The following is a 144,179-nucleotide window of genomic DNA, read 5'->3' on the forward strand; positions in this document are numbered from 1 at the left end:
CAATTTTTTTTGTGTATGCAGATAATATGTGTTTATTTAGAGCTTCTAATTTCTTGTATTGGCTTCCTTCACTCCCTTGTATTCGATCGTTGTTGGCGCTTTTTTATTTCATAACATGCACCAACAAGCCCAGTAAAATATTCTACAGGAGCTCCTACTCTCTCAGAATTAACGCTTAATGATAACAGTAACAATGGTAAAACAATTACATAATTTCTTTCAATAAGTGCAACAATATCCAAATCAGTTCCATTCGGAGCCTAGAATAGAAAATGAACGCAGAATAAAGCCTTCTGCTTGGGAATGAACCAGTAAAGATAGTTCATCAATCCAAAGCCTTGGAGGCAAATCGCAAAATATGCCTTGGTATCTTCTTGTCGATAACATTGGTTGTAAACTTTCCATGACCTCTGAAATGTTATGTAAAGTTCCATTTTTTTTTTTGCTCGTCGCGGTTAAGGACCCAATTTATGATTTGCTATTAGTTTCACACAGAAATTACTGCCACTATATTGCTGCACCATTATACTTGCAAGCATAGCCAAACTGTAATAATTTAAAAATGAATCACTTCGTATTTTTTTCGATGTACCGTATAACACGCACTGGCCGCCGCCATGAGGAAATGGTTTTATGTTTTCCGCAGGTTGCGTTTTCAGCTGGTAAAAAGTTTACTTTATGTAAATGCTAGCTTGATCGAAACGGTATAGCTATAGCCTTTTCTCGAGAACAAATTTTGCATTCACACGTTTTTCCTCAAGGGAGTAATTAAAAACAGCCAATTAGTACTTATAATTCAATTGAATAGTTAAATTCTATACTGGAAATGAGGTTCTGTTACTCCGAACAACTCTTTGCTAACTTCACTGAGCCAGTGCTCACTGGGGTTGTTAAAACCTTGGTTACATTGATTTGGTACACACGATACATAGAAAGTGTAATCTAACATGCAGTTGCACACATGGAGACACTCGCATCTTTTTAGAACGTTACCATGCAAGGTTTCTAAAATCTGAAATAGTTCACTGTTGACAAATGCTGCTCCAACCTTGTCGGGACTAATATTTCTCTCCTATACTGATCCTGTCTTCTTTTATAGATAGGGAGAGGAAAGTCTAAGGCCATTACTTACCATGAATTAATATCTTCTACCCTGGATGCATATAGGCGTTGAATTTCGCTAGAATGTTTACTTAAGCTCTCTCTGAATACCATGCTCGATACGGCAACAAGCGTTAGAGAATTAGGCACGCAGTTTTTAGAGTTGCTCGCAAATCTGTAATTCGCGTATAAAATTTAGAACTGAAAATTCATCACGAGGTTTCTCTTTCTAAATTGGTTTGATCAGAAACAAATTCGTTGAGTACAGCAGATTTTGTGACTCTAGGAGAAAGAGAAGCAACGTTTCTAACCTTATGCTTTTCGTATGTCGTGAGCTCTTAACCTACAAGACCTGCTTGTTATAAGCTATTTTGCTGCCAAACAGAGATGGCTCGTTAAAGCTAAGCCACTTTCTTACTGCCAAGATGCTTGAATTTAAGAATTAGATTAGAATTTGGCTACCCTTTATATTCGGATTATAAGAAAGCTAAATTGAATTGAGCGGCCTCTGCGTGAACCTTCCACGACCTGCGATTGCAAATTCAATATTAAAAGCCAAAATAATGGATGGGCAATGTAAAGTTAAAGTTAAAATATTGCCACGCTACTGACGACGATGAAGGAGTGGGATGGTGTAGCAGAAGAGGAGGAAGATGCGTTGGTTTTCTGGGCGTTACCTTCATCTGGTTCCGCTACATCAGCACTGTAAATAAACACCCCTTCTTATTGCACCGTAACAACTTGGTAGAAGGTGCTCCGTACGATCCCTGCCTACAGCGCTGCAAGACCAACTGGAGCTTCGACGTAGTCGCTGCATCGCTGGACTGCCACCGCTCACGACCATCATGGACCACACCAACTCAAACCGTGCAAGCCGCGACGCTGCAAGCCAGGCTGGCGGCATGCCTGCCCACTCTAGCCCTATTCATTCCCAGCCTTACCGGGAACAACGACCTTTTGCCGGAGAAGAAGGTGAGACCGTTGAGAAGTGGCTACTTGATTATCAACGAGTTAGTCGGTACTACCGGTGGGACCCTCTTGCCATGCTAAAAAACATAGTTTTCTTTCTCACTCACACGGCTATGACCTGGTTTGAGAAAAAAGAGGACAACTTGACGACTTGGGCACGGTTCGCCACAGAGTTAAAACTGCGTTTTGGCGACTCTGTTCCCAGCAAAAAGCGGGCTGAGCAGACCCTTGCTCAAAGAGCACAAATGCCCGATGAAACTTGTACAACTTACACAGAAGAGATTCTCAAGTTATGCAAATGTGTAAATTCCAACATGTCATGCCCGAAGAAGACACAGTCGGTCACATTTTGAAGGGTATCGCGGCGGACGTGTACGACTTCTTAATCGCCAAAGACAACCTTGACACTGTCTCCGATGTCATTAGACACATCCGCGCGTTTCAAGCTTTTAAAACACGTCGTATTGCGCCAACATTTGGGCGGCTGGCCAACGTGCCTACCGTGGTCAGTCTTAATAACCATGCCCAACTAGATCTTCCGCTAACTATCCGGCAAATCGTGCGCGAAGAACTTCTACGGATCAACACGCTTCCCCTGCATGAATCTGGTGCGGTTTCTGTCCAGAGGGTCTCTAGACGGCCGGCTTCACTACCACAAGCGATTTAAGTGCAGCCTTTCTCCCAAGCTCCGGAAATTGCAGCTTCTATTGACTACACGCAATGCATTTTGCCAACCCGACTGCGTCGATGCTTAAAGCCCCAAGGTACGACGTCCCCTCAAGTGCACCTAGATCTTCTATTCGATCTACCAGGATTCCTGTGCAGTATGAGCATTCCGCCAGACATACGACGCTCCCTGCTGTGCCTGGCTCTTATCCACAACAGCATTTTCTACCTTCCCCACTGATATGCTACCGCTGCGGCGTCGAAGGTCACATCGCCAGGTACTGCCGCAGTAGGTTCCCGCCACGCTATAACCGCTTGGCGCCTCCAGCAGTACCAAACAATCGACAATACAGCCCCATTTTCCAGCAATCGAATACTCCCCGTGGGTACTACCGCAACATCCAGAACGAGAATCTCCGCGACCATTCCCCAGCATCTGATCGAAGTGTTACTCCTCCACCTGCCTTCCGTGCGCGTCGTTCTCCATCGCCGCGGCGGCGCTCTATGTCGCCCCATCAGGAAAACTAACCAGCGCGACCAATGGGGGTGAGGCCGCTGGAAATGTGCTGTGTGCCAACATCCCTCCAACTGCAATGCTCAAAAACAAAATTCGTGTGTTCATTGATGGTGTGTGTACATTAGCTTTGGTAGATACGGGTGCGACTGTGTCTTTGATGAGTAATCAGTTTAGGCGCTTGTTGGGAAGCAAAGTGATGTATGAATATGACCGTGCTTCAACGTTTTGTGGTGTGAGTGGAGAGGCGTTGCGGCCACTTGGTGTGTGTAGTGCGCAAGTGTCAGTGGGTGGTGCAGTTTTTCAAGCCGAATTCGCAGTCTTACCCCACTCTACGCGTGACATCATTTTAGGAATGGACGTCTTGAAGTTTTGTGGCGCTACCGTGGACTGCCGAAGTCAAGAGGTTCATTTTGATGGCTCATTTTGATGGCTCGCATCTGTCAACTCTTTTTGAAAGTGGTCGTAATGAAGAAACAGTTTTTAGTATTACCGAAGACACAGTAGTTCCACCCTTGTCTGCCATGTTCGTCCCCGTGTCCGTTCCACGTCTTGAGCAGGTTTATTCCAGGCCGTGGTGCACCCAGTTCACTCAGCATGCCTGAAGAAAAATGTTATCCCTCACTGTATGATCTCCGTGCATCACGGTAGTGCCTCGTTATGGACAATCAATCCATCGTCCGAGCCCGCAGTTTTACTAACGGGATTGAAGCTTGCCTCCTGTGGCCCCGATGCGTCCCACGTCTTTGCTTTGGTCACAGATGCTACGAGTGCCACCGTACCTCGGCCTGCTGATGAAACTTAGATCTTCCGCATGATCAGCGCCGATCTCATCTCACCTCAACGACGCGCACTCTTGTGGATATTCTTCTACCTTTTTCGCCTATGTTTTACTTTTCTCAAACAGATGGACCAACCTCTCGCCCTGCACATCGGACCCATCATACAATCGACACTGGTTCTGCTCGTCCCATTTGTCAAATGCCATATCGCGTGTCCCCATCTGAGCGCAAAGTCATTCATGAGCAAGCGGAGGACATGCTACGGAAGAAGGTGGTACAGGAATAATCTAGCCCCTGGGCTGCCCCTGTTATTCTTGTACGCAAGAAAGACGGTTCGTGGCGATTCTGCATTGATTATCGGCGTCTAAATTCTGTTACGAAAAAGGACGTCTATCATCTTCCTCGCATAGACGATGCCCTCGACTGCCTCTGTGGTGCGTCCTATTTTTCTTGTCTTGATCTCAGATCTGGCTACTGGCAAATTCCAATGGACCCCGCGGGTAAGAAAAAAACAGCCTTCGTAACGCCAGATGGCCTTTATGAGTTTAATGTTATGCCATTCTGGCTGTGTAATGCGCCAGCCACATTTGAACGCTTTATGAACACAGTTTTGCGCAGCTTAAAATGGGACATTTGTCTTTGCTATCTGGACGATGTCGTCATATTTGCGAAGTCCTTCCAAGAACGCAAAGACCGTCTAGTACGTGTCTTGAATTGTTTGCACAACGCCACCTTAATTCTAAACTCGAAAAAGTGCCGTTTTGGAGTGCGCCAAGCGCTGGTACTAGGACACCTTGTCAATGGTGAAGGTGTACTGCCGGATCCCCAGAAAACCGCCGCTGTTGAGTCTTTTAAATCCCCGCACACAGTGAAGGAGTTGCGCCGTTTTCTAGGGCTGCGTTCGTATTTTAGACGCTTTATACATCGCTTTGCGTACGTTGCTTACCCATTGACGTGCCTTCTCCACAAAAACTCTACTTTTGACTGGAAACCAGACTGCGACGCGTCATTCCGTGAAGTGAAGTTTCTTTTAATATCAAAACCCATCCTACGTCACTTCGATCCTACTGCAATGACAGAAGTACACACGGACGCTAGTGGAATCGGTCTCGGTGCATTCCTTGTCCAACGGCACGATGAACGAGATCATGTTATCGCGTACGCAAGTCGTACCCTGAGTAAGCCGGAGCGAAACTACACAGTCACCGAACAGGAATGCCTGAATGTAGTTTTCGCTGTACAGCGTTTCCGTTCATATTTGTACGGACGTTCGTTTACTATCGTAACTGACCCTCATTCACTCTGTTGGGTGCGGAACCTTCGAGACCCTTGTGGTCGCCCCGCACGCTGGGCCCTCCGGTTACAGGAATATGACTTTGCCGTGGTGTACAAAAGCGGGAGGCGTCATGCAGACGCAGATTGTCTTTCTAGGATGCCGATGGCCACGACTGGACCTGAAAGCGACGATTTCGACAATTATATATCGACCCTCTAGCCAGCGTTCCCCGACACGAATGTTTTCAAAACGGAACAGCAAAATGATAGCAGTCTGCTGCCTCCCTTTGCCGCCGCCCAAGCCAGCGTACCTACAAGCCGTTTTTGTGTGCGTGATGGCCTCCTATGGAAAAAGAGTTATTCGCTTGTCGGCCAGCGATACCTACTCGTAGTTCCCAAGACGCTGTGCACGGACGTATTGCATGTTATGCATGATGATCCAACTTCTGGGCATTTGGGATCGGTTCGAACACTCTACCGTGCTGAAGAAAGATTTTACTGGCCCAGAATGCACTCGACGATTGAACAATACGTAGCCAGTTGCAAGCAATGTCAACGCCACAAACGTCCAACTGCAACTCCATCTGGCTTGCTGCACCATGTGAAGACCCCGACAGCTCCGTTTGATCAAGTAGGCATTGACCTCGTAGGTCCGTTTCCGAAGTCCGTGGATGGAAATCGCTGGATTGTAGTCTGCGTAGACTATTTCACACGTTACTGTGAAACCGCCGCTCTTCCATTTGCTACGGCGCATCAGGTGTCACTTTTCTTGCTGCACTCAGTTATCTTACGACACGGCCCGCCACGAATTGTCATCACTGATCGGGGCCGACAATTCACTGTTGATGTTGTTGAAGAGCTCATGCGTTTATGCGCCGTAACTTTCTGACACTCGACGCCATACCATCCCCAGACAAATGGCTTGACTGAGCGCGTCAACAGAACGCTTATCAACATGCTAGCCATGTATGTGGACGCAGGGTATAAGAACTGGGACACAATACTACCCTTCATCACGTATGCGTTTAATACCGCCACGCATGAGACGACTACTAGGTACATTCCATTCTTCCTGGTCTATGCCAGACCGCCACGCTACTCCCTGGATACTATCCTGCCCTTCACAAGCCGTGAAGACCCCTGCCTGGCTGAGACCCTCTTTCTCGCCGAAGAAGCTCGGAGAATCGCCCGATTACGGTCTGGTGCTTCACAAGAACGTTCTAAAGTGCAATACGATGCCAGTCACCGGCGAATCACGTACTCTGTAGGTGATTTAGTCTGGCTATGGCGTCCGATTCGGCGCCGTGGCCTACATCAAAAACTCTCAGCCCACTATGACGGCCCATATGTGGTTGTCAAACGCATCAGTGATTTGACTTATGCAATAGCCCGCCTGACAGCATCGCGTCGCCGATCTGCCAAAACCGAACTATGTCATTTTGCCCGCTTGAAGCCGTGTCAGCCTCGCACGACTCACGAACACGTCCAGAGGGCTTCGTCTGAGTAGGGGGGAAATGTCACGCTACTGACGAGGATGAACGAGTGTGATGGTGTGGCAGAAGAGGAGGAAGAAGCGTTGGTTTTCTGGGCGCTAGTAAGCTTCATCTTGTCCCGCTACATCAGCACTGTAAATAAACAACCCTTCTTATTACACCGTGACAATATCATACAGGCTGCACCAAACACTATGAATGCCGTAGTAGGAGTTGCAAGAAGAAAAGAGGTAGAGGAGGTTCAAAAATATAGTAAATAGCGGATTAATTACTTCTGACTTCAAAGGTTTGATTCATCCATGCTTTTCTAAAGTAAATATCTGATTTTGTTATCGCAACCTTTCACTACGCAAAAAAGCAAATAGCTTAAACAGAAGCAGCAATGCGGTCTTACCTAGGCGTTTAAAAAAAAAAAAGTTAGCTCCGAAGCTTTCTGCGCGTGAACTACGTCTGTGTTCTGCGCTAGCCTTTTCACAAAAACGATTTTTCGAGTCGCTTAAGTTTAAAAAAACAATTGACAGCATTTATCCTAATATTCCCGGAATGTGAAACCCTAAATTTAAAGAAAACAAGTTATTCTTATTATCAAATAGAAAATCGTGGGGCAATTATTTATTCTACGCTGTGAACAGGTTTGTGGCAACTTCTATGAAACCTCTTTGGAGTGTAGAGGCCGTATACCGGCAAGATTTCGTCAACTTCTACTCTTTTTCTTGAGGAAATTTCTGGCTGCCTTCATTTACACCGCTCAAGCCCGCTGTATTCATAATGTAGCAGGCGGCTCTTGAAATTGCTATTTGTGATTCCAAAAACGTCTGAGCTCGTGTGGAAGTAAAAAGGCAATAAGTAAAGAGTAATCGTGAGTAGCTGGATGGCGCCGGGGAAATACTCGCCAGGGAACACAACTGCATGCACCAGTCTTATTATTCTCTTTTACTTGCCAGCACACCCATTCAATTGCCCAAGACAGAGCAAGAACACAGATGAAAACTATCGTTCGCAATGCCCACTATTCAAAGATATAGTTTACGACAAAGCAGCATTGATGTCACCTACGTATGATTATGGTTTTTATCATTGCAACATAAAATAACCTCAGCCGCATCCGGACTGGGCGGCAACAAGTATATTTCTTGGCTTCAGTGGCCAACGCATATTGCACGGTTTCTTGCACTTTTATTTTTTGGGTCCGTGTTGAAAACAAAATAATTGTGAGTTATTTTCATATTTTGCCCCCTTTTTTTTGTTCCTATCTGTGACCCGTAATTGAATTGGTAATGTAATATCTTTCTCTTGCCGATTGGTACTACGATAGCGGCATTTGCAGCTTGGAGGATAAACCGACGATCTCTGCATAAGTAATGAGATCAAGGAACATAGAGCGGTCGAACAAACAGGCTCATTTCGTCTAATGTGGCTATAGTAATTAACTGCAGTAATTAACTGCCTGTCCTTAGTTCGCAGTATATCGGGATATATTGAGAATGGACCATGCTATATTCCATACTATGGTCTATTTGTGCATTTTTCTTTTATGTATAGGTTTGGACGACTTCCTACTCTGGACGACTGAAATTGTGCCAGGGTCATCGTAGCTGTTCTCAATTCAGCTCATTATTCGAACAATTTCATTATACCGTAAAGAGTGATTAACCTAGTGAAGATCGGTAGTTAACTTTATAACATTATCTAACAAGATATGCTGGTAAAAGGTGACAGTTGATAAAAACATACTCGTGGAAGTAAAGCATGATGCCTAATGAAATATAGCTAAATCTACTTCACCCTGCCGTCAGTAAGAATACCTGTGTAAATTAGTTTATCGGATCAGATATTTTATCTGATACGCAATTACGGCTGGTCAAGGCAACCATTTACACTTTTCGCCACACTTACTGCGTGAAAGCAGTGTCAGAAGGCACAAAATGAAAACACATGTCCAAGTTTAGATGTTTTAACTGTCTTAAAATATAGGTAAATGATCCTCGATACAGAAGGCAATATGTGAGGAATGGCATATCTTTGTGAATGATATTTCTATCGCGCAGTGATGGGAAAGAATACAAATGTGCGAAACGAAGGTCTATTGTTATCGAGGCGTCATCGTATACAAAGATAAAAAGAAATGAGTCTATTCTACTGCGACCTCGGCCAAAACAAGAAGGCTCGCCAACTGTAAGGAAAGCGCATGTTAATGATGCTTTAATGTTTCTCTATCGTCTCCTAGCTTGTTTCAAGTTTTTATGCATTGTTCTAAGATTTCAATTGGCGAAAATACAATTTCTTCATTAAAAAGCGAGTTGTTTTATCTAGCTGATTTATTTATCCTGCATGTTTGAAACTCTTGTCCAGTAAATCTTCTGTAGGTTGTTTTATCTAAAAAATTAGATCAGAGTGAAACCCGCAAAGAAACCGACCATTTCGATTTCACCTACGACCATTTCTTCACGTTTACGTTGCGCTTCAAATGATTCGTACCAGTTACGTTGTGAGGATGTAGTCTTATAGGCTCTTAGCAAATAACGGTCCCCTTGCGTATCGCTCAATTGCGAGGAAAACTAATTTATTCAAATGGTAGTGAAATGTGCATTGAGTAGTAAGATCCCTCTTTGGTCGCATAGAGACAACGATGACGAAGATTCCAAGAATGTTTCTGTACCTATGACAAAGTATTTGAAATCACAGCTGGCTCAAAAGCATTATTCAGACGTGACAATTGTATGGCTCATACTCAAGCGGATTAACCATTCAACTGGTTGTTTCGAGGGCAGCCACGTATTGCTTTTGAAAACATAGGCAGCAAACTACGACATATTATTTGAAGTTTGCAGAGAAGGGACCAAAATGGTCACATGTCCCACATGTCCGCACTCATATGCGAAGTTCACGAGAGGTCCAATATACTTCTCCTGAATACCTAGTAGCACGTGTCCATCAGGAGTTTATCGTGCGGTTATAAAAAATATCTGAAGAACGTGACAGAATACCACAATTTCCACTAAACCATCAAAAGAGAACAGCTATTATCGTGTCACAATAACAGAAGCAGCACGCACAGGAAAGCATCACAGTTTAATGGCAAAAGTTACTATGGCTTAAACTTCAGGATTCAGCACAGCTCTGTTAATTAAGCCATTTCCGTGTCTCTCATAGCCTGCGTCGCCTTTTGACGTTAAACAGCATGCACCAAACCATCTTAAGGCAGCTTCACGATTAAACAGAAAGCACTTGTTACCATGTTTTTTTTTGTGTGTGTGATTGCCCTACAACTGGAGTGATTTGCTAAATATGAGCATGTCGTCTAGCGTCCTTAATCAGTCATTTAGATCTAAAGACTTTACCAACGATGTAATAGATGCTAGATGTTCTTTAGGCTTCCTGGGCGACTGCTCTTTGACAGTGCGAGTGTCGATAAGGGGAAAGAAAGCGCCGACGAACATCTTTTTCAAATACCCCCCAAGCAACGTTTCTAAAATAGTAACGTAGTTACATTATTGATATAAACAGCGCGAACACGAAAACAAGGGACAAGAAACAAGAAAGCCACAGTACATGCGCTGACTCACAACTAAGCCTAAGCCGTTTACTCCAAGGCCCAGAAAAACAAACATGAAGAAAACGAAACATTCACGTGAAAAACCCCTGGGTTCACCTGCTGCATAAAAATTATTTAAAAAATCACTTAAAAAAGACACCTCTTTGCTTGAAAGAGCAAGAGACGGCTTGCTGACACACTTATTGTCCGTTGAAATAAAATACGCTTCCACTATCTCTCTCGTTATCTTCTGTTTGTGGCGATATAAAATCTTAACACTGTCAAACTTAGGAGTGCACTTCTTCTTCTCCTTCTTCATTATTTCACATGACTGGCAATGGGATACTAGAAACGTTTTTATATCGCCACAAACAGAAGATAACGAGAGAGATAGTGGAAGCGTATTTTATTTCAACGGACAATAAGTGTGTCAGCAAGCCGTCTCTTGCTCTTTCAAGCAAAGAGGTGTCTTTTTTAAGTGATTTTTTAAAGTAATTTTTATGCAGCAGGTGAACCCAGGGGTTTTTCACGTGAATGTTTCGTTTTCTTCATGTTTGTTTTTCTGGGCCTTGGAGTAAACGGCTTAGGCTTAGTTGTGAGTCAGCGCATGTACTGTGGCTTTCTTGTTTCTTGTCCCTTGTTTTCGTGTTCGCGCTGTTTATATCAATAATGAATAAGTACCAACTCGCCCAAAAAAGTATCTTGGTAACGTAGTTACCTTGGAGGGATAGAAACTTAGAAATAATTTGACACGACCATATTCTGCATGCAGGGGGGGAAGTCGAAGAGAATTAGCGGCTGTCCTGAATGTCGCGACTGTCCGCTTCAGTTGAACAAGATGGCTCTAATTGCGCGCCTCCGAGATAATGAAGCCCTAATGGCACTTACGCTACCTCATTCGCCCGGCTCGCATCCCGTCGCTAGAACTGACGAGAGAATTATTAACCCGAAGGCTTAAGCATGGAGAAAGCAGAAGTAACTTCGTTCCGAAAAAAGACATCATACACACCTTACAAACCGGCAAATGTGAAGGTTCCCGCTTTTCACTACGCATGCCAAAGAATATGCAATGAGAGAAAAAACGGTTTAGTTCAAGCTTCAAATTCTCCGCAAAAGGCTTGCTGTACAATACGACTTCTGCATTCCACAAGTGCATTCAATTCGGGATGAAGGTAACAAACTGGTACTCTTTTTACTTGGTTCCAACAGCTTCTCTAAACAGACAAAAGAGGTAATATACTATTATGCGATGAGGAAGACGAAGTGTTTCCTTCTCTTGCCTCACGGAAGGGACAAAGTGATGACGAAGAAGGAGGACTGGTTCTGTGTTGCTGCTTGCTGCTATGCCACTTGAGGCTGTTGTAAATACACTGTAAATACATCGAGTTTCCACGTGAAGGTGAGGGGTCACGATATAGTGTCCATCGGGAGTAGAGGGTACAGAGCAGAATGTAACATAAGTTGCGGCTTCAGGGGGCAGGCGGACAAAGTCGACACTACAAAGGCGGTGCAGAACACGAGAGGGTGGATCGAAAGGACAGGGGAGGTCTAGTTCAACGACGCTTGTAGAACAGTCTATGATGGCTGTGTCTTCAGAAAGAAAGTCGAGGCCAAGAATTATGTCGTGAGGACAATGCTGCAGAACTGGGAAGAAGACAGTAGTATGGCGGCCAGAAATCGTTACGCGGACAGAGCACAAGCCAATGACCTTTGACGCTGCTCCATCTGCAACACGCACAACCTGTATAGGGGCAGGGGTCAACACTTTTCGCAAGCGAGAACGGAGGTCTAGGCTCATGACAGAAAGTTGCCCACCGGTGTCAATGAGGGCTTGAACGGCTCTGCCATCCACGCGCATGGTGAGCAAATTACGGCGCGTATGTTGAGCTAGACGAGGATTTGAGATCGTGGTCCCTACAGCAGCATCATCTCTCGACGCTGCAGCGCCTAGTTTTCCATCGGGGAGCGGCTATATGGACTGGGAGAAGAAAAGCGACGGCGTTGGGGCGAACGGGACTGACGGCGGTGGGGGGAGGGTGATCACTTGAGGCGTGAAGGCAATGTATCTGTGGTTGTGCTTGAAGGGTCGTGACGAGGTGAGAAAGGGCGAGTGCGGTCATCATAGATAGATGCGGGAACCAACGATTTTGGCATTGATGGGCGATATGGCCGACACAGGAGCAAGCAAAACAAATAGGCCGGTTTTCAGATGTCGCTGTCTTTCTTCTCACAGCGTCATTCTCCATCACGGCGCTTCTCGTCAATTAATCACCGACCGCGGCCGCTACTTTTTTCCCGAGTTGTTGAAGACATCCTGCGCTCATGTTCTACGAAGCATAAGCTCGCGAATGCCTACCCTCCTCAAACCAACGGCCTTACTGAGCGCATCAACCACACACTTACGGACATGTTATCCATGTATGTATCACCTGATCACCAAGACTGCGACCTCGCTCTTCCATACGTGACCTTTGCTTACAATTCTTCCAAGCACGACACGACTGGTTATTCACCCTTGTTTCTGCTCTTTGGCAGACACCCCGCTTTACCTTTGGACAGGTTGGTTCCTCCTGCTGGCCGCCCCATAACTACCTACGCCCGTGACGCCATTGCACAAGCCACTGAAGCGCGCCAAGTAGCCCGTAGTCGGCTCCTCGCTTCTCAGACTTCTCACAAGCCTGCCTACGATAGGCGACATCGCCACGTAGCCTGTGTCGCTGGGTCTTTGGTTCTTGTATGGTCTCCTGCACGCCGCATTGGTCTCTCCGAGAAACGTTTGTCCCCCTATAGTGGCCCTTATCGGGTGGTGCGCCAAGTCACTGATGTGACGTATGAACTTGCCCCTCTTGTGTGCGCGTCCTGCTCCTCTCGCCCCACTACTGACATTGTCCATGGTTCGTGCCTGAAGCCAAACGAACTCATGCCTTCTTTGCCAGATTAGCGCCGGGACGACAATTACACAGCCTGGGGGTTATGTTACGCGATGAGGAAGACGAAGTGTTTCCTTCTCTTGCCTCGCGGAAGGGACAAGGTGATGACGAAGAAGTGGGACTGGTTCCGTGTTGCTGCTTGCTGCTATGTCACTTGAAGCTGTTGTATATGGACTGTAAATATATCGAGTTTCCACGTAACAATATATTTAATTTCTATATTACATTCATTTCCTCGAAGATCCCTCAGATTAGTAGAATACTGCATCACGTGGCTGTTTTCAATATCGTGGGCTTTCTTTTAAGAACAATAAATAAAGCTATGGTAACTGTAGCTTGAAAGAAGATTACCCACTAGCCGTTTTTTGGGCCTATCTAAAACCTTTGAATTGACGGTTTCTCTCTCAAACAAAAGGCTGAAAAGTTTAACAAATTATTTTAGAAACATTAACAAAAATGAACGACAAAAACATTGTACACTAGCATTGCCGACTCTCAACGGCTCGCAGCAGGCTTCACGGGACTAGTGCGCACCATATTTGGGAAAACCTCGGTTATATTTTGCCTGGACACTTTGTATATATATACATATACAAAGCTCAGTTAATGATAACTCTGTCCTTCTGTCGCGTTTTTATCTCTACGAAACTCACTTCGATATAGAACAAACCTCCATTTTATTATATAGCATGCCTGAAATGGTAGTCATCAATGCATCACAGCAGTTAAATATCATGCACAGTGTGTTCTAAGAACTTCAAACCAGATGCCAGTTTCCATAAAAGCAGTCGCTAAAATTGAACAGCAGTGTCAAACGTTTGTTGCATCGCGTTGATACATAATGATATGCGCAAGTGATTACAACTTAGAACAAATGTCCTTCATGCGATGCAAGAACTCAGTGCATCTAATAACTGAGAATGAGAGCACACCTTTGCAATTTCGGCATTGCGGTTTGAACTGCACGCGCATCGCGAATAGTCATACCGCAGGAGCACCAGGGTAAACATAATAATTTCCCCAAAGCACACAATAACCATGGACATGGAGGGAATGCCTACATTTAAGTAAAAAGGCTACGGTGTTAAAGGTCGTACTTTCAGTATTTCCTTCAACATCTAGGCTTTATTCTGCACATTCCGCGTTCCCTCTATAATGATCGACTGTGTTAGGAACGTATCTTTCGACGTTACCTCGTTTCTCGGCTCGAAATCCGCCCAAATGAGGATGAGCTCGCACAGTCGCACAGAAAGGGCGTTGCAGTGCCGTTATCTCCGCTTTCGAAGTGAATTTCTCCGCCGCTTCTCTTACTAGCAGGATCGGAGCTTTGTTGTTGTCTGGTGTCGCGGCTACCTCAATGACGTAAACTTCCTGCAGGAAGCCTTGGTGGTGCATTGCATGATCGATTATTTGCAATAAATGGATGCAGCTTCTTAAGAAGGCTTTTGCTTCCTTTCTAGTTACTGACGTAAATGAGGAGACATAACGCAATCTTCTTTTATTTGTGTAGAGTAAATGTTGTGTAATATATGAGGTTTCTTCGAGAGCTTTTGTTATTCTTCTGCAGATACCGCTTTTTTAATATCTCTCTTCCATGGCAAATTTTTTTCCGATGTATCACATTAACGTTTTGTGTCGTATATGTGGAAGAGTTTAGAAAGGAACGGAACGCATGCCGAAATCCAGTGCGCTGCGTTGTGTTCCTCTTGCGTGTTTATGTGGGCGCTTTCGAAAAACCTATAATAACTGGAGCAACAAAAAAACACCAATTTTTCCTCTAAATGCGAATGACGCTGCTTCAATAGTAAGTTTCAGACTAAATCATCAAGCTGATATTTCCGAGCATATGAATTAGCTCCTATACTGCCTAAATCTCGGCAGGCTGACAGAAAACTATAAATTACTTTTCCGTCCTTACTTTTCAACCAGATTTCCGCGTAGCATACAATTTTAATTATTGCATTTTACCGTTCATACCAGCACATCCTTTCTCATACCTGGCCGGGTCGCGACACAGCATAACTTATCGTAAGTCTTGCTACCACTGCCATGGCCTGCCAGTGCTGAGGCATGCATGAAAGTACGGGAGGAATAGTTTCCGCAACCTTCTCGGGGCCACGACACAGTAGGCCGTTATCGGTCAGTCGATATGCGTCGTACTTGCCCTCAGCGTTCGAGGTGCAAGCTACACTACTCCCAAGCTCTGTCAGCTGGCGTTGACCGTCTGCCTTCTGGGCCTCATTAGCTTTTCCCCACTGACCGCTACTCCCCAGGGCAGATTTCTCTCTTCCTCGATTTTTGGCAGGCGAGCAGTTGCCGTCTGCCGTCACCAGGTGCTGCGCATTATCTCTCTCGCGGCACAGCGCTTGACTTCCGTCCGCCATCTTGCTCTTTTTAACAGGGAGCGATAAAGTCCCTGGATAATTTGAAAGTAGCGACATTCTCCTCCACTCCGGTGTTTTCCTCCTCTAATATCCTCGCCCGTCGGCTGCGCGCGCTGCACACGGCACGCTTTTTTGGACACCGCTCGCTCGCCGTCCGGGCAGTTGGCTGGCACATGCGCGCGCTCTTAAGTTCGCGCTTTTTCCACACTCTGTTATTGAATAAAATCACGAGTAAGACAGGCGACACGCTTGACTACCACGAGCCACATAAATTAAAGTCTCGTACGAGCAATGAAAGTGCCAATTGAGAGTGCTTGCGGCACGAAGCTGCGACGCCGCTTTCAGCAGTGCTGGACTGGGCCTCTAATGTGCTTCCGCCAGCTTTGCATGGCGCGCGTGATAAAGCGTTGGCACCCTTATTCGTGCTGCCCCGGCGGTACTCAATGCCGCACGCGTAAAGTTGCAACTTCAGCGCCCATCTCGTGAGTCTGCCTGCGGGGTTTTCAGTCTCTTCAACGACTCTGGTGATCTTTCTGCATGGTGAATACCGCTCCGTCTAGGTACATGTCGAACTTTGACAATGGGAACATTATCGCCAGGCTTTCTTTTTTGGTCAAGGTGTAATTTAGCGCCGCCGATGTGAGCGTGCAGATAGCGAACGCGAAAGGGCGCAGCTTCCCTTCGCATTCCGGCAACAAAACAGCTCCAACACCGGCAACATCGGGAGCTAGCAGCAGGAGCACCCGCACTCAACACGATCCGGCGAGAAAGAGATAGAGACGACGTCGGGCGCCTCCCTTTATAGCCCCCCACGCCGGGACCTGTTCTCCTGGCACAAGCGGAGAGAAGGAAGTGATAAAGGGGCGGCGCATTGGTAGCTGCGGGAAAGGCACTCCTTTCCATTGTAGCTGGCGCGGTCTCCACAACCCTAAGAATCTGAGCATTTACACAGCTATTAGAAATAGCAAACAAAACAATTAAAGTAATAACTACAAAAATGATATTTGTAGTCAGGACCACAGGCCAATGCGTCATCGTCAGTTTCTTCCTAGTATACTAGTCATTACTGAAACCTGAAGGAATAAGAACACAGTAAGTATGCTGTGGAAGAACGATAGGTTACGTTTGAGGCTAATGGATGCTACAGCTTTCATTAGGCGTGCAGGTTGTTCTGGAAGTTGCTGTCCCTCAGCGACACTTAAATGCTAAAAAATAGCAAAAACAAGACTTTCGGCTGAGGCTTGGGTAAATTACACCACTATACTCACTTCACCCTACAAGAGTTTATAGCCAGCTCTCGGCTACTTTTTAGCCCAGATGTGAGTCCTGCAGCAAAAATAAATGAATCATGAGCCTTCCTTTGTACATATATCGTTAAGACGGGAGTAGTAAGAAACAGTGGTTTTCCATCAATCTCGTTATTTCTTCGCAATATCTACCTTTATTGCATGATTCCAAAACTTTCAGGCTCGTTTGATGCATTTTCTGGGGTTGCCAATGTTTGTCAATGGTTGTCAATTTTAGGTCAGATTTATAATTTGGTCTTTATCCTCTTTGTTCATCAGCAAAGTTGCGTTGAATATAGAGGGAACTAGATCAGGGACAAAACAATCCTCTCCGACTGCTCTATCAACCACAGTAGCGTCGAAAAGGAAAACAAAAATACTGCCAGATCATTATTTGGCGCTTAATACTAATATGGCTTGAACGCGGCGGACTCATACCTTCATGTTTTTCCGTGAACACGTTCTGGAAACGTTTGTAGCACTACTCTCATTATTGCTCTATGCTAGCCTACACAAGCGAAATGATGTAGTTTATCGGTCGCGGCCAGATTCCACTTATTTTATTTAGCTAACTTATCTAAGCTGCTGCACATTTTTGTTGTTTGGGACTTTCTCTTCCTCATTTTTACTTTATTTATTTATTGAAAGATGGACCAGAAGGGTTCATGATATCACATATTCAGAGGTAGCAGGGATGGTCGGCATGACCCCGAGTATTAAACTCATATCGCGTGAATTATAGGTGTGCGAATTTAAAGGTTGACGAAGGCATTTCTGGATCGTTAAACCATGGCTTTTATGTTAACTGCTTGTTAACAGTGGATTGTGAAAAAGGCGCTGATTTGTCCGACCCTCTGTGAAAATCGCAGAGGCCCAGCTCTGTAAACGTCCGGCTTAAGGCAGTCTTCTCCGCTGACACCTCTGCGCAGCGGTCGAAAGCCAGCACATTTTCACCTAATAAAATATATAGGCAGAAAACGCAAGAAATGCTGGCACAAATCTTTTCCTCAGACACGTAAAAGCAAGCAACCATTTCTCTGCCAACATATCGATCGCACTTCCCACTTCGTCATCACAAACTACGGAGCATCAGTAACGATTTTGACCGCGCATTAGAGGTATGAGCCCTGAATGACGTGAAGCTGCACTCGCCTTAACTTGTGGATGAAAGTTTCGCTGCTCGCAAGGAGTCAAAATAAAACTGCGACAGAAATTGCAGCAACGTGGCTTTACTCGGCGCTGAAAAGTTGTCTCTTCCTTATTTTTGAGCCGATAAGTATCTGGGCGGGAACGAAGATTCGTGCGCAGTCATAAATCAGACCATATGCTGCTACTCTGTTTTATTTGCAGCGATTCTCCATGGTACTTTGAGATATGCCTGAAACTAAATTCCTCCCAAACTACTTGAAAATACGAATGCCAAAGTGAAGTCACGAGTATCCTCGTAATGATAACGCACGGCGCTACTATTCAAAACGAGGCTCATAATGAGAGTACTGGGCCATACCCATTCTTCACTATTAGAAGGGTTTTGCGAAATGTCAGGGACCAACAAAATCTACTTTTCTTGTCTTAAAATTAGCAAAAAGAAGCCGGCGTTGTTCACTCATAATAACTAATATAAAAAATTCCACATTAACAGTCGCCTGTGCCGACACTTTGACGCTCGGGCGGTGCCATGCTCAATAACAGTTACTTCCCCTCTCTCCCCCCCCTCCCCCGGGCTGCAAAAATGGGACCGGCCCGCTAGGCACGTGAACGAACCACAGTCATACGTGGTGTTATGCCACAGTTCTGGTTGATAGGCACTCGTGTTAATATTTTTACTCGGTGCTGTACTTATGCTGACGCATCAAAATAAATTTAAGGATAGCTTCTAAGTGCCAGAAACTGCAAGAATCCTAAACAGTTACAGTCATACCAGTATCAAAGCAATCAACACGACAATTAAAAGCGCTAGTAATGTTCGACGAGTTCTGTTTTCCTTTCTCACAAACTAAGTAAACAGGCGACATTTGACTGACATTTCACTGTCACGTCGACAGATGTGTTTATCCCGGAAGCTATAGATAATTAAACGTAACTCGAAGTTTGTCCAAGACAGCATAGTAAGAACTTATTGTTTCAAATTGCGTGTAAACATTAGGAAACCATTTCGCTTATGTAACATTTGAATGACTTAGTGCACTTCACTGGAATTTTTTTTATGGATTCCCTCAAGAGCCAAGTAAAAGCACTGATTTTGTTACAGAGTGACGGTTACTGTATTACGAAGCCTGTCAGAGGAACGAGAATATTAAGGCTAAGTCTTGTAGGCGTCTTTAATGCAAAGACATACTTCAGGTGAAATATTACGCTTTCATTTGTGAATCTCAAAATGGGTTTTCCTTCATATGGTTATAATATGATTGCGTTAAATAATTGATTCCGTTCGAAGACGAACACGTAGCAGGTACCTCTTTCCCCAAATTATGAACGGTGTGGACGACATACCTGCAGAATACACGACAACCGCCAGAAAAGTGGAACATCTTGATCCCTCACTTAGGAACTTGAGTCTCGTCAAACACGTATATAAGCGCAGTCCAGAAAGCAAAGGAATTGTAGTTTGACTATTTTGTCTTAGCTTGGATTACACAAACTGAGCAATAAACAACTCGCAGAGGTAAACAAAAATAACTAATGTGATGTTTGAAATAATCAGGTAATCACGATCTGTCCACCTTATTAAGGCTCTAAGGGGCGTGTATAGTAGCTGAAGTCACGCTGATGGCAGATACTTGAAACTCACCGATTTCTGATGCGGAAACACTCATCATAAAAAGTGTACGAACTTGTTCTGTGTCGGTTTTCGCCATCCAGTAGTACCAAAAATTTCGACATGAATAGAAAAGGTAAAGCACAGTGAATGATTTAGACCTGTATTTGGAAGCAATAAAAACCATTTAAAGATAGATGTCTGCTCTTCCATTCGCTTTGAACGGAAACCGAAATTTCCAAGCATATTACATATAATTTAATTTTCTTCTAAAGCAGGTGTGTTAACGCACTGTCATAATCTCTCTAACAGAAGCAATACTTGCGCTGGTTTGAGCGGTGCCTCCATTGTGTTGCTAGAAATAATGGCTTCGGTCGCCTTACAATAACATTTGCGGTCCAGTCAAATATATAGTTTTCTGATGGTGGAGGACAGCCGCTGTTTTTTTATAACTAGAAAAAAACAATTAACACGGGAACTAACGAGAAAGAAGCAGGAAAGCTTTGAGTGGACTAGTTTGATCTGGCCGAAAAGGTTTATGTTACGAGTTTTAGATTTCTCTCTCTTTACTCATGACCGCAGCGAATATGTGTGAGAGGATCAATTCAGGCTAACATGGGCGTGATGAAAGTTCACTGATTTGTCTTCAACCAGCGAAATTGTGTAATATGAACTAATTGGCAGGCTAATAGAGATGTTCATTTGCCCAGAGTGATAAAGCGCAATAAACACCCACAAAATTTCTATAGAACTTTGCTGCATTTTCACTTGCCGCAAGTATTTCTCTGCAAGGCAGCAAATGCCTCAAATTGATGTCGAATACCTTTAAAGACAAAACAAATACATGAGGGGAACAAACGGAATCAACAAAATTAGGTGCACAGGTACCGTGTTTGCCAAAAGTAACTGGGTTACGGGGACCGCTTCTCAGTCGGGTAGTAGAGAATTCGTACCACTTATGAAGCTGCAAATCTATGCAAAGTAACAGCGAGCTCTTGCCCCACTTATGGACAAGTTGCGATTCTTTGGAAATCCATGTTGACTTTAGAATATATGCGAAAAGCAAACCATGCAGCCTTGTTACTTTTGGCAAAGACTGAATTTGCTAGGGCTAGGTCAGGCGCAATATGTATTACGAATTTGTTTCAAACGCTTTACATTACTTATGGTGTGCTTTAATTCTAGCAAGCAGAAACTTTTCAGTTTCTCCATCATAATCGTGCAGGTGACATTCTACACCTTCTCCTCAGAAACCAAACACGATAGACATCAAGAAAATAGAGACGAAGTGTTTCGGGAAATACGAAAGTTAGCCAACATAACAAAGAAGGTTTGAGATACGCAGTTTGTGGGTCAGCTATTAAGTCATGTTTGCGCACATCCGCTCTACGCAGCTTAAATACTAGAACTTTCTGCATGAGTTTTTTTATTGTCATCACACAGAAAAAAAATTTCAAAATTCAAGTGGAAGAAAAAAAAAGGTGGTATGAGCGCATCTATGCAATGTATTATTTCTACTACTTCGTAACAAAAGCACGAGACGAATTCTAGAACTCCGTTACTAGCTTCCAAGCAATAACAATGAAAATGAAATTTACAAACAAAAGACCAAACATCTACAAGACTAAAGTATAGCATTGAAACGCCTAATTTCTCGTAACAAGGCAATCAATTTGAGATGAAATTTGTTCACGTGACTCCTATTCACAGTTTTGTAGCATCTGGTTTGTGGACGTAACCTGTGCTTGTTGGGTAAACCAGGGACGGGAGAACTAATATTGCAACACAAGGCAAATAAAAGCAGCACTCGAGTTTGCAAAGGCGTTGTTAGTGAACCTTGGATGTCGCAATCACAAAGTGCGCAGGAAATATTTGAAGAATTCGGACATTTGGCATCTTTTCAAATCCAGCTAGCCGTTATCCTAGCCGTGCCATTTTGCTGTCAAAGAGTGCCGATACCTCTAGGAGCTTTAAAAAAAAAAAACGGCAGCCTTAATTTCTCCGTTGATAAAAGACAAAATCCTCTTTGTTCGTAATCTCCCGTAGTTTCAATATCTCTTAGCTGTTAACAGCACTGAACGTCATGAAATAGCTTTATCATCATCTCATAACATTGATCTAGCTGGTGCGCAAATCTTATATAATTTAAAACGCCTCTATCTAGCGCTGGCCGGAACGAAAAGAAACAATGTACTGGCACCTACAGCCTATTTAGGAACAACGAACAGAACAATTTCGCCGAGTAGTGGTGAGGTTTCGGCAACTTTCAGCAATGTTTCTGCCAGATTTCGCTCCCAAAACCCTACGAGCTTACCTAACCTTTACAGAAAACATTGCTCTTCAGGCTTTCATGCTGCTCTGCAGAATATATTTGGACCTGAACTGAAACGTGATGAAGCGCAGGCACATTCCTCTAAGCGGATAAACGCATTATTGATTAGCCACATATTTATAAATGAATGCGTCTTGCATAAAGAGTACATAATTAGGGCGTGTTCTGAGACGGATGTGAACAATATCGAATATTTTCACAAGGTTTGAAAGAATGCACAACAATGAAAACCGAGTAAACAGCACATAAGAATTCAAAAATAGCAGGCACTTGAATATGGAGTAAAAGAGCATAGAGAGAGAGAACGACTAGGGTTATGCAAAAAAATTCAATGTTTGATTTCACACGGGCCTACCAAGCTGCACAAAATCTTTCAGAATAAGAACATTAGCAGTTCTCAAACCCGAATATTGGTATAAGTGGAATAAGTGGAATAAGTAGCATTATTTTCTGCAAATATACGAATGCAACGAAAACTACTGCATAAGCAGTACCTGATGACATCGGCGGTAAGAAAGCAAACGTTATAATGATTCATAATAAAAAGGCGAATAGGGACGCTAAGCATTTGAAAACCTTAAGGCTATTCAGGTCACTATTAATTATGTTGAAGGTAGGTACTAAGGTTGTCGCTTATAAAACCAGAGCAACCTTAAACTTCAATCTACCAAAGAATCAAGCAGGTTTTCGGAAAGTCTGCTCTGACATTGATCATATTCATACTATCTAACAGACGCTAGAAAAGTTCTTGAAATATAACCAGTCACTATAAATAGCATTCAGTGCCATGAGAAAGCATTTGACTGAGTCGAGGCCTTAAATATGTTAGAGGCACTTCGAAATAAGGGTGTACGTGAGCGAATGTGAAAGTGCTATAAGATATTTATAGTGGGTTACTGCAAAAATAGATCAGCATAAAGAAATCAACACACTTCTAATAAAGAATGGTGGCAGGGAACGAGGCATGATCTCCACAGTACTTTTACACTATACAGAGACTTAGAATGGGAGCATTTTAGGTTATGGTAAGGAGTGATAGAGAATATCTCAGTATTTGGCAATTCCCCGATGACATGGCCTTGCTAAGTAACTAAGGGGACACCTTGCATAGCATAATGGATGACGCAGAAATGAAAAGCATGAAAGCATGCCTTAAGATCGAGTAATACTAAAAAAAAATTAGAGTCATGTTCAACAGCTTGGCAAAGCAGCAGCAGTTTATAATTGACAGCGAGGCATTGGAAGAGGTAGGCCATTATGTGTGCTTAGGATTGGTAGCAATCGCAAACCCAGAACACGAATAATAAATAAATCTCAGAATTAGACTTGGATGGAGGGCATCTGGTAAGTACTCGCAGAATATGACTACCAACTTAGAGGTGTAGCTCGAGAAGAATGTACATAACAGCTGCAGCTTACTAGTACTCATCTATGAGACTGTAACGTGGAGGACAACGAAAAGGTTCTACTCATGTTGCGTACAACGCAGAGAGACATGGGACGGAAAATGGGGAATGTAACATAAGAGCTCTGAAGCACATGGAGTGCGTCAGAAAAAATACCTCGACTTAGCGCCAATATAATATAAATCAAGAATAAATGGCTATGGGGATAACCAATAGTCGCTACGGGTAACGAATTGAATTCCAAGGAAAGGAAAGTACCGCAGGGGACGCCAGAAAAATAGATGAGTGGTTGAGGTTAAGTAGTTCCAGGGGGCAAGCGGATGTAGCTAGCGAGGACAGGGACTATTGTAGCAATATTGGAGACGTCTTCGCCCTTCTGCGATTATAGTCCAGCGGGAGACACCTTCTGGAAGCTTAGCCTTATGTAATCTGGTTAAAACGAGAGTTTGCTACCACCGAGATAGCTCAGCCGTTAGCGCTCTGAACCGGTTAGCCTAACCGGTTCGAGTAAGCTGTAATTGTTTGTCACTTTGAGAGCAGTTCAAGAGATCATAATCATTCATAGTTCAGTCAGAGGATCTGTCACTCTCTTTTGGCTGGTGAACTCGAAATTCCGGTCAAGGAGACTGTTGAGTTGAAGCCGCTACACAAGAAGTAGTTTCAATTGCACGTTCGCGACACGCGGCTGTGGCTTTATGAAAGAACGTAGCCACTCAGAATAACGACGCAAACAAGGTCGGACTAGATCCTTGATCAGTAGCAGTGAGCGTATGATTGCTTACGGGCTAAGATATGTCACAACATGGAATGCGAAAACAGCTGAACCTTATCAAGCGAACAGTTCTTTTGGGCACATCTTTTTCTTTCACTTCAAAATAACTGTTTTTTGATCCAAAACTGCAACTAGATTAAAAATAATTAGGAAGGTCAGAGGTGTTTGACCAACGCTCTGTCTAAATTGAACTACCGAGAGCACCGATACTACTTAAGAGATAAGACTGGAAAGCCCACAAACTGAGCTTCAAACTCGTTCGCGACCACCGTTCTCTGGTGAAGACGAAACGCAGGGCGTCGTTTCCTGCTCTATATGTGTCTGCATGAGGAACCCAAGATAGTCAAAATTGCCACATTCCTCCACTACGACGTTGCCAATTCGGAGCGCTCTCTTCACGCTATGAAGAGTAGGAATTGACAACTTTTAAGAATATGCCATATTGGAGACCTAGCACAGCCGCCAAAGAAGGGGGTGAGGAGGAAAACATAAATATGAATGAAAGTCGGCAATTTTTTCATATACATACAAGGCGGTATAAATAGAGGGGAATAGCTAGAAGTAGAACGGTGCCTAAAAGAAGGTAGCGTAGGTGTACACGGTCCGTGCGATACATACCTAGGTATGCACCCTTCATCGATGGTACTCTTCAAAATGATGCAACAGAACAAGAACGGAGAAGATAGTGGTGATGTCGCCCATTGTAAAACAATTTAAGCCCTTAAACGTGCAACGTTGCTGTTCATTCCTTTTTCACACCCTTTCGTTTTGCTTTTTGTGTAAAAAGAGTGCAAAACATCCCTTCACACCTCTACGCTTCATTGCACTTTTTATTGGTGCAAAAGTGTTAGGGTGTCTGGCTCCACAGGGTGTAAGGGTGTTATACATGGCAAAATAGTGAAAAAATATTACATTACTGAATATACAGATGAAGAAATGGTATTAAACCAAAATTATAATGACAACTCACAAAACGTAAAGCTTGTACATTATCAAATGTCCAAATAAAACAATTTATTTTTCATTATATACATCTCTAATTTTTGTCAACACCAAGAAGCATGAACATAAAATAGTCACAAACCTATACTCATGCTGTATTTGTTTTATATTTGTCAAGAGAAGCAAGTCAACTTCACTGTGTGAGATATTTTGCCGCTCTTAAATTTCTTTACCAAACCGAGCAGCCTCTATTCTATAGACCGATTGGACTCTATTTTCGACTCACGTATATGCGCTGAAAAATGCCTTAACGACTATCAGAAAAGGCTAGAAACTGCTTTCACGGTACTCTGTGGAAGTCTTGTTAGCAATGCTTTGCACTTCAAAGATGCGAACTAGCAGAACCGCTTCTAGCTACCAGAACTCTATCCTTTAAGTACAAACATAGGCTAACTACCACAAACAAGCCGAGTTGCAACAAGAAGCCTATAGGTTACTAACTTTTACTAGATGTTTTCCTGCGTCATGCTTTATGATAATTTGATTACGTGGTAAAGCTGTATTTCGATAGGATGCATACGGGAAGCAATAATTGCTTCTGCCAGAAACTGCCACTGCAAAAAGAATGTACTGTTTTAAGTATACGCATCAGTTCAGGGCTACTAGCTACGTAATGCACATACTGCCTCGCAATGCTAAGAAACGAACGCTGCTACTGAAAAGTCAGTTTTCAGGAATTTATTGCATAAAAATGACGGTCTTACAAACGTCACCAGAATTTTTCTTTAGCTGCGAGGTTTCCGAGAAAGCTGTGTAGCTTTCCTTTGTTGCCATATATGGCAGCGCGTGGGTGTGTGTCAATGTGTAATTACTCTTTTTTTCCCATCTACTTCACCTTTGAGGATTTCCCTAAATATTCGACCGTCAATATCATCTTGTGTTCTCTATATACTCGAATACATTTCATTTCTTGAGAAAACTCGTGCGTAGAAGCTTTGCAGCTTTGCCTGAACTGCAGTTATGCCTAAATGAAACGAACAGGTTAAGCTTCAGCCTTACAGCTGCCCTGGCGGAGACGCGCGAATATGATTCTCCCGCCAAAATGCATCCGATGTGCCTTGCTGTGGTCGCGCTGTTGAAGGCACTACGACGCCTTTCTGAAGGCCTGCATTTGTTTACTTTAGTATTAGGTTTTCTACTCGGCGCTGTTTGTTTGGACGAGCGACGGCAGACCAATTCCTCCCATTCGTGTCAGCGCGTTCCGCGGTGGAGTCGACGCCCCGGGGCTTGGACTTATCAGGTATCCAGAGGCCGGCATAAGGCGCTCAGATTTTGCCGTAGCGTTCGTGGTGTGTGCCCTTTCCTCGCCTCCTCACGTTTCGTGCTCGGCTCTCGTCAAAAAACGGGTATAGGATTTGCAATGCTTTTTTTTTTTTTTTGTTCGCTGGTGGCGGGAGCACGGGCGCCGTGGAGCCCGTAAGAGGATACTGGCCTCCAAGGGCATGCCGACGTTCCCGCACACTAGCGGCGTGTATTAGCTCGTAGTGATTACTAACGCGACTGCTTTGCCCAGCAATTATCGCACTTCCACCTATGGGGTTTCGAACAGTTTCTGGCCTGTTAGTAATGGTCGAAAAAAGATAGTTGCTGCATTTGTTAATAACTCGGCAGCGCACGCTGCATTCATTCTGCCTGACAAAGGTTTTCCAAATGTTGTGAACGTAGTATTGAAATTGAAAATGATTGATTCTTCCTATATGCAAGGAGGCAACAAATAGAGTCGATCAAAGAAAAAGAATGGCAGAGGCGCCCACACAAGTTGTAAGTTCAATTGTACGTTCAATTCAAGCATGCCATTAACAGATCTTGATGACACACAGTATCTAAGAACAAAAAAACACGCTATACAGAGGCGGGCGCCTCTTCAGCGCGCGCACACAGGATGCCTGTCTCGCTGGGTTCGTACGAGGCGTACCCTCAGTCAGCCTTTGAGCATATGCGTTCCGGGCAAGCCTCGTTTCCTCTCTCTCTCTCTTTCCAGCGCCGTCTGGGAGCCGTTTTGGTTTTTGGTGTTTTAAGAGGCTTCGATTGCAGCTGCGGCTGCTTGAGAAAAGAGCGTGCGATCTTGTTCGACGGAATGCGTCGTGTGAGCGCGAACGGGGAAAATGGGTCCGGAGCCGGCGAGAATGTATCGCTGTCATTCGGATTGGCTGCAGTCGTTGGCACCGTTTATTTAATTCGTGCTTCCACGTCCTTTTTTCCACCGCGTGATGTGATGAACTTGCAAGCATTGGCTAAAAGGTGTCGATCACGTGTTGTGCAACCATCAGAAGAAATAGTTCATGCAGACAATTGAAGTCGGAAGAGCCAAGCCTGCGAGGCCTAAAACCCTCTTGCACTTTCTTCAGTCCTTTCTCGTCCCAAGTCAACTTTGAAGTAAAGCAATTTCAGGTAATACCAACTTGAAATCTCTGAGGCTGACTCGCTCATTTATTCTCATTTTCTTTATTTGAGTTTGGCTATTTCTTCAAGGTGTAAGCCACGTACAAATTTACTATGTCAGTTAATCGAAGAGCTCAGTTACAGCACGTTTGTGCCATTTACTATTTCAGAGCAACGAAGAATTTCTTCGGTTGACTCGTGTATAAATTGCAAAACTTTCATGCCAACACTGCAGAAAAGTTGCTACTCCTCTGCACTTGTCGCAAAAGTCATTACAGGCACCTGTACCACTAGAAGCAATTCGCACGTGCTCGCAGCATTGCTGTATAGCAGAGGTTTTATTCGCAACTTCCAACAAAATTCCCACATTTATCTGGAGGGCTTGACCTCTTAGGTTACCAGATTCCAAAAGGCGCAGTTTTTTATCCTTTGAGTTAACACTGATAAAAAAAAAGGGGAGAATGTCAGGAGAAGTACGAACAGATTGCACATCCACTGTTCAAAGAACGAAAAGAGAGAATCGAAGCGCATGGTGTCGAGTATTTTGGCGCCTTGTGACTGTGCGTGTGACTTACAGTGACGGTTTGGAATGAAAGAAACATATGCTTCCCGCACATTTGTGAGACGCTTATAACAAGTACGCAAATTCTTTTCAGTCACGCGCGTACTCGCATTACCACCGTTAATGATATAGTTTTATATTTGGGCAATTCCAAGCAATACCGCAATCAAGTCTTGCGATGCATTTCGAGAGTATCTCATTACATAGTGCTGTGAGAAAATCTTATGATGTCTGTAGGGACTGGACAAAGATTTCAATGAGTATGCTGACATACTTGATGAAGGCAGTGGAAGTCTTGCCGAACAAGAGGCTTGACTGTATTTTATTGCTCAGAAAATAACCATGTCATTGTTAGTGAAAATGGTTGAGGTAATTATAGACGCTGTAGTAGCATTGATAAGTGCACTAGCTTCTCTTTGAGGCGAAGCGGTCGCAACAAAGCATCTGAAGTGTTTGCTTGTATGATTGCTGGCATGTAGCTAGAATATTAAATGGATCATTTCTTGCCATTATTATAGCATTCAGGTGTAAGTACATCTATTGCCTATAAAAACCCAAACTTCAGTCTTTGCAGCGAAGGTGTCGCACAAAATTGTGTGAGATTCTGTTTGCATTATTGTTCTAATTGAACATTTTTTCCAAGGTGCTCTGTTACTAAGAAAGCATAACCAAATCCATGACTTTGAAAATCAACGCAGACAAGAGTGCCTGTGTGTATCTCATGTGTATCTCATTTGTGCTTCATAAGTTCTTTTGTAAAAAGCCGCTCCTTTCTGCTGAATAAATTTTCTCGCTCACTGCGTGCTGCATATCATTTTATGTAATCCTATCCACATATTTCAAGAATATGTGGCCAATTGCAGAGATACAATGCCACAATACCATGTCAAATGTGTATTAAGCAAGTGTAATAATATAACCCAACCCATAATAGGTAAGCGTGCATGCTAAGCGCTAATTTATACCCCTCTGCTCGAAAGGACGCAAATGTGCATAGCATCCTTTTTAACAAAGGATGTAGACACAAACACCCTTCTTAACAAAGGGTGCAGAATGCTTGCAGCACCTTTCTCTGCAAAGGGTGCAGGTGTAGCCCCTTTTTTTAGGAAGGATGCAGATGGGCATGATGCATCCTTTCTACAAAAGGGTGAAGTGCTTACCTGTGCACCCATTAAAAGGGTTTGTTGGTACCCCTTGCACCTTTACTGAAGGGTACAAGGGGCTTAGTTATAGACACAGCAAAACCTCCTAAGGGTGTAAAATGTTTACAGTGTTTGTTGATACATAAAACGTAGGGGACAATTGGAAGACGACAAAATGAGATGTCAAAAAATACGCACCTCCTTACGGGCAGTAGGAATTTTTAGACCCTTTGCTGAATGGACCCTAAAAATTTTCGTAGGTGGAAAACGTAAACGGAAGAGTTAGTGCTATATGGCTCTTGTATATCTTCCTCAGCGGGTTTGCTTCTTGTATACGTAAAAAGTTTTGACTGGCAGTGCTAGTTTATGTGCTGTGCATTGTCACGATAAAAATGTACATAGACGTGAAAATGCTGTCTTCACTTCCATTTACGAGTTCTCTGCTTAGCGGCGGTCATAGCAACGGTACTTAAGGGATTTTTGCCTGAAACCCTCACCTTTGCCAGCATGAAATGTTTATTAAAGGTGAACTATAATACATCTCGCAAGGCCTTCGCAGCACCGCGAATGTGTAAGTGACCTGTGCAAAAACAACATGGCAGAAATTGTATGGCTGTGCAACTATCAAGTCATCGAAAGCGATAATGAAAACTAGGAACACAATGACACAGCGCGCAGTCCTAAAGCGCTCATGTTGCCCATGAGCACGGTCTGATTTCCGATAGACTGCAGATCACTGAACAGGTGATTTTCTATAGAGAAGGTATGCCTGGAAATAAGATCCTTGTCTTAATTTTGAAAATTTTATGTAACCATGTTTATAGCTCCAAAGCACTCTATTTTTATGAACTTCGTGAACATTTTGATCCGTTTATTCAGCAATGGAAATCCTCTCGTGTGTTGTGATTATTAAGTTCATTTTAAAGGTTAGCAAAAACGAAAAAACGCAGGACCCAATTCTATTTCTTGTCGATAATTGTGTCGCTTTAGTTCACTACGACGAGTTGGTACATGAAGAAAAACAATTAACAAGGAATTCTCGGACACTAAATTTTAGACTTAAATGAAAGAGGCTCCGATGTGAGCATTGTGGAGAGAATCAATGGCTTTCATTGGAAACTTTTACGTGCAGTTTAAAAACTATCGTAGCCGACATCTGGTAGCCAATTTAAAAGGGGACTTTATGGAACTAATACTTTACGGACTGCACAAACTAAAACAAAAAACAACAAAAAAGACAGAACATTATAACACAGTGCAACAAATGTAAACGACAAATGACAAGGCAAACACAAACCAATCAATGTGGCTCTTTGATAAACACTTTTTTTGGGTTTTCCCTCTACACTCAAAAATAAACAAACGTAGCCCCATTGCTATGCTTCAGCTGCAATGAGAAATAAATGTGGGAAATATAAGGTATGATTTTTCTCTAAACCCTCGATAACGAATAAAAGCATGCGCCCATAAAAGAGAGTTCACATGCTGCTGCCAGGTTCAAAAGAAATGGTTCATTTACTTCACTCAGAAACAATTTATTCTGCGTGACTTTTTAGGGGCAGGTAATAACAAACTTTCGTTTTCATGATTGAAGTTTCTCTCCCACAAGAATATAAAAAAAGCGAAAAATTTTACCTTCAGTTTCTAGCCATAATACGAGCAGGTCGTTCTTTAATTTATTCTGGGTCCCAGTGTTTTGCCTATACATTTTTCTCAGCGACCGGTGAAGATTGCCGTCATGCGTAAGAACCGCGCTCGGATTTTACGACTTCATGAACTTTCTTGTCATGATTACGCATCGCCGCACACAAACGTGTGCAAAGTTCCGGAGCGAGAAGGCTACTTTTGGTTTCCGGTTTAAAAAAAAAGAATGATTATTTTTTTCTTTCAACAGTAGATGTCGCCACTGCCCCTTTCGTTCGTGTTTTCGTATGGACAACTAAAAGCGCCGATGCGACACACGGAGTAACCTGCCATAAATTGCTGGTGTTTATCGCACGAAAAAGTCCATACGCTATAATAAATGTCTCTATTAGCTCTAAATGTGATACTCGGCAAACAGAGCAAAATAACAACCAGTAAGCGCAAAAACTATCAGCTTCCCTACAGCAATATATGTTAACAGAAATATAATACGTGAAATATATACGCGCATAACGGGTCTCTAAGTTTAAAAAAATGATTAAGTAGGATTTGAGTACATATGTGGAAACGTAACGACTGTTTGAATAAAGTGAGTGTCGGTGAGAATTCATTGGTGAACACTGGACTACTCTAATGGGTAATTGCTGCAAATTCACCTGTGTCTACGCCGTAGTTACTTTCTACATTATTTGGATGAAAATGCTTCTATGAGAATAACATAAAGTAAATTTTATGTAGTGTCGCATCAACGCTCGGTTACTGTCGACGGTGACAAAGACGCTTTAACAGGAGCTGTTTGCGGGCTAGTTGGTGAATGTCTACTGTATTCATGGTGAAATGCGCAACAAACACGACACAAAAGTAAGAGGAACACGTATCACGGGACGAGCGAGTTGGTGGTAAAAAGCGCTCGTCCCGTGATACGTGTTCCTCTTACTTTTGTGTCGTGTTTGTTGCGCATTTCACCATGAATACAGGTGACAAAGACGATCAGCGTACGTCGAAAGGCACGTGATAAAAAGAAGACGGCAGACAAAGAAGAAGACACAAGAGACTGAATTGCTTGTTGAACGTTCGACCGGAACACCGACCGGAGATTCAACATACCTTTACATTTGGTGGAGGTGCTAGGATCAGAGAAGGTGTAGATAGAAGCGTGAGAAGAGAAGCGATCCAAGGGTCTTGCCTTTGTTCATTTGGACATGTCGGCACTTTCTAGTGAAGATGTGTCACCTATGGTGATAGCTGTCAAGTCAGAGCCGCATTGAAGAGGTGACCTAGACAGGGCGTCGCCATCAGAATGCTTACGGCCAGACCGGTATTTGACCTGAATGCCGTATTCTTGCAAACGGATGGCCCAACGAGCAATATGGCCGGATCGGCATTTAAGGGTGGACAACCAGCAGAGTGAGTGATTATCCGTAACAACAGAAAAGGGACGACCGTAGATATATGGGCGGAACATCGCAATGGCCCAAATGATGGCCAAGCACTCCTTTTCGGTTACAGAATATTTTTTGTTCGGTCTTTGTTAAGACGAGGCTGGCAAAGCAACAACGCACTCTCGGCAGCCGGGCTTTCGTTGTGCAACAACAGTTGAGATTGCACGTACCCTTACAATTAATAATAAAAAATATTACAATTGCGAATAAAAAGCTACTTTTACTTGCGCTATGAAGGAAATTACTGTCGAAAACAAACTAAAGCTCAGTGACGATTAGGTTTAATTTAGCTAAACAAATTATTGCCAGCATAAGCAGGTCTTTGAAAATGAACTACTATTGAGCATGATAATAATTATTCCTGACGAATCCAACAACTTGATTCTGTATGTGCTCAGTGAAAAATCGATCACTCTAGTACGTAGCTGCTAATAAGCCAATTCAGTAATTGAGATGATTGTGTAAGCAGGCGTAATAAAGAGTGACTAGCGTTAAAGTGCTAACATAATTACGAACTTTTCGCAGAATCCGCAGCTACAAGATGTCTTTTGTTTATTTTTTATATCTGCGCACTGAGCTTTAAAAATGCGTCAAGCTCAACATCAAGATATGCCCGACGATAACTTGGATGCATGGTTTGCGAAATGAAGGAAACTGAGGTAATACTGATTCGAATCTTAATTCGTGAATTAAAAACCATGCACTCAATTTTGAAAGGAATCGTTATCCGATTATTTTAGCACCAAGCGTTTAAACTAGCCAATACCTTGGTTATGTTGGTCGATTTGTGCACCGATGCTGTCATGAGGGGTAAATACAGCCGTGGCGCCTGCTTAAAAAAAGGTATTGTGGTACTGGTGTACCAACGAAAGGCCCGATGGTAAAGCATTCATGTCAATTACAAATAAATGAGGACAGATTATGACGCCTTCGCAAATACCTGTATAGATAATCTTTAAATCAGAGTGAAATAATGCCACAGCTACAACTTGCTATCGGATCAGTAATATACTTTTTAGTAATTGTAAGGTGCGAATGCTTACGCTATACGAGGAAATTTTGCTAAAATAACGTTATTATTAAGACATATTATGAGGGCCCTTCTGAGAGAATAAAGATTGATTCAAGTAGTGTTTCATTGTCGATTTGCCGTCTAGAATTTAAAAATACTACTAAGGCCAATTAGTAAAAAATCTTGGTAAAAATTGGACAGCCTAAATGATAACAGATCAAATTTCTTTAATTGGTTCGGAAGATACGCTACAATTAATTCTTCTACCAGTTAACTCAATATAGAAAGGACGAGTATAGGCCTATAGTTCGTTATAGCAGCTCTTCCTGTATTTTTTTTTTTTTTAATTTTGAGGAAGATTTTGATTCGACTTTATACCAAGCATAGCAGTGGTCCTTGCGGAGGGTAAATTATGCTGAGTCGAAAAGCGAAAGTCGTCAGATTTGATATAGTTTCGCGTGACCGCTTTATATTTTCTTTCACTTTATGTATAATTTTTGTATCACACAGGTATTGCAACCAAATTAACGGCACCTTCTGCGTTCACCATTTCCATGTATGCTTTGCAGAGTATGATCGTTTGGTAGATTTTCTGCAAGAGCTTTGCGTAAATGATGGGCAAGAGTGAAATGCGTCTTATGAAACTTTTCATTGAAGGTCATGGTATGAAGCAAAGTAACTGCTGCTTATTAAATGATTATTGAGTATGAGGAGAAAAATGATTCACACGAGCAAGAAAAGGCAAATTGTAGAAAAAAAAATGTGCTATATGAGGCCTCACAAGACCGAGTAATTTCCTTCACTTTTCAGTGCAATTAGCTCAATATCTCTGCTCATGCCAGCCACAGTTGCTACGATACCATGCAGGGCAGCGAACACCACTTCCTGTCACAGTAAAACTACCTACTTGAACTCCTTCCTTTAATTAGTTTCCTTTAATTCCTTTAATTAATAATGGTTTGATTCAGTCTTCGGTTTGAGAGCTTCAGCACATAAAGAGTGATATCGAGAGCTGAAGAGATCGCAGAACTATTTCAAGAGACGCTAAATGGCTGCTATATCGAAAGTAAAAAAAGAGAAGACAATGAATGGGCTTTTAAAGTGAAACGGGAGAAATAAATGGTAGGGTGTTTCGAAATGAACGACCAGGGACTTAAAATAATATTTTGATAGAGCTGAAATTTTTGTCACAATCGTTAAGCAACAAGAGGCGTACTTGACACCTGGTTAATGACAGTCGCTTACTTGCAGCAACAGATAATGTGCATAATCCACGGTAAAATTTGGGGACATCTTTAGCTTCGACAATAGAAGCATGGCGCGATAACCTAATGGCTCCAAGTCAGTGCCGCCCCGTTCTGCATCCCATTCTCACACACGTTAATTCGTTAATTATTTATTGTGAGCCTCTAAAGTCAGTCGTACGTATACAAATTAGCATACAGTCTTAAACTGCAAGATTATGAAAAAAACCAGTAGACTTAGATATAAAGCAATATTCATGTCAAACGCTATGAATATATTTCCTCAGTATAAGGTCTCACGCTTCAGCCGAGCTCTAATTATTCAATATTTTATCCCTATCTAACATTTCTTAAGACTCCTACCAAAGGCGCTCTTCCCGTCTAACTGTTAGGACATCGCCGTGCAACCTCACGGTTTTCAAAAGTGAGAGAAATGCTTGTGAATATATGTAGCAGCTCTGACAGCTACAGTGCCGACGCCACCTTTTTCACCAGATGGAAACCGTAGTGTTGTATGGCATGGTGATGTTTGTTAATGCTGCAAAAAATTATTATTATGGTACCGGTATTTTTGTGCGCTATGCTGCTAAACGTAATTATGTCTAGACGACACAGGCTACCTCCGCAAGGGAACGTCAAAGTGGTAGTTCAATTTATGGCGAGAGTATATTTCTTCCTCTTCTCTCCGAGAGCTTACGCCCGCATGGAGGTTGTGTGAGATCTCTCATATTACTTAGATGATAGGCCCTTTGTCGGGAATTTTTCGGCTAAGAAAAGTATTATGTGTAATCCAAATATACATTAAGCAATCTTGTGCCTTTTTTTTATTTCTCGTTCGAACGAGATCTCTGGGTTAAAAATTTAGAATTGTTCTTTTTCGCTTTTAAGCTCAACTTGCTCAATCGCAATAAGAGAAAAAGCAAATGGGCAATGCAAAAGAAACTTTTGCGTCAGCTCCCTCTGCTGACTCGTAAAATTGAAGAACTGAATTGCCAAATTCTGCTTAAAGACTGCATCGTTGCTATAGCTGTTTATTAGGAATATTGAAGAAAAAAAATATTACAGGCATGCAAGTTTCTTTGCATTTGTGGCGGCTGCCCATTTTTGTTTTGCGGGTACTCTAGCGCCACATTACTCTAGAGCTCTGTTCCGCTTTATCAGCAACAAATAATTTTAGACCATAAAATGGCTAAGGTTATCTGAGTAAGGTTTATATACCAATGGTACCACTAATTCAGATCCAATTAAAGCCACAATTCAACAAGAAGGATTATCCAGTTCATGATGATGTTTTGAGGCAAGAATACTACACTGAGGCTATCAGGCAAACAGTAAAAAGGGGCTCTGGAACATTCGATGGCATTACTGTCTTTTCTCCAGTTTCAGAAAACCAAAGATCTTTGTAGTTGCAATAAATCAGGACTATAAAATGTAACAGCAAAACAGTTAAATGTCTTGTTGTTCATCACATCCAGCCTGGTCATTCTGAGCGGCCAGTAGCCACAAACCTCTGGCAGGTGGTAGTTTTCAGGTGGCATGGACTTGGCGAATATTCGTTATCGGGTTGCCTGACGCAATGTGAAAACACGCTATGCCAAGGATAAGAGGAGCTCGCAACTCGGGTGGATCATTTGAGGTGAGATATTTGGATGGGAATCAACCTTCCGAGACCTTTGGGTACCGAATTCACCACGCTTCTCGTGGGCAACGTATGCCAATTCGGACTGTTTCGTTTTAGCACACCTTTAACCCATTGATGAATAGTGGGATGTATAGGTCCCACTTTACCCGCCAGCATTTTTCCTACGTTGAACGCCTAATGAGATTGTCGTACGACATCGGGTCCCTGAATCCCTCTATGAGGCTTTAGAGGAGACACTCTATGAAGCTTAGAGCATTTATCAACAGTTGAAGACAAAAATTTCTTCTGCCTTGCTTTCTTAAGTTATTGGTCCCCACCTCGTATTTTTGTGCTCGTTTCGGAAGCTGCATGGGTTGTAGTAAAGTGCTTTGTAGCTGCGTTAACCTACTTCTTGCACTTCAGCAACGTTAAGAGAAAAGTAAGAGCCTGTAAGGTATAATTTCTTGGCGAATATAACCTTGCATGTATGAATCTTGCGGCGGTGGTGAATTTTGACGCCTTTGGTCTTATGGTTAGTGCCGTGTAATGCGCGCTCCAACACGGCGCTGAAGCTGAAAGCCAAGACTTATTTATTTATTTTTGCACATTGAAAATTAACTGAGGCGAGAAGAAGCCATGAAGCTTCATTTTAGTTTATCGGGCAAGTTGAACGAGGGCGCTGATACGTACTGCTCTAGTCCTAAACGGTGTTCTGCTTGGAAGCGATAAGAAGCGAAGAGGGTGAGGTATCTCACCACGGCATCTTTCCCCCACAAGCAAGCGCGAAAGATTGAGGCGCAAAGGAGAAAAGAAAAAGAGAAAGTGCCGATAGGTGCCTAAAGACTTTCATGATATAAAAGCCAGCCAGCGAGGGATGTCCAAGGGAATTGCGACGATTCCGACGCTTAAAATGCGTATTGATCGTAAATAATGGCGGAAACAAGCATCGCGCTCGAAGTATTCACGAGGTTCTGATGCCTGAAGCGAATTTGATGACTTATTCTGGCCCACATGATGTACACGCCCAATGTAGTTACTGGGACATAAGCTGTCCTACCTTTTCTTAATTTTTTTTTTGTGAACAGATGGTTTCCCTTCGTGTTATATTTTTGTTCTTAACAAAGGGTCCAAGAAAAGTATCTGTTGATAAAACGCGCCTAACTTAGTTTTTGTTGCCTAACTGAATACCTATTGCATCCTTCTATTTTGCAATTTTCTCTTCCAGAAATGCAGGAATCACGATTAGCAGCGCCCGTAAGTGCTTCGCTCTACCACTATTGGCCACAACTGACAAGTAGCAGCAGCCAACTGTGTTAATGGTTGTTGGGTACAAATCACTTATGTGACCAAAGCTGAGTATGCGTACGCTATTTGGAGTTCGTATGAAGCATATTTCCTCTGCATACTTTAATTAATTCAGTATCGTGCAACGATATTCATCATTCTGCTTATTCTAATGACATTAGTGTGTCAAAACTTAAGTCACAATCAGGGCAGGCCTGTCAACTCTTGCCAGCCGTGTTCACGTAGTCTCTGTGCTACTCAATATTTTTTTTTACAGCGGCCTTTGCGACTCACCCTATATGATCCTGACCCCCAACCCGCATACCTCAGAGCAACCGCAATTCGCTTGAGGTATATCTAGCCATTACGTTCACCTTTTTCGCATCCGTTTTCTTCGCATTGAAAATACCTGCAACGCCTTATCCACAACGCAACTGCATCACATGGTCATCAAGCTTTCTAAACAATTTATGTAATCCATTTAGTGAAGTTACCTGATGGCTTCAACTAGAAAATTGTTGTACTCGCACCACTTTGATAATACGTCCAACATGGGGCCCTTAAGATCATAATGCAAAGTGAACAAGTCTATTGAGGCGGGCCACGATGTGTAGAAAAATAATGTTCTGTATTTTGGGGTTTGAATTTTCGTTGATGTGGTCGATACGTGGGTTAGGAAAGACACGTATTTTTCTGTTGATACTAAAACGTATATTTTTTTCATACAAATAAACTCAGGCAACTGAAGTCGAATAGCGTAATATATCGTTCAGTAATGCATGAAAAAGACGAATATGGGGATAAGTACGAGTCTGCTACGTTCAGTTCTGCGAACATACAGAGGATGGAGAGCTTTGATGTAGGAATCCAGAAGCAACTTTATTCATTGACTATGATTGGAATAACTCATTTGTATGCATATTTGCAACTCTTCGGATAGCTGGTATTCGCTCAGAGTTATTTGTTTTTTGCTACTACGATAAGTAGTTCATTAGATTTTAACAAAGATGGTTTCACTCCAAGAAGAACAATAAAGGTCAAGTGCAAAATTGTCCCATGAGATTCAGATTGCCCCATATATCTAAACAAGACCTTGGTTAACAATGTTAGAAAAAAAATACAATTTAGGCCAAAGAAATGGAAACTAGGGTATAGTTTACGCGCTGCAGAAAAAGTAAAGATGGTTATGACTCCTATGCACTCTGAATTGTTTCTCCGAAGGCAATAGAAAATGCTTCCCATTTTCTTGTTACTCAACACCCTTTTCTATCAAGCCGGTGGCACCTACAAGAACGAATTAAAAGACAGCTCGAAGCTACGTCCGCAATTGTTGAAAATGCGTCAGAAACTGATATTTTTGTAGGCTCTACTCGTAGTTGTTTAGAGCCAGCCTTCAACATTGCATAAGTGAACAGTACAGATATTGCTCTTTCCGACTCTGGAACCTATGCAGACCATTATATTAGCTAACATAGGAAACATTGTTGTTTTGGCAACTATATTCCCTTCATTTACAGAAATAAATTTCGGTATGCTTTGATGCACATTCATAATCACCGGAACGAGTAAAAGACCAAGCCATTTACTTCTGCCCAACCCTCCCCCCCCCCCCTTCCTTGCCGGCGTGGCGCAGTGGTTAGCGCGCTCGACTGTTCCCATGACAACGGGATGGAATCCCGGCCTCGGCGGCCGCATTTTCATGAAGGAAAAAAGTCAGGCGACCGAGCCCTGTGCAATATCCTGCATGTTAAAGAGCCTCAGGTGGTCGAAATTTCCGGAGTACTCCACTATGGCGTCTCTCATAGCCTGAGTTGCTTTAGGGAGTTAAAACTTTAAAGCCAAACCAAACCATTTACTTCTAGTAGTAATCATGCCCTCCACTCTGAGTTCTAAATAACTATTAGTTTTTAGTGAGCACCATTTCTAGCTGCGATTACAGATTTCCTAAACGTCTGCCCGAGACCTGTTTCCATCTTTATCTCCATGAATTTGAAGTGAGAAAGAGACAATGGTAACACACGCTTCATGCGGCTTATACAATGCGAAAGCAGAGTGGCGTTAGAGCTGCAGCCAATGAGATCACAGTGGCGGCCATTACGGTAGTCGCCGAGCAGTGGCCGGAGTAACATGCAGGGTTACTCTGGCCAGAGCCGTAGCTTGTCGCTCGCGCACCCTACTGAACGTCGAAACGTTTGGGTGGCTTCACAAACTCGGTCTCTCCTGTTTCGTAGTTGACCCCTCAGCTTCACCGAGAGCAGAATTGTACGCTCGGTGCTCCCAGAACCACGGCTCCACACTACTAGATGCATAGTGCAGTTGCCTGTGCTCACTCCGCACCTCAACGGCGCATCCTTCACGCGCCCTTCCTTGTTCTTTGGTAGTGCATGCTAGACCACCTATTTGATTAGCTCTGCTTTATCATACACATCATTATCAGCCTGATTATACCCACTGCAGAGTGAAAGCCTCTCCCATATTTCTCCACTTAACCCGGTTCTGTGCTAGCTGCATCCACTTGACCAATGCGAACTTCTTAATCTCATCCGCCCACCTAACTTTCTGCCGCCCCCTGCTACGCTTGCCTTCCCTTGGAATCCAGTTTGTTACCCTCAGCTACCATCGGTTATCCTCTCTTCGCACTACATGTCCTGCCGATGTCCATTTCTTCTTCTTAATTTCCACTAGAATGTCGGTAACTTGAGTTATTTCTCTGACCCACTCTGCGCGCTTTCTATTTCTTAATGTTACCCCTACCATTTTTCGTTCCATAGCCCTCTGGGTTGTCCTGAACTTAAGTAGAACTCTCTTGGTTAGCCTCCACATTTCAGCTACATAGGTGAGTACAGGTAAGATGCAACTGTTATATACTTTCCTCTTTAGCGATACTGGTAAGCTGCTAGTCATAATCTGCGAATGCTTGCCAAATGCGCTCCATCCAAATTTTATTCTTCTTGTTATTTCCTTTTCATGATCCGGATCTTCGGTTACTACCTGTCATAAGTAGACATATTCGCCTACTACTTCCAGTATTTCGCTACCTAATGTAAACTGCTGTTCCTTCCCGAGGCTGTTGAACATTATATTGGTTTTCTGCATATTGATTTTCAAGCCTACCTTTCTACTTTTCCTTTCTAGGTCATCAATCATTATTTGCAGTTCATCCCCCGAGTTGCTTAGCAAGGCAATGTCATCAGCAAATCGCAGTTTACTGAGGTATTCTCCCTCTGCCCTTATCCCTAACTGCTCCCATTCCAGGTCTCTGAATACTTCCTCTAAACAAACTGTGAATAGTACTGGGGAGATTGTGTCTCCTTGCCTAACACCTTTCTATATGGGAATTTTGTTACTTTCTATATGCAGAACTATGGTTGCTGTGCAGCCATTATATATATCTTCCAGCACTTTCACGTACGGCTCGTCTACCGCCTGATTTCGCAATGCCTGCATCACCGCCGAGGTTTCAACTGAGTCAAATGCTTTTTCGTAATAAATGATTGCTGTGTATAAGGGCTGGTTATATTCCGAGCATTTTTCTATCACCTGATTGATGGTATGAATATGATCGATAGTAGAGTACCGTTTCCAAAACCCTGCTTGATCCTTTGCTTGATTGCAGTCTAAGGTTGTCCTGATTCTATCAGCGATTACCTTAGTAAATACTTTATACGTAACAGACAGTAAGCTGATTGGTCTGTAATTTTTAAGGTCCTTAGAGTCCCCTTTCTTGTGAATGAGGATAGTGTTTGCATTCTTCAATTTTTTCTCGTAGCGTCGATGACACCAGGCAATGCGTATACAGGTTGGCCAGTTTTTCAAGCACGATTTATCCCCCGTCCTTCAGCAAATCTGTAGTTATCTGATCCTCTCCAGCTGATTTCCCCTTTTCATAGTTTCTAATGCTTTCTTGACTTTGTCCTTGGTCACTGGTGGAACGTCTGACTGTTTTTCCCTACCGCCAATCTCATTACGGTCCTGACTACTTTGGCTACTGTAGAGATCTGTATAGAACTCCTCGGCTACTTTGACTATCTTGTCCATATTAGTGATGACGTTGCCCACCTTATCCCTTATCGCATACATCTGATTTTTGCCTATGCCCAATTTCTTCTTTACCGCTTTAAGCCTTCCCCCGTTCTATACAGCATGCTCAATTTTATCCATGTTATACTTCCTTATATCGGCCACCTTGCGCTTATTGATTAGCTTTGATATCTCGGGCAATTCGATCGGGTCTATTAGATTGGAAGCTTTCATACTCTGCCGTTTCTTAAACAAATCTTTCGTCTCCTTAAACAGCTTGCCGGTATCCCCTCTAACTATCCTACCACCTACTTCTACCGCGCACTCAGTAATGATATCTCTGAAATTATTGTTCTTTGCCTCTAGGGTAATGTCGCCAACCTCAGAGCTGAATACCTATTCTGTAGCGAGATCCATCCTGAACTCTTCTGTCCTCCCCCTCACCGCTTATTCGTTAATGGATTTAGTGAGAAATCCATTAACGAATTAGCTCTGCTAATGGAGCTTTTAATTTTGAGGCGGCGGTCAGCTTTTTCTGAGTTGTTATTTGTTTCTGCATTTTCGAATGGAAAATATAAGTATTCCATTTTATTTTAGAACAAATCTGATCGCCGTTCACACTTAATATACTACAAACGAGCATCCAGTTATTTCTTTATTTCGGTATTTGTTCTGAAGCATTATCAGCTGCCCCTCTGTAACGTCTTTGCACGAATTCGGAGCCTGGTTTAACATTCTATCGCGATGACATAATTGGAAATGTTTGGTCTTTAGTTCACATCAATAGTGTTCAAGGCGCGAATATTCTAGCGCTTGCAAATTATACATGGTGCTAAATGTTTATAATTCTACCAATTAAGCATCGCCCATAGGCAAGTTACTGGCAGCGTAAGGCTTTGTTGAAGAAGGGAAAGATGAACGAAATAAAGCATCTGCGACTTTGAGGGGCATGAGCGACACAAAATGCGCAGGCAGGGCGACGTGTGCTATTGGACGTGGTGGAATGGCGTTGCCACTGCCCTTCCCGTAGATTCAACTCTAGTGGGAGGTCGGGACAAAGCATACAGCAGGCTTACAAATCACCCCCGTTTTGAATGATTGTGGGAGCCGAAGGCGATGCTGTTGCTCCAAACAACACTTAGCCAAAACTCGCCGCCAGTTATCCAGCCAGTCAAGCCATACAGAAGATAGTGGTCATATAGAGTGCGCCGGAACCTGATGGATGGTCTGCATCGGATGCTCAGAGAGAAGACGCTGAAGTCAGCCAAAGTGATTTACCATAGCAAGTGGACAGACTGCGTGAACGCACGTGGGGCCCAAAATAGAGAACAAAGAGTAGAGCAACTTGAGAGAGGTATACACGTAATTTGGGTTTGGAATCTGTTGCCCTTGTAGTAGAGGAGATAGAGGCAGCCTTAAGCGGCACGTTTCAGGTGGTGTTCTGTACTCATAGTTAGATGCCGCTGCATGTTGGACGTGTCAGTTCACCTTTATTGCAAAGTGCACTCAGCCAAAGTGGCATCTAAAGACGTGACTAGGCTTGCTCTAGAATGTGGCAACAACCAGCGATACTCAGCTTTGATTGGGCGGCTCACGTTTTCAAAGAAAGTGGAAACTTCTGTGCGGTACATCTCTCCATCGCCACTCGGTAGAGTTAACTAGAGCATTCATACTTATAAACCAGACAGAACGCGGGCGTGGCATAGCAAGATAGTAAATTCTAGTTATGAGTCACGTCTGTTTTTCCATGGTTCGTGCTAAGGATTTTTACTATTATTTCTCCGGCTCTTTGTAAACTTGCGCTGGGTTTAAGAGTAAGACGGCATGGTAAACATGTATATATATATATATATATATATATATATATATATATATATATATATATATATATATATATATATATATATATATATATATATATATTAATTTGGGATGTACTGGTATTTACGTTTTTTGTGTTGTTATTTTTTATGTTTATTTTATATCGCCACCTGCTTCAAACTGAAACGTGTTTTCATACAAACATCGAAATCTTAACTTTTGAGCTTTTGTTTTGCATGGCGTGTGCTCTCAAGGTCTTACTATCGCTTTCTCCTCGGTCTCGTCTTCATGAGGTATAGTGGTCACTTCTAATGCCGTTGGAACTTTAGGGTTCTTTAGTTTCTTTCGACCTTGCCTTCTGTAGACCTGCACCTATATATTCTGCTCAATCCACTTTTTTATGTATCAGTGACACCAGGCTTGTTAGTACATAAAAGGCCAAAATATTTAAATACACTAGTGCACCCGGAAACTATTAGGTTCTCGGAGTAAGCGTGGCGACCTTATAAGAAGAGTATACTGCCAATCAGGAATAACTTGGTAACTTTGGAAACTGCATTACGGACAGCCTCCAGGTTTAATGAAATGCATTGGAGAAATGTCGAGCACTGCTAGTACATTCTAATGCCCTGCCCGCTAGTGTCTCATTCACGCACAAGTTTGTCGAGGCTCAATAATAAGGAAAATGTTATTTTTCGCCAAACAAAGTTAACAGTTCAAAAAGGCGGTTGCTGAATTATTCGCGAATTGGAGGAACGTAACTTGCACTTTAAACGTTTGAAATATCTACACAGAACTGAAGTAAAATTTGGCCACATTTTATATACACTCCATTGCGAATTTTTGCAAACCGTCAGCCGACCTCGGCTGAGCTTGCCTCGGCCATTATTTTGGCATTAACATATTTCCCAAGTTCCCTGCCACAATAAAAATCATCCTTCATCCATGGTACTGTCTATTTCCCACTCTCGGCTCACACCCACAATCTCACCCCGCAATCAATGGATCAAAGTACGTAGCTGACCTGGAGCGGCGAAAGCGAATCTGCAAGTATATGCACTCGCCATTCATTGGGGTCGTGCCCATTTCTCTCCGAAATATTAGTGCTCTCAAACATTAGTGCTTTGTTGCTACTTGCTTCTTGCAAGGGGGTAGATTACTTTTATTTGACTAGTCCTATTATATTGAGGCAATAAAGCTTTTCAAGAGCCTAAGAACGAGTGTCGGCACATATTACAAAACAGCACCAAAATATTCCATTTGACTTGCTTTCAGCATTTCTAAAAATGGCAGCCATAACTCTTCTTTTTAATTGCTTCCTTAGAGATTGTGCCGTAAGCATCTGAAGCTCAAAGCCTGTTTCCTTCTACCTGTGTAGCATCAGGATTGCAGGCATTCAAAAAAAAAAAATAAGAGGTAGATTTATACTGTTAGCTACGACATACGCTAACGTCCTCTGGCAAGCATTCTCTTCAGAGAAGACATTGCATGTCCCCTGAAAGCACTGCTCTGTATGTAAATTACACCGGGGCTGGGAAGGCTGGCTGGCTGGATCTGTTGGATGAGAACGTAGTAAGGTTTGTGTATTGTTTAGCCATAAACTGTTTTATATAAATGTATACAGTGTGCTAAATCAGCCACCAATGTGATTTGGAACATGATCCCTGATGGGCGGTTGAATTTTATTTGATACAATATTTATTGGAAAGGAATGCTCTAGAGAGCGATGCATTCGCGTTCTGCAACCGTTTTATTGCTTTAAACTGCAGGCTGAAGCACTCCTCCTTTATATCCCTTTGAAGTTATTAGTCTCCCTCAAGCGCGTGTTTTTGCATAAGGCAACATGACCTAGATTTAGCCTTCAGTTTACAACCTGCAAAATTGAATTCGCGTTTTATAGCTAGGTTGTCAGAAGATCTAATATATTAGGCCGCTTTCTGTATAAGTGATTCTTTACGATATACAGCTCTTTCGCGTGACCTTGAAAGCTGATGCCGATAAGCAACTAATTTGGGGACCACGGAGTCAAGCTGCCATTTCGAATTGTTTTTATTGATTTTTCATAAGTTTTCAGACTATATATATATATATATATATATGTGATGAACGAACTTGTGAAAACCTCGCGAGAATGTAATATAAACTGAACTTAAATACTCTGGATGTCTTCGTAAATAAGCCTATCTGAGTGAACTCATTGTAAATACCGAACTCAAATACACAAGCGAGCATTGTTGAATACAAATAAATACGCCAACGCATTTAAGAATACATTTTCGACGAGAAAAAGGCAAACAGTCTCCTTCGCTATGAGGGCTGTTCTACGATGACTATTTGGGTTAGTTGGTATGTATTCAGTTCTACGGAGCAGCGCCCAATGACAACGGTCAAGAAACGACACACAAGGAGCTGACACAATCAACTGAAATTTATTGTGAGAAATACGTTTCTTTAAGAAGGGTCGCTTTGCTACAAGTGAAGTGGTTAAACAACTCTTCATCATCATTAACATCATCATCTTTTTTTTTTACTTTTTGATACCTCAAAGGCCCCATTTAAGAGGTATTACACGAGGGAGTGGTTGACGAGTACATGAATCATTCGATGATCTGAAGGTTTATGGATCGGAATGAAGTACGACAGTGTTTGGCAAGTCGTTCCAGTCCCGTGGGGTGCGGACAAAAAAAAGATAACAGATGCGCAGATGTCCGGGCAGGCGGAGGGTAAATGGTATTTTCATGGTGCCTGCGGCTGGAGGTGTGGTGGGCGGGGCTTATGAGAGACTTGAGCAGGGCTTGATGGTAAAACTTGTGAAAAAGTCAAAGTCTAGCACTTTTGCGTCTGTGTGCTAAGTTAGTAAGGTGAGCATTTTGTTTTAGTTCAGTGACACTCACATGATTGGAATAAGCCAAGTATATGAACCTTGCCGCGCGATTTTGTGTAGCTTCTAGTATGCTGGAAAGGTTATTTTGGTAGAGATCCCAGACAGCGCATGCATACTCTAGTTTGGGACGAATACATTTTAGATAAGCTAGTAACTTAACTGATGGTGGAGTTGCGCGCAGTGTTCACCGAAAAAAGCCGAGCCCGCGATTAGTTTGGTTTGTTACCTGCGTTATATGATAGAACCAATTTAAAACGCGAGTGAAATAAATGCCTAGGTATTTATACGTTGACACAGTGACGATTTCGGCGTTGGAGATAAAGTATTTTGATGATGGCAGGGAGCGACGATGATGGAAGGATAGTAATAATGTTTCTTCGTGTTTAATGACATTAACCATTTATTTCACCAAGTAGCTACGCTTACGATGTCCAGTTGAAGAGTTTGGGGGTCATTGCTATTAATTATTAATTGCTTTGTAGAATAAAATTTGAATTTGAATTGTAGGACAGTAAATAACGCAGTCATCTGCAAACATCCGGACGTTAGAACGTGTATTAGATGGTAAATCATTTATATAGGTAAGAAAAAGCAGATGGTACCCTGGAGAACTCCGGACATAACCTATGCACGTGAAGATGAATATTTATTAGCTAGAACAAAGTGCTGCCGGTTAGCGAGGAAGTTGCGGATCCAATCTAAAACAAAGAAATTAAGGTTCAGGCGGGAAAGTTACAAAAAAGCCGTTTATGAAGAACTTTGTCGAATGCCGTTTCAAAGTCCAGGTACAAGACGTCTGAAGGAATATTAAAATTGTTGTTAGAGCATAGGTCGTTATTGAACAATGCTAATTGAGTGTCGCAGGATAAACCTTTGACAAAGCCGTGTTGACTAGGGTGAAAAAAGTTGACCGATACTTGGAAAGTCATATTATCAAAAAAGAGGAAATGCTCCCTCCACTTTAAAGGAATGCTGGTGATAGATATGGGTCGGTAATTATGACGTGAAGATGAAGAACCCTTTTTGGAACTCGAATGACTTTGCCCACATTCCAGTCATGTGGTACAACACCTGTTGAAAGAGATTGTTGAAAGATATGAGACAGTATGACACTAGTAGTATGCTTCGTGTTTTTTAATACCTTTTCATTGATGCCGTCAGTACCTGCTGGTGACGTTAGTTTTAATGAGTCGATAAGTTTCAGAACACCATTTTTTTCAGAACTGATAGCAGGCATTGGCGGAAAATAAAAGCAAGGGAAAATATGGAGATCACCATCAGGTTTGTGGGTGAAGACAGAACCGAAGGTTAAGTTCAGAACTTCCGCTACGTCTTGTTCTGCGATAGGGTTATCTTCGTCTCAAAGTGTAAGGGTATTGTTCGAGTCGAGATTGATGTGTTTTTAGAATTGGCGAGGGTTTGTGCGAAGCATATCAGGCAGTGTAGGTGAGTAAAATGAATGCTTGGCTTTGAAAATTTCAGCGGTGTAAGATTTTTCGGTGTCGTGGTATTTTTGTCATGTGTTGGGATTGTTTGTTCTGTTGGCGGATCTAAACAGCCTTTTTTTCTTGTTGTTGAGACGTTTGAGAGTGTTAGTAAACCATCCTGAAGTAATGCGCTCAGTTATTGTAATTGTGGAAATGTATATTGAAATCAGTTTGTGCATTCTGTCTTTAAAAAGTGACCAGTTAGTTTTGGGGTGCGTTGTTCGAAGTCTGAAAACTGGTACAGGATGTTTCGAGTTGATTGTTAATGCTTTTGTAATCGCCTTTATCATTAAGTGTTATTGCCTGGGTAGATTTGTTTTTGGTTTGGGCAGGTGGATAAGAAACGTGGCGTAGATTACCGAATGATCACTAAGCCCCGAAAATATGATAGCATCGATAGGTTTACTCGGTAAGAAGTTAGAATCAAAGCTAGAATGTTAGACGATGGTGCAGTTAGCCATGTAGGGGTGGTGGTCATTTGACTTAAAGAAAATGCCTGGCACGTGTTGATAGCGGCTGAGTTTGGTTAAACCAGTCTATTGCGGGAACGTAAAATCCCCTAGCATGAAAATAGAAGAATGTGAAAATTTCGATGTTGCTATGTGAAGGGCACTGTGGAATTGGATGACGAACGAAATTTCACTATCGAGAGGGGGGGGGGGGGGCGGTAGCAAGCGCAGATTACTGTTGGCGAAAACGAGGCTTTTGAGCAGATACATAATATTTCGAGAGGGGACACAAGATTTAAGTTGTAGCAGTGAAGGTTGCGGTGTGCGCCTACTAAGACGCCCCGCCTCGTTCGCCAACACGGTCGCAGCGGAAAACATCAAAAGTTGAAAACGTGGGATGTACTTCGTCATTGTGTATTAATTCATTTAACCAGGTTTCAGTTCGACAATGTTGCATCCAGTGATGACAGAAAGCTTCGGAGGTTAGTGTACCGAAACGAGAATGAATTAGGTAGCCAACGATGATGGGAACTGGCCGAATGCTACGGGGAGCTGCCTGTGCGATCCCGCGTGCCAATAAGTACTACCTGTTGTGACTCGTGATCGAATATATATGTAGTATTTCCTATTTTCATCGTCTTGTGTCGGAGAGGGAATTTTCCTGGCTGGGTTTTTGCAAATCGAATGAGTTTCTTACGGACAAGGCGGGTATTGGCGGATTAGTCTTCAGAAAGGCTGTAGTCGGTTCCTTTAAGTTTCTTTGTATTAGTGAGAACTTATTCTTTCACCTTTAAATGTGCGAACTTTACTATTACAGGTCTATTTTTGTTTTTGTCGTACCGGCCAAGCATTGTGCCCTTTCGATGTCAATCAGCGTAATTAAAACATAGAGGTTGAGTTCAATTATCAATTTTTCTGACTCCACCCACGTTTCGAGGTCGGTGTCTTTAAGACCAAAGAACACAAGGTTCGATCGACGGGCACGGTCTTCAGCGTCATGTTCTCTATGCATCATAGATGCTATTTTTCGCGAATTGTTTTTAACCAGGCACTGGACATTATCAAGCTGGGCTTTGAGAGTACTAAATGAAGCGCAGTCCTCCTCAGTTTTTGTGCGCCTTGTTTTAATTTCATCGAAGGTTTTGTCATATTCAGCGAATTTATCATGGATAGCTTTCATTTAATTTACAAGCGTTTCTTGCCCGGCTTTAATTTCGTCTAGTGTGAGCGCATGTCATCTCCCTACTGTTGCCCTTATCACTCCCGCCAGAGCGATTGGCGTGAGGGCCAGAATTATAAGCTCGACATCTCCACAGTGGATCATAAGATTGGTTAGTAAGTGTGCAAAATCAATTGCAAGAGCAGCACAGCAATGTGGTCTCGTCAGCACGATTAAACCAGAATAACTAGTTCGCTTTGCGTGAAGAGTGTAACAGTTGTTTGCCTGCACAAGTTGCAATGCCGCTGAGTCCACTGAAGAAGGTGCTAATTACGGGGATACTTTTATGCGGTGACGATGATGGTGATTTAAGGGTTTGAAGAAAGGTAGTTCCGGGGATGGTGCGACAGAGCATGAGTGCGGATCTGGGGCGGGCGGTTCCTACGTTGACGACAGGCGGTGTAGCTGGAACAGCGCATTTCTTCGGAAAAGGCGGGCTCCCGGGACTGCGAAGACGCAGCGGAACAGTACAGCGCGCCACTGGGGATGGAAATGGACGGCAAGGAATACAACAGGATCAGCAGCTGCACAAGGCAAAGGTGAGGCATGTTAGCTTGTCCGGCCGATGCAATGCCGCCGTGTTACGCATCGCCATCAGCCTGATTATACCCACTGCGGGGTGAAGGTTCTCCCATATTACTCCAATTAAGCCAGTCCTGTACTAGCTGCATCCACTTGACACCTGCGAACTCCTTAGCCTCATACGCCCACCTAACTTTCTGCCGCCTCCTGCTACACTTTCTTTCCCTTGAAATCCAGATTTTTACCCTAAGTGTTCATCGGTTATCCTCTATTCATACTGCATGTCCTGCACATTCCCATTTCTCCGTTATTTCCACTCGAATATTAATAAGTGGATTTATGTTTCTGTCTCACTCTGCACGCTTCCTACCCCTACTATTTTTCTTGCCACGTTACTCTGCGTTCTTCTTAACTTCAATAGAACCCTCTTCGTTAGCTTCCACTTTCCAGCCACATAGGTGAGTACAGGTAAGGTGCAACTATTGTATACGTTCCTCTTGCGTGATACCGGTAAGCTGCTAGTTATAATCTGCAAGTGCCTACATCGTTGCTGTTAAGCGAAATACTTAATGTTCCATGTTGTTCAATATTACGTGTTATTCCGTTGTATTCTTTTTTTGTCTTGTATGATTTATTGTAAACTGTCTGTAAAATGGTGACTTTCTTACCCACTCATGTATGAGCCTGTCGAAGGCTTACAGTGTAAATAAATTAATAACTCTAAATAAGTGCTCAGTGCTTGCCAAATGCGCTTCATCCCAATCTTATGGCAAATTCGAGTGGTTGAGCAGGTTCACTCGAGAGCACTTCGAAACTGCTCTCAGGCAAGCGGGCGCCCTCTATTTGGAGAGCAGGTGTAGAATCAATGGCTTCGAATGGTAGAGGAGAAAGGCTCTTCCTCCGCTCAGAGCAGCCGAGTGCACTCTCGGCTGCTCTCTCGTCTAAAGCTAGTGTAGCGGAAGTCACATGGAATAAAGCGTCATATCCCCGCCATCTTCTTTTTTTTTCTCTTCAGTCGGCGAAGCTTAAAATGACGGCTGCAAAGCGTCGGTGCTGGGCGAGCGGAAAGCATTGCTCATGTGCTGTAGGCAAGTGTGAGAGTCGCTGATAGCGTCGAAAGGGCCAAAGGCAGATCGCCGCGCCGTGAGAACAAAGGCATACAAAACAAGCGGTTTTTGACAGAGCGTTGGCCTCTTCTCGGGTCGCAACTGCCGCCACTGCGGGCAGGCGGAGAATGCTCGGGAGAGAAGTGCAGTCAATTACTCGTGACACGTTGCTCTCGAAACGCAGAGAGCGTTCGCGTGGCAGGAAAGTTACACCCTCGTTCGGTGTGATCCTGTACTGCGCTGCAATGATCGGCGCATCTACTTTCGTTTCCCCAATTGAATGCGCCATTATTCGCCTTGTTATAGCCCTTCCTTGGTCCGGATCGGCGATCACAACTCTCCTAAGTACTGTTCCTTGCTGCTGTTCCTTGCCGAGACTGGTTAACCTAACCTTGGCTATCTACATATTGATTTTCAAGCCTACACTTCTACTTTTCCTCTCTAAGTCCTAGATTATTTTCTATAATTCATCCCTTGAGTTATTTATCAAGGCAATGTTATAAGCAAAACGTAGATTACTTAGATATACTACTCTAACCTTATCTCTAACTGCTCCCATTCCAAGTCTCACGCGCCTCTGGTTAGATTTAATCAACATAAGTGGTCAACAAACATGAAATATTTTTCATGCCAAGTCAAGGTGGGGCTGCTAAAGCATGTGTCCCCCGCTTTTGTTTTTGATAATCTGTCAGCTCTCGGGTTATCCTACGCCTGAATAGCACTATTGACCCGTCAAGAAAAAGCGAGCATCGTTGTCATAAATTACAATGCTCAGCGAGGTTTCTGAAAGGCCGATTTGATAGAGAACAGTAATGTTCCCATTATTTTTTTTATCAAGGAACCTGCCGTTCGGCCTATGTACACCCTTCCACTTGTTTAAGCTCGAGACGACAGTCGAGTCAATAAGCGTCGTACGACGGAACACAGCGGCGAAATGAGCGAAAATACGCGCCTGCGCGCAAGGAGCACTCGGGTGCAGCTGTCCCTTGCTAGGCTGTTCCGGGAACCGGATCCGACCCCACCTGCTTTTTTGTGCTTTATCGCATTTCCTTCTGTTTTCTGAATGCCGCTGGGAAAGGTCTATAAAAGGGCAGTTGGAACCGCCTGCTTTCCAGTATGAGAAGAAGGTGTGAGTTTATAAGCGAAGTAATCCCATAGCAAAAAGAAACAAAATGCTAATACGCATGTAGTATAATCAGCAGGCGTATATCGCATTCCATCCAGCGCTAGCGATATTACCTGACCGCTTATTTATCACTTGATGGAAGCGTTCGGAAAAGAAAAAGGATGATGACAATAACGGCGCTCAAACAAATCAGGGGTGAGGTCTCGTTCCCAGAACAGCCTGGCAGAGGACAGCTGCACCGGAGGGCTCATTGTGCGCACGCGCGTATTCTCACTGATTTCGCCGCTGTGTTCCGTCATACGGCGCTTATCGACTCGATGGTCAACGCTCGTGCGTTTAGGTTAAAGAAGTGGGAGGGCGTACGTTTTTCCGCACTTCAGCAGAATGCTCTAAACAACTCCTATTAGACATCAGATATACTTTAATTTGTGCCGAGTGCCACAGCCTGCATTGGCGTGTGACTCGGTCATTCTATGGACCCATGCGTAGATATGGCCAAGCTTGTTTGGCTGATAATAAGCATGTGGCCGCAATACTGTTTTTATACTTTTCTACTACATGTCTTCTCACTCCAAAGCTGTAGAAAGGGGTATTGCGGCCACATGCTTACTTTCGGTCATTTCTAAATCATACTTCCACAGCACTGGAAGCAACTTTCGTAACCAGATGGCTGATTGATAAGCGCCGGCTTTCCGCGCTTTGTCTTGGTGTCATTAAGTGAAGGTTTGCTCAAGCGGACCAGGAAAGATTGGGAAGGCACCGCCGACCTTCAACCAAGAGAAATACAAAAATATGCAGTGGTGCTATATGTCCACTAAAATGACTTATTGTTTGGCGGACATAGGACTTATATACGGTACACAAGTTGTGTCTTCGGTTCGGAAGAAGCTTGTCCAAAGCGGCGCATGGGTCCATAAAAGGGACGAATCATGTGCCAATGCAGGATGTAGCATTCAGCACCAATTCAAGTGTTGTCAAATATACCATAGACTTTGTTTAAAGCAATTTGTTGTAGTGCGGAAGCATACATATAGGCTCCCCCGCCGGGTGACGCAGTGGTTACGGCGATCGAGTACTGTTCCAAAAGAGGCGCGATCGAATCCCGGCCCCGGCGGCAGCTTTTCGATGCAGGCGAAAAGCAAGGCGCCGGTGTCAAAGAACCCCAGGTGATCGAAATTTCCGGAGTCCTCCCTTACGGCGTCTCTCATAGCCTGAGTTGCTTTGCTACGTTAAACCCAACAAACCAAACCAAAACCATATATATAGGCCAAACTTGCAGGTGCCTTAAAGCGCCCTCCATCACCGCGCACTGGGTGCACCCACAACCCGGCGCCTGTGTACTGCGGCGGTGACACCTTGAGAAGAGTCAATAATGCGGACAAGATGCACCCCGCGGAGGCATTACATGCAGCGACACCTTTCTTCTGGAGTGCGAATTGGTAGTCTGCTGTATTCTTGCAAAACGCCGTGCTCCACACATACTGTTGTAAAAAGCAACAATATCAACGGAAGAAAGCATCATTCGCCGATACGATGTCAGTGGGAGAACTGAACGAAGTCGTGGGGTCTAGGTAAGCTGCTACATTTTCGATTATGGCATTTCTGCTATGCGGAAAATGACAACGACGACTTGCAATTCGCTACATTATTTCCCGCATAGGTGAGTTAAATCCTGTCATTACGCGCACAATCGTGGTTACTAAAAACAAGAAATGAAATGACGACTGTGGGTAAGGGCCTCGTAGAACTTATAGCTGTGCCTGTTCACCCAGAAATGTGATAGGAACTGCATATAAATCACACATTTGACGTGTCAAAGGCACAGGACGTACAGTGGTTTTAAAAAATACACGGTCCACGGGTTCGGTACGCGGAGCGGCTGCCGGGCCGCACCGCGCCGCTGCTATCTTTGCTCGGCGCTCGGCGCGAGAGTGCCATATGTGACGATAGCTATGTCCCTCCCTCTCGCGCTGTCAAGTAACACGCCATCTAAACACTTAGTGCGGCGTTCGTCTGTGTGTTTCGCCGCTGCCGCTCACTACGAAAGAGGGCGTCTGGACACTGGATGTTCGTAGGATGTTCGGGTCATCTGGAGGATTGTGTGGGCAGGCCCACATGTGGTGCAGGTCTGCCTTCTCCCCGCAATAGTTGCATTTTTGGCCTCCAGATGACACAGATACAGTGCCAACAATTGAGGGGTGGGAGGCTGCCCTATCCAGCTCTGGACTAGAGGCCCAACGAGCCCCCGTGACACGGGCGCGGATAGCAGCGGCAGCCGCTGGAGTCCTGGACTAGGTATCCGCCCTACACATCCCCCTCCCTTATCTCTACTCAATAAAGTTTTTCATCCACTCACTCACTGAGGATGCTCGCATCGCCGGTCTCTGCGCTCACCACGTGGGCGATTGGCGCGCGTTTGCAAATACTGGCGCCCTGCTACCTTGCTCCAACATACGTTCATAGGGGTGCGTGCATCGAGACGCGAAAAACAAGTTCCGTGGCTCTCTCGCCGCGCCGTTATGCGGGCCTATGTCCAGGAAGCGCTGAGATGCCGCGCCCTGCAGTGGCGAGATCTTGCTTCTCAGTCCGCTTCTCTTGTGCAGTTGCGGCGAAACTCAGTATGACTTTTCTAGAAAAGATTGCTTTCCTCAATGCAAACTCTTCGAAAGAAGAAATACCAAGTTTAATGGAAACAACTGTTCTACCATTAGTATACCTGCACTGGACAAATCGGAGATCTTAAACATCTACTGTGAATTATCTCAGTGTGAATAAATTTGAACATTATGCTACATTTAATGATATATCACTAGATAGTTTATGTCAAGTACGATTACACTGTACTAACTGTTGGTACTAATGAGTTGTCACTAGTTTTGTAAATTGAGAATAAATATTTTGCTACTCCTTCAAGTCATAAATTGTGGGATAGTAATTGCGCTGGACTAGCTAATAGCACTTTTCAAATAATTATCGCCCTCTTTTTAATTGTAACTAAATATGCAATATGCATGGTTGGAAAACTTACATAAAGTATTATATCATGTAAATAACGGGAGGCGTTAATTAATTATTACTAATTTGTTAATTGCAAATAAATAAATATATATATATATATATATATATATATATATATATTATACTACAACCTAAAGTTACCTATCATTAGATAGCTTATGTCGAGTATTATTGCACACAACTAATAATATGGGTTAATTATTTATCGCTAATTTGTTGTCGCCATAGACAAAGTTCCTTACAATACACCAGATTTAGCCTAATTCAGAGCAAGATGCTCTAATCCTTACTGATCTTCCTTGATAGGGGGGTACAATTATACACAACATGGGCTATTCAAATATATATATAACTCGAACATTTACCATGGCACTCAATGTTTATTTCCAAATAACAATTTATTGATAATTAAGTAACAGCCATTATCAGTTCTGTGCAATAATACTCGGCATAAGATATCCAATGATATATAAATTCAGGTTGTAGCGTAACATATATATTTATTCGCAATTAACAAATAAGCAATAATTTATTAACACCTACTAGTAGATCTGTTCAATGATACTCAACATATGCTATCAAGTGATATATAAGCTGAGGTTGTAGTGTATTATGTATTTAATCGCAATTAACAAATTAGTGATAAATAATTAACCCATATTATTAGTTCTGTGCAATAATACTTGACTTAAGCTACCCAATGATACCTATTTTGAGGTTTTAGTGTAACATATAGTTATTCGCAGTTATCAAATTAGCACTGAATAATTAACGCCTATTATTAGTTCTGTGCAATAATACTCAATGTAAGCTATTTAATGATACGTAACTTGAGGTAGTAGTGCAACATTTATATTTAATCGCAATTAACAAATTAGCGACAATTGTTTAGCGCCTACCAATCCTTATTTGCTATAATACTTCATACAAGTTTTCCGACCATGCATGACTTCATGGTGTAGCATATTTCATACTTAGTTGCAATTAACAAAAGAGGGATGATTAATTGAAAAGTAGAATTAGCTAGTCCAATGCAATCATACTCTGCATAGCTATCCAACAATTTATGACTAAAAGGTATAGCGAAATATTTAATCGCAAATTACAAATTGGTGACAACTCATTAATACCCACAATTAGTACAGTGTTATCATACTTGACAAGCTATCCAGTGATATAACATTAAATGCAGCATAATGTTCAAATTTATTCCCACTGACATTATAATTCACAGTAGACGTTTAAGGTCTCCGATTTGTCAAGTGCAACTATACTAGACAAAATGGCCAATGGTAGAACACTTGTTCCCAATAAACGTGATATTTCTTCTTTAGAAGAGTTTGCATTGAGGAGAGCAGATTTTTCTAAAAACGTCATACGAGTTTCGCCACCACTGCACAAGAGAAGTGGGCTGAGTAGCAAGGTCTCGCCACTGCAGAGCGCGGCATCTAAACACTCCGTGGACATAGGTCCGATAACAGCGCGGCGAGAAGGAGGCACGACACTCGCTTTTTCGCGTCTCGATGCACGTACGGCGATGAACGTATGTTGGAGGAAGGTAGCAGGGCGCCAGTATTTGCAAACGCGCGCCGAGACCGTTGATGCAAATATCCAGAGTCCAGACGCCCTCTTTCGTAGCGAGCGGCAGTGGCGAAACCACGAAGAAGAAAGGCGAAACGGACGAACGCCGCACATAGAGTTCCGAAGGCGTGTTACTTTACAGCGCGAGAGGGAGGGAGAAAGCTGTCGTTACATAGGGCACCCTCGTACCGAGCGCCGGGCAGAGATAGCAGCGCCACGGTGCGGCCCGGCAGCCGATCCGCGGACTGAAACCGTGGGCCGTGTATTTTTGAAAACCACTGTACGTTACACGGTTGCGGTGTCAAAGGCACAGCTATGCCAAGCAGCGAATCGTAAACAGACGCTCGCTATCGCTGAAGCGCGAGATTATTGGCCCGATGAAAAAGCTAGTCGACGTTCAGGCGTTCACCATGTTTACGCGGTGTGAGGTCGATTGTCATACTTTCTTCCTTACCAGACGAAATTGACAGCAGTGTATTGATTGCGGCAACCATCCGCACTATTTTTCTCCATCGCGTCTGTCGTCGTGCGCGGCACAGCGGCTTCTCGGCAGTGCGTGTCCCGCAGTGCTTGCCGGGTATTGTACCCTAGCGAACCACCGATTTTATTGTTGAGTGACTGGGCAACAAAAAACTGCCCCCGGAAAGGTGCGCTTCCGATGAACAAGGACAGCGGGTGCGCACCGGTCCGGTTGATCGAGGATACATTGTTCGCAACAGGGGAGCGCGGTGAACACATGGTGCACACAATTGAGGATGCTGCTAATAAGAGAATATGAGAACATTATCGTTTTCTATCAAGTAGGCCCTTCAGAAACATTGTTGCGCATTGCAGTTCATGCTAAGGGTGTTCGCCTTTTCTTGATAGGACGGCAGTTCTATTCAGGCAAAGCAATAAAATAATCCAATAGCTGGCAGATGCGTAGGCGTGCTGTGTGCACGTCTACGTGGCTAAGAATATGTTATAATCTGGCAAAACTTAAGATCTTGAGGGACACTATAGCGAAAGCTACCACACGACATATTAAAGCCCTGCTTTAACCAAGCCATATGTATTTGCCTGCTTAGCCAGGGGGCAAAGTGTCAGTCTTCTATTCATAGAGCACCGGAAGGCTGATTTTCATTCTACCGTCCCACCTCAAAACGTCAGCTCGAGTTGGCAACTCGTCTCTGGTTTTAGCTATCATATGGTCTCTTCAAGACCATCAATGAATCAGTACCCTACAATGCCCGATATCGCCTGCCAGCGCCACGCTCGTTATGTTTCGCTCGCAGCACCGACATCTACGTCGACACCATCGTTGAGGCCGGATTTTATATATATCGTGACCTTTACCTATGTCGCATTAAAAAAAGAATTTCAGCTTCCAATTACGCTTCACCTTGAAGGTTATGAAGCGATTGCGTTGCTGCCGTCCGGCCTATCAAGCCTTGCTTTAACCAAGCCATATGAACGTACTCGCGAGGCTTAGAGCTAACGTGTCCGATGCAGAATGTAGTGTCCTGGCCCACTGATTATGATACCACCCTACCATATAAAAGGAGATGCCCGAGATAGCAGCTAGCAGTATCCGACTATGCAAGCTTCCGGCTATTACTGGCAGACTCGTGATTTTTCGCTCACAACGCCGACAGCGCCGACACCCGAGTTTTTGTGGAAGGAGGACTTTAACGCTATCGCGATTCAATTTGCGGCCGTTTGAGTTACAGTAACCAAATAATAAATGTATGTACCAGCTCGTCGCATTTCACTTTTTTTTTCTGATTGATGCCAGGGTTTCCAAGCTTTCGGTTAAACACTGGTGACATCAATGACTGGAGAATTTAGTGGTAGCGCGACATGAATTCTTTCACCGTTTTACGAACACTAAGTGGGCTATGCGATAGTAATGTGTTGAAGCTATAGTGCGCACGGATGGAGGCTGATGAATACTACCCTACTGAAAAAATTGTATGAGGCAATAACCTCATATTTTCTCACGCAATCTCACTCAATTCACATAAGAAATCACATACAAGTCATATATAATTGCATAAGTTCTCATAGTTTCTTGTACATTATCATAAATTATGTACGATATTTTATGATAGTGATGTGCACCAGACTCTATGCGATTAAATGAGATTTTATGAGGTGATTACCCCGTAGAACTTTTGGTTTTTCAGTAGGGTAGGGCATGATAACTCAAGGCATTGCATTTATTTGTCCAGAGCAGTCGTTTCAATCAAGTGCGATGTAACGCACTGTGCAATTCGTTGTGTCGAAGGTAATTGAAATGACTGCAATGAACAAATAAGGGCCACGCCTTGCCTTTCAGAGATGTGAAACTGGGTATGGTGCATTGGTAGCAAGGCATTGAAAATTATCAGTGGCCATTTTAACCCGAATGAAATGCTTGGCTTCCAGCATACAGCAGCGGAATTCTAAACCAAATAAAATGTTAAATGCCTAGTGATTACAGGAATGAAAAACAAGTAAAGCAATCTTACATCTGAGTATGTCGAAGAACGTAACTGGTCTAATAAAAAACGGCAATTAATAGGAATATGAGCCCGGTGTCATAATATTGTGAGTCAGGTGCTCTCATTAAACTATACAGTAAAGTTTATACTGCCGCTCAAGCACGTAACTATATGGATGTCATGTGGTATTGTACGTGTCTGTGTCATGCTAATGTTTATGCGCATGCGTATATGTGTGAAGGCATGTTGATATTCTTGTACGTGATTAGAGAAACAAAATGGCTGTGGCGAAAAAGCAAGCACTAAGCGTGTATAGATGAGGAGAAGCTGTTAAAGAACCAAGATCCACATGAGCAGCAGCTCACAGTACCCATTACGGCTGGCTTTAATGCCATTAAGTTGTCACAGCATCAGGCCATGCCGCCTGGCGACATATTGCGCGATGGAAACTGTTCATGCATGATCATGTTATGACACGGGTGTTAAGCGGTGCTTTTCAGCAAAGTATCCGCTAATATACTTATTATATATTACAAAAAAATTCATTCTATCGCGGCTACGATCGCATTCAAACTGCGCCACCTTCTTCCTAAGTGCAGGCGAAACCTCTCGAAATCATATTGGGCTCAGGTTTCTTTATAGGGTAAATTGCTCAAAAGTCACTCAAGCTTTGCATCAATTATTGCTGAAGAGCAATGAATTTGTTCGACTTTCTTTGATTTATCATGCGCTGGCACCTTACAATATTTAAGCGTGTCGCCTTTCGACTAGATCTAAAAGAGGCCAGCACGACTAGGACTGAAGCCACACCCTCGTGGCCAACTCTGAAGCGTCTTAACTAAGTCAACGAGGCGGAGTAGAAGACCATAACATAGCTCGAAGATACCAAGAAAGGCATAATATTAGAAAAACTGAAAATCAAGCCCTATATGGAACGCAAAGATAAAAATGACTCGCCAGAAAACCTAATGAGAGTGGGGAACCGCAAATGTGTGATATGAGTTTGAACGCTGCAGAGTACTAGATTAGTTTAATGACGTGAATACAAAGTACAAAATATTTTATTTTAGAAAATAGAAATAAAATACTCAAAAGCACTTCTATAAACCTACCATAGATCTGATGATTCAATAGGCGCTCGACTGCGCAGAACGCTCTTTCAACTCTTAATATGGAAGACGCAAAACAACCTGTCAAAATAAAGCGTTTTCTAGGCAGCCTAAAAACGATTCTCCAAACATTTTTGGATCCCACAGTTTGTATCTTCTCTTTGCAAACGTTCGGTGATGTTAATATAAAAATAACTAAGAACCTTTGCTAACATGATGGCGTCAGAAAGCAAGCAAGCAAATAAATAGAACTAAACTCTTTATCGGGTAATAACAACTCATTATTTAGATGTTGTGAAAGGCGACTGAGGGATAGCTACCTTAAGCTCTAGAAAGAAAGGCCCAGGCATGCTTAATTTATATGCAAAATATGTTGGCATAAAGCGTAATTGTTACAACCTTCCCGGGTTGCTTAATCAAAAATTTATACCGAAAAGAAACGCAGTACACCTAAATCAGTCCGAACCGATGGCACACAACAGCTCTTCTCTATTTTTAGCTAATAGTATCAATGAAAGTTTCCATAGACGCGTATAGGTGCATAGCAACAGCAATAATAGATATCAGAAGGCACAAATTCACCAGAATTTTTGGAGATGCTAACATTCTCACGAACAAACTAATTCGTTCCTTTAAAAGCTTCGAAAACGTCTTTACATAACGACACCTATGATACGTAAAAGTCTGATGCTGTAAAGTAAGGAATGATTTAAACTATTCCCTCAAGGCGAAGTTCTAGCACCTCGTATACTTTCCGCGGTACAGGGAAGCCTAGATTATGTCAAAACGTTTCACTGAAATAAAATCTTTACGAGTGAAAGTACTTTTAATGTTTTTTTAAGTCTTACTTTCTCTCAGCTACTGGTACTAGCCTTTGCGCTTACTTATTTCATGAGAAGACTTTGTAGTTATAACATCTGACAAAAAAAAGGTAATCCTTTTCCGCGGCCTCTCAATACCGCTATGAAAACAATATTATTTCTATCCTGGCTCAAAAACGTCTCGGGGACAGAGACGTCAAACAAGGTACAGACCTGGGCTTTTTATATCGCACGTGGTGCCTCTCTCTGGCGGCTTTTTTTTTTTTTTTTCAGTAAGCTAGGCCACGTGGCAAGATGTAGTTGAGTGTGGACTCCACTGCAACGAAGTGACCCGTTCTTGCATTCCCGGAGGACTTTGTATGACATTCCTGTCGACTTTTATGTCTTCGATAGAACGCTTTGTGCGCCACCGCTCAGGCATTCCACGCTCCGCTGTACCGGATGCACTTTCTACTTTTTTAATGCAAGCGTAAACGCGCTCTAGTTTAGCCGTCGATGTCTTCCTCGAGGCTCTGAAATGAAGTTTCGCCTGAGTCGCCTACCTCTATTACAAATAGGGAGATAGAGCAAAAAGGGAGCATACGCTACATTGGGTCGGAAACAAAACAAGGAGAGTAAGGAGAGATCACGGTTTTACTCTGAGTGCTCTTGCCGCTCGCGTTGTAAAATCGCTGTTCGAATGCATTCCAACGCCCATACTCCGACGCTTCGTTCATCTTTAGAGAGCTGGGCTATGCCCACATTGTTCCTGGCAGTATAAAAGCCCCAAAATGTCTCCGTTGTCGGCTCCTTTCTAGCTTTGAGAGGTCTGTGAAGCGGAATAATTCTCTTCTTCCTCTTTTCGAATGTTCTTGACAGCGCAGCAAGGCTCTTCAGCTCCGTCCGCCCTCTGACACACGGAAGTGTCTGAGAGCACTTCATGGGCATTACCCATACGTTTGGCCGCTTCAGTCGCCTGCTCACTAGATGCTGCTGCATAAAACTGCCGTTGAGAACATAGGGAAGCATTTTGTTGTCATGACTGAACTGGGTTTATTGACTGTCCACACGGGTAGCTCTACTTGAATGCGGCATTTAGAAGAATGGTATGAAAAATATTGTGACGCGAAATAAGAGGCATGAAAATGTTTGGTATTTTGCCGCCATTTGCACCTATTATAGAACCAGCAATAAAAATCTGGCGGTGGCCAAATGAGCCGACTGATGATAGCGTGTTGAGTGGTACAGAAAGACATTATGAAATGCAAGCACGCGCTGTGTTATATTCAGCTGATCTATTTGAAGACTGTGCAACGTTTTATACAAGAGCAAACAGGATGAAAGAGTGCAGCAAGAGACAATTAAAATAAGCTATTTCCATTGAAAAAACTGGTCTCAGCCACAAGCTTATCGCTTGCTTTTTTTCATGTCCTTTCTTTATAAAATGAGCCGCAGTGTTTGAATACACAAGTGTAAAATACGCGGATTTTCTCTAGGTGTTTGTTTATGCTTTCTCTAACACCAAGCGCAATATTTTCTGTTCTGAGTTCTCTCCGCACGCATATGCGAGTTTCGCTGCCAGTCGATCTACTTAGAGTACCGATTAGATGCGCCGCAGCTAGTCATATCACCTTCAAGAGTCTCGCACCAGGCTCGAACGGTGCTTATACATAGAAAGTTTGCGTCTGGGGGAATAAAGGTCAGGTGTGATCGGTTGTCTGTACTGTCGCGTTCATACTTGCGCCGACAGTCTTCTACTTTGACACTGTTGGTGCAAATTATTCCTCTAGGGTCAAGAGGTATGGAGAGAATGGTCGATGCCGTGGCCTGCGCCGGTGCTTGTTGAGGGGACTATTGGCCAAGGAAAGCTTCGGAGCTCCGTAATCGGTAGGTGAAGGGGAAATCCGAACCTCATCGAAATATTGGCGCGAAGCATTCAAAACTGTATCTGTTGTTTTTAGCAGCAGCCACCATCTGTGCTTATCACTGCGATTGTAGCGCGCGGATCAATTATGTATTCTTTGTTTGTTCACATTCGTTGTCGCAAACGCCGCTTTATCATTTCTGTTATTGCGTACGATGCTTCGTGATGTATCAAGAAGGCTTCCAGCCAAGCATTTGTTTATACAATGTTCCATGTTATGCTGGCCATCGTTAGGGTTTTTATCAAGATGTACCTGCGCCACCTTTAAGTATAGCACTGGAGAGTGAAACGGGAGTTTTCTGTTCGACAACCAGCAAGCACGTTTGTTGCTATCACCACCGCCTAATCGCTTAGAACATTTGCGGGTGCAGCTGAACCCCAACAAAGAGATTAGTCCTCTGCCTGGCTTTTCATTTGTTCATCGGCATTTTCAGCATCATATGTCAAAATACTTCAGTAAACAATGTTCTTAAGAGGCTCTCAGCCGAAGAACAGGCAGATAATGACCAATTACTTCGAGCCGAGTTTAATCCATGCCGGCGGGCCGAGCATGAGCTTCCTGCCCGTGCCAATTTGTGCTTTTTTTCCTCGTCCTTACAGTGTACTTACAGCTATCTACATCAGCGAAGATAACGTCAACTGCGAGTAGCTTCAAGAACCAAGCGATTTTCATTGCCACCTCTATCGTCTTGGGAGTGTTCAATAGCTTATTGTAGTCGTCGTCAGCACGCGGCAAAATTGTCTGTACGGTCAGTTTTATAAGAGCTCCGTTCAAGCATTCCCTTGCACGTCTTTAAGAGCATCGAGAACACTTGCACTTTCATGCAGGCTTAGGATTAATGGTTGCTGAACATTTAAAAGATTGCAACACTTCTAGATTATATTTCTTATGCAGCTATGAACTGCAATCTTGCCAAAACAAAGGATTTTGCTTTCGCCAGAGTAGGAGACGCCAGTTGTTCATCTGTGTATACCGCGTGGCTTCTTCTGCATGCATGATAGCGCCCCCCCCCCCCCCACCCCTTGCTTGAATAATCATTAAGCAGGGACCCTATTCTCGACAATTCGTCATTTTTTTTGAAATTGTGACGTACGCATGACGTGTGCATCAGGAAAGTGCCAGGTTACGTAAGCACACAATCGGGTTACTCATTCTGAAGAAAAAGAGAAATAAAGTGACAGAAAAAAAGCGCGCTGTCGTCTGCTACTATACATTGGCGCTAAGTATGAAAAATGACGGTGCTCCTGCAGGAACCGATACTATGCGGTGCATTCCCTACACACACGAAGTGGAAGGCATAAGCTGGGCCTCAATCCTAGTCGGTTAAATTTTCATGCGCTGGCGTGCGATGAGCTCTTGCAAAACGCAAAAAATGTCCGAGAAAGAGAACGAAACAGAAGAACAGAATAGCAGGAAGGTTAATTGGACGATTCTCTGCTTACCGTACACGTGCAGAGGGGGATAAACGGACAATAAAGAAAGAAAGCGAAAGATGACTGAGGAAATCATGGTATGAAGCTAGGGCGGCGCCGCGGACGCGATTTCCTTACTGTCGAAACGATGAAATGCAAATCAATAAAGGGAGAATATTTTCAGCCTGTATTAAAAAAAGGAATGCGCACGAAGTGTCACTCAACTACATAATATGATTAGAGCATACCGTCATAACGTGATTCGCAGTACATATATTTTTTTCTAAAAGGTAAGCAAATGATGAGCCCGAATGTATATTAAAAGAAAACTTTATATATGAAACACATCATATGTGGCAAGCAAACATGTGCCATGTACATGAAACCTGCATTCCTTTATTAAAGGAAGCTGTGAGTATTTTTGCTTGCCTTGCCCATCATGGAAAGGCTGTTCAATGATTAACATTGCAGTGAGGGCATAGTGAAAGGAAAAAAAGGCACTCTTTGAGGCCGACGTTAAAGAAGTTTTTGCTGATCCCTCGCTTCCTGTCGCACGATGTTCCTGCACAACCATCAAATTATTTGACCCCTCAGGTTGTACTCACGAGCCGAGCAAACAGATAGTTAGAAAGCATTGCGGTGTCTTTGAAATTCGTGATGAAATGGTGGACGCTGTTTAACACAGAGACAAAGAGAGAAAGCACGGAACTGGTGCCTTCATTTTGTTTCTTTTTTTTTGTCTCTGTGTTAAAGAGCGCCCACGAAACCATCATGAACAACTTACAATTCGTCCAACTTCCCCTTCTGTTGCTCTCTGAAATGGCTCATCTCGCGCAGATCAAGCGCTTGAGTTAGCGGGTCGCATTACTGCGCTTGGCAACGACGGCGCGGATCGATGGTTTCTCTATGAGCGGAAAGCATTTGCAACGGGAGGGTAAGTACGACCCTCGTGCGGCTGAAATCTGCGTCTTCATTATTAATCCTTTAAAAGAGGACACAGCTCACAGGTTTCCTTATAACGTCGTTTCAGTGCTTTCTGCAATTACAACAAGATGTGTAACTTTACTTCACTACCCAACAAACTGTGTACCAAACTGCGGTGAGCTAACAGCCGCCTGCACACCACATCGGATTCGCCAGGTATTTTACGCGGCCACCTCAAGTGGTTCAAAATGCGGCGCCCAACTTAGGTCATTTAAAGCAATGGCAGAACATCCTTTACGTAATGAAACGTCATATTGACGTCATCAATAAATGTTTATGCATGACGTATTTCCCGCCGCACAACGTCAGCCAATCAGATTTCAGGACTCTGCTCTTGACAGTGGGCAGTTCATTTCAGCCCTTTCTTAATGCAAGTGCAAGTGCTTCCCTTTCTAACATATATGCCTCTGTTTTCCCACCACAGTTACTTATATATATCCTCCATGCATCCTGAATACCGCTACTAAAAACCCATTTTCCCGCTCACGTCATTTTTACGTCCTCGCAAAAAGCCATTTCGACAGACCGAAATTTCGCGCCACAAATTTTAAACATGTTACTGTTCTGAGAACCAGTCAGAGAAAACAAAAATGACCCCAAACCGCGACGATGTGTGTCGAGAATAGGGCCCAGGAAAAGCTTTATCATAGACTTCAACCTGAACGTTCTGCTCCAATGAATGCATAAACCACGGGCATTGCGACCTAATTCAAAATTGCTGCATATTTAAAAAAAATATAGCAAATAATGAGTTGAAAAAAAATGCAGAAGAACACACAGAAAATACAGAAGAACAGGTCAGTCCAGTCGAAAAGCTGGTTTAATAAATATTGCTTATGCGTAGGGCGCAATCCGACGAAAATAAAGTATAAGCGGAGCTTAGTCATTAGTGCGAAATTTTATCATAATCATGCGCCATGTGTAGCATTAAAACAATTTTGAATAAGTTAGAACTCATATTTAATTATACTAGTCACTGCTCAGTGAACTGGTATGACCGAAAACAATTTTTAAGCGCTTTAAACGTTTTTAAACGTCCATATTTCCCATTCGCATATTTTCAATACAACAGAATTCATAGTTCCCCGTGTAAACAATCATGTTTCTGTTTTATAGGTGTTAATATACGTTTAAAATGTGATGAACAAATAACCACATACACAGATATGAACTATACCCCTTATTCATTCAAAGTTGAGGCTTTGAAAATGAGTTTACAAGGTCGGCTCAACAGCGGTTGTATTAAACACTACGGCTATAAGAATTTTAAAGAACCTTAATAGTATACGCTTCTTGCATTAGAGTGTAAAAACATTTATCAATTTAGTTTTTTTTATCTGCTTTCAATATTGTACTATATAACATTTTTACATTTGCATGAAGAATGCTGCAACTTTGAAAGAAATTAGTCGCCAACGGTTTACAGAAGAGAAACTAAAATTGTGCCTTCAGAAAATGCACAGCATTGTCCACTGTTTGTTTATTTGACAGCGCGATAAAACATACACATTTCACTGATTTCATTCTCAACAAAAAATTAAAATCTAACCCACTGCTCCTGCCACAATTACGCAAATAGTTATAATTGACATCTGCGAAAAATCACTTTTTGCTTATGACTCAATTTGCCCGAAGACAGTGCACGAACTTAGAGAACGATTGTTTCGGGAACAACTGAAATAAAGCCCCTGAAAACTGCCTTACTCTTCACATAATAAGTGACCTGTAGTGTTTTTGTTTGTCATCATTGATATAGCCTTTCTGTTTGTTTCATTGGTACAGTCTTCCCGGTTTCACGCAAGGTGTCAGCTTAAAGCCACTTTCTGGACGTTCTTTTCAATATGAAGGTTAAGATGTGGCTCTCAAATTCTTCAGCTGTCATACTTCTCCTGTTCCATCCATAAAACTGGGAAAAGTATCACCACCAGCTGCTTAAACTGTTTAGTGGTCTTGTGGCACCTCCGTCAAATTATTTGTCTTAGTGAAGCATCAGCATTCTGTGTGTTAACTTAAGGTACAAAAGGCGGAGCAGAATCAGCAAAGGTAGGGTTTATATGGCGTTGACTGCCCTAAATGCGTTCTAGCGGCTGATAAGTGTATGGTGTACGAGAGAAAATTGAAATGTAAGCCAAAAACACTCTTTCTGATTGAAAACGTCCGAGCCATAAATTTTTCAAAGTGCAACAAAACGACCGAATCGACGTGCGGCCAATTTTTTAATTTACGTGAAATAAAATTGACAAATATATTTTTGGATTCCGAATATCTATGTGTTTTTTGACAGATGAAGAAATTATCTATACTACAATTGAAATGTCTTAAAATTGAAAATTTTCGCGGCCACCAAAAACTCAACGTACAGGTGTAGAGAACGAAGTTAGAAGCGTGTGGAAAAGCTTTGAAGTGGGCAGAGAGAACAGTTGCTTCTTGAGATAGTAACAGAGAGGAATCTCTCTATGCATACTTCAAAAACTATTTCACCTGTTTCTAAATTACTTTTTATTGATCACCCATAAACATATCTCGCTTTTACTTATGCATTGAAAGAAAGATATTTCGATATAACCATGCATATTACGAAATAACTTTATTTTTATTCCTTCAAATACATGAAGCATTCGAATACAAACTTGTATTAAGATATCAATAACAAACGACTTATTTTTGCATGAAGCCCTGGTTGTTTGAAGCGTGGTACCCTCCACGTATGGGCAGCCAAAAAAAAAAGAAATTTAATGAGCGTTTAATATTGTTTTTTGACTCTAAACAATTTGCTTACTAGTAGGCCGTTATGCCTGTTTGTTTCAATTATCAGCATTCTATGGCCTTTGCGCCCCGTTTTAGAATAACTATTGAAAGTTTTCCTCCTCAAGACTTCTCTCAAGCAATATACCATATTGTAAAGGAGTAAATAATTTTAGGCGGGGCGGACGAATTTCAAGTTTTTGCCATAAAAAAACTCTCTAGCCTCCATATGGTAGAATATCAGGGCAACTTTCCCACCTCGTTTTTGCCATTACGTAAACAATAAGCTCTTTTTTTTTTTTTTGGTGCCAATAAAGTTTGGCTCGTTACAAAGCAACGCAAACTAAGAAAATATATAAAGCGTCTGTGTTTTCGAGTGTGCGGGATACGCCTGTATTTGCAAAAAGCTGCACTTTACAGCCAGTTTCTCTCGCCAGCAACAAACTCGCTCGAGAAATACGACAAAAAACATTGCGCGCCGACTTTATTTGTAATCTTGTTTTATTTGCTCGGAAATGGGATATCTAGCCCAAAACCAGACATTAAAAGAGACGTATTTTTCAAGTGAAGCGTACAATGTTAAGTATACTTTTCAAACCCTGTTTGTAAACCAGTAAAGTGATTCAAGCAGAACTTACCGAACATAACAAGACATAATACTGTCACACAAAGACCGATTAGAACGGCCTAATCCCAGTATTCAACCGGGCTCAGGGCTTGTTTCTGTTTTATGCCCCAAACTTTTGCAGTGATTTTCCACTTTGCTGACTAGACACTGAAAATCCAAAGTCCCTCTCAATACTCGGCTCCGCAGCCGCTCTTCGACATCCCCTTTTGTGGTGACTAGTAAAACCAATTTTACTTCCTGTTCACTGACAAAGTTGGAAGTCTCAGTGCGAGCCTTTCCTTTATTTGTTGCTGAGAAAAATGAATGCCGGCGAAGTTAAGGAAACCGAAGTAAGCAGCAAAATGTCGCCGGGCAATCAGACGCCAACTTTGAATCGGAGTTTGTACATTCCAAGTTGTTAGGTAGAGCCCCATTTATTTCTCTTTACTTTACGAGTATTCAGCATTATTCCCAATGGAAACGATTTCAGAGTTGAAGAGCGGGGAAAGAGTTGGCATTTATTTGTCATAATCCATATCTTAAATATGTTTTTGAAAAGGTTTCGCTTTAACCCTGCGCGTTCCGCATATTGACTTGCGGACTTGAATCGGTTTCAGTGCGCATGACCTCCCATCGTTCGAATTCTTACCAGCTGGCATGCAAGCTACAGATTTAGAAAGCTAGTTCAGCGCTCGCTGAGCGGATTGCAAAATCTGCGAACGTTATGTAAGTGTCATCTAACTCTTAGCCGCTTTACTTTTCAACCCTGCTGCGACAAGTTCCAATAAATCTCACTTTTGTGTACATGTTTACTGATAAACATTTCTTTTTTATTCTGTAGTTTACAATTCCTCTATCACACTACACGCGTTGCGATGTATAATATAAAATACGTTTTGCATCGTAATCGAATATTCTCTTCACTGAACAATTATTTCTGCATTCGAACTACGGCCTGATTGATAGTGTAGTGAAAATACCATAAAGACATTCTTAGTAACGTTCGTGTACATTTTGTTATTGCAGTAGGCTTAAAATGGAAAAACGTAAATCGATAACATAGCATGTGTGCTTAGCATTTAATAGTGTTATGTGGCTGTGGTGTTTCATAATATACATTTTTTTAAGCGAGCTGACATTAGTATCAGGATGCACTGATGTGCACTGTATTGATACCTTTTGTTGCTTTAAATAAAGCTTATACAAAGATATTACTCTCCGTTAGTTATTTTGAAACCTTTACCTTGTAGCTTGCGAAGTTATTGAGGCATACAGCCATAGCAGTTACTGATGGGAAATACGGTCACTATATACGCGCACGCACGCATGCGCACACACACCACTTTTACTGCGGAACTTGTAGTGGGTTGATTTTTTGATGCTAGAAAGCAAACGTTAGGCATTGATACTTTCTGCACGTCTGCTCTCTCATGACGGGCAATCATACTGAACCGAAGACCCTCTCAAAGTCGATGCTGCACCGCGAGCGCGAATGCATTCTTAAGCATGGGCAGTGGCAGCACATGGCTGGATGGATGGAATATAGGAGCGTCCTTTTTGAAACAGGGTGATAGGAGTTGCTATCATGCTCCTATTTTTATCTATATCTTAATTATTGTTTTAGATCGGTTAACTATAGCCTAATTCTATTCATTGAGTTTTTGTTTCTGCATTAATAACATTTCTTACTTTTCTGCTTTTAAGTACTAATCTTCCAATCGTTTATAGCTAGCTTCCACCGCAGATTTATTCAACCGGCCACTGGTATCTCTAAATCTCAGCGCCTCAGAACGAGTGACTACGCCTGCATCGACTTCCGGATGGATACCACTGCATTCGAGTATAAGATGGTTAATTTTATCTGTAGATTTACCACATTCTGTACATGTGTCATCTTCATGATTAAATTCATTTTTGTAGCTGCGTGTTCTAAGGCACCGTAATCAAGCTTCAAAAAGTAGGACAGTGCCTCTTGACTTGTCGAAGAAAACTTCCTTCCTGATCAGCCTTTTTAACGTTCGGTATGTTTTCACACTCTGTTTCTTTTACATAAAATTCATCCAAGTTTTACCTTTTGTGTTTTTCACCTGGTGCTTAACGCTTTTTATTTCTTCGTCCTTGAGACCAGCATACTTACCGGTTAGTTTCCTAGATCTTTTCCTCCATTGTGAGCCAACGCCTTTTAGGTATAGGTATTTAAATACCTTAGCTGCCCACCTGTCACTGTTCAATATCCTCTGGCGTTCCTCATATAATATTTTACTCTCAGCTTCCCGTACTTCGAAAGATGCCCAGCCCAGCCCATATATCCCTGTACCGCCGCATTTGTGGCTTTGTCGTGGGCACCGAGTTCTAACCGTCCGATAGCTCTCTGATTTATTTCTAATGTCGACTGTACAGCTCTGCTTTTTGGCACAAAACCGAATTTCAGAAAGTAAGCACGGGCATCCTAATTTCTTTCCAAATACCCCTTGACACCTGATACATGTTGTACCCCACAATGCCCTGTGCTTCATTATTTCGGCATTTCTTCGCCCTTTTGCCCTAAGTGATTGCTCAAGTCTGCAGTTTGATTGTACCTTTCAATTTCAGCTCTGCAGTAAACTGCATTTCCTAGAGAAATCCTTGTTGAACAAAAAGCTCATGATAAAATCCGCACGGACATTTTCTCGCGAGAAAGCAAAACGTTTTGTAATGACAGTGCGTATAGAGTCGAACGCGGCAAACAGGGGAACTAGAAATCAATTGTTTGCGATATAAACCGGCCAAACAAATCTAAAAAAGAACCAAACAGGGCTTGGGGCGCAGCCTGAATTCGCAAACCAAGCCAAAGTTTCGACAAGAAGACTCGTCTTTATATATGCCGCGCGATCATCTTTGATAGGGTTTAAATGCGCTCTTGCTTCCGAAGGTTTCTAGCAGTTTGATAGTATTAGAGTCCATTCACTGAAAGTGCATGAACTGTTTGCTCAACACGTTACTACAAAGGCATGAGTAATCAGCCCGTCTCACTTCTTAGCGACAGTGAGGAAACAATAAAAGCGGGTGGTAAGAAGTGTAATCCAAAAAGATTTCAACGATGCGCACTGACAGTCTGACTTTTAGAAGCGTGCTTCAAAAAAAAAGGAACTTTATCTTCCTTTTTGAATTGCAAAGAGTGCGGAGCCACAAAAATCACTTTGCAAACAGCTCCACGCTTTCTTGCTCGTGATCGCTTCATCGCATTTTGAGCGGAGCTTCAGATAAAGCGTGCATGACGGGTAAAGAAGAAAAGTTCATTAGTGAAAAGTAGGAAGCGGCAGTTAGAGAAGAAGAACCAATCTTAAGGAAGGAGCACGGCGCTAATTAATTATCCTATTATTAACAAAAGAAGGCACTATTCTCATCCGAGGACTTTTACTTCAGATAACCTGATACGACGCTAGGCACATGCTATGCTTTTGTTGTAGGCCCTGTAGCTTGACCATAATCTTCCGATTCTATACTCCGCTGCTGTATTGTAACGCTACAGCACGGAACCTTGACGTAATTTTGTCTAGCTACCGTCAGTATCTTGCGTGGTGGATGAGTTCTCCGCATAACGAATGGCAGCATTGTTACAAGCCTTATTTATTACGGACACGAAAAAAAAGAATTCCGAGGACCCCAGTTGAAAAACTTACAGTACCATCTCCTGATGATCCAGCAAAATTATGGTTGGCACAACAGATCATTGTCAAAAATTGCAGGTTTAAAACGGCTCAGCCTAATTTACGTAGCAGAAGCTCGATTAAACATTGTCAGACACGCTCTGCTGTGGTGTAACATTTCCATGGCTACCTTCGAACGTCACAGAAACGCAACCGAAGCAGTCATTCCAGCGCGCGACTCCTCCATGGCGGCCTGCGAACCTCAAGGACACGAAAGCCAGGTAGATATGATATGGAGCTGTCGAGAGCATTTCGAAGTGGCAGGTCACAGCAGGGGAGTCGTATGGGCAGTGACGACAGTGGAGGGAAATGGAAGGATGTGTAGGACTGTGTCGGGCAATGTTGTATGTTTGTGGATATATGTACCGTTACGAATAAAGGTGGGCGGGATTTTGATACGAAGAGGGAGGGGTGCACGAAGAAAAAGTAGCGAAGAGGAAGAAGAAAAGAAGTGGCACTGGATCCTTACGCCATAGAGTTTCTTACTCTTAGCGTAAGGAACTCTATGCCTTACGCCGCTTGTGAGCTGATTCGTCGGAAGGACATTACCTCCACGTTTGACAATAGATAAATAGAGCTTCGCCTCTTGAAGTGCTCTGAAAGTGTGCTCACACAACCAAACATTTTCAGCGGTTTTTCTCCTTAGAGAGTAAATATTCTTCATCTGGCAGTCCCAGAAGCGCAAATGGTTTGCATAACAATGTACGCGCTCGACATAAAAATATTGATTTGCTCAATTTTCACTGCCCGCATTTAGCATATATGCTGACCATTTATTACAGTCTTCCCCAGGGGTCAAGGCGTTACCAGTATAAGAAAAACGTGCACGTCAAAAGCAATTTTCCAGAATATGAGCAGATTGTTTTTACTTGCCTTGTAATCCAATCACTCATGCGCCACCAGACTGTTGTTAGGTACCTTCTATGAAAGTAATATTTAAGTTGTTAATTAGAGGCTATTCTTGCTTTTTCGTTTTCTTGGGCTCCTTTCTGCTACTGTTTTCATTAAGCTGCAAGGGTACTCGGTACATTTTACAACATTTTTTTCTGGCACTGGAAGGGAATACAAAGAAAGCCTTTTGCTTTATCTTCTTATCTAATATCTTACAACAGGTATTCATTTTCATTTGAGCGGGAACGTTTTTTTGCAGTGGGGTGCTTTGCAGTATTCGTCGATTTCGGGTAAAACCCGTCCACCAGCTCATTCGATACATTCATATGAATGAAGTAATTGACACCAAGTCCTGAAATTGAACCCTCTGAACACATTCCATTTTCATCGGCTATTTTACACAAAATCTGGAATTATTTCATGGCAGTTGCGGACGCTCTACAAACTACGGCTCATGTGATCACACCATCGGCGTATTTCAAATTGCTTCAGTGAGTCCAAGCGTAAATTGTGGGAGAATTCAATCTTTATCGCATTATTATCACGTATTTCATGGTACTATGCGAGCTTTTAACAGTGTGCAAGACGCGCTCTGGCAGTGCTTTATAAAAATCTCCAATTTCTTACATTTTACTTTGGTTTGCGTGGTCAGCTGAGGCGGATTTTATTCCACGCAAAGTTAGAACCCTTACAAAAATGTTCGTGAACAGTCTTTAGAATCTGTATTAACACCTTATTGACTCTATCAATATTGTACGTACTTTTATTCTGTATGAACATGCGTAAATACGAAGTTCATACACGGTTACTTTTGTGTATTTAAATCAGTTCATATAAAGTTTGTACATAGCAAGTTGTTAGGTGAATATACTTCTCTGTATATACTATCAATATACAGCAGGGGCGTAGCCAGGGCACTGTTTTGATGTCAGAAACCCTTCCGAAAGTTTTTGAACTCCTTTTTTCGGCCTTTTTTGCAATTTTTTTATCGATGCCGTATAACGCCCTCGAAAATTATTTCTGGTTATACCACTCATACACAGCTATTAAAATATATTGAAGCAATTTGGCATGTCAGAAAAAATGTTCAGATCGAAAGTATATAGTCCAAATTAAGTGACCGAGTGCATGCTATTCATTGCAACTCATATTTGAATTACATTTTTTATTATGAATAGCATCTGTTAAAAGCTGAGGCGGATTTCATTTCACGCAAAGTTAGAAAGGCGTCGGATATGCACCTTGCCACCTAGCCTGACGCACAACGGCCATGAGTCGAATCTAGCGATGTCTCTAAAGCTTACATTTGTGCAATCGTGTGCAAGAAACTCTGCACTACCATCTATGGCGGGACCGCCGAAGCGGTGAACACTAGTTTCCGTCTGCAAGTCCAGGTCAAAGCATCCAAGTTAGGGTGCCTTGAACACAGCAGTGCTTAATACATGACTTGAGTTACTCGGAGCTGAAGAGATTTTTGTATTATGGACGGACTATACGAAACATAAGCAGGTGTAAAATGGCGCATAAATGCAATTTCTAACATCTTTGTCATTGTAGTACTTTTATGCCACTTTTCGCCCATTTAAAATAATTGTGCGAATTAACATGCGTGTGTGCTCCTTTCTCCGCAGTCTTCCTAACAAACGCAATGTGATCTCCTATTCTCGTTGACCAGTGTGTCTTTGAAATAAAAAAGAACTTTTATTCTGTTTACGAGCAGATTGAAAAATCCAAATAGGCCGCAGGAAACGAAACTATACAAACTATAACTCAACTCGGCATGTCATCTGTTATTTCAGTGAGCCACAGCTTCTGCAAAAACTCCTCAATAAGGCGGTTAGAGACGTCACGTCCACTAAGCGCCTCGCCGGGGGTGGCTCAGTGGATGGTGTGATGATGGTGATTGTGGCGAGTGTGCGGGTTGCTCGCAAAAAAGGGAAGTGCCGCCGCGTGCGTGTATGTCCTGCATACACTGCCATGCATCATTACACTACAATTTTCCGCCGTGTCAAGATGATATTGTTACGGACGTAGGAGGAAGAAGAGGGCAGTGGCGCGGGCAGGAGCGTGCGCGCTAGGCCCCCACACAGATTCATTAAACGTCATCTCACGGCCATCGAGCTCGAGCATCATCTCTCTCTCCTCTATTCTCCTGTTTTCATCGGCTTGGCGCATCGTAACAATATTTTAACCTCACTGTCACGTCCGCAGATTCTTTCACAATATTTGCGTGCAATACATTTTGAAATATACCGTGAACGCGATGTCTGTTTAATACGTTCTACCCAGGGTAAGGGTTGTACCAGACTAAAAAACGCCGTTATATCAAGGGATCACTGCCGTATAACATGGTCGCAGAACTAGAGAGCTAGTGCTTGGCTGTATTATACCAATAATACCGAACTCGTTCACCGGACTGGTGTTCGATGTACCTCTAACCAACTACTTTGTGGAGACAGCATATTACAGTTTCAAAAAGCAGATATCGGGGACCGTTGCCCACAAAACAGTATTTCGCGAACTTTCACCTCAGATCTTTTTATAGATTTCACAATGCGACATTCAGCCTCGAATCTTAAATTGTTGTGTCTCGATAAAACACGAGTTTAGGACATCATTTTAACGCCATAAGAAAGCGGGTCAAGTTAGCAATACTGTGACTTGTAGTTTTTCCTTTTCGACGATTAAAATTCACTTTTTCGTTTTTCCAATCTGTACTGTTATTTTAAGGAAGACCTTAAAATGCCGGCGGGAAGGCTTTCAAATCCACAGAAAAGGCTTTCAAATCACTGCGTTCTACATAAAGGCACCATTCGTGTCTTTCTTTTTTTCTCATGCCCGATGTCAAAATAGCTGGAACCGGTGGAGCTTTGCCTTCAGAAATCTTGCCGCACGGATGTGGCTTCGCAGCTTGTCTGCCCCTAGCTTGCTGACTTCGTTCTGCAAATTGTTTAACCTCTTAAGCGTTTTTTCAGCCTTGATTCAGCTCTTTGTCTACTTTTTAGCTGTTATCGGAAAGGGGAAGCTTCAAAACTGGCAATGACAAGACGTCCCCTGTTTCAGTTTTTGTTTCAAACGACTCCTGCTTACTCCATGTTTATTGTCTATATATTTACACCTGCTGCCTCTAGCCATCAATATCGTCTTAAATGAAAGAATCTGGGATAACTTCAACTTCTTAAGTTGTATTGCTGCAGCAGACTAGTTATTCAAAAATTCCGCAAATAGAATAAGACAGGGAATAAGCACTCGGCAACTTTTTGAGAAAAGATGAGACACCTAAGCTAGGGACAGTCATCACTTGTCTGCCATTTGAAAAATTGGTGTATATTGACTTTTTTCCACGCATGAAGAAAAACTTTTTCAAGATATAAAGATAAAAGTCTATATATATATATGTGTATATATATATATATATATATATATATATATATATATATATATATATATATATATATATTATATATATATATTATATATATATATATATATTTTATTTTTACTTCGGTAATCACATGAATTAGTAATGTAATCTGTTTAGGGGAAAGATAATTAAACACAAAGTAGAATAAAAAACAACGTACTGATGGTGGGAACCGAAACCACGACCTCCGAATATCGCGTCCTGTGCTCTTTCAACGGAGCTACATCGGCCGCTGTGCCACCTGTTACTTTCTTGGGTATTCATGTTGCCTACATACGAGCAATGAGAGTGTTCACCAGCGCCACCTTCAGTGGTAGCGGTGGACGTGAAACGTCCTGTGTTACTGCCAGCATCTCGTAGAATGTGACTCTCTCTGTCTCTCTCTCTCTATATATATATATACTAGCAAAAAAGGCGTTCTTGGCTGCAGTAGAAATAAATAGCGAAGATGCTTAACACTTCATTTATTCTTCGTTGACGTTTCGACCGGGGCCCAGTCTTTCTGAAGAATATGGTTACATTGCTTGAGTTTCAATTTTAAAGGTGTGAAAATGAATGAATATAAATGAAGTGTTAAGCATCTTCGCTATCTATGTAAATAAGTAAATATATATATATATATATATATATATATATATATATATATATATATATATATATATATATATATATATATATATACATATATATATAATCACAGCAGACTTGAATACAAAAAAAAGGTAAATAAAACCTATTCTTTCAAACACACGTTTTAAGGAAAAAATTGTTCCATAACACAAGTTTGAATACAGTGACTTGAATGGCTCTAACTTTGATGCAGTCAATAAAAACAAGAAGGGGCGCCATTTAAAGATGATATGTATGTTTCAGTATCAAGGTCAAACGCGAATGAACTTGAAAAGAAGTTTACTGTGTAAGGAATATAATCTTTGGCAGTATTGGCAGTCATCAATCAAATGTGTAAGGGGACGTTTACCCCTTTTGGAAGCATATCTAGAATTTAGAGTGTAGAGCCCATATTTAAGGCAAAACCCATACAGCGAGATATTTATATTTTGCCACTCGAGATATTTCATGGGCTTGTATTTTAACATCCTGATTAGTTGAACCGTTGAAAATCATCAGACCTGACCTAACTGCGCTAAAACGGAAGCCTATAGAGCATGCCCTTTGTCTACGCAATACTTTAGTTGAGTGTACACGTATTTTTGCTGTCTGCTAACCGCACAATATAATCTATAACAGGTTGAAACTTAGTTCACTTACTTGTAGCCGCCGTTCCGCTTTTATCATATAAATTATGAATTGCAGCGGGGATCGAGGACAACTGTGTCTTAATCCTTTGAATACCTTGACAGCGTCCGTACTTCCTATTACTTCCCTTGTAATTTCTACTTTGTTATCCTGGTATATTTCCTGTACAAAATCTGCTCTCTATGAGCGGCACCGTCGTCTTTAGTATCTTCCACAGCATTTCTATGTTTGCATTGTCGTACGCCCCGTTTATGTCCACAAAGGCTAAATACAATGCCTATTTTCCTCTCTAGCTATTCGACGAATTGGGTAAGCACGCACAGGGTATCATCTAAGCGCCCATCATGTCTAAACTCGGTCTGAAATTCTCTGATCATCATCTTACTTTCTACAAATGATTGCATTTTAAATTTCACCGCCTGCATGGACAACCTGCATATGAGAGATGTTATCGTATTCAGCCTGTAGGATTTTGTTTTCATCCTATCTCTTTTCACTTAATCAATTAAATTATTTTACACTGGCGCCACCTGTCTGGAATTAGCTTATTCGTAATGAATGTTTCCAAAGCTTTGAGCAACGTATTCTTACTTCCTGAACCAAGTTCATTATTCAGCTTGATCAGAATTTCATCTATTCCTGTAGACGTGCTTTTAGGAATATATTTTCCGCCTTTTCCAGTTTATATTGGTCAGTTCTAAGGTGCTTTAATTCGGGCTCTTTTGTGCTGCCCCCTCATTTTCATACATTATGCCATCCTCGCTCTAAATGACTCAGCTATAAATAATGTTACTTAAATAACAGCGTTGTCTATCTCTAAAAAATTTCAATCGTCATGATGAATTCGTTCCTGCTTCCTTTGATTATTTTTACCTAGCCTGATTATATGCTTCCAGCATGTTCTTGGTTCGCCTTTAGTGACATCGTGGATTTCATTCATCCAGCGATCAGTGGGCTGCTTTATGTTACTTTCTTTTCCGAAGGAAATATGACAGCGCCCCATATATCACACAAATCACTAACGGGCAAACGACTGAGTGGTCGCACGGGATAGCAGGCGAAGGAACATTTAAGTGTACAAAAACCGAAAGGACAGCTGTCATGATTAACGGCTTTTTTGTCTCGAGCAAGCCCATCAGTAATCAATATTTTCATTAGTCCCTACTTCACGGATGACTACACAATTCTTCAACGCGCAATCAATGTCAGCTGCCATGTCCCCTTCAGACATCTTGTGAGTATTGAAGTCATGCCGCTGATGACGAAACTACTTGGAACGTTGTCAAATTCACCGTATAGGCTGCTGCCTCTGGCACTTCCTTTACAGAAAAGCCGTCGGCTCACAGCATCATTCCCAGCGCCGATGGTGCGAAAATTAGGCACTAGGTAGGTAAACAAACGTGAACACTCTATTATAGGTTTCAACGAACTAGTCACCGTGCATGGTCCGTACGGGCAGCATTTACCATCCTTCATTTCTTATGGCGAAAGTCAAGAACATTTCGCATTGCAAATACGGTGACACGTGCGAATCCTATTTTCTATGAACCTGTGATGAATGTAATTTTTACCCGCGTCATTAAGTAGCATCAATAATACCATTCGATTCGAAAAGGACCTTGGAACGGTAATGAAATGTGTTTATGTCCATTTCCTTTTTTACTGTGCAGTTTTGGTGCACCACATCACATTTGTCTTTAAAATCTGTAATGTAGATTCAGGAAAATTATTAACCGTACATTTTACCCCTATTCCTTTGTATTGTTCAAATTATGCTTCATCATGTCTTTTCATTGTTGTGAGATTTTCTTTCCCTCTGTAATGCAGCGTTTACCTGGGGACAAAAGAGAAAGGAAAAAAGAAGCAACCCAAGAGAAATGGTATAGATGAAGTGAGAAAGTGAGCAGTTCAGTGGGAACTCACCAAACGCAGTTACAACCTCTAAATTAAGGAAGCAATAAAGTAACGGCCGAGCTGGGGATCAAGCGAGTGCGCGTTGAAAGGGTGGACAGATGAGCGGGCACACTTACGCGCGATGCGAAAGAGGCAACATCAAAAAAAAAAAAAATTTGCTGGGGTTTAGCTTTAGTTAAACCCGTTAGGTTGCGTAATCATAGCGGATGTAGCTTCTCTTTCTTTTTCTTCTTCTTCTTTTTATTTTTCCAACTTTTCCCCTTCTTGTTTTTCCAACTTTTCCTCTTCTTGTTTTTCCAACTTTTCCTCTTCTTCTTCTTCTAACTTTTCCTCTTCTTCCACTTTCTCCTCTTCTTTCTCTACTTCTTCCTCTTCCTCCACTACTTCCTCTACTTCTTCGTCCTCCTCCTCTTCTTCTTCGGCGCGGCGTGGCTACCGGTCGAGTTTACGCGATCGGCTGAAATCTCGCGCTTACGCAATGGAAACGAAACAAGCAATGGTTAATGGTCTATTGTCAAAGTGCAACCGCTAATATGTGTCTTAGTTTGATATTACGCGCAAAATATTCTTCGCCTTCTACGCCTTTATTTCACCATGCAAGAAGCCACTGATTCACAAAACTGCGGCTAATAAGGAGCCTTGACCAAAACAACGCGGGAAAAATACTTTCCTTTCATAATCGGCCCCAGTTTACAATGCAATGGACCTCAAGAGGCACGTATTCTCCATAAAAAAAAAAACATTGTCTGCCACTAGGTCACCAGCCGCGGAGCGAACAGCCATCTCGTTTGGCACAGACGAACTAGTGGACCTTATCTGACACCAACGCGGCCCTTTGTGCCCCCCCCCCCTCTATATATTGCACTGTGACAACCGGAGAAACAGTGTTGCGCTCAGATATTTCAGGCCTGTAATGTAGAACAGAGTGGATGGGAACGGAGGGATGGTGGTAGTAAGAAGAAATGAGAAAAATCTATATAATTTTGTGCGGCAGAATGGTTCACGAATGTAATACAAAGTAAATCAGGTACCAGTTTGTACGCTTCGAACCTGCGTACTGATCCAGCCTGTCCCCCAGAGTTTGGTCAAAGCCACATTCACACAAAGGCAGTTTGTGTGAGTGTGGTAAGCTGTGCAAGTCCAATGATTTACATTTCACTCAAGTTGTATAGGTTGGATCTCTCAGATAAGAAGATGCGTCATCGGTCGGTTCTCAGCTCTCGCCGAGAATCGCGTCTAAGTATAAACCGCCGCAGAAGAAAGCATACAACATTATGGGCTCTCGCACAAGGAAGTGCGGTGATTTCAATATACCGCGTCAGGTAATCGACGGTAAAAATAAGAAATAATTTGCCAGATACAGTGTACGGGAAATGCCAGTATAAATCAACGCCGACTATGTAGATGAACAAAACGGCGGCAGCAACTCGCCAGGGACCGAATTACGGACGGCTCACACTGACACTCACAGTAAGACTAATATCACACTCATCCTTTTGACCAGCTGCGACGCGGCGGGAGTGATGTACGTAATTGACGGCTGCGGTTTGCCTCATGAACACACTTGAAGTGATGACGTTAGCCACGGGCTGATTTGAGCGGTGGGTGCGAGCGACGCGAGCCACTCACAACTCATTTGTGAGCGCTCACAGCTGGAGAATAGCGGTGATCTAAGCGGCGGCCGGCGTACTTGTGACGGTAGCAGCGGCGCCCAGACGCGATCATTGGCGAAGGACGGTTTACGAAGACGCACATGCCTGGAGAGATCTTTCGACGCATTCTACTACTCCTCGCACACGATAGGTTTTCACACTGGATTTAATCCTGCGCCAGCGAAATAATCTGAGTGCCCATTGATATCATCTAAGCGCCATGTAATATAATTCGAGTGCCAAGTGTTTAATCAATGCGCCAGCATAATTAATCCAAGCTCCAACTCGAATAATGCCAGCGCCAACCGATTTAATCCGAGTGGCAACGCAATTAATACAAGCGCCGGTGGATTTATTCCGGGTGCCAATCAATTTAATCTGTATGTTGAAAATGAATACGGTAGAGGGCTCCAAGGCACAAAACTTGAATTCCAGAAATAAATCGAAATTGAGATCACTTTGCAGACCATGCGATGAATAAGCGTCACATCTTCATGCACTATTTCGCTTTGTTCTTATATCTTGCAAAAACAAAGAACCGCGGGCAGCTGAAAAAAATGCAGTTTGTGACATGTATCTTGCAGTTGCACCTTACATCAGAAGTGAATAAATTTCTTCTAATTGGCTGGTTAAGCACAGCATATTAGGGGTTGCCATATACGCTGAATATGCATGCTTATAGCTGCCTTCACACACCAGCCGGCTGTTTATGTGAAATTACGACCGGTGCAGAAATGTATTCGTGTTTCTAATCATGATTCAACACCCAGTAGCAGAAAGAAGGGTTAGTGTCATCCAGAGTTGGTCCAGATTGAAGACTTAGAGCCAGAGAAACAGAGAAACCTCATTTTACCGTCTTTTCAACTTTACACAGCCACTACAAAGGAAAGAGAGCGCGGGCTCCTGGATTTAGTCTGGCCGCGACATGGTAAAGTGGGTGAAACTGTGTACAGCGGAGCTTACAGCCCAGGACAGGAATAGCTATGGTCACCTTAGCAGCAGTACTTAATTTACCTGGGCAATAATCCTGCGGCGCAGGTTGATAACAAACAACAGGCACGTAAAAGCAGAGAAGCAGCCGACTTTGACGAGCAATTTTATTTTCCGGGAGACATTAGGTAGCTGTAAGTCAAACTCGGCATTTTTTTTTTATATCATCTCCACGCAAAGCTACCCATATAAAAGAAAATTTATAGCGATCGAAAGCAGCACACTCCACCATTTGTATTGTCTGCATAAAGTGTCGGGCAGCGTCGAACAACAAACTGCGCCGATGGTAATTTGTGGTCATTATGGGCGGAGTGATGAGCACCGCGTCCCTCCACTCGCTGATGAAAGCTATTATTACGGACTTGAACTTCGAAAACACTTCTTTCATAGGGCTTAAAACGGGCTGTAAGGAGCCAGCCGCTTGATCGAGTGCATCTGACTGGCTAGGCTTGCCTGTTCCGCACGGCTGTGAGCTGGAGCGTTGTAAAAAATAAAAACCGCTTCAGAACCTAGTTCTTCAGTTAAGGGCTAATATGTCGCTCAAAACTTTATTGAAAACGACCTAGGGAAACTTGTCGCCGGCCATCCAATGAATGACATCATTTACTGACATGCAGGCGATATTATTAGAATTTTCTGCTCTGGTGTCAGTCATCGTCAGCACCGCAGGCTGTCCTTAACCGCACGGCCGAAGCTCCTTGAATGCCATATGGTATAGTTAGTATCATCGACGCAAAACCTGCACAAGCGAGGTCATTCACACTGAAGCTATCGCGCGTATGCTTTGCGGCTGCATTTCACGTCGTCTCTGTTACGGTCAGACGGCCTTTGAGTCACCAACTTCATATATAGCGTCCGTGCGAATTCAGTTAACGACCAATACTACTTGAGCTGATGGCGATTCCCAGCAATTGTTCTTCCACCGCTTGCTTTATTTGCTTTAGCGTGAAAGCAGGGTTGTTATCCACAATACTTTTTAAAGCCTTTACTACCTCATTTCCGCATTTCTTTGATTTCCCGCCTTTCTTCAACGCTTCTCTATCGTTCGCTACAGTGCATCTCGCCGTCCTAACATCGATGCCCAGCGTGTCCGCGATCTTTTTTTCACATCTTCTCCACGCCACAACACTTCGGGAATTCTAGCTCTGTCATGCTTGGAGGCTTTGCTATTCCTTCTTCTTGGTGCACCTGGAGGCTTCAACGGCGGTCCCCGTTTTCGGTGTCCGATCAGGATGCCAGAGCACTGCTCATCGGCTTTCATGGAAGCAAATACTGTGCGTTAAAGTCCACGCAAAATGAATAAAGACTCGCAAACTACCACCTGCTTATAGCATAAGGGTACGCACCACCACCATCCGCATCTACGTAGTTCAAATGCAGACGGCAACGCGGCACACATGACGGAGGAGCAATGATTGCCGCCTGCTTTGGAACTCTCTTGTCGCCTGTGTTTTTAGCAACGCTTTTTTTACGTTCTTGAGAAAACATTTCTATTTCTTGCGAAAGAAAGTACACCTATTTCTAATGATTTATGCACTTGTCTGTGCTTTCCTCCATTCTCCTGATATTGAGCAAAAGCAAACGACACTCGGGCAGCAAGTAAACGGAGGCGCAAAATCTGCCGTCTGCTTTGGAGTTTTTTAGCATTGGCTGTGTAACTTTTTGCTGATGAAATTACTTACAGCTAAATTATGTACAGTTTAATAAATCTTAATTAATAGTTTGATAAAATAAACGCGTCTTTCAATGAAGACATTTTAAATCTATATAGTATTTTCTGTAATCAGCAGTGGAGCACATTTGTGGGCTAATTTGTTCTCTTCGAATAATGAGCCAAACAACTGCTCTGGGACCCTGTACTGTATATTACTGCCGAGATTGTACATTTTAAACGGCTTTTTAAAACACTTGCTTCAAGTCATTGTTTGTCAGAATATTGACGAAACGTATCCTATAAGTTAACGCTTCGCTTACTCGTCGCAAAGCCTGAAAAATGATCTAAATTTCGATTGAATTTCAGAATTGTTAAATTCATGTTTCGTGCTTAGGACCCTCTACCGCATTCATTTTCAACATATGGATTAACTTCGTTGGCACTCGAATTAAATCCGCTGGCGCTAGTAATAATTGCGTTGGCACTCGGATTAAATTGGTTGACGCTGGCATTATTGGAGTTGGCGCTTGGATTAAATACGCTCGCGCTTTGATTAAATGCTTCGCACTCGAATTAAATTACACGGCACGCAGATTATATCAGTCGGCGCACAGAATATTTCCGCTGGCACAAGGATTAAATTCAGTGAGAAAACCTGTAGTCCTCTCACGTAGTGACTGTGCGACGCGATGAACTGAGAGATGTGCGCGGCTGAGTTCGATGCATGTGCGGCGGCAGAAAATTCGTGCACTACGCTTTTTCCGCTAGAGGCTTCGAACCCGCTACGGGCAACGAGGCAAACATCGGCATCGCGCAGCCGAACAGTTCGAAGCATGTGCGTCATCTAGCCAGGGCGGCGGCGAAGAAAGCCTCCCTTCTTCACGGCAGAATACCCGGTGTCGTCGGGTTTTTCGGCGGGGCATCGGACTTCCACGAGTTGCCCTGTACGGTCCCTGGTTTCTGATATTAGATGCCAATACGATTTGGGCCATGAACCTCAATGCCTGGGATCCTGAGGTGATATTCTCGGCTGCACACAGCTCGAGGCAGACCTTCTGCGAGAAGTCAAATTCAGAACAATGAGACGCGCCGCTCGTTGGAAGATAAGTTGCATTAGGCTCCACATGCCTCACGTGTATTGCCATTTTTGGGCTTTTATAACGGTTGAAAGAAAAGAAATGTAGTGCATTGTCGAAATGCCTACGTAAGAAACGAAGATGGAAATTCTTGTGTTTAATACCTGTATTGAGTAGCAATGGGGTATTCTTTATAACGATATGAAGTGCAAGGTTGTCCATACAGCAGTATCGCTAAACGTCCAATCGTGCATTGTCTGCATGCCCTTGAATGTCATTGTCAGTATAATCTGGCAATGAACTACTTGATATGAGTCTTCGATTATGTCAGTAAGGCTGTTAAAGTATATGAGGCTGCTGCTGTAGACAACGACGAAGAATGTGCTTAAGAGCGTGCTATGTTTTAATTATGCTGGTGACAGGAGCACCTGTTGGAGACGTGGCTGCCAGTGCCACGACATCCTAGTCTGGTCTCCCCACAAGAGTTTTACAAGGCATACATCTCCGCAAGGTTAATGGTGGATGACTGCATCGCGACTGAATAGCCCCTTCCGGTGCTTGCAAAAATATCAGATGCCACTCTACCAGCCAGAGCATGTAGAATGAGCCGTGTTGCATAACTTCTTTGGATGCTTTCCTGCCTGCAGACGAGGAGGGTGCTGCTGGCTGGTCGAGAAAGGGTCACATCGGTGTACCGGCTACGTGGAAGTGGGATCACTGGTGTCATGCATACCTCTAGAGAAAAATCATAAAGAATCATGTTGGGAGCCTGTTCCAGAGAACCTGTCACGAGAGGCTGGTATAGCTGCACATGGTGCGGGAACAGCTGCGGCGTCAATCCCAGCACAGCAACCAGTCATGATATACCACACGTAAGTAACCAACTCATCACGGGCAGCCAAGTGCCAGCTTCTTCTCGTTTTATGTCTGCATATTCTAGAGGCATGCGTTGAAACGCTTCATCTGTCAAGTCAAATTGGTATTCGTACACCCACCATCACTGCTGCTAGCAACTATCAACGTTGGTGTTTGTGTGTGTGCATGTGTGTGAGTACGTAAATAAAGTGTTTAAGAACAAGGCAGCAATTGCGATGCTTATTGGAATGGGAAAAACTCACAGCAATGTTTTTAGACGCACCTTAATTTTGCAGCTCATTTCACACACTTGAATATGTAGCAGAATTACCAACTGCCTGCAAAAGCATGAGGTAGTTTTTAAACCTGCTCCTTGTCCCACAATAAGCTACACAGAGGGGACACAAGAATAATTGTTTAGTGACTATAGATGACACTGTACTCATCGCAGGTCTGGCAGACTTCAGAAGCAAGAAACGAAAGTGTTTTCGTTAAAGTATGCGACACACAGGCAAGATACAAAATAATACTCGCCAAATGAATACAGGTTCGTGCAGCAGTTGGCATAGGTTTGCCACATTTCAGAAGCAGGAAACCAAGTATGGCACTTAACAGTGCAGAAACATGACTCAAGTAGGGCTGTGTGTAATTTGATCTGCACTTAACAGTGCTTGCAGTTGAGTGATGTTTCTGCACTTAACAGTGCAGAAACTTGACTCAAGTAGTGTTATGTACAATTTTTGCTTAGAGCAGGCTCCATTAGTGAGCCTTTCAGGACTACAGGCCTGCATATACCATTAGGATGCAAAAGAAGTCATGGCTAGTACCTTTGCTCAATTCTGAGCAGTATGGCATATCAAAGATACAGCTGACAAATTGAACGCATAATATGTAATGCGGGGTTTAGTGCTCACTGTGTAGTATAAGTATAAAATCCCAAAGGTATAAAAATAGTGCAATACATGACAGATTCATCAAGCAAACGGTGTGTGGACAGAAGGTATTACTTATAAGCAAAGCAAACCAGTCATGGAGAACATTACAATGGACACATCAAAAGAGCTGTCACGGTGGCACTTCAGTAAATGAAGGCTTCGGGTTAAGTCCCAGCTGGGGTGGAAGCATTCCTGTTCTTTTCTAACAACCCTTTTACATACAAACAGATAATCCTGCAGCCACAGAACTTCATTTTGGCCTACACTACATGCTTCACGGTCATCCTGTATTTCCTAGAGAGAAACAAATACAACCGCAGATCACATGCCTGACCGTTTTACCTTGAGTATTTTTAGCACTTTTCTCATCGATACTGGTAAGCGCCGACCGAAACCACTTACCTCCGCAAGCTGTCTTCATCCATTTCCGTGTCAAGCGCTTCATGAAATTTTAGCGCTGCAGGCCCTGACCTCCCGCTACCTTCTATTAGATTTTGAGCATGCTTATGGCACCTGCACTCTATTTCGATATCAGACGACGCTAAAGAAACAGCACCTTGTCTGGAAATAAGCTTTTTGCTTGCAGGCCGCCATGTGCGCGCCTTACTTCATAGTTACTGCATAGGCTTTGCCAGAGTTCCGTGTACCTTTTCTTTCGCCGCCAAGCAACCGTGTAGTACCGTGAAGCCAAACCTGCGGGCATCTCGGCTGCATTGCTTCATCCGTCGTGCGTACGACGTGCCGCGCTGTGTGCGTGCTATGGGGACGATTACTTATTTCGATTAGAATAGCCAAATAAATCCCTTATCGACTGATTTCCAGCCTGGCTGATTGGCTCCTGCAAAGAAGACGCACGGCTTCGCTGCACAAATTGGTGGATTATGCGGTACCTTCGCGCAACTCTAAGAAGCCTATATAGTAACTCCAGCCTTGACGCCGTTGGCGTGCCCTCGCGGCAAAGAAAGTTAACAACCAGCAAATATAATTACAAAACTAAGAACACTTTTTCTTACGATTAATAATTAAATGTTAAAAATAGTATTTTGCCGAAACAAATCTTTGTTTCTTTTATTTATTGCGTTCCCAGTCGGAAAAAACTACAGAAAATTTTCTGATGTTACGACAGAATTTCTGTGCGGTTTTTGACGGGAAACCTGTTGTGACAACAGACCATTCTGTAGTGACAGCAAATATTTCTGTAGTTACAACAGAAAAGAGCTGCAGAACTACTAACAGAAATATACTACAGAAAAACTACAGAACTACAGAAAAATTTTATGGTTACGACAGAACTACAGGATATTTTGTCGTATTTTTGACAAAGTTCTGTAGTTTTTTCCGACTGGGTTGTGTTATAAGAAGTAAGGAGACGGTCCCTGGCCGGTTTCGTGCCGCAGTTGTGGCAACAACGTTTTTCCGTGGAATCGTAACTACCGGGGTGGAGCTAATAATGGAGCTAAGTGACTGCTAATTTACGATTTCGTACTTCGTCACTATTGACGTCTCAAGGCTGTGTCACGGGCCCGCCATTTTGACGTCACGCTCACAAAATTGTGACCGGAGTCCGTAAATCTGCCCCAGATCTAAGTTATGTGGGTGTTTGCGGCATTGGTAGCCGAGACATGAGCGCACGTATAGTGAGAAAAGTAAGTGAGCCCTGTGAGAGCTTGTCGCGTCCATTTCAAGCGCCATGCGAACGCCGCTTGACGAAGTACTACTCATAGCACCGAGGCCGGCGCAGAGCATCGACGTGTATCGTCAGGTTGCGGACTGCGCCAGCCTCGACACAGGACTACTTCGTCAGGCGGCGCTCAAATGGAGCACGACATGATCCCGGCAAACGCTCGTTAGAGTCTCTTAATTTTTATTTCAATAATACCTCAAAATATAGTTGTAACATGGCACCCCAGCAGTACTTGGGAAGTGGGCTCACAGATGTATAGAAATAGCCTGCGTGCCTACTTTGCAAGTCAACGTGAAAACATATGCAGAAGTAGGACTGTAGATGTCCAGGTAAGACGAAGAGCCATTTTTGTCTTTCAGAATATTAATTACGGGGATAAAGCACGTTGTCTCGAATTTCATTAAGTGAAGCTTGATGGCTACGGGCGACTGATGGCCTAACCTCCGATGTTTCGAAAGAAAATTCAAGATAGCCCTAATCGAAGGATTATTGCGCTATTTAGAAGGCAGGTTATACATGGCGGATGACTGTGACTCAGTCTCAATTTAGCAGAGGTCTCCAGTTGCAGCTGGTAGCGAGGACCTAGAGAAGGCATTGGCGTCCTGTAACTTGTGATTGAACAGGTAGACGATGCGGTGATCATATTATTGGAAACTCGACGCCCGTGCAGCCAGGCATCAGAATGGACGTTTTAATGTATACAGCCAACAAAGGGCACGAGGCCGGTAATGACCTGAAAAGGACAGCCGTGACTGTAAGGGCGAAACTCGCTGCGGCCCGCACAAGAACCAGGCACTCGTTTTCGGCTACAGATTACATTAGATCAGCTTTGATAAATGCGCGGCTTGCATACGCCACTACGTATTCGTCGAATCAGAATTTGCGCTAGAGAAGCACCGCATTGAGACAAGTACAAAACGAACACATTCCAGCACCGTGTCAAAAATACTACAAAAAATTTTGTAGTTCTGTCATAAATGTTCGATTTTTCAGTAGGCCTGTGTTTTTTTTCAGCGGTAGTTTTGTGTTGCCAGTAGTTTGTGCAGTATGTTTTTGGTTTAACTGCAGAAATTTCTGACCTTACTACACAAAATTTTGCTGTTAAAAGCAGGCTTTCTGTCTAAAACAGCGCAGAAATTCTGGCACAAAACCATAATTTGTTTCCCGTTTTTTTCTACTGTGGACTTCGGTCGAAGCCGCAAGGTCGACATGACGGAATGTGACAGGACCATGAGGAGACGCCTTAAGTTGTAGGTATCGTCGCAGCTGGTGGCCGAGGTTAAACAGGGGTATCTCTACCGAAAAAAGCGCAGTCAGAGGTGCCACAATGAAGGCGAAGTTTCAAATAAACCGGCTGAAATAACGGCTGAGCCCCAGAAAGCTGCATTATACCTTGGGAGAGGACGTGTTAAGAAAATTAGTCACGGCGCGAAGTATAGCTGGGTCCGAGCGTACACCGCCTTTCAACACAACTTGAGCTAAAAATTTGACCTAACGGGCAACATTAGCGCATTTTTCAAACTTCTGTAGAAGGCCGGCTTTTTTTACGTATGTCACACGACATCGATGCGTCTCATGATTTGGAAAAAAAAAGGAACATAATGTCCAGGTAGCGAAAGAACGTCTTCCATTTCAGGACAGCTGAAACGGTATCCACCATCCGCTCAGAAATAGGCGAAGCAATGATTGGAAAGAGAGACAGGACGGTGAGCTCGTCGAGGCCGTCAGGGATCAGAAACGCTGTGTTGACATGATTGCCAGCTACCACCGAAACCTGCCATTAACCAGAGCGCAAATCAAGTCGACAATATATCTCCTATTTTTGGAGGAAGACCAGTTCGTCATATATGGGTAGTATAGGGCAAGCAACGTTTATTGTGATGTTATTATTGCTGCTCTAATCGAAGCAGAATTGTACGGACTCATCCTTATTTTCCATGGCGAGAACCGATGAGGCGCATGGGCTGAGTAACTCTGCTCTCAAGCATTTTGCAGCTTTTCGTTGAGTTGCGGAAACACAATATAAATGCAGTTGTAGAGGGGCATGGGGTCCGGTGAAAATGTATTGCTCGACAGTTGACGTGTGCCCTTAACGCGTTGAGGTGCAAATAGATCAGAAGCTGATCTCTCGGAGAAAACTAAGAAGCTGTATTCATGAGGGGAGAATATGTAGCCATCACTAGAGCGAACTATGTCAGTCGATAATGGAAAAGGCGCATGTGTAGTTATGCTCAGTGCATTATTGCCGTAAGTAGCGAGTCAGAGTCATAGTTGGGGTGAAAAATCAAGTCGAAGAGTTGCCTGGTTGCGGTATCGACGCATTCATCGCGGCTACAAGCAGAGTGTCTTTTCGGGACCTGAAATGCGGGAATGGCAGGGGGCATAGGGCGCAGGAAATAAGACAGCAGCGGACAGTGGCCGCTCAGAAAAGTATGAAATGGCGTGACCAATGACACTTCGAAATTGAGTCGATATAAGTCGAAGGAGAGAGGCAGAATAACGGAAGAGCACGCAATAATGACGGTACTGTCGACAATAGCAGCTTTGCAAGAAACATATGTACTACACGTTCAAGCCTCCGGCACAAGATTGGGTATTATAGGGACTTGAGTCCGAACACAGTAGATGACCACGTCATGTAGCGGTAGGAAGTTCCAGCCCAAGATGGTCGCACCCGAGCATGAAGGAACAAACACAAACTCAATCGCATAAAAAGTCTCTCCTATTAACACTACAGCCGTATTGGCTGGTAACGGGTCGATGAGGTGAGCACTTGCTCTTGGTAACAACAGGCAGCAGAGGGGCGTCATCAGTCTTATATTGGAGCCGCAAATCGTTGTATATTTGACAGAGACATAAACCCAGTTTTAAGAAGCGCCAGTCGGGTAAAAAATTGCGTTTATTTAGATTTATTTCCACACCCCACATATCAATATTGACAACCCGCTAGGAAGTCAGCCAGTTCTCAACATATTGGACATCGGTGACGCTGAAGGGGGCGCTGCTTCGCTGTCGGAGAAAGCTGGCACACACAATGGGAGCCCGAGCCTAACTGCAAGGCTTCGTGGTTGGAGTATTCAGGCACAACGGGAAATGGTAGCGTCCGGCGATGGAGTACCAGTGCCACATGATGTATTGTACTCTACACCTGTACCAAATCTGATGTGGGGTTTATTTGCACAAGCTTGGGAACTATAGCTAGCTTAACAGCTGTCCGCGATCAGCGAGCCCGGCCAGGAGCGTTCGTTGGACCGTGGTGATTCCAATTACCCGTAAGCCCGTCTTCTTAATTAGTGTAAAACCTCTTATGCATACCTTAGGTGCACAAAACGTTTTAGTTTTGTAATCTCACGATTTTACTGCTTTGGCACTAGCCAAATCTCTGATGCGAATACCTACTCTACGTTGTGGCTTGGCTGTTAAAATTTACCTAAGCTTGTTAACATAAGTCGAGTAAAATTTTTGGCAGATCGGAGCAACTAGCTCTGAGAGCTGCGCACATCGCTACCACACATGCGACTCCATAATGAATGCATATGGGGGGACCACAATCGATTTGTTAGTTGAAAGGGGAAAAAAATAGCACACGAAGGAAGGCAGGACGAGCGTGGACATAAGCAAGCATAAAGGCACTGACGAAACTAAGACAACGAAAAGTATCCCTAACAGGCTCAGATATTTTCTCTGTTTGAGGCTTCGAGCTGTTGCTTAAAAAAGGTGTCAGTTTTTCAAGGCAGGGAAAATCACAATGCCTTGGCTTACGTTTTTCACTATTTAGCAAAATTACATTTTTTACACAAAATGCTCAACTGTCATCGCAGCGCTGCAACAACACTTTCGAAATATGGGCTGATGAACCATAGTGAAGATCTGAACTTTATGACTTATTCTTATTGCGTATCTATGCAGAGGCGGTCAACGTAGTCGAATTTCTCCTGCCTTCCATGGTGACCTGTAGCGAACGGAAGACATGGAATGCTAAGGTAAACCTGCTTTTAGGCAGCAGGTGTATTAGTGTAAACCACTACATACTTCGACTCAGAAAAATAAATTTCTTGTTCTATGGGAATGAAGAAATTATAGCAAGGCACTTGTATCTTAGCGTTTTATTTATTCCATGTCCTGACTTTCTAGTACTCTTGTTTTCTGACTGTGTACGAACAAATATGTGCATTCGGCCTACTTAACTTCGACCTTATCTCAATCTCAAGAAAACTTTCACGGTCTCTTTCAACCTCGGCGTCATCAGCATATAGTAGGTCCGCTAAGGCAATCTCCTAAAGTTTTTTAGAAGTACTTATATTTCGAGCTTGAGGGTGAATGCTAAACTTTAAAACAAAAACAAAATGTCAGACTGCACTAAAGTATTTATTTTCTAGAACTCTCAGTAAAATCCAATTGTCTAGAACGGCCAGCCAGTAGAATTAAAGTAACTACTAATATAACTACTTATTGCGGTAACTGGTCGCTGTGTTCAGGTGTTGCGAATATTATAGTCAAGGGTATAACAAAAATGGTACACCTTTGCTCGGCGAGGCTAAATCTATTTTGTCATTATGTGACGCTTCTCGAAGAATTATATATTCTACCTAACAAAATAAATAACTACGAATAACGACACAAAATCTTTAAATGTTAGTCTAGGACGCAATGCGTTTCGTTAAGGTATAGGGATCATAAACAAGCGATGCATCTTCTTCTATGTCACTAGCAACCTTGATGCGCTTTCTCTGGCATTTAAATAAATACCGGGAAATACAAAAAAAAATCACACGTTAACGAGGACGCTTTGTAGGTTCGAAAAACCCTGCGTGATTGGGGGCGACTTCAACGCACCACACCCTTCATGGGGCTACCCGGCAGCGACACCAAAAGGCAGAAAACTGGAAGAAGTAGTGACGCAAGAAGGGTTATCGACCCTCACCGATCCCACTTACCCTACGAGGCTGGGAAACAGTGTCAGTAGAGATACGTGTCCTGACCTGACGTTCACCAAGAACATACAAAGCGCCATTTGGAAGAATACCGAACAGCACCTGGGAAGCGATCACTTCATACTCTCTCTGGAGATAAGCACAAATGCGTGCAAGCGCAAAATAGGTATCGCAAGAGTTACGAACTGGGACAGGTGGAGAAAGGCCCAGACATCTCCTGCAAACCCTATTACCGACCTAGTGGAATGGGTTAAAGATGAGGTGCACACTTTTAAAGCCTTTACAAAAGAGGTCTGCACGACAGAGGACTGCCCAGCGGTCGATACGCACCTTCTACATTTATGGGAAGCGAGGCACTCATTGACAAAGAGATGGCGCAGACAGCGGCTTAACCGCAAACTCAAGAAAAAAATAGAGGAGATAAACAAAAAGGCAGAATCCTATGCCATATCCTTAGCCAGACAGAACTGGAATTCGCTCTGTGATGGTATTCAGGGGAAGCTAGGGGTGTCAAAGACTTGGAAGCTCCTACGTGTCCTAATCGACCCCAGCAGCAGCAAGTCGGCCACTAAAGACAGGCTCACGAAGATCGTACACGCCACCCCGGGTACGGACACAGAGTTGATGGAAAAGCTCAAGACCAGGTATCTGTGCACTGACCAAGTCGTGGAACAGCCGGAGTATTCTGGGCTGCCGAATCCCGAGCTGGACATCCCACTCACGAAAGAAGAAATAAAAGCAGAAATCGCGGCCATGAGAAAAAATGCAGCTCCAGGTCCAGATCAGATAACAGCGAAGCTCTTATTTAACCTCAGCGATGACACCATCACCTCGCTGGTGGAATGCTTCAACGAGCAGCATTGGGCTACAGGAACGTTACCAATATCCTGGAAGACAGCCGAGGTTCGGTTCATTCCGAAGCCGAACAAACCCCTTAAACTAGATAATCTACGACCGATATCGCTGACCTCGTGTTTGGGGAAACTCATAGAGAGGGTCATCAACACGAGACTGAGTAGATACTTAGAAGATAACAACCTCCTACCTAACACTCAATTCGGCTTTCGCCCACACCTATCAACACAAGACGCCCTGTTGTACATGTACAAAGACCTCCTTGAGACACCTCCCAAGTCACAGACAAGGGCCATCCTGGCACTTGATTTGAAAGGAGCGTTCGATAACGTTCTACATAAAAATATCCTGCAAAGCCTCGCCGATACCAACTGTGGCGCAAGAACCTACAACTATATCAAAAACTTCTTATCAGCCAGGCAAGCCACTATAAACTTCGGTGGAATAAAATCAGATCTCATCACTCTAGGCCCGAGGGGAACTCCGCAAGGGGCGGTACTGTCACCCCTCTTGTTCAACTTAGCTATGAAAGATCTACCAGGCCTTCTTTCCGAAATTCCCGGCATCAAACACACATTGTATGCGGATGATATCACTGTCTGGTGCAACTCGGGGAGTGACGCCGAGATCGAGGAGCGTCTTCAAGCAGCAGCGGACACGGTGGCCCGGTACGCCAGGGAGAGAGGCCTCCAGTGTGCGCCGGAAAAGTCCGAGTTGCTAATTCTGAAGAACCCGAGGACACCCCTAGCACAGAACATCTCGGTGTATATAGAGAGCCGCCCAGTACAGAAACCCACGGAGATCAAGATCCTAGGGCAGTATATCCCGCAGGGGCGACAGAACACCACCACAATGAAGAAGCTTACAACATCCACCGAGCAAATCCTCCGGATGATACATCGTATCCGAAATAAACACCATGGCATGAAGGAAAGGGACACCATCCGCTTAGTGCAAGCTTTCGTGATCTCGCGGATAATGTACGGGACGGCATTCCTTAACCTCTCCAGGTCGGAAATTAAAAAGTTGGAGACACTCATCAGGAAAGCCTACAAGACGGCCCTGGGGCTACCGAACTCCACGCCAACGGCCAAGCTCATGGCTCTAGGAGTACATAATACCCTCGAAGAGATGTGGGAAGCACAATGGCTCTCACAACTCAATAGGCTCGCACTTACAACACCCGGCAGAGAACTGCTCGAGAAGATCCATGTTAATCAGCCCTATACAATTGACCAAAGGGAAGAGGTCCCACGCGATGTGAGAAGACGCATCAACGTGTACCCCATTCCACGGAATATGCATCCCGCATATAACATCGAGAGGAGGATAGCAAGAGGGGAAGCCCTGCAGAAGAAATGGGACAAGCAGACTAACACCCTTTACGTGGACGCAGCAGGACCACACAATGGAGTCATGACTATCGTAGTCTCAACGCCTGCGGGGTCGATGGTGAACTGCGCCTCGGTGAAAACATCTAACCCCACTCACGCAGAGGAGGCAGCTATTGCATTAGCTGTAGCATCTAACCCCAACGCCGTTGTGCTCACTGATTCTCAAAACGCCTGTCGCAACTTCAATTACGGATTAATTCATAAGTCAGGGTTGTCATTGCTAACTAAGCACCCACCCAACCAAGCATCAATCATCTGGTTTCCCGGTCACCTGGAACTACCAGGAGGAAACGAAGCCGCTCACAGGCATGCCCGAGCTCTTCTATACCGGGCGTCTCCCCCTGATGACCATAAAGGGTGCCGTGACCTGATAGGTTTAGCAGTGTATGCTGACAATCTCGCGCCATACAGAACAGCCAGAAAGGAGTACCCAACACCACACAAATCCCTCAATAAGTTAGAAGAGAACATCCTTAGGAGATTACAAACCAACACATACCCAACACCAGCTAAATTACACCTGTGGTACCCTACACTATACTCTCCGCAGTGCCCACACTGTGGAGAGGTAGCTAACCTCTACCATATGGTGTGGGCATGCCAATTTAATCCCTTAGTTGACCCCATTCCCAACCCCTCGGAGGAGCAGTGGGAGGCTATTCTGCTCAGCGATGATCCTGACCGTCAGCACTGGCTGGTGGGGAGGGCCAGCGCAGCAGCAGCAGCCAATGGACTACCGGACTAGGCGGCCCACCCACATGTTCTGAGAATACTGAATAAATAAAGATGTTTTCAATCAATGAATCAATCAACCGCGCCGTAAGGGAAGGGAGGAAGGTGAGAGCGAAAGTGGAAAGTAAAAGCGGAGCCGTAGTGGAGGGATACGGAGTAATTTCGACCACCTGGGGATCTTTAACGTGCGCTGACATCGCACCGCATACGGACGCCTCTTCGTTTCGCCTCCATCGAAATACAGCCGCCGAGTTGTTGTCGTGGCTGTAGTAAGAAGGGAAAGAAAATGCACGGGCCTGCTTCTGGCTCTGTAGCTGAGCCACCTCCGCTGCTTCGTCCAGACAGAAGAAAAAATAGAGAATAAAGAAAAGGAAGAGGGAAAGAAAGACGCGCGCCGCAACAATAGCCGTCGTCCACCACCGAAGCGGTGGCGGGTGCAATGACGGCCTACAACAGATAAACATTCGGTGGGTGGCTAGCCCCCGCCGTAAGCGGCGGAGACCTACCTGTCCCAGCCCCATCAGGGGAGCCGCCAAGGTCGGGTTCGAACCCGGGTACTGCGGCACAATAGTCGGACGTAGTACCACTGCGCCACCCCGGCGAGGCTTGTTGGTTCGAAACGCTCTCGCAGCACTGCAGTAAAGTAAACCGCAGGAAAGTGATTACGTTTTTTATATGTTTTTCGTTCACAGGAAGGCGCAGTGTCTGTCACACTTGCTCCGTGGGAACCTGAACCGCGCCTTAAGGGAAGGGAGGAAGGGGGGAGTGAAAATGGAAAGAGAGAAAGGGGAGCCGTAGAGGAGGGCTACGGAGTAATTTCGACCGCCTGGGGATCTTTAATGTGCGGTGACATCGCTCAGCACACGGACGTCACTTCGTTTCGCCTCCATCGAAACGTTACGTTTTCAAATTTCGCAGATGTTTAACACCCTTTACAGAATACTTTTTTACAATAATTTCTCTCTGCATTTTTATAACCGAGTATATTGATTAGCACGACATATTTCACCACTGTGCCCGGCAGGGATGGCGTAGTGGTTAGGGCGCTCGACTACTGTGCCCAAGGATGCGGTGTCGAATCCCGACCTTGGCAGCCGCTTCTCGATGGAAATGAAATGCTAGGCTCCCGTGCGTTGTGCAAATTCAGGGCGCGTTAAAGAACCCTAGGGGTATCGAAACTTCCGAAGTCCTCAACTATAGCGTTTCTCATAGCCAGAGGCGCTTTGGGACGTTAAGCCCCATAAACCAGGAAACAAACATAAACTATATGAAACTGTTATGAAAAAGGTCACGGTTTGGCTTGGGTTCAACCTAGAAGGAAGCAATAGCTTCGCTGTCAGTGTTGACGCCTGAAGCAGCGGCGGAGACGGTGGCGGCGCGCCGGCGGCCATCTCTGCTGTTCGTCGCGCACGTCTCCAGCATCACCGTGGTTGCGTTTCTCAATACGCTTCTCACTAGGTTCCAGAGTTTCCGCCGCTCTTTTGGCTTTATCCCCGTCTCTTCTCCTCCACAAACGTTCAGCTCACAACGCATTGTCCTCCGGGCTGCCAGATGCAGCCAATCGAAGGTTGTAACCAGCACGGTTGCTGAGTTGCTCTTCCTCAAAGCCCATGGCGAGTTCAGGCCGAGCCGCACGGCGTGCCTCTATGTTTACTCGAAATTGACGTCAGCGATCATATATCTTACAACGAAACTGCTCACGCCTAAAGGTACTTCCCACGACTTTTGACCTTTGACTTCGATCTTTGGTGCCAACATAATTACCCAAAGTGTATGGGGCATAAGTTCCAACTTGACCTCGTAGCGGTTTAACAGTCATCAGAAGCACATGTGACCTTGGCTTTACCTCGCGTAATGAAGCTAGCGCTTAAAAATACAAATTGCGCAATTGTACCAACTCCATTATCGATTTAAATGGAAATAAAATAGTCTCAAGAGCGCCATACGGGGGGGAAACAAGATGATATTAAATGCACTTAACTGCGGTGAACTGCTGTGTTGGATTCTGTGTTAAAGTTGAGTGAAATACTTTGTATATTCCACACGTAGTGGAAACATGCTGTTAAGTGTACATGCTAGTGACTTGGTAGGCGTGGCATGAATTCCACGTGGAGGATCCTGCGACCGCCGCGTTTCCTGTCCTGGAGGGCACCGCGTTTACTTTCGTCAGCCTTGCGCTGCTAAAACGCGTTAATCTCGCGCTATTCTATATGGTGATGACATAGGTATATTTTTTGACGCATGGAACCAGTAAAAAATAAGACTTGCAGCTTTCGATATAGATATCGATGAAAAATAAATAACATTGCATTCTCTCTAGACAATTTCTTTTTGTGGTTATTGCTAGAAGCTCGAAAATCAGTAGGGGGCGTATTGCCTAGTGGTGAGGGCACTTTCCACCTTCTACAATTGGTGCATGCGAAAGGCACCTGCAACCTTCCATTGCTGACTGAAGGGAAAGTGCAACGACGGAATAGCTCACTTCTAACTTGCAAGAAAATAGTAGTTAGCAAACAAAATGAACCTAATAATGTATACACATGGCCGATACCCTGCAAGGAAGGTTAGTAGCCCATCTCCTATCATGTGAGGTGTAGCACGTAATAATAAGACAAAAAAATGCTAAAATCAAAATACATAAGAACTTCACTCGTTCCCAAAATACCGCCCTGCAAGCTGAAGCGCATGGAAAAGGGGAAACGCCAAAAGGTGGTAGTGGGTGCAAGCATCTAGGCTTCTTAAAGGGCACAGTCAAGACACAAATGGCACTGGTAACCACAATGGTTCGCTTGGAATCGCATTAGGAAAGAGTAGTTGGCTGTCAGAGTAAGCCGCAGTAATTGCGAGAAGCCTCGACATCAAAAGCATATTTCACCGAAAGAAGACTTTTCTCCGCCTTAATGTCACGCATGAGGTTATGGTCCAATGTTCCGATGTAACAAAAAATGTTAGCCTGTGCCGAACCTCACTTTACTTCGAGGTAGAAACTGCATGATGGTGCACACCTGTAAATAAAAAACGGCCAGCAGCCAAAACTATTAGTCTTTCTAGTCATTTAGTCTGATTATTAAGGACGGGAAATTTTAACGTCTATTTTGACCTACTACATCTTCGTATCAGGAAAGAGGAAACGCAAGTTATCGGGAGGACTGCTTGCTGCACACAACAGCTGTGCCCATTGTTGCACAGCGTGCACTGCTTTTACACAATATCAGTGCACGTTAAAGGCCTCGCCGTGGCGGCACAGTGGTTACAACGCCCGACTACTGTACCCGGACTTGTACCCAACTTCCAGCGGCTGCATTTCGATGCAGGCAAAACAGAGTGGCGTACATTTGCTGTGTGGTGTCAGTGTACGTAAAAAACCCCAGATGGTCCAAATTTCCGGAAATCTTCAGTACGGCATCTCTCATAGCCGGAGTCATTTTCGACGTTACACAATACAAATGAAATCATTGCATGGTAACGAACCTAATGTGGTTAAAATTTGCGGAGCCATACCCCACAGAGTCTCTCGCAGCCTGAGGCTCTTCGGGACATTACACCCCATAAACCAGACCAAACCTAAAATATTGTTGAGCAGTTAGTGAGAGCCGTGTTTTCTCTCGTCTACTCCAAAACGTTTTGTTTAGCATGGTGAAAAACATGATTCAAGCGCCAAAAATGGTTCGTTTTAGCAATGAACGTATGTTATCGCCACGGTTGACAAAAGACAAATCTTGTGCTGCATAAAGGATGGTACTTATCATCGGCGTGAGCTGAACAATAGATCATCTGAAGAAAGCATACAAAATTGACGTCGAGTTTCGCACGTGAGCCTAAGTTATTCATGCGGCTGTGTTCAGAATTGAGGTTAACAAGAGCAGTGCTGGCGTTATTTTTTTATAACGTTCCTCACCGTGCACGGTCATTGTATCTCATGCGGCGTGTATGCGCCGTCAGAGCTAGTATCGATGACGGAAAACATCAGAAAAATGACTGCTGTACCAGTAGAACACAGAATACAGTTAATTCATTTCATACAGAAGTGAGGGGGAGTGGACCACTCTTTCACGCCGAAGTTTCTGATTACTGATTGTTGGAAGAAAGATCGCTGCTTCGACACAGTTGTTTTTAGGTGGTGTGACAGGGTGCCCAACAATACGCTAACACGCACTTGTGGACAGAATATATTAACTGTTTCTACTGTGTGACTAGGCTTTATAATAATGCAGTATTTGCTTCAGCTTGATAACGGGTCTCGCGCATTGGGGAGCAGTACGTGATGTGCGCTGCAGATTATTTAGCGCATCTTCGCCAGCAGGAAAAGCTACTCGAAATGGCAACAAGAGATTGTACAACGTAGTACCACCTGTAAATGGCCCTCAGTAATAGGATAGGTGTATTGCCTTCTGTCGCTCTCATGGGGCCGTGCAATGCGTATAGAAAACACTCACGTGTTTGCGTTAGTAACCAAATAAGAAACTCTAAATTGCTAGACTTTAAGTAATGAGAAACATGTTTACTACAACGATTGTGGAAGGGAACTAAATCTTGCGAGCAGCCAATGGTTGAAGTGAAACCCTGGTTGAATAACACGAGACGGTGAAGAGGCAAGTGGCAGGGGCAAATGGCCGAGGAGAAGGCTTTCATGATTTACGCAAGACTTCAGATCTCTTGAAAGGGTCGAGTTTTCGTATCGTTGCTTGAAACAGGAAAATGATACCAATGCCAATTGTGTTCTTTCTCTGCTTACAGGATTTTGTGATCGAAGTCTTTCTTTTGATGCCTGTTCCACGCCTTACCCTTCGTTAACTTTTCTGTTAACGAAGGGTAAGGCGTGGAACAGGCATAAAAAAAAAAAAAAGACTTCGATCACAAAATTGGGCACGCAGGTTGCTTGTTTCCGCTCTTATGAAGTCTATTTCTGTCCCGCCCATTACCAGAGGGTGCTGCTCCTACTCAGTGGAATTAAGAGGAGTGTAGTCTAGGAAGTGTCATAAACGAGGTACTCTGCAGATGGGGCCCTTGATGAAAGAGAAATGGAACTTAGACAAAAAGCAAACGAAAATTAAAACGACGACCAAATAGTGCAAAAAAAAAAAAAGCATGAGACATAGAGGACGAAATAGTGAAACGCCCCATAGAATATTGGATTACGACCAGGTAGAACTACTCATAGGGACAAACATTAAGTAGGTTACAGTAGAAAACATATGGGACAGAAGAGGAAGCCACGGAGCTGGTGGAATAAGGAAGTCAGGGAAACCATTGAAAAACGACGGGCAGCTTCAAGGGAAACCCGATAATCGAAGAATATAGAGGGATCTCACGAAGAAATAAACCAGAAGTGTGAATCTTGTCGACAAAAGAATCTTGATGTACAGGCCTTCGTCCTAATTAAAATAAAGCAGTCCACCGATCGCTGAATGGCTGACATACGCGATGCCTCTAGAGGCGGAGCAAGGAAATTCTGGAACCATATAAGCTGGTTAGGGAAAAAGAATCAGATGCATTGGGATCACATTCAAGATGACGAGGGAAATTGATTAAAGGGAGACAACGTTGTGAAATACATTACTTCAATAGCCGAGTTATTTAAGCGCGTAGATATGATAATCTCCGCAAATCAAGGAGCAACACAAGATAGCCGGATACAAAGCAGCTTAGAAGTGACCAATCTAAACCTTAAAAGGCGGAAACAAGTATTGCTAAATAGAAATCTACAGGAATAGATAAAATGCTGATCAAGCTGATAAATGAGCTAGGTTCATGAATCAGTAGAGGGGGGAGTTGGGCCAGTTGGTGCACATTGGCAAAGATTAAAACCAGCGGAAAGACGCAGACGTGGAAAGACGACAACGCAGCGTTGTGCTGTGTGCTTCTCTCTTTGTCTGCGTCTTTTCGCTTGTTTTGATTTTTACCAATTTGTTTCATGAAGTAAGGAAACGTTGTTAAAAGCCTTGAAAACAGTAAAAAAAAAGTGAATTCTGTGCACCTTTTGGCAGATCAAATCGAAATTGATTTATAAACGAAAATGAGTAGGACGCACATAAAATCCTATAGGTTTACTACCATAAAATTTGTCATGTACCGTTTGTACATGCTGGCGGTGAAATTGGAAATGCAATCATGGGTTAAAAGTAAGAAGATAATTGGAGAACTTCAGACAAGGTTTAGAAATGGTAGGCGCTTAGATGATAGTCTGTTCGTGCTTACCCAAAGCATGGAATAGCTAGAGCAGAAAATAGGCTTGTGTATTTAGCCTTCCTGGACATAAACGAGCCGTACGACAACGCAAACAGGGACCTCCACTGGAACATACTAAAAGAGAAGGTAACGGTCATGGGATAACAAATTTCCTACAGGAAGTATTCCCGGATAATAAAGTTGAAATTACAGAAAACGGGATAAGAACCACGGACACTGTCAAAGTATGCAAAGGATTAAGACAAGGTCGGTCGTACTCTACCATCACTGCTGTGCATGCTTTATATGATAAATATGAAACGCAGGCTACACAAAAGTATTCTAGGTTTTAACCTGTCATACAGTTTTGGCAGAAACGTCGCAGAGCAGCGCCTTCTCGGTTTAATGTATGCAGACGATATTGTGCTTTTAGCAGATAGCAGGACCACTTGTAAACTCTATGTACTGCGGAGACGACGGGGACGCTATAGGTGTCAGTTGTAGCACAAATTAGTCGGGTCTGATGATTTTCAATGCCTCAACTGATCAAGTTCTTAAAAATACAAGGCCACTAAACGTCCAGAGTGGCAGAATATAAATATCTCGGGGTAAGGATAAACGAAGGATTGACATGCATTGAAAAGCATGAGTAATCACTTAGAAAAAAGGGGGCAAACGAATGCCAGGAGAATGAAGCATAGGGTATTATGGGGATACAACAGGTATCATGTGCTGAGGGGCTTTTAGAAAGAAATTATGGTACCCGGTCTTAAACAGAGGTACAGTCGACATTAGACATAAATCGGAGAGCCGTATGGCGATTGGCACTGGATGCCCACAGCAAAGCCACAAATGAGGCGGGACAGGGAGATATGGGCTGGGTACCGTTCGAAATACGGAAAGCTCAGAGTAAAATATTATATGAGGAATGATTGCTGAAATTGGACAGTAACAGGTGGGTGGCTAAAGTGTTTAAATACATGTACTGTGAAACAAGGCCAGGTTCAGGCGGCAAGGTCGTGAAGGCAAGGCAAGGTATGCCGTGTCAGCGTTTAATCTGATTGGAGAAAGCCCAATCGCGTCCCGGAGCCGGCGCCGCGGAACGAGGATGATGGTATATACAAGAGGAAGAAGAAGATCATGGTATGTACAAATGAAAGAAGATCCATGGAGGTCAAATTCGATTTTCTTGCTGCCTTGTGCCCTGCCTCTCGCTGGAGCTACGTTCCGGTCGCCGTTTAACAACTACCGTCTTCATGTCAACCGACAGCAGTCCCGACCCGGCCGGACCCTCTACCTCGGCTACACCGCCGCCTCCAATGGTGCCCACACGACAACGCGACCCGCCGCTATTCGCTGGTCGTCGCGACGAAGATGTCGATGACTGGCTTGACACTTAGAACGCTGCAGTGCCTACAACCGGTGGGACGACGCTTTAAAATTCCTGAACGTATCTTTATACCTTATTGAAGTCGCCAGAAATTGGTTTATTAACCGCGAGCGCCACACCACAAACTGGAACACCTTCAAGCAGCAGTTCCGACAGTACTTCGCCAACCCGGCTGTTCGGATGGAGGTCGCAAGGAACAAGCTCGCTTCTTGCCGTCAAGGTCCCGATAAGTCCTATGCGTCATACATAGAGGCCGTGCTTGCACTCTGCCGGCGTATCAGCCCCACTATGCCGGAATGTGAACGTGTACACTATGTCTTGAAAGGAACCAGGAACCAGTTCAATGGCTTATAACACCCTAGTTGCCCAGAATCCATCAAGTGTTGATTCCATTATTACGACCTGCCGACGCCTCGACCAGCTACAGTCCTCCCGATTGCAGCCCGGCTTCGCTACCACCCCGCACCTCCACCACTTGTGAAAGAAGGCCAGGTCCAGACGGCAAGGTCGTGAAGGCAAGGCAAAGTATGCTGTGTCAGCGTTTAATCTGATGGAGAAAACCCAAGCGCGTGCCGGAGCCGGCTCCGCGGGACGATGATGATGGTATATACAAGAGGAAGAAGAAGATCATGGTATGTACAAACGAAAGAAGGTCCGTGGAGGGCTCACAATACCTAATAAGCTTCGACTCACAATGTAGGAAAAGAGCTAGGAAATTAATCAGTAAGTATACTGGTCACAAGTACTGGGAAATAAGGAGCGTTAAACAACAGGTGAAAACATAAAAGGTAAAAATTGGATATCTTCTATGAAAAAGAAGCAGCGTAGAACTATACCCGAAAGTGGGAAAGGCAGAGCAGGAAAGACCCTACCTTTGATAACTTGAGGCAGTGTCCTAGCTTTTTAAGGTTTAGAACACGCAGCTACAAAAAGAAATTTAACAATGAAGACGACGCATGTGCAGTATGTGGTAACTGCACAGAAACAATAATTCATATTATATTCGAATGTGATTTTATCAATCCGCATATCGATGCAGGCGCAGTCACTTCTTCTGATGCCCGAGGGTTTAGAGATATCAGTGGTCGGATGAATTTATCTGCTGTGGAGGCTAATAAAAAGCATTTGGAAGTATGCTTTCTTAAAAGCAGATAAGTGACATAACCTAAGTAATGTAGAAATAAAAAAAATTAATAAATTGAATGAAGGTATATATATATATCGATCTAAAACAATATTGAAGATATAGGAAAACAAACGAGCATCATAGCAAATGCTACCATGCAATTTCGTAGGGGACGTTCCTATATTCAATCCATCATCCGAATAGTGCATTTAGATATCAAAGAGGCTAATGATAAAGAAAACCATTGTGGGGCCCTGCACCACGTATCCGTAAGGCTCGTGCGCGCCGCACATTCGAAGGCCGCGCCACTTCCCAATGCTCCCTGCGCGGTGCCCGTTTCCCTCTCCCCGCTCGCTCGGGGATAACCGGTCCCGCACGAGGCGGCTATAAAAGAAGGCACGCGCCGCCGTCTCGCGCTCTTGGTCCTTGGTCCCTGGCTCCTCGTTCCTACTTCGCTCCTGGCTCTCTCCACGGAAACGACCCGCAGCCACCCGGACGACGACCCCGGACAGCCTCGACGACGCCCGCGCTTAACGTGAGATAAAAGATGTTTGTTATACGGCCCACTGTGTGTTTGTCGTACACATCCCTCGGGCAGAGGAATCGCCCACAACTGGCACCCAACTGGGGCTGAATTAGCACCCATGTGGACGATTTTTCTGCCAACGTGGCAGCGCACAGCAACACGACGGGGCGGTCCTTTGTATGTTAGGCGCGACGCTATTTTGAGTTTAGGGCTATCGTGTGTGCAGATGACACGGAGGGTGGTATAGTAGTGTTTGTTCAGCGTTTTATTTTGTTTTGGGTTATGTGTGTGTTTGTTAGTGTCGGGCGGTTTGTGTTTTAATTTTTTTGTGCATATGTTAGTTTTATGAAGTGTTTAGCCTTTGTGACTAGCCTCTTGATGCGGGCTAGGTGGTAGTCGTGCGCGTTTAGGCTCCCGGCCGGCCTTAGTTGTTGAGTGCAATGCCTCCGAGAAAAGACGTGCCAGATAGGGCCGCCGCTTCGGACGCCAGTGCGTCCGGAAGTGAGGTAAAGGACGCGGTAGAGTCTGCGCAGGTTACCGATGCGGCCGCCCTGATGAGGCAGATGAACGAAGTGTTGTCGGTGTTCACCCTTCAGCTCGGTTCGGTGGCTAGCGCCAACCAAGCCACAGCTGCGGCGGCAGTCTCGCGTCCGCGGATAAATGTAGAGGTTCCCTCCTTTTCCGGTTACACGCACGTGAAGTCAGTCCACGAGTTCTTGCAAGAACTCGAGGATTATCAGACGGCACTGGGTTCCCCAGACGACGTGGTGCTAGCGCAGGTAATCCCCGTGGCACTTGTTGAGAGCGCGGCGCGGTGAAGACGCTGCCAGCCGGCCTTCCAGTCGATGGCAGACTTCACAGATCGCTTCCGCGCCGAGTTCTTGCCGCCCGATTACGAACGCCGGATGCTTTAGGAGCTAGCGTTGCGCACACAGCACCCAGAGGAGAGCCTCCTCGAGTATGTACGCGCAATGCAGGAGCTCTACAAGAGGGCAGATCCCACGGCAACCGATCTAGAACAGGTCACGCGCGTGATGAGGCAATGCCATCCGCGCTTCAAGCCGTATTTGCGGGGACGTGGTTTTGCAAACCTCGAGGCCCTAGCACAGGAAGCGAAGGTAGCACAGGCAGATTTACTCGCTGAATTGCGCTACCAGCCACCCCCCAGGCCAGCCGAATCGCTAGAGCCGCGATGCGCCTGGGCCGGAGGCCAAGACTCCGTGCCGTGCGCCAGAGGCGCAGACGTAATGACGGTAGGGCAGGAAAGGCCAGCGGAAGGCTCCGCGATTCCTCGCGCTCTTGACCCGTATGCGTTGGAGCAGCGGCGTCGAGCTGGGCTCGCCAGCGACGTCCGCACAGGCGCGGAGAGAGGGGAAAGACGTCCCAAGCCGCTTCGTGGAACGCGGCATCCCCCGACCGCGCGGGAGGTGAACGATCGGCTTTGCTGGAATTGCAACCAGCCGGGCCACGTGGTACGAGAGTGTCAAGCAAGGCGTATGCAGGGAAACGCGGACCGCCGGCGGCCATAATTGGTAACACCAGCCTGTCGCCGTCGGCGGGAGAATTTCGTGGTAGCCACGGCGGAAAATGGGAAATGTACTCCCACGCCGCGTCACCGGGCGACCGCCCCGGGGGCGCAGAGGATTTTGTCCCCCTCGCCTGTAGAGCGCAAGGAATGTTGTCACGCTCGAGCCCTTTTATGCTAGTGCGGTTAGTTGGTCAAAGCTACTCGGCACTCGTTGATACGGGCTCAACTCTGTCACTGGTCGGTGATGATGTTTTCGAGGCCTGCCGTAGATGTAACATCCGTGTCAGGCCAGCCGAAACCCCTTTGAGCTTAGCAGCAGGGAAGACAAAAGCGGCGGGAGCGGTACGTCTGGTCCTGCGTTTTGACGGCAGGAAGCGGAGGCATCGCTTCGTCTATCTGCCCGGCTTAGCCATACCAGTTATTCTGGGAAGAGATTTTCTTTCGAGCGAAGGCATTGTGCTTGACATGGGGGAGAACGGCTATCGCTACAGCCCCTTCACCCCCCTCATTCCCTTTGTAAGCGCACCCCAACAGGAATGCGTCGCTGAGCGAGCGAGCGTCCACGCTTTTGTGGCAGACAGCTCCCCCGCGACACTGAATGGTAGCCCATTAGAAGCAATTATCGCGTCCTTCTCAGGAACCGATAGTCAGCGCCGAAGGCTCGTGGAAACTGTACTCCCGTTTTCGGATTGCCTCACAGAGAAACCAGGCAGAACCGAGTTGCTTCAGCACGAGATCGAAACGGGTGATGCGCGCCCTTTCAGATGTAACCCGCGGCCGTTAAGCGCGCATAAGAGACAGCTTCTCGACAGCGCCCTTGACGAGATGATAGATACCGGCGCGGTGAGACCCTCACAAAGTTCCTGGGCGTCCCCAGTGGTTCTAGCGCCAAAGAAAGATGGTTCGGTCAGGCTGTGTGTTGATTATCGCAAGCTCAACTCACTGACGCCTACGGTTGCGTACCCTTTCCAGTCGATCGAGGCTGTGATGTACGCGTTAGGGAACGCAAGGTTCTTCACAGTCCTGGATGCAAGCAGAGGGTACCTGCAGATCGAGGTGGCGGAAAGTGACATTCAGAAAACCAACATTCACCTGTCACCGCGGGCTCTTCGAATTTACTCGACTCCCGTTTGGTTTGTCTAATGCACCGAGCACGTTCATGCGATTGATGGACATCGTGCTGGGTGATGCAAGGTTCAACTACGCGATGGCGTACCTCGACGACGTCGTGATATTCTCACAGTCGTTTGAAGAGCATCTCATTCACCTGAATTCCGTTCTTGAAAGAATGAGACGTGCGGGTATAACGATCAACCCAAAGAAAGTGCAGTTGGCATCAAAGAGAGTGAACCTCTTGAGATTTGTGGTTGATGATGGCACTTTGAGACCGAACGATGACAAACTGCAGGCAATTCTGAACTACCCCTGACCGACGGACGTGAAAAGCTTGCAGAGGTTTTTGGGAATGGTTGCCTTCTACAGACAATTCATCTTGTTCAGAGCAGCTAGGCCGTTGAACCAGCTGTTGCGGAAAGGCTCGAAGTGGGTCTGGGGCAAGGAGCAGAACGACGCTTTTGTTGCCTTGGCTCGCGCGATAGCGAACACCGCTAGTTTGCGCCTCCCCGACCTGAACAAGCCATTTGTCTTGCAGACAGATGCTAGTGATGCCGGTGTAGGAGCTGTTTTGTTGCAGGAACACGAGGGCATGCTGCGCCCTGTCGCGTTCGCTAGCCGCACGCTCACATCGGCGGAGCGGAATTACTCCGTGACCGAAAAGGAATGCCTGGCGATAATGTTCGCATTGTCAAAGTTCGACATGTACCTAGACGGAGCGGTTTTCACCGTGCAGACAGATCACCAGGCACTTTCGTGGTTAAAGAGGCTGAAAAACCCCGTAGGCAGACTCGCGAGATGGGCGCTGACGTTGCAACGTTACGCGTACGCCATTGAGTACCGCCGGGGCAGCATGAATAAGGTGGCCGATGCGTTATCGCGCGCACCGTTGAAGGCTGGCAGAAGCGCAGAGGAGGTGCAGACCAGCTTTGCTGAAAGCGGCGTCGCCGCTATTGGAGAGGAGGAGAGGGCGGACGCGAGTGTCGCGCCCTGCGTAGTTAAAGAGAGAAAGGAGGCGGACAGAGTTGTCGCGCGGTGCTGCGAGAGAGAGAAGGCGCAGCCGCTGGTGGCGGCGACTACTCGCCTGCCAAGAAGCGAGGCAGAGAGAAATCTGTCATGGGGAGTAGCGGTCAGTAGGGAAGAGCTAATTGAGGCCCAGAAAGCAGACGGTCTATGCCAGCGGGTGCTGACAGAGCTTGCAAGTAGTGCAGCTTGCACCGGGAACGCTGAGGGCAAGTACGACGCGTATCTGCTGGGCGATGATGGCTTACTGCTCCGCTACATCCCCCAACTTGACGAGGAAGAGGCGATTGCATCCCCCTTCCGAGTCGTGGTCCCGAGGAAGTTGCGGAAACGATTCCTCCAGTACTTCCATGACTCAGCGCTGGCAGGCCATGGCAGCGGCAGTAAGACTTACGACAAGTTATGCCGTGTCGCGACCTGGCCAGGTATGAGAAAGGATGTGCTGGGCTACGCCCGTACATGTCCTGTTTGCCAGGTAGCCAAGCCTCGGGCGGGGAAACCCGCTGGCATGATGAAGCCGGTAGTTAACAATTATCCGTGGCAAGTGGTCGCGTGCGATATCATGGGACCCCTCCCTCGCTCCGCGCGCGGACACCAATATATCCTGATAATAACGGATCACTATTCCAAGTGGGTTGAGGTTTTCCCCCTTAGGAAGCTTGTGTCAGAACGGATTTGGGAGAAACTGTTGGAGACATTCACTCGTTTCGGCTTCCCTTCCGACCTGATTACAGACAATGCCTCGTACTTCACAAGCAAAGTCTTTGTTGATTCCCGTCGGGCGCTTCAAATCCGCCACAGGAAAACGAGTCCCTACCACGCTCAGAGCAACATAACCGAGAGAGTGAATCGGAATGTTAAGAGTATGCTGGTCGCGACGACCGAGCAGCACAGAGATTGGGACGCACGGCTGTCCGAACTGGCTTTCGCCACTAGAACAACCGTGAACAGGTCGGTGGGTATGACACCTGCTTACTTGAATTTTGGGAAAGAGATCGCTTTTCCGCTAGAGAACGCCCTACTTGACGCGGCGGGGCCAGCGCCCCCTCCGCTTACGCAGTACGCGGCAAAGCTCCGCGAGCGCCTTGAGGCAGCGCAGCGCGCGGCTCGTGAAAACCTCGATGTCGCGCGCATGGAGCAAGCGGATCAGTACAACAAAGGTCGTCGTCACGTCGTTTTCAACACGGGCGACTTGGTACTGAAAAGAACGCACCCGCTTAGTAACGCAGCGCGTGGTTTCGCCGCGTCGCTAGCGCACAAGTGGGTTGGACCGTTCGAAGTTACGGCACGGACTACGCAACTCACCTACCAGCTGCGGTTGTTGGCGAGCGGCGAAACCGCTGGTCCGGTGCACGTCGCAGACTTGTAAGCTTACCACCTTCGCAAGGACGATAACTGCGAAGCGGGGGAAGCTCAAAGCGATGCAGCCATCTCCCCCAAAGTAAGGCGTACAGGTAGCAACCCGGTTCGCAACCGACGCTATAACCTAAGGCCAAGGTAGTGCACTACTTTGTCTAACGTCTTTGCTTCTTTCAGAATGCATTCTGATAAGATTTTGCAGCAGCCAGATGAACCACCGTCGCTGGGGCGGGAAACCGCACCTAGCGCATGGTTCAAGGAGGGGCCACTTAAACAGGGGGTACCCCCCTAGTTTGTAGTGGTTTGTGGCCCATCATTGTGACCAGCGCGGCAATGCTGGCCGTCTTCAACGAGTCTGGATTGGAGCCCGCTGCCCAGGCTTGGAGTACGGGCCTCAGGAAGCCAGGTGTGCCCGGGGCGGAAACGCCTGCTGCAATGTGCATCCAGCACGGCAGCACGTGGAAAGGGGTCAACGATGTAGAGCAGCAGCTCAGGTCCGCTGCCAGGCGTATCCGTGGCCGAGCCTAGCTGCGCTGTGACCCCGAGGATGTGGCCGCTGCCGGAGAGGGACCAGTCGGAACAGTCCCGCCATGCCTGCTGCTTCTCCCGTCACACGAACCAGCTGAGAGGGCATCCCGCCAGAGCCAGGCGAAAAGCCTCTCTATTTTACGCCGACCCGGGCTCGGACATGGACATGGCCCGGCTATTGGCGTAGCCCGGGTCAAACGCTGAGGGGAGGGAAGATGTGGAGCCCTGCACCACGTATCCGTAAGGCTCGTGCGCGCCGCACATTCGAAGGCCGCGCCACTTGCCAATGCTCCCTGCGCGGTGCCCGTTTCCCTCTCCCCGCTCGCTCGGGGATAACCGGTCCCGCGCGAGGGGGCTATAAAAGAAGGCACGCGCCGCCGTCTCGCGCTCTTGGTCCTTGGTCCCTGGCTCCTCGTTCCTACTTCGCTCCTGGCTCTCTCCACGGAAACGACCCGCAGCCACCCGGACGACGACCCCGGACAGCCTCGACGACGCCCGCGCTTAACGTGAGATAAAAGATGTTTGTTATACGGCCCACTGTGTGTTTGTCGTACGCATCCCTCGGGCAGAGGAATCGCCCACACCATACACTTATGTGTAACATTCTGCAAAAGGAGGGTGTGGACATGTAATGATGTAGAATGAACCAGATTCGAAAGAAGCACAACGTAACAGCGACGTGGCAGGACTTGGGTTGTGCAGAAGGAGTGGAGTAAAGCGGGGAATTAGGAATTGTCACAACTTCTGTTTATAATATGCATTAAAAAGATTGAAAGATTGAAAAAGGTTAGAATCTAACGGATTGTGACAGCAGATGGGTGAATTAGATCTGCGTACCGGAAATGATATATACATGCCGTTGATAGTTCATCTAGCAAGTAGCCAGAAAGTCCCCAATACTTGGCAAACTGTTAGGGAAAAGGGGCTGGGGTTACGGGATTTAAATTTAACCCAGAAACACCAAGAGTTGTATACGTGTAACGGGGAGCCCAGATCGATCCCACAAGAGAACTTAGAGTTACCTATATTATAGCTTTTATAACTTGTATATTATGACTTATATATAACTTAAATACCTTGGTGTTTGGATAAACAGTGCCGAAGAGTACTTGAGGGATCACGGAGACGAAATCATAAAGAAAGCAAGAAGAAACCTTGTTGTCATGAAAACAGCAGGCTCAGGGGATAAGCAAATGTGAGATAATTCGATATGTGTTCAGGCTTAACGGTACTAGGCTTGACATTTACACAACTTTGGTGCTTGAAATAAAGCAGGGAACAGTCGGTAGAATTGCCTTGGGGCCACAGGAAGCCATTATTAATAAGGCAGTACCAGGTGATGACGGGTGGTTAATGCTCGAAGCGTGGGAGGCGAAAAGTAAAGTGCAGTATGGAGAATGGTTGAAGCTAATTAAAGAGCGGTACAGCATTTATACGACTTGTATGATAAGAACTAGGTGACTTTCGAATAGGTAAAGTGGACATATGAAAAGAAATGAGGAGAATTTAGTTTTTGAAAAGAATGTTTGATGTTCAGGAAATACTAATTGAAAAATAGGTTGGTGGACAAAGCGACAATCGAGCTTTATACGGAGGCTAAAAAAATCATTTTCCTCTTATGTCGAGCATAAATAAAAATGAACATCCCTTCGGTCGCTCATTTAATGAAGCCTGTGGGCAAGTATTGATGTCCTAAGAAAAGAGCAAAATGTTCTCGCGCGTAAAATGTTTATTGCATGTGAAAACAGCCGATTCCAGAGGAAGTGAAACGAGCGCTAGGACAGCTTAAAACGATTGCTCTAGTTTCAAAACGAGGCCATACTTGTCGCGATAAAGATGTGAAATAAAATTGCTAAGTAGTGCACCCAGTTTTATTTTATGCACACTCTAAACACATGCAACAGCACCGTTCTGCCTGTTATCCATAGATCCCGAAGATTATAGCGTGCGCTATTTAGGCACGCACGTTTTGGTTGCTGAAAACGTAACGCAAAAAACCTTCGAAGGGTTCTCCGAAAATGCCCGTACTGTGCAGTTTGCTTACCGCAGTGCCCTTGCTTCTCAGTGAGCAACGGTTGAAGACGTGATACAGAAGACGTTGCATGACCTGGGACCCTATTCTCGACGAACATGGCCTCTTTTCGGCGCCATCTTGCTTTTCTGATTGGTTCTAAAAATAGTCACCTGTTTGAAATTGACGGCGCGGAATTCTGAAATATCGAACTCTCATTTTGCAGTGACGTCAAAATTATATGCCTTGCAAACGGACTTTTAGCAAAGTTTTTCATGCCGCCTGGGTGGCATATATAAGTAATTGTGGGTTTAAAACGAAGGTGTAGATGGTAGGAAGGAAAGCACTTGTGCTTATTGACGAATGAGATGAAATGTGTGTTGAAATGGGTCAAGGGACGCTTCCTGAAATTTGATTGCTTGGCATTGTGCAGCGGGAAATACGTCATGCATACACATTAGACAATTAGTTGAAAATGATGTTTAATGACGTAAAGGATGTGCTGTCTTTGTAGTAAAGGGCAGAAGTTGGGCGGCACTTCTGGGACCAGGTTGAAGCGAGCGCAAAAACAAAACTTTCGAATTTGACGCGGAGCATATTTATAAACCTAAATTATTACTCGTTAACTGTGTTTCGCTTTTAAAAGTCGTTCCTTATTTGGGAAAGAATTTACCTGACGGTTCGCGCGTTTATTAAAAAGAAATAGGAATCGTTAAGGTATACTTGGTATCAATTTGAATAAGGAATTGAAGATAATGCGGATGGTGACATCCGAGGCGCAGTGTCAAAGACTGGCGTAAAGAAACCAGAAGTCGAGATAGACCCACGCCACGCAGTGGAATCCAGGAATTTGTGTGAACTTTCCAGAGAAGATGAGCTAGATCTATGTTCATCAAAGCTTTCAGTGGAAGTGCCTAGTGAAACTATGCCTGTACTCAGCCACATCCAAGCAGGCTACGCTGCTTTGTGGGCCGGCACACATTAGGACTTCCCAAATGGTAAGGTCCCACATCAGTGAACACTCGCCTGCTGTGCGGTTTTCCAGTTCGTTTACACGGCAAATGAACGACCAAGCACTTAAAAATACCGCTACGCTTAAACATTGAAGTTACTAGAAAGCCCTCGAAAACAAAGCTCATGAACTACGAGGCACGAAAACGAAGCAAATTCTAGTATTCCATCATTCTATAAAAATAACATAGAGTTCACTGTTGAAGATATCCTAGCTACACACTTTTCTTCTGCCTATAGTGTAAATGAAACAGATCCCACTTCTCCGTCGTTAATTTATACTGAAGGACTCTAACTTGTCCTGCTCCAATCGAGAGAAGGGAATCAACCTCTCTGAAAGTGTTTCTGCTATTTTCAGTGTTGTTTGCTACAAAAAAAAGTTAAATTTCAAATGAAATCTGAAATGTCATTAAGACTCTAGTTGAAATTCAAGATAACATCATTACATATCGGGTCACATTATCAGCAAAAATTATGTCTTAAAGCCAGTTTGAAAGCAATTACAAGAACATTTCCTAGAAGCCGCTCTACTAAGGTTTACTTCCTTTTTTTCGGATGGGATTAAGCTCACTAGTGGCATTCGCATCCAGAAATCGAATTCGACAGGGAACGCTTCAAAGCTGTTTGTTGGCTCTCTAACAAGATTGGCGAGCCTTTTCCGTAGTCTAAAGCATTATTAGACATCGCATGATTGCATTTATGAATTGCTTGATGGCGAGGTAATCCGCAAGGCTTTCATGTATCATGAATCTAATAACGCAACACTTCCCTTCCGCGTACACTTTAGGCTAGTGCTAAGCTTTACCAGGAATGGTTTTACAATAAAGAATTGTTAAATAGCCATAGTTCCTGGAATACCCCACTCCTTCTAGAAAAAAATGCATTAGGGGAATATAATGATAACGAAAGGTAGGCCATAATTAATGTTTATTTACGCTTCAGAGGCAACTGACCGTTGTAATCAACTATAGTTCGCATCAGGTGTGCTTAGTAGTCGTGATCGTATATCCTGTGATCTTTTCGAGACTGATTAGAACGTACTGGCAATCCAAAGCTGATGCTACTGCTCCGCCCACTTCAATTATTACACGTGTCCCTCGTTCCTGTGCCCTCTTTCTTGAGTTACACATTGCCTACTTTTCTTTACAATGTAATTAAGAACATATCGTGTTCAATAACAGTCAGGGCGCCACCGCGTATCACCCTTATTTTTTCTCCTTGTTTCTCACGCCGTTCGTTGCGCTTAGTAGTTTGTTGTTTTGGTCTTCATAGTTCAATTCCTGGCCTCTTCCGTCGGAACCACGATCGATAGCAGCCCTGTGTGGGTAAACAACCATATCAATTGGCGGAAGTGAAACACCAGGTATTGGTCAAAGCTGAAGTGCCAGAGATGACAGGCGCTGGAAGCATCCAATCTGACTTTCGGCTTCAGGGAGTGGATATCATTTGTTAGAGCAACAACAGGCCATTAGCTGCGTTTAGATTCCCACCAGTACAACGAACGAAATTGGTCTTAGCCGGTATGCAGCACCACTTAAAGAAAGGCCGCGCACCGGGAGGGAGTGAAGCTTTTGCGCTCAAAATATTGGTCTTAATGTGGCTTAAATTTGGAGCGGTAAAGGAGCTTCTCATCAGACAATAAAAGTGCTCTTATGGTACCGAGTTCAGGTACCGAGGCCTACGAAGAGTCAAAACCGCCATTTTAATAAATTGAAAACTTGACACGATTGTAGCTTTCTACTAAGTAAGCGAAAACGTGATAGCGTTGCAAAGAAAACATTCTCAAAACATCATTTGAACTTTTTGGTAATACCTTCTCAACGTTGGTGATTTTTTTCCTCTGCTACCTGGTCTATTTTCGGGGCAGTGTTATCTGACTTGCGGCAAAGGGCATCCAAAACGACCTTATTATCAAAGACCCGGCAAACGTGTAATGACGTTGGTTGCTTTTCGAAGGTCAAGTAACGCACTTTTCTCTAAGAATTATTTGCTCTCCCCTAAGGAGGCAAGAAAATGAGTTCGAACAATCTGTTTTGTTGGCTTAAATACCCATGCCGTCTCAATTCTGTGTGATTTCTGCCCTCTGCATGACTTTCTTTAAATTTTATACCCTAATCCTCTCTGTCATCATACATCTCAAAAGAGATTAGTGAAGTCGTCTCTGGCATTCTCTCTTGCTGGAGCGCCGGAATGTAAATGACTTTCATGTTTCGTTTTTGCTATTCAGCTTTTTACTAAGCTAATAAGTGTTGTCCTCCGGCACACCATGATTTGCTTTACTATTTTTGTCGACTTAGTATTCAGTAAAGCGAGAAATCATTATTTGCACTTGTATTGATTTCGAAGCGTACGTCGGCAATTTGCTTGGTGGCGACGAGTACACACACCCTAACTCGTGCTTCTGGTTAAGCCTTCATATCAGCTACTTAAGCCCTAAGCTTCAGAGCAATCTGATTTGTTAACTTCCAGTTTGACATTATACATCAAGGCCATGTATTTCGGCTTATTCACGTCATTAGCTCTGCACATACAATCTATCAAGGAACTTAACAGTAAATAATCTCTTGCCGGATAAGGCTGGCGCTGGGATTGCGTTTTGTTTTGACAGTATACCATCCCCTCCTCCTCCCCATTTGTATTTCGATTCCATTTCAGCTTCACTTATCTTTCCTCTGCTGTGTGTGTTTTAACAATAACGTCTTCTGGAAAATAAGGTGGGGGATGACAGGGATGTTTGTACGAGTGGAATATCACATCTTCAAATCGGAGGTGGCTGAAGAAGCGTAGATGCGCGGTGCGGTTGAAGTTGAACAGTTGATTCATTTTTAGTGCTTGAAACGAAGGGTACTTCGTGAAAGTGCTACCCACGCACATACCGACGCACTAACTGTAGCTTTCCCACACACAACACAGTTTTCTCCGTAGCGGCCTCTACTAGTAGAGAAATGAAACGTTTCCTTTTAGAAAAGCTACAGGGTCGTGCTTATTAGACGTATTTCGTGCGAAGAGATATTGTTTTCTGACGAGCAATGCTCTTGCTTATTATGAAAAATGCATGCGCATTGTCGTGAATATATCTATCATTGGCCATTTGCACCTTGATCAGCGTGGTCTTCGTGCATAGGTTTCATTAATTATTTGTAAATTATACAATAACTTTAGCTGTGGGTTTCGCCTCCTCGACGCAAACTTTGAGGAAGAAGTAGACATGTCTTGCTAGGGTTCACACTTGGGTTCACAATCACATGTCTTGATTTCGTATATTTTATGCAGACTAGCTTCAAATGAGTTGAAATAATAACCACAAGATATACTGTTCAGTGCGTCAACACCGCACATTCATTTTGTGTTTAATATACTGATAAACTAAAGGAAATAAGAATGTTTCAACACGGAAATGATTTTCACCTCGGTTAGAAAAGCAAACAAAAAAAGCTAAAAGACATTTCCATAAACGTTCTATTACCAGCCATTAAATGTACAATACGCAAACCATTATAGTAGGCCAGAAGTCTTTGAAATAGATAAGCTCTGCAGGCCATGCTTGAAACATTTGTCACATTTATCTTTCCATGTCATAAAGGAAAGTAATGTGAAATATAATTTCTGAAGCCAGTGTCGGCACAAGGGCATATTCCTCTGTTCTTTTGAAATACTTTCACAATAAAAGCTGGCAAGCAAGAATTCACTCCCCTCACCCCACAACCAATATGTTGCCTCTATTAGGGAGGTACATTGCCAAAACTGAATAGATACAGGAATATAAATAAGGAGCAATGAGAAATTAGAAGCTCTACTCAACTTAGCAAAACCAAGATTAGTCGATAGTGTATATTTAAAGTATTAGCTTATTTGAAGCATACAGTGCGAGCTTATTATCTAAAAACAGAAAATTATTCCTGCGGACACTCAATCACCCTCAAATTTTGAGTCAAATTTTTTGCGCTGATTTGGATATGTTCCGTCCCACATTTGTTCTTTTTTTCTTTTATTCAGTTTATATAGGCACCATGGCAAGTTCATAAGAAGAGGTGAATATAAATTTTTCATCTCTATCTTATCCTATGCTTGTCCATCTTTTGTGATACAGTTTGCATTAGTGCCTTCGATATACCGTAGTGTCCGCTAAATGGACCTGCAATAAATAATAATTTTACTTGGGGATGTACACTCGAAGCGCAGTTGCAATATTTATCTGCTCACCACTTGCTATGGTGACTTCGTTAGTTAGTTGTTAGGGTCACACTTTTATTTTTGAAAAGAGAGTGAGGTGATAGCTTAATTACAAGCGAATATTATCTCGGTATGTCTGACCTTGAGTGGTCAGACATACTCAAGAATGGGATTCCATCTGAACGAAAATGAAATCGAGGCGAGCGAAATTCGCAATGGTTGACTTATAATAATGAAAGATATTTCTCACACTACAGATGCAACGTGGTTGAAGATGCATTTGCCAGAAGACAAAAACTATAAAAATTTCCTAAATACCTAAATAAGATTCACAGATTTATTTTTTAGATTTTTGTCATTTAGCGCTGCAGCTAACGATGTTCTTCAGTCTAACATACAAAGTTTCGAAGTGCGTTGTCGTAAATGGCTGATGATCTTAAACACTAAGAAAACTGCGTTTGTTTCCTTCCACAGACGATAAGATTATCCTATCCGAAATTATTTTCTGAATGGTTCCAGTGTCTCATCCAGCAATCGCATCAAGTATCTTGAGGTTGTCATCTCGGGTACCTTTAATTGGTCCACACTTATTACGCGCATAATTAATTATACGGTAATAGAAACCTCCGCTATCTTCGTCGTAATTTATGATTTGATTCACAAGTGTTTAAATTACTAGCTTATAAAACATCAATTTGGCAAAAATGTGAGTACGCATCTGCCTTCTGGGACTCCACTCCACTCAACTTAACCTAACTAAATCTATTCAACTTGCTCAAAACTGAGCCATTCGATTCATCTACTCAAATTACTTGTACTCCACCAGTGTTAATTGCTTAAAAAATAATGCATGCCTACCTAACCTCCGGCAATGCCATACTGATGAAAGACTACGCTCTTACCATAAAATGTATCACAACTTTTCTTATAACTATCCTATTTAGTCTGCCTTCAATCCGCACAAGCCAGCACAAGGCCGTTTACCCGCCTCCTACTTCCACCATCACCCATCTTCACTGCTGCTTTATCCGAACAGCTCGTGACCGGAACAATATTGCCCCAAGTACCATTCTTTATGCAAACCCGGATCATTTTAAGAAAGCAATAGAGATATGGTTTTATTAACTCCAGGTTGTTAGCCCGCGCCTGATGTAAGGAGATCACCAAAGGGCCCTTGAGATAGCAGAAATTAAAAAAAAAAACGAGGTGACTGGTGCACCTACTACATTTAGTGCAGATTATGTGTTCCTAATAAGGTTATGTGTGAAGAAACAAACACATCTACACTTTGAAACAAACATTCCATTGGTAAAGGATTCCCTATCAACTTGACCACTGTTAGTCCAAAAACACTACCGCTAAAGGACACCAGAGAAAGAAACAGATTTCGAGCACTGGCCAAACATTGATAGCGAAATACATATCTGCTCTTATATTACAAACTGTTTACATGCAACTTTACTTGAGGAAACTTGTAAATGCCAGACAATGTTAATGTAGGTATCAAAAGGGCGAGAAATAAAAAAAGTAAAAATATTTAATATGGGAAGGCAGTGTAGTTATACCTTCTGCAAATATAATACCCCGTTTGCAAGCAGTACTATATACGGTACACAGGCGAGCATACTGTGCTATTGCCGCGAAACCTTCAAAACTGTATTTGTTGTTTTTTAACAACCGCCGCAATACAGGCTTATCACTCTGATTCTGGACCGCGTATCAGTTCCGTAATCTTCGTTTGTTGATGCTCGATGTCGCAAGTCACACCTTTATCAGTTTCGTTGTAGCGCAAGATGCACCGAGATCTGTCTCAAAGGTTCCGGCAACTCGGGTGTCTTTCCACAATGTTCCAGCCCGTGCTGGTAGCTGTTTACGACGTTATCTAGATTGTTCTGTGCAGCCTTTAAATTGAGCGTTGGCGAGTGTGACGGGCATTCTTTGTTCGACGATCGACCAACACGTTTGCTCCTATCGCCGCCGCCGAGTTGCTTAGTTCTTTTGCGGGCGCAAGTCAGCCCAATAAAGAGTTAATTTCCGTACCATCAAGCCTGTCTTCATTTATGTCATCGACCCTGGTCACCACCACGTGACACTATAAATACAATTAGCTCAACCTTGGGGTGTTGACAGAACGGAGCACTTATAACTTGAATGGCATTAGTGGCACTTTTTTCGACCCTTTATTCGGTGATGTGAACTTGCTGGATTAATTGCGCTTTCTTTATTCTTATAGCATCGTAAATGACGGGAACCCAAGTGTAAGAATCTGAAGCTGCACAACTTGTTGTGTTTTCTACATTGCTGTTGTGACCTGTTTCTTGCACTGGCTTTTGTAAAAGCTCTCACCAAGAAACCCACTTTGCTATACTTGTATAGGTTCATACCTCTCGACGTTCAATCAAACCTAGAAAGGGTGGTAACTTTTTCGGAAAAATGAAAAGAAATTGACATTACCCAAAGATTTTTACCACCTAAAATGTGCACTGTTCAAATAGAGGAGCGGGTCAAATGTTCCGAGCATCCAGTCACCATATCTGTGCAGCTATGTAAACGTATGTGCCATCCTTCGAAGGAAATCTCTGAAGACAAAAGTGTTAGTAATTGAGCTGAGTATTGTAATACGTGGTTCCTCATGAAATCGCTGAAATAAATTCTGCATTCCCTGCTGTATATTAGAAGTGTTAGTGCCATGAATATTCGAAGTTTCTTTTCTTTTCAGTTCCAATAACTTGGCCTGCAAACATAACCAGCCCCTGAGCTCCACGAAGGAAGGCATGCAGTGTCTACTCCACTCCTCGTGACGCAAGATACCGGCTAGGTAAAAAAAAAATACATGAAAAATTAGAAGTCATCTCCTCAAAGACTATAGTTTGTGAGTTTGTTGGGGAGGGTGTGATTGATTTATTTTGAGCCACAAGCAGTGCCGCTTTAGAAGCGTCATCCTTGAAAGCTCACATTAACAAGGCATCCAATGCAAAATTTATGCGAGTAAATAAGGCGAAGTCGCTCGGGAGAATCTATCCTTTGAAGTTAGTTGCTCGGCCGCTATCTGATCGGCGCATGGCTGCCTTTTCTTTGAGTTAGAAGAGCACGCAAGTGCCACCAAGTTTTATATATCCTTGTTTTCGGCGCATACATTAAAAGACCTGTGGCCGCTCGTAAAAAAGCAGCCGCTGGCAGATGCACTCCAATGACACTACGCAATCGCAAGCGAGCAAACTTTGTTCTCAGTCTTAGCGTGTTTTGTTGCAGGCTGGAGTACACTACTTCACAGGTGCTTCTTAAGATTAAGAGTGCACAGCATACTTCTGATCTGGCCGACAACGGCTAGCGCAAGAACAGAGGTCATTAACATAGCAGGTCATTAAGATAGCGGAACCAATTTCGATAAAAATCTCGATTGCCTAAGCACACTCATTAAGGCGTTGAAGTCAGGCTAAAGTATTTCGCTGTAGAGAAGATTTAATGCCTTCTGGACATATTTGTTTGCTCAGAGTGGTTACGTGCGTAGTTTGGCACGATAGAGTCGGCTGACGAACTCACCTGCACCTGAAGATAAAAAATGGCGCCTCAAGCCTTAAGGCTATTTCACTGAGAGGCAAGTAAACGTAAGTATTTATCCGCTGCAGAAACGCCATTTGGGAAAAAAATTTCACTGCTTCTTTAAGAGAAAATTCCTAAGAACAAGGAATCCAAATAAACAAGCGATTGAAGGTTTTTGTCGCAAAGTAATTAATGTTCATAGCATGAACAAGCTCCTCATGAAATCATGAAAGAGAACCACATGAAATTTCTCAGAGCGAATTTTAAAAGTCCCAAACCGATCCACTATTCTTCACAGAGGAGTTAGTTTTCTTTCAGATTCCATTGCTATCTAGCATTGCCTACTGTCAGGCACGTATGGTTACATTTTAGTTTCCTTCACACAACTGCGCTTGCACCACCGTTATCCAATGCAATTGTGAAAGGTTATATTATGTGCCGAAAGTCGATATTTTGCCACAGCAGCCCATGTAGTTCTGAACGCAGGTAAAATATGGCGCAATCCCACGAACTTCTTAGCGTCACGGATTGGAGTATAGGGCCTCAGTATGCAGGACCAGTGAAAAACCATGCAGAGGATTGCACGAAAGGCGTGTTTCGGTAAACAGGTAATTTTCTAGGAAATTTCTGACAGGTATGCGCTACATAGTATGTCCTTTGCACTACTTAAGCGTCTCTAAAATTATACTATAACGGAACTTTAATGCCGGGGTTTTGGGAACTACAGCACGGAAGGTTACTTTTGTAGCGATGGGTGCGTACATTGCCACAATCTCGCCATTTTGCCGTGGCTTTCCCTGTCTGTCCGGTGCCTGTACGTGCCTGCCTGTGGCTGTTCGAAGAGCGAAGACAGAAGACGAAGTCGTGGGAGGTGATAACTGGCAGCTGACATGGCCGAACAATAACTGGGCGTAGGACTTCGTGATATTACGTTAAATAGGCACTCTCATTTCATATGGGAGGGAGACATCACAATCAGCCTGCCATAACCGTTGCATTCACGTTATCCCGAGGCCATGCAAGCAAGTTCGTACACTGCAATTAAAGTGAGGCTTTATACGTTCGCTGGAAGCTTACGCTATCGCGTCATCGCCAAGGTGGGATTGAAAACAGAGAGAAAGGGGTGCAGTAGTGGAGGGCTTCGGACCACCGCGCGATAGAATTTGTTGCCTCATCGCAGTTTAGTGGTGAAAAGTGCCCCCTATGGCATGAATAAAGTTTAAACCATATAGTAAAGTACAATGTGCAAAAGCCATGCCTTTACTTCACAGCTAATATTGTTTCCACAGAAGGGCTGATGGCTAATGTTTGCTGCTTGAATTTAATAAAGCGCATTTTTGAGATTTCCATGAAAATATAACAAACTTTCACAGTAGGTTCGGTCACTTTGTTGTGAGATGTTTTCGGCAATGCGAGGCACATACTTGTTCGTCGCAGGTAAGGTTTGCTGGCCTCACCGCTTCATTTCTTGAAACTAGCTTAGCCTTCACAGACCGTTTGCTAAAATGTCAGCAGCAGAAGCTAGCTATCATGCTATCAGTACGAGTCGAAGGACAGCCTAGATACCAATCCTATCTAGCTGTAGTCAACGTCCTGAACATCCAAAAATGTCCGTACAGTGCCAAATGCTCTGTGCTTTCTTCCGTTTCGCGTAAACTATGAGACGACGCTTTGGTCGCGGGTAGACAACAGAAACATAAAAATTGCCTAAAAGCTTCGGCTCTGATGCGCAATTAAATAAAATCCGTATCCCATTGGCTGCATGTTCTTGAAGCGTGTGTAAACAACACACATGGCGTTTTTCTCAGAAGTAGGTATTTGACTGGAGAAAATATTAAAAGAACTTCCATTCATTTTCTTCCTGCGGGAAGAGGCAATGTTCAGTCAGCATTGTGTTCCTTGTGCAGAATTTTAACCCTGCTGCTATTAATGAGTCTCGAATGTGTCTGAAGCTTGGGTTTTCGCACGTGTTTCATGCGCGTTTGAGCATCTGCAGATGCCAGTCTCGTTTATTGATGACTACAGGCATTGATGCTTCACGTTTCGATTTTTACGCAGTGCATTGTGTTCATTTTACTGGAAACAGCTTGCTCTCACACGTGAATAAAATAACGTATTTGAACGTTCGGAAGTTTGCGATGACTTGATAGTCTTTATTGACACATTCGCTACAATTTCAAACACGTTTAAAGTTATATTTTATATTTGCCGCGTTTGCAAAGCCCCCCCCCCCCCCCCTCCCATGCACGCACAGATTACTCATTAGACAGATGTGATAAAAAGATTCAAAGGAGGAGAAGAAGATGCACTCCATTAATATTATATATTATTATTTCAAAATATCATGATGTAGGAGACTAATCGTAGCCGGAAAGGCTAAAGGAAAATGCTCCTGAAAAATAAATATGTAGTAAAAATGTCATGAAAACCAGAAGGTTGGGAAACATGACATAATCCATAATCCGTAATCCTGGCCGTGCTACATGTCCTCCACCCAGACATCTACACGCGTGATATGTGTTGTGTATGTGAAGTGGGTCCGGCGGACCAATGACTCATCACGGGGGACTGTGCTTGGTTTCCGACAAAAGCTACATCCTAGGCATACCCGCCCGAACTTAAAAGTGTTCGGCAAAGTACAGACAAGAACAGTCAACTATGGGAAGTCCAGTACGCCCGAGGGGCGCTCGAAAATCACAAGCCTCACGGCCCACCACAAAAGGGGCCAAAATGAGGTAATCCAGAGTAGGGCATAACCCCTTGGGCACGCTTGACCAGCGTCAAGATGCATGAAACCGTAATTTGCCGGCATTTCAATGTCATACATACATACATACATACATACATACATACATACATACATACATACATACATACATACATACATACATACATACATACATACATACATACATACATACATACATACATACATACATACATACATACATACATACATACATACATACATACATACATACATACATACATACATACATACATACATACATACATACATACATACATACATACATACATACATACATACATACATACATACATACATACATACATACATGAATCTCTAAGAGATTTTGTTCACCTGAGATGCTGTTGAACTTCTCAGCGAAATCCGAGCTATCCCAAGCAAAAACTATAACACTTTGCGAGCACCAAAAGTGCTTCGTATGACCCCTTAGTTGTGTAACTTTACCGAAAACACATTTCTTACTCTGGCGTGTTCCCCCTTCCGTAGAATCGAGGTAAGGATATGAAAACCACTCGCTTTCATGCTTTCCGCCGTGATATGTGTTAGAGCCCTGTCCAATCACTCATGGCGAAGACTTAAAGGCAAATAACTGTGGTCACTTCCTCTGCAAATATTTTGCGTTAAAAAAAATCACAGCTTTCTACAAATGTTTTGACTGACGCAAGCTACTAACATTTCTCTCAGGTATAAAGAGGCTGAAGCAGCATATTTTTCTGAGTTTTTGTTAGCGCTTAGTTGCAATCTGAGAGCGCTTTTTAATAAGATGAATGACTCTCAAAACATGCACGCTCAAAAAGGAAAACAAAGCAATTCGCGCGTATGCGGAAGCGTTAAGGGCAAACGGCAGCACAGCTTATTATCGTGCTTTGTGAATTTCGCCATAATGAGCTAAAATTTTGCTAGGCTTGATTGTCCATAAACACTTCAGCAGTGCCATAGTGTTGCTGACATCAACAGGAAAGGTTTATTACAAACTCGGTTCAGCTGCTTATCTGAGAAAACAACCACCCTTGTCACGTGCTATTGATTAACTCGCTTCAAAAATAAAACTTCACCGCAAACTAAGATATAGTTCAGTAGCATGGCTATTTCGGGCTTGGTTGATAGTTTCAAAAGGCGAAAATATACCTACAACAGAAAAGGTAAATCATAGCTTTTACTAAACACGCTAAACCCAGGCCATATTCGATTAGGAATGTTTGTCGGGTGTAACGTCCCAAAGCGACTTAGGCTATGAGAGACATCGTAGTGGAAGACTCTGGATATTTCGACCACCTGGGATTCTTTAACGTGCACTGACATCGCACAGCCGACGGGCGCCTTGCTTTTCGCCTCCACCGAAAAGCGGCCTCCGAGGCCGGGATTCGATCCAGCATCCTTGGGAACAGTAGTCGAGCGCCATAATCACTGCGCCACACTGGCGGAGCTCGATGAGGAATAGCATATCGTAGACAATGAGGGATGCAATGAAAAATATGTTTGTCAATACGCGTGAGGTATTAAATACACGCATTCTTATTTACACCTGATGTCTCTGGGTCGCATAAAATGCTAAAAAGCATTCGTAAACAGTTACCTTTCATGAGTCTCCACCGCAGCAACGCTCCTCAAAATGAACGCATTAAAAGTGTGTACGAGCATCTTTAGAAGCCTAAGGTTTTATGCTTGTTGCACGGCAGTAGGTGGCCTACACGCCAGCCTAATATCCCTTATGGAAGTTTATTTTAGTCGACAAAGAAATGTCACAAATTATGTCACTCAACATGGCATTTGAAATTCTATAGAACGTGTGCCTTTTTTGGCTAAGATATGAACTCTGTCTAAAGCTAATTCAATACTGCACGCAGAACTGTGCGTCTTGAAAAATTCGGAGCCAGCTTGAGTGGCCAGAATGAAACCGAATCCTGAATATTTCGTTAAGACCCCTTTCAGTTTGATGTGCAGAAATAGGCGCAACGTAACTGCTAAAGCTGATTCCTCGTCGACATTCAGCCTAAATTGCTTACGGAAGCTCCCTCTAGATGCTATCTGATAGAAGACTAAATATCGTTTGCTCTTCTCTCAAAAAATGTCAAAATCAGAACATATTTTTTGAGGAAAGTTACACTGATAATCTTTACGTCAATTGAATCTTTAGCATAGCAAACACTTGTGCATAGGCCACATTCCGGTAATTTAAACAATGTAATGTTTCAGGCATACTTTTTGTGTAATTGTTGTATGCTGTTATATTTCCACCCCAATTTTGGAGCCGTAGGTTTGAGCAACCTTTTCATTTTGCTTTGTGTTAGGCATCGTCAGGGTACTATAGTACGCAGAAAAAAAATTTCATGTATTGAACAATTTAGCCACTTATGCTTAGTATATAAATAATTAAGTAAGCTGCGACGACTGAAGATATAAAAACCATTTAGATAGATGAACGACACAGGCTTCAGCAAACAGCAATATTCTACACAAAGCATGAACATGTAAGTCATTAAAATATAATGAGAATGGGAAGGCATAGATTATGTGTCCATGCGGGACGCGCAATGCAATTTGGCCGGGAGATCGTCATGCGGTCGTTAGCAAAGCCTGAATAAAGATTGTTATTCAGTTTCTGTTCATTTGATTTTAGTTTGCTTTGAGTTTTTGCTAAGCTTGGCAAGCTTTGCATATATATGATGGGGAGGAGCGTTATCTAAATTTTGGCGAAATCTAGAAATGAAGCGTCAATCTGAATATTACGGTCAAGATCACTGGACAAATCGTGAAGGAGCATTGCTGATTGGGTTCGCAAGGCAGACCCTAACAAAGGCCGTGCTGCAAGAATGGAAGCAATTTGACTCGCATTTTAATGAATATGAGCAATGCTTCTGCCCTGTGTTGCCTTCCTGCAGGCAGTGTACTAAATAGAAAAGGTGTTTGTATGCAAACGAACATGAACACCGTAAGCAAGGTGGAGAGCTGAGTGAGCTGCATTGATTTCAATTTGGCGGCAGTTGTCGATACGTTTGCCATTCAGTTAGTTCTTGAGTGAGAAATACATTTGGCAGGCCTAGAGTCCAGGCCCACAATATATTGAGTTAGACGGTATGTAATCTTTGCTAGAAACAATTCATTCATTGCAGAAATCCCAATATAAATTGTAGTATGCGCAGACAAATACTCTAGCATTAAAACTGAAAGAAAATGGCTGGTTACAATCAGTGCAGAATAGCATATTCTGTTTTAATGTTCTCCTCTTCACAATTCCACACATATCATTACTAAACGCGCTTCTGATATGCAACAACACCGGCGATGATTAATCTAGCTTAAAGTAGCATAGTCTTAAATGTTGCGCTTAAAGGGAGATTTAGAATAGGGGGCCCAAGGACGGGGACACCCAAGTAAATAATGTGCAGCGGCGCAACGTGCTAGCCGAGGGCGAGCTTTAGTACGAGGCGATGCGTATTAGACTACCCTACACGTTGGCAGGCAAACACAGGAAGAGAAAGGAGAAAAGAATGCCAAGGAAAGCATTTCGTCTGTCACTGGAATTCAGAGCGCATTGGGTAATTATGACAATCTTGTCGACAGCGCAAGTGTAAAGAATAGATACAGCGTGAGGCGAATGATAATTCATGTATAACTAATTCGGCAATGTAGATGTGCAAAAGTCATCAATAATTAATGTCTTCTCTTAGCGGTGCTCATTCCTATCTTTTCTTCATCTCGGAGCCTTCTCCACTCAGTTGTTAGCGCTTTATCCTTAAAGAGGTTCTTAAATCACTAGGTTGCAGGCGCGCTATGAAGGATGCCCTCAGTTGTGACTCCCGTGTCTTCGCCGTGTACGGGTTTTATCCGCGTTTCTACGACGGCAGTCAGTTATTGCGAAAGAAGTAGACAGTAAGATGTTCGATGAATCTGCGCGCACTTTATGTAAAGTTACGAAGGGACAAGCCCCTACTCGATTCACGTTTGTGCCAGCAGCTTTATATGCTACCATTTTACCGCCCATCCACAGTCAGGATGAGGGTGCTGGGGTGCGCGTGCCTTATCTCTATCTTGGTGGGGAAGCACGAAGTCACACAACCGCTACATGTCCACACATTTTGTGCCCTGCAAGCATAGGAAATGAGCAGTGAAACCTGCCAGCGTCGCTTATTGTGGACACAACGTTGGAATCACAATGTTACAAATTGCCCACTCAATGTCTATCGTTTCACTGGAAGCCACTTGCAACGCCTGTTCTGGAAGATTCAAGGGCGTCCGACATCTTTCGGGCATTATGTTTGCATCCACAGTGGAAGGAAAGTGAACATGGTGTACATATTCTGGCAATTCCTTTGCTCTTCATTAGATACAGTGAACATACCGTCTATTATTACGAATATTTGACTTATTTGACAATAAGTGCATTAGGTCTTGAGAGAAGTAGATTCTGACAGAGAAGGGAAGGCGTAGTAAATGCTTAAAATTATGCACCTTCTGCAGCAAGTGGCACAGTGAGCTGTATGTTGCAGGCGGTCAAGGTAGAGTAAAAACAATGTCACCTGGAATCTCATTTAAACGCGCGGAACGCATAATCAGCATCGCACGCCGCCAGAGGCTCTGCTGTGCGTGCCATGCTTTTTTGTCGTTTCTCTCCAGAGGACTTCAGGCGACTGCTGCAAGCCAATTTCTTCGGTTTCATCTTTGCGGATACCATATGCCAAAACCATATTGCGGTCACCTAGGTGGGGAAAGGATATTCTGGTACTGGTGATGCGAACTAAGGAATGTTTTTTACCGCAATACAAATTCCATCGAACAAAAACCCTTATTGAACGATGCGCTTTAGCTGGTAATACACACAGAGGACGAAATAAGAGGTCAGAGTCGTTTGTGCTCACCTTTTCGAGTGCTATGTACTAGAAGAAAGTCAAGTTTGCAGAATAACGGCAACTTGCTCATTACAGTGGCTGTACAACTCACTGTACCACTTTAGAGTCATATATGAAAACAGTAGTAGCGAGAGATTCCCCAAGCGGCGGCAGGGATGTCTAGCCGTGTTAGAATTGATTGCCCGTGACCATACGACAATCCATAAAGACAGATTTTGCATCAATGTGTTGGAGAATGACGCACGTCCTGCATGGCTAACGTCTCCGAACGCACTGATGGGACGTGGCGAGAGCTTCTGATGTTATACGATCTACAGTTTCGTCGCGCCAGAAAGCTGTAGTGCCTTGGATGGTGGTCCTGAATAATCCTGATTTATGGAAAGGGGCACGAAGTCACAACCACAGGACCTCGCGCAGGAATTTCAAACACCCTACATTCAAATACAGCAAACGAATTCGAGGAGAGTCAAATCAAAGGAAAAATAGTAAGGAGGTCCCTCTAATGAGAACATTCAGGAAAAAGAAATCGAGCTTTTGCAATACAAGTTAATAATAGTTATGTAATAATTTCCACTGTCAGCTGCTCACGCGATACATTACAAAAGTCGGAATCGGTTTCGGAAGCCTGGTTGACACTTGAGAGCTAGTTAGAGTGACGCGGTATACTCAGTTGTCGCCTTCAGTCCGGAAGCTACGATAAACACCTTACACTTGGTGGAGGTGCTGCGGTCGACATTCTGGTCGTCGTAATGATTCTCATCCTTTAACTGCGAAACCTAACGTTGTGCTTTTTGGCTACCATGCAAGGAAGTCCAAGTCGACCAACAGCGCCCATCTTTGTCATCATCTATTCTCGTTCACAACGCCAGCATTATATCTTCACGGCATGACGTTGAAGATCGGCTGGCATCATTCGAGCGCGTCAGCACTTACAATCGGTGAGATTATTTTGTTAGACCAGGCAACGTCGTCTTCCATCTCACGGACGTCGCAAATCAATGTTTTTACAACTATGAAGCCGGGGTCCTGACATTCTTCATTTTCAAGAAGGCCTTCGCGGACGTTTTCGGCCGTCCTGTGGTACGTTAACTCCGACCCGAACAACTTCTTCGCACACGGGCTCAGTTTCAGGACGAAATATTTAGGATCTTTATCAGGATGTAATTGACATCTGAAAATAGGTCAATGCATCCATGTCCGAGATCGAGTCAACCATATTCGCAAAGGGTCGGTATAGACACGTTCCAGATACCCCTGGCCAGGAATCCTTCTTTCGTATTCGATGTCATAACCCTCGGCCAGAGCTTTGACGAGGTACGCAAGTAACGTGCTACTATGCGGCAGTCTGGCGCACCTGCCGAGAGCATTGGTGGATTAGCACATGTTCCATCTTGCGCGTAGCGGTCATAGTTTATGCAGAGCATCCACGACTTCATCCACAAAAAATTTGCAGACATCTTCTTACATCTTGTTAGGCCGATCGTCTGTCCTTCACAATTCGCGCCGTCCATCGCCCCAGCTATCCGACATGTCACTGAAGAGAAAGTTGGCGATGTCCTGTCGACGAATCTTTCGCTTCCTCCTGTGCAAGCACCACTGACTTACGTTGAAGTCTCCTCTTAGGCGCGGGGCCGCTTTCTACCTTGGCTTACTAGAGCAGGCCCAACATTTATAGTTCATCTCCTTCGTTGCTGGCGCAGTCCCCTTCGACTCCTCGACCCCGAAGTCGCAATACGTACTCATGGCGAACCGCCGACAATCGCCCCATCTGCTAAGCTTGGGCGCTTCCCTGCCACGTCGTCCGTCTTTGTCGCCAACGTCTACTCATCCTGGGAATGATACGCACCAGTATCGATACAATCCAAAGCCACAGGTGCCCAATGTCTTTTTTGGATCATCTCAACCTCGGGCTCAATACATCATAGGATGCTTGCCTTCGCTTCGCTGTTTCACCGATGCTCCGGCAACAGGGCCCTACTCAAAAGGAAAACTGAATGCCGCAGTTCTCAATGCAAGAGCTGCGCATTTGACGAACTTGTTCAGTCCTTCGTCTTCTTCCGAAATTGTGATTGTAATATTTTTGAATGCTTTTCTAGTTTCACACAGGTGGATGCGGCCGCTGTCTTGTGCATGCTTCGTGATTCCCTTAGCCACAAATTGCATTGCTTGGCGGTCGGAATCTTCAGGAATAGCGTGAAATGGTATCGTGCGATGATGGAGTACCAGGGCCACATGATGGATTGTATTTTACAGCTGTACCAAATCTGATGTGGGGTTCATTTGCACATGCTTGGGGGCTACCGCCGGCCCAACCGAGATCAGCGAGACTGGCCAGGAGCGTGCGTTAGTCAATGGTCATCCCAATAAGGCATTACTGCTTCTTCTTAAAATGTTTAAATCCTCGTGTTAATATTTTGGTGCACAAAACAGTTTTAGGATCAGACAAATTTCCTCCTTTGCCACTAGCCAAAGCTCTGATGCGAAGACCAACTCTAGATTATGACTTGGAAGCTGCAATTTGTCTAAGCTTGTCAAGCTAAGTCGAGTACAACTCGTGGCAGACCATAGCAGTTAGCTGTGGGAGCCGAGCACATCGAAATTACACGTGTGACGCAATAATGAATGCAGGTGCGAGGGGACCAGCCTCGGTTTCTTAGATAACAAAATGTGACACAAAAGAAGACAGGACGAGAGAGTTGACATAGGCAAGCGCTTGGGGACGGACAAAACTAAGACACTGAAAAGTAACCTCAAGAGGCCCAGCCTTTTTCTGTGTTTCAGGCTCGGGGTTATTGCTAAAAAAGGTGTCAATTTTTTAAGACAGTCAAAAAACTGAATACCTTGGCCCAACTTTTTTATAATTTATCAAAATTGCGTTGTTTTTACACAAAATGCTCAACTTTCATCGCAGCGCTGGATAACACGTTCTCAATACGTCTTGATAAGATAGTGCACGTCTAAACCTTATACTTTATTCTTATTGCGTTTGCATGCGGAGGTGCTCAACTTAGTCGAATGTCTCCTGCCTTCCATAGTGACCTGTAGCGAACGGAAAGTATAGCATGCTGAGGTAAGCCTGCTTTTGTGCGGCAGGTGTACTAGTGTAAACCAGTATACACTTCTACTTAGGAAAACAAAATAGCTTATTCAATGGGCACGAAGAAATTATAGCGCGATAATCAGTCCTTACCGCTTCATTTGTTCTGTGTACTACGTGCGAGAAAATGGGTGTATTCGGCCAACTAAACTTCGACCTCATCTCAATATCAAGCGAACTTTCACGACCTCATGAACCTCGGCGTCCCCAGGTTATAGCCAAGTCTGCTAAAGAATTCTCCTTAACTTTTCCAGCAGTACTAGACACCTGGAACTCATATTTGATGTTAGTGCAGAAACTTCTCTTTTACAACAGGTTTACTTCTAAAACCAACAGAGGCATTTTGCTTGGACAAATATTCTTCTGTTGTACTTTTTTCGAATGGGTTACACAAAGCACCCACAGGGGTCTGTAAGATTGGCGGTCTTTCATAACACAAATCCTTTTCCAGCACCGTGTATTTAGTAGCAAGCGGAGCAGTGCCTGCATTCATTTGAAAAGAAAAAATAAGAATGCAAATGGTGCGAACTTTGGCCTCATGAATGCCGGGTGGATGTAAAAGTTGCCACATATGCCATCCTCCTCGAATTTGTTAGATGGTGGGTTAGATAGCCGGGGCAGGCCGGCAACGAGAGGTTCTCGAATAAATACTAGACTTTCCACTGCGTGATGTTCTGCTTTTTGTGGATTTAAAATGCTTGTAAAATGCCCTTTAGCCCCCCCCTCCCTCCTTCATTGACAAAAATTGTCAATGTTGCCTGTCTTCATGTAATAGAGACATGAACATAATTAAGGGCCGCGTGTTCCATTAGCTATCAATTATTTTAGTTTTAGTATTCTTTATATATGAAGGCAGCCAACACCCCTTGACACAAAGTAAAGCATAGGGAACGAAGTTTAATATTGTAAACTATTATTTCAAAGAGAAGGCAGTCGACTGTAATGCAGAAGACAAAACTACTTTCCTCCGGCGGGAACGAACTCACGGCTTCCCAATTTCATTCCCAGTGCTCTTCTATTGCTCTGCGGTGGCGGCTGTTTAATCTTCCTTGTTGTTGCATGTAACCTAATCCTGATTGTGTTCGTCCGCGCCACCTTCTCTGCCTCATCGGTGATGTTACATTAGCGCTAGCAAGGAGGACCCTTGTCCGATGATTTGAAAGAGGAGGAGAGTGTCACTGGTGAGCACTCTCATGCAGAGGTAGCATGCAACATACCTTTGAGCAAGGAATATTGAAACGCTTTTGCCAAGGCTCACTGGTAGAGCAACAATCGTGAAATTCAGAGGTGTTGTGTTTGGACCATTCAGAGCGACTTTCCTCTTCTTATTTCAGGTCAGTTACCTCCATGTTTAGATGAAGTATCATCTAAACATGGAGCATGCCTGTTATTTTTTGTCAGTGGATGCAGGCCCCCTTCTAATGCATGTCATAACATTTGCGGCGGTGTACTTGGTTTAGCACTGCTTTATATTTGGAAGCCTAATTTATGACTCATTAGCTATGTTTCGCTTTATAAGCTACAATTTTCCATGCCGTGCCATCACTGGCCAAGAATATACGTGATGATTTGCCCCTTTATTAAAAAGTACAAGAACTAATACAATATATTTGTTAAGATTTTGAACAAGAAGGTGAAGATGATAAGGACGATGGCATCCGAAAAGAAGCGTCAAAGACTGGCGTAAAGAATCTAGGAACCGAGATGCAGCTGCGACCTAAGCTAGCGACGAGCGAAACTGATCTTTTTTGCCTCCGCTTCGCTTGAAATAACATCGGCGGCGAGATCTTCCTTTTTCGATTCCTCGAAGAGGTTTGCTGCCACCCCATGCAGTGGAATCCAAATATTCGCATGAACTCGGTAGACATAATGAGCCGTATATTTTGTTATCCAAACTTCCTGTGGAAGGGCCTAACGAAACTATTCTTGTACTCAGCTAAATCCAAGCAGAATGCACTGTTTTGCGCGTAGGCGCGAAATAAAACTCCCCAAATTGTTAAGTCCAACATCAGTGAGCACACGCCTGCTCTGTTGTTTTCCAGCTAATTTACACAAGCAAAAGAATGAACAAGCACGCGATCATCCCGCTATGCAATAAACATTGAAGATAATAGGAAACACTCGCAAACACAAACCCTGAACGACGAAGCACTAAAACGAAGCTAATTCTAGAATTCCAGTCTATATATAGCTGACATAAATTTTTATATAAGTCTTAAAGTAATTTTCACTTATTCACAGATGAAGATATCCTAGCTAAGCACACGCGGTAGCACATGCGACCAGCCCGATACTGGGAATTGGCGGCGTCTAGTCTGCCAGTGGCCTGGCGTTGGCAATGCGCTACCAATAATGGTACAGCCATGCGATAACATTGACCAGTCTTGGACCAGCGATTTAAATGTTCCCCCATCATTGGTATTCATGGGCTATCAATAGGCAATTTTGACTTTGTGTACAGAATTGTTTGCAACATTATATACACAACGATAAATGATGACCAATATTACCCAGCCATCGGCAAAGTCTCGCCCATATTTCCTAAATCATGGCATACATTAGTAAATATTTTCCTGCCAGTAGATATGGCTTGCGAACATTGTATGCATCTTCAGTTACAGTAGCCGATATTTTCCATCAAGTGGTCGCCACTGGACTACATTGGATATATCATGGCATGCATTGGTCAATATTGTCCAACCGGTATTGACAGCTTGTTAACATCGAATATATCTAGGCATACATTGGTCAATATCCCCCTGCCAATCGTGCAGGCTTCCCAACATTGTGTATATCTGCAGATAAAATGGTCGACGATGGCATACAATGGTAAATATTGTCCTGCCAGTATAGCTAGCTTGTCGACATTTAATATAGCTTGGCATATATTGTTTATTGTTATCACACCTGTCTTAGTGGCTTCCCAACAATATATACTTGTAGGTTCTTGTGGGCAATATTGCCCAATGAGCTGTGGCGACTGGCCTGCATTGCACCTATAATGGCATACATTTGCGACTATTGCAATGCAATATTTATTGCATGTCAGCATCAAATGTCTCATGGCATACATTGGTAAATATCCTCCCGCCAGTTGTCTTGGCTTCGCAATATTGTTTATCTGCAATTGCAGTGGTCGATGTTGCTTGACGAAGTGTAATGTCTTGCCAAAAGCCAAATATCTTTACATATGTTAATCTATATTCTCTTGCCATCTTTGATGGCCTGTCAACTCGAAATGTTTACTGACATACGATGTCAATATTTTACTACTAATTGAGATGGTTTTTCAATACTGTAACCCTCATGGGTTTAGTGATCGATATTTTATGGGCAGCTTCGATGGCTGGCCAACATTGCACGCATCATTGTATGCATTGATTGATAAGATCCTGTTAGTATAGCTGGATTATCTACATTGAATACATTTTGGCATAGAGGGGTCGGTGTGGCCCCGCCTGTTTTGGGGACTTTACAACAATGAATATGACTGGTTTAAGGGGCCAATATTATCCACTGAGTTTTGACAGCTAGAAAAACACTCCACATATCACGACATGAGTTGGCTTGAATTGGCTCGCAGATATAAAGATCAATTCTCAACCTGTATATCCTGATATATTTTTAACGTCCCGAACAATAAAGTCGTCTCCTTCGCGATGGCTTTCAAGTATGTTTTATACATCGTCAAAAATATAGCAGTAGAGAACCTCTATTCAAGAAAAATGGCTTAGGCTATAAGGGCACGGTAGGTGTAGGATCCTCCCCCATTGCTCCGTTTGCTAAACCACTGCCGGCGTAAGGTTTCATTTTCTTGACAAACCCATGCCTTGAGATAAAGGCAGAGATTCTTGAGCGAAAACATTTAGAAAGTCCCGAAATGATTGATTGGGTGGCACTACGCATGCAAGCAGGGTTGGTGCAATGTTGCATCGAGTCGAACGCGTCGCTTATGCTGTCTACGAAACGCATAGAAATGCCCGACTGTTGCGCTGTTTTCAACTGCGAAGAAGTATAGTTCAAAGGTGGAACGAGCAGGAGTCACAGACCCTACCATTCCTTCTACACGTCTTCAGCGTCATGCGTAAGGCCACTCATACGTCAAAATATTTAGAATACTCCGTCGCCCTCCTCGATAAGTCGCAACAAAACAGACGCATAATTTTTTAAGCTGACAACTGTCGCGGCCTATGTATAGAAGCACAATACGGCGCAGTATAATAGAATATATGCACAATTCTGCAATCTGCAGTAAGTCACTAAGACGTAGCACCTTCCAAACCGTATATTATATAGGCTGTAAGCCCGGTTTATTTCGTAGCGATGAGGTTTTACATCCGCATCCTGAAAACGTTTTCAATGACTGAAAATATACACATAAAGGCTTTATTTATGCACTATTTCATTTGTGTGGTGAAGGAAAAGGTCAAATGCTGGAAAACAGAGGTCGAAGAGATTGTGCTAGTGAGGGCAAATGCTGCACCGTTTCTACATGTACGCTCGCTGACTCTTCAACGAGGCGCCAGCACCGACTGTATTGCGCCATAGGTGGTCTTGTAAGCACAGAAGACGGGCTAGCTGCAGCATATTTTGTACAGTAATTTATTTCCCCCCACAAACTTGCACTTCATTCCTACATGCCGGCGTGCTCTGCTTTAAGTGTTTCAGCAAGGGACGAATGATGAAGAAACCATTTAGGCTGTTGATGCAGCAGAGCTCATAGTCAACAGGTTGATCCGCCCACACAGAAAAATAAAAGCATTATTTTCTATACGTTCTCTACCTTCGCCTGGCGGAGAAAAAAATCTAGCTTTCTCAGATGTTCTGGAATGAAGTGTATTTAAATTCAATAGCATTGCACCTGCCCCACTCTTTACTAAAAGTTGTGTACTTGTTGTAGGAGCTGTTTAACCAGTTCGGACTTAACATTTGCTGGTAAATACTTAAAACAGAAAATATTGAATAAACTGGAAGAATAGCAACCCCACAATAGGGGACTGGAAATAATTGTGAATGAATTTTTTGTTTTTTTTTGAGAAACAACAATAAAACATGAATGCGTGCTCATCACCGAAATATTTGTCATAGAATTATTGTTGCCTAATCAGGCTCCTCTTCAAGAAAATTATGTTTGTCCGAAAGGTGTATAAGCGCGTGTAAAACTCTCATGACCTGCCTTCGAATATTTTTCAAAGTCGACTTAACAAGACACTCTTAAAGACTTGTTCCTATGCAGTATTCTGGGAAGATTATCCATGATTTTTAGGAATATTATCAAAACGCATTTCAACCAGAATGAGTGTATTTAAATCTAGAAATTACGTTCGTATTCTCCAACAGTTTAGAAAAAACGTACCCTCTTTGCCAAAAGTAACCTGGCGGCTGGATTTCCTTTTCAACCTTGTTTGGAATCCTTCATCTATTTCAAAAGGCAAGAAATGGTCTTTACACTTGAGAGTGATGGGCTTTTTTCCACACCGGTGAATAATAATTTGGCATGTCCTGTAAAATGCTTAACGGCAAGGCTAAGGAGCAAATCGGGGAGCCTGGTTACTTTTAGCAAAGACGGTACGTTCTTTACAGCAGTGTTGAACAGGCGGCTATTTGCGACGCAGCGGCGCCAGCCTTCGCCGTGGCAGCGTACGCATTCTTCGTTCCCAAGCCTGAGCAGCGTAAACACACCCCCGGCGGAATTCCAACTTGCGGTGTCATATGAAACCATGAAGACAGCGCTGCCGCGCTCGCACAACTAGAGCCGGCGGGCTCTCTCTCTTTGGTCTTCCCTCTCCTCTCTAGCAGCGCAGGCATAGAGGAAGAGATTTCGCAGGTGCGCACCTCGCGTTGGCTGCTGCAGCTCCGCTCGCACTCGGTGAATAAACAATAGAACCACGACATGTCTTTTCCTGTCTCGCGCAACACTCTGCAGCTCAGTGTGAGTACCACTGACCCTTTAATTTTAAATTTATATATTCGTAACGGAATAGGCTTAGGGGAGCATTTGTTGCTTTATTTTCCGGCCTTGTTGCTACACTTCCCTGCCGGAGTAAAGACTCAGGATCGCTAGGACAGACCTTTGCATGCCAATTTCCTCTTGGGCTGCTTCGGTTGACGCTGCATGCAAGGATGTGCTGGACGACCGGTAATATATTCATTTTTATACAGTGCGGTGTATTAACTGCAAAATAATCATTTTGTCACTCATTGCCACCTGATAATAACGATTACCAGATTGTGCTTATCTGCTGTATATTTACGCCGAGAGTAAGAAAAGCTTTTCCTTCAACTCCCTTGCACGAAACACAAAATATGCATTCTTCGTGAAGCCCAATTTCAGTACACTGACTTGGGCAAAATAATTTTGTAGCAGTGGCAAATTTTACTGCTCATGAACACTTTGCCCAAGCTGTACTAAAAAAAACAATTCTAATAATATTGTCTCTTATTTTTGTTTTCGCTTGCAGATGTTTGTACGAAAGAGAAGATGGTGACATGCAAGCTGCTCGAGCATACATCAGCAAGGGCTGCTGACAGCTGCCGTCCTCATAACCGAGAGCAAAAGGCGCATGCTATATATGCTGGCTTGGCAGACACCTGAAGCTGCCTTTAATGCGGTGTCTGCCTAAAACATGAGATCTGCCGACACCTTGTTAATGGACCTAACCAGAGGTTCAGTCCTGGAAGTCAGAAAAAATTCCGCCAATAGTTTGTTTTCACTATGTACCACATGCTCACCTAATAAATATCCATGAAACGAACAATTCTGGCTTTTTTGTGAATGCCTGTATGCTTTCAGGATGCTGAATTATTATTAGCTGCATGTAAAATACTTGACAAAAAAAAATCAATCCTGTGTTTGGCGCATGATGGACTTAGCTGCCTCTGCGCCGTAACACACATAAAATAAAAAATAGTCACAAAAAAACAACATTAAAAATAATGGCATTGCCTGCATGCCGATTATGCAAAGCCAGTGGACAAGCTTGGGTGGGCGACGTTGGGCAGTTGATGAGCCTAGCTGGAAAGCAGTCATTAAAAGCCAGTTAGCAAGCTTGGTTGTATGTATTGGATAGCCAATGAGAGTGGCTGGATGTACGTTGGATACGAGCCAGTGGGTATGCTTGGGTGGAAGATATTAGGTAACCGTTGAGTGAGGCTGCATGCCAATAAATAACCTAGTCTGCCATTGATGGCCATTGTTGGAAAGCAAGTCTAGTAGATTGGATTAAATCTTGGCACGGGTAGCGCCCCAATGAAACACCATTAAAGGTCCCAATATTGGGGCCGGTTTAGCCCTATAATGTGCTGATGGCTGTCCATTGACGGCATGCTACTTGGGTTGAACGTCGTATTAGGTGTATGGTTGCAGGGACAATAAACTGCAGTTCTCGTTTCGAACACGATGTTTTCTGCAAAATATCAACTGTATTACAGTCCTGTTAATGTCATTCCCCTGTACTCTTATATTAGTCCCGCTTACGTACTCAGTGTGTCATTGTCTAGTGTGGGTGTTAATTTCTAGTGTAATTGATAAATTCTGCATAAGTAAATAATTTTTTTTAAAAGACCCGAACCTTTGGATGTGGCATCTGGTTCCCTGAAGCGTTCACGAAGGGACGATGCCTTATAATTTGACGGTTGGTCGATAAAAGTCATTCAGTTGGCAGTCGCTATGCGGAAGAAATTTCTAAGGAGGAGGAACTGGTGGTGGAGGTAGCATTATAGGGAGCGCCGAAGCATGGGTCCAGAGTACTAACTGTCGATGCAAAAGGTTGGCCTGAAAGCTACGAACATTACGTAGCGGCTGCACCAGTTCATTTATTGTGCTGAGCTGAGCATTCTCTTGAAGTGTCACTATAGGTGTGATGGGGGGGGGGGGGGGGGAGTGATGGTTCTCATAGCCTTTCTATCGATTGCTTTCAGTCAATCCTATTGATTCCTTGAAAAATGCTGGAAATGTACTCGCTAAATAAGACCTGCTTGCAAGCCCACTGTCAACCAAATGTCATACGACGTGGGAGAGAGAGCCACTGGGTTTAGGAGAAATAACTCGACAGGCAATCTCTTTTTTATAGTAATGGATCAATCATGGTCAATGCTTCATAACGTGATATCATCAGCATAGTAATACATTTGGCTTCGGGGACATGAAACCCCCATGCAAGTGGAGTAAACGCAATGTTAAATAATATTGGTAGCAGCATCCATCCTTGGGGTACACCGCGAACAGGCACAAATGATCGGAAGGAGCCGAATTGAATAGCAGTCTGTCTTCAAGGAAAGAGTTTATACGACTGCGCACCGTAAAAATGAAAGACAGCATGCCAATAAAATCCAGAAATGTAGCATGACATGTTTTATGTGCTTTTTCGATATCAACGGCGAGTAAACAACAGCCAAAGAATTGTCATGGTGGATGGATAACGAGGGTTTCTACCACAGCGCTCAAATTGGCTTACGTCCATCCAACACTGCTGAAGATGGGCTGGCTTTCTTGTCGACGCCTGTTATGTCTTCAAATCGCAGCAGTGTGTGTAACACTATCTCCATGCATGTCGGAAAGCGTATGCGGTCGTAATTTGCTCAGCTGGGTATAGTCCAATGTTTGCGCATGCGTCTAAAAATCGAGATACATAAGGGTTTCTGCCTTGGTTTTCTTTCCGCCAATGCCATAAAGGTTAAGTAAAACTAGTGACTATTTTCACAGCCGCCAAGTCAGTCAACATCTGTTTATGCTCAGTCATGCACAATCGTCCTAAAACACCAGCTCTAATCTGGGAATGCTGCTCTTTCGAATCACGCTAGAACTTACTTTACGCTAGCGCCCACTGGATGGCTTCCACACGAGATAAGAAAACGTGCATGTCACAGACAGGCAAAGCACGGATCCTTTCGAAGCCACCCAGTCGAAAAAAAAACTACAGAACTGTGTCAAAAATACGACAAAATATCCTGTAGTTCTGTCATAACCATCACGTTTTTCTGTAGTTCTGTAGTACATTTCTGTAGTTCTGTAGTTCTTCTGTAGTATATTTCGGTTGTCTGTAGCTCTGTAGCACTTTTCTGTTGTAACTACAGAAATTTCTGATGTTACTACAGAATATTCTGTTGTCACAACAGGTTTCCCGTCAAAAGCCGCATAGAAATTCTGTCGTAACATCAGAAAATTTTCTGTAGTTTTTTCCGTCTGGGCAACTTCGCTGCTACAGTGCTTTCGAGTAGCAGCTGCAAAATATGTGCTATTGTAGAGGAAAAAACGAATGTGCTGTAAATTCAAGGGCAGCAAAATGACAAAACATCGAATCTGCTCAGTTTCTTTTTAGTTCTTTCCTTCGACTGCATTTTCTTTTGTAGATTTCAAAACTTGGTACCTGCAATGTATGTTTGTAGAACAAAAAAATGCAAAAACAAAAAAATGGATGCAATGCAAAAAAAACCTTTCGGCCAAATCAAGAATATGTCGATCCACAAAGCGATATTTACTTGCGGTGCAAGTTGAAAGAAATGAGGATTGATTGAAAACATCTTTATTTATTCAGTATTCTCAGAACATGTGGGTGGGCCGCCTAGTCCGGTAGTCCATTGGCTGCTGCTGCTGCGCTGGCCCTCCCCACCAGCCAGTGCTGACGGTCAGGATCATCGCTGAGCAGAATAGCCTCCCACTGCTCCTCCGAGGGGTTGGGAATGGGGTCAACTAAGGGATTAAATTGGCATGCCCACACCATATGGTAGAGGTTAGCTACCTCTCCACAGTGTGGGCACTGCGGAGAGTATAGTGTAGGGTACCACAGGTGTAATTTAGCTGGCGTTGGGTATGTGTTGGTTTGTAGTCTCCTGAGGATGTTCTCTTCTAACTTATTGAGGGATTTGTGTGGTGTTGGGGACTCCTTTCTGGCTGTTCTGTATGGCGCCAGATTGTCAGCATGCACTGCTAAACCTATCAGGTCACGGCACCCTTTATGGTTATCAGGGGGAGACGCCCGGTATAGAAGAGCTCGGGCATGCCTGTGAGCGGCTTCGTTTCCTCCTGGTAGTTGCAGGTAACCGGGAAACCAGATGATTGATGCTTGGTTGGGTGGGTGCTTAGTTAGCAATGACAACCCTGACTTATGAATTAATCCGTAATTGAAGTTGCGACAGGCGTTCTGGGAATCAGTGAGCACAACGGCGTTGGGGTTAGATGCTACAGCTAATGCAATAGCTGCCTCCTCTGCGTGAGTGGGGTTAGATGTTTTCACCGAGGCGCAGTTCACCATCGACCCCGCAGGTGTTGAGACTACAATAGTCATGACTCCATTCTGTGGTCCTGCTGCGTCCACGTAAAGGGTGTTAGTCTGCTTGTCCCATTTCTTCTGCAGGGCTTCCCTCTTGCTATCCTCCTCTCGATGTTATATGCGGGATGCATATTCCGCGGAATGGGGTACAGGTTGATGCGTCTTCTCACATCGCGTGGGACCTCTTCCCTTTGGTCAATTGTATAGGGCTGATTAACATGGATCTTCTCGAGCAGTTCTCTGCCGGGTGTTGTAAGTGCGAGCCTATTGAGTTGTGAGAGCCATTGTGCTTCCCACATCTCTTCGAGGGTATTATGCACTCTAATAGAGCCATGAGCTTGGCCGTTGGCGTGGAGTTCGGTAGCCCCAGGGCCGTCTTGTAGGCTTTCCTGATGAGTGTCTCCAACTTTTCAATTTCCGACCTGGAGAGGTTAAGGAATGCCGTCCCGTACATTATCCGCGAGATCACGAAAGCTTGCACTAAGCGGATGGTGTCCCTTTCCTTCATGCCATGGTGTTTATTTCGGATACGATGTATCATCCGGAGGATTTGCTCGGTGGATGTTGTAAGCTTCTTCATTGTGGTGGTGTTCTGTCGCCCCTGCGGGATATACTGCCCTAGGATCTTGATCTCCGTGGGTTTCTGTACTGGGTGGCTCTCTATATACACCGAGATGTTCTGTCTCTAGGGGTGTCCTCGGGTTCTTCAGAATTAGCAACTCGGACTTTTCCGGCGCACACTGGAGGCCTCTCTCCCTGGCGTACCGGGCCACCGTGTCCGCTGCTGCTTGAAGACGCTCCTCGATCTCGGCGTCACTCCCCGAGTTGCACCAGACAGTGATATCATCCGCATACAATGTGTGTTTGATGTCGGGAATTTCGGAAAGAAGGCCTGGTAGATCTTTCATAGCTAAGTTGAACAAGAGGGGTGACAGTACCGC

Source organism: Amblyomma maculatum, chromosome 11 (assembly GCF_055883805.1).
Source record: "Amblyomma maculatum isolate TAMU_Amacu chromosome 11, ASM5588380v1, whole genome shotgun sequence".
NCBI lineage: Eukaryota > Metazoa > Arthropoda > Arachnida > Ixodida > Ixodidae > Amblyomma > Amblyomma maculatum.